This window comes from Diabrotica virgifera, chromosome 8 (genome assembly GCF_917563875.1).
Source record: "Diabrotica virgifera virgifera chromosome 8, PGI_DIABVI_V3a".
Lineage (NCBI taxonomy): Eukaryota > Metazoa > Arthropoda > Insecta > Coleoptera > Chrysomelidae > Diabrotica > Diabrotica virgifera.
Genome location: NC_065450.1, coordinates 5,673,037 through 5,817,215, shown reverse-complemented (window position 1 = coordinate 5,817,215; position 144,179 = coordinate 5,673,037). Strand labels below are relative to the sequence as shown.

Here is a 144,179-nt window from a genome sequence, read left to right as displayed (position 1 = left end):
ATTTGTGTTTTCTGTTTATCGTGCAAGTGCAGTCGTGCATTAATGAAGTTCCTAGTTCCTATAATAAAGTATATATTATAATGAAGTTATAGTAAAGAGAAATAAAAGAGGTCTTTTGTGTAATGTTTTTAAATATAAGTTTAGTATTATAAGGAACTATTTCCTATAAAGGCTTTTTGCAATGTATTCACAAAATTATGGATACTAGATTGCTTTCTGAAAAGTGCCCTACAAATGTCCATAAGACGTACATTGAATGTACATAAGGTGTACACTGAAAGCTCCAATACAACGTACAATGTACGTTTGTAGCGGACGTTCTATGGACGTCCAATTTTGTGAACTCTGGACATTCGTTGGACGTCCATCGGATGTCCATTGTACCTTAGCGGGACGTCCATTGGACGTTCCAATGTACACAGATGTACGTCCATTGGATGTCCATAAAACGTACTTGTGCGATCTGGGTTATCGTTCCGATAAAAAATTCAAAAGGGAACTTAACAAAGTTAATATACAAGACTTTTTATAAAGATTTGTCTTTATATTATTTAAAACGTTCATGGATTATATTCGTTTGTATGTTATTTCCTTCGGTGTAAATAAAATTTGTGTTTATCCTATTTTAACGAATCAAGTGTGTGATGTAACAGAATAGATATAAGCTTTGAAGGGATAGTTTACTTAGTTATGGAAGTTTTATGAAGCTAGGCTAGCTGGATATTTAAGAGACTTTATCAGTAGGGCTCAGGGGAGGATTAGGCCAATTTGCATGCCCTAATAAGACGGTACCTAATGAAGTAGTTGAATGTTAACGAAAATAAATTAATGTAAGAAGTAATGAAAAGAAAGAGAACTACTGACCGAGAAGATATTACGGAGAACGGTTGAGGGCGCCAGGGAAGGATTTAATGAATGCTTCGCCGAGTGACTTATACTGCTGCCTGCACTTAATTATTACTATTATATTACTATTACTTTTATATAGATATTAGAAATTATAGGAAATAAAACATATATTTATGTACAACCAACAATTTTAATGAAAAATACCTATAAACCCTATATACAATTTTATACACTAGCTAAATACCGGACGTACTAGGCTAGTACGCTCCTGTCGATGACGCAGGTTTTACAATATGAAAAAAAATATGTAATGAATTTATTATATCAGACAATTAATTGATCTAAAGATGTATGTACAACTTATTATTAATGAGGAATACAATATTGGCTGACAATCTAACATCTGATCGGAAGTAACAAACCTGACAATACCTGACCAATGAAATAAATATTATTAAATAGGTTATAAACCGAGATACTGTGCACAGGACCTTCCCAGATAGTTTATAATCCCCAGACTATTTTAAATAAATTATATAACGGTGAAATATAAAATGTGTTGAAAAATTATTGAATATTATATGTTAATTATGTTTAATGAAAAATGAAGGTATATTATTATTAGAATTATTTAAAAGTTATTGATACAAAAATAAGCAAAGGTGAAAAATATTATTAAACAAACTGACATGTAAATTTAATTATAAAAACCTGTCGCTTCTACAAAGTGACGATGGTTTCTTCTCCAAACTCCTTCAAGGGTGATGATTGGAGGCCCACGCAAGATGTCTTCCGGTGTTCCCCAACCTTAGGAGGGTGGCAGACTTGTCACCGACTAGGAGGTACCTCTCAGTACCGGCAAATCAACTAATATTCCAGAAAACAAAAAAAAAACCATTCCATAAATACCAAAATTTCCATAATTCCCCAAACTTATTATTTTTATTCCATAACCAACAACTGAATCAGATTTTTTTTTACTTAATCTTCTTCCTCCTTCAGCGACTAAAAGAAAACAAAAATCCTTCAGTCCTAGTACTTCTTTTGAGTAACTTGAAACAGGGCATGTAGGAAGGTAAAAACTTATAAAAAGTTTGAAGAAAAAACTTTAAACAAAAAGTTGAATTACTGAGGTATCTATGCGAAGTGTCATTGACCTTGATTTTTGAGGCATGTGAAGAAATATTTTTGAACAACTAATAATAGGGATAAAGATTACTTGTTGCAAAATATGATTGTAAAATATGGATGTTACAATAAGGATTTCTTTACAGACGTAGATACTAAAAGAAAGGAAAATGTCATTAATTCAGAAATTATTTTGAACTAGAAATATAATTTTTAAAGAATTTTTCTCAGTAGGGGACATAAATTTGATATTAATATGGACTATTAAAGACCTAATGGTTATAGAATAACAATTTTATTGATATGAGTATGATATTGAAAGGGAGAAAAGGTCATTTTTTCCTCGACAAGAAAAAAATGGCTTACCCACTGTCCAGAATATTCCAATATGGAAACTAAAATGTCACTTTCATCACCAATTCCAACATAAACCAAAAACTTTCTTCCAACTTAAATTCTTGAATCTCCAACTCAATAATAATTTCAGAAATAAAACAAAATGGTTTCGGACAATGATCGCTGGAGGGTAACGTCATGAGCCGATGATGGTAGAAGCTTAAGTGCCTGTGCCTATCAATCGTTCTGCTGTCTCCTGGCCCATCACGCAGGCGGAAACGGTCATTGACACATGAACCAACCGATAAAATTCGAATTCACCAAACATACTACCAACAAATCCTTATAATTGTCCCAAATTTAGGTAACCTTTCCTGCGACTGAACGTATACCTGGTTGCATACTATTAAGGAATAAATATTTTCGTAACGATGTTACTCATCGTTACATTCCCCCATTACTTGGAAAAAAATTGATCTTATGAACAATTTTTTTCCATATATACTTATAAATACTCAATACAAGTATCCCTAGAGAAAAATCACACGCTGTGGGATCCAACACAGGCGTGAATAAACCAAATATCTAAAATATACTACGAACCTAAGAATACTACATTACTCTAAAATAACCTATATTAGCGACACAGAACTCGTAGGACAAGTACTCGGTGACATACATCATCAATACCAAATTGTGTTTAAGTTGATTTAGTAGATTTCAATAAAACCCCAAATTATAGTCAACAAGAACACACATAACAACCATATTCATAAATGCAAAACTAAACATAACCTATACAACGACTAACTTATGCACACTTACATCTGACTCGATCGATTATACCTAACCGCAAATTATGAGTCATGTAAATGGGGTTGTCTTAATGACCAATATATCACATATGGTACCAACATACATACTTAAGGTTTATTATAACCCTTTGCTAAATTCTATAATTCAGATAAACTCTAATCAAAAAAAAAATGTCGAATGGGACGAATAGTACAAAATTGTTCTATCGATGGACAACAGATTTAAATAGAATATATCCAAAGTGAACAATCAGTAGATCTCGTAGCCGATTCTCGATAAGCCAAAACATAGACCACAGTATAAACTAAACTAAATATAAGAGTTATTGACAAGAAAAGAAATTATTGTAGCAAGCCTTTTATCCTAAATTGATCCGACAGTGGACAACAGATTTATATTGAAGCATATCCAAGGTGGAACAACCAGGCAGATTTAATTGAGCAATGCTACAACTTAGCACTAAGGGCCGGTTGTTCGGACGCTAATCAACAATGATCACTATCAAATATTTAATTACTGTCACAACTGTCAATGTCAACTTTGGTTGGGTTGCTGAAAACATAATTGATTATAATTATGAGATTAGTTAATCAATTAACATAACAATTATTAACATAATTGATTAAATGTAAAGGCCGAAAAAGTTTTGTACACACTTATGACAACAGGTGAACAGGGAAAAGTGTACTTTTTAAGTGTGTAAAACAAATAATTCCTAGCTGAGCGCTTTCGGCTTATAAAGCCATCTTCGGAGCTATGCTACAATAGAAAGGACTCTAATGAATAATTGATCCTAGAATTCAAAAGTTTAACTTACGTCAAAAGCCCACATAACAATGATGTTCGCATCATGTTCTAAGCATATCCTACCAACATTCGTCGAAGTATATCCTTTTTAGTATATGCGTAGTACAAGCATAGCATGTACCATAAAAAACATTCTAAATTTCATGTTCTTTGCATGTGCCTCAAAGAATATTCTTGCACCGAATATACTGAGCACATTCGGGTACGTAGTATCTCGGAATGTTCGTAAAAGTTTATTCTTAGAATATACATTAATCGAATATTCTTAGTATATGCGTAAGTATATGCAAAAGTATATACTTAACACATACCTACTTGTATATACTTTTAAAATATCTAAAAAATAATATACTGTATGTACGTAAGTACGTACCTATAGGAAGAAGAATAATGTGAGCCTATAGATTATCAACTTCGTGTTAAGAATAATTAATAAAATTTATGTACTTTAGTAGGTACTACTGAACTATCTAATTCATTTTTTTAAACCGTTTTAATTGTATGGTAAAAAGTTTAAAACTTAATTCTATTGTGAAGAAAAATGAGAAATTCTCGTTTCGTTTTCAGTTGAAATGAATATACCATTTTGATTTGAGTTTATACCATAAGTAAAATAATTTTCGGGAATCCGGAAACGGCCATTCATTGTCATTCTGACCCTTGCATTGCATTTTATACCTGCACAAGGGAAGGGGGTAGGTAACAAAAGAGCAAAATATGAAAATAGTTTCCAGTACAGTTATGCATTTATGTCTACGCTGTTAGGTAGAACCAAGTATTTCTAGCTACAAGGACTAAAACATTTTTAAGAACATAAAAAGCAGTTTGAAAATAATAAATTCATATTGGTACTTCAATATTTCCTAAATACCTAGTAAGTAAAAGTATGTATAATGTATATAGATACCTATAAATTTTAGTAATTTACATACATATTATAATATATTTGGCTATTATATAATTATATAAGCAGCATTTTTATTTTGATGTGCACATAATAACTAAATATATTACTTATATTTTATATATAGGCTACTTACCCATATAATATTTATTATAAATAGGTACCTATATAACTAACTAAAGTTTATATATTTTATACTTACTTTTTACGTAATATTGTAGAATGTAATAACTACATTCTCATATGCAATTAGAATATGTAAATATAATATATTAGTAGAACCAAAGAATACCCTGTGGGTGTGTTAGTATTCTTTGGTAGAACCTATAGGATGAGATTGGGTGATGTTGAAAACATACTTCTGAGAAATACAGCACATCCTTGGAATATTCTTCCCATATACTAAAAATATGTGCGATAGTACATTCTAAGTATATACATAGAAGGTATATAGCACTTCCTTGGAATATTCTTCCCATATACTAAAAATATGTGCGATAGTACATTCTAAGTATATAACTAGAAGGTATATAGCACTTCCTTGGAATATTCTTCCCATATACTAAAATATGTGCGATAGTACATTCTAAGTATATAAATAGAAGGTTTATAGCACCTCCTTAGAATCTTCTAAAAAGTATGTTCTTGGTATATACTGAAAAGAAGTGCGGTAGTACATTCTAAGTATATACATAGAACGTTTAAGTACTGTAATGTAGTATATACTCAGTATATGCTCTGCACATTCGCAATGGTAATTACGCATATTCTAAGTATATACTTTTTCTGAAAAGTATGTTCTATTAATCTACTAAGAACATGAAATTGTTATGTGGGAGGTTCAAAATACCACTATGAAGAGAGATGGATCCCATGAACGATATACAAAAAATACTTCTATACTTGTGCAGTTTTTTAATGATGGAAAAAATATAGAAAAAAACCTTGTCTGTCTGTTGAAAAAAGGTGGTCAATTCTTGCTGTTTCTTAGTCGGAAAAGTTGAAAAAACATATATATTACAAGCACAAAGGACTTTCACGAAAAACTACATTACATATTATAACAAAAATTTGTTCATAGTAAGGTCAAGAGACCTTACCATCTGATGTGTGCTGTGTCAGTATGAAGAATGGCCAAATGGCGGCATGTAGTCTGGTGGATTTTTAATGACAGCTGACATAGATAGTGTGTGCTGGTAAAGGTACTTTCACCTTTTCTCATAACCAGTGACAGTTGACATATGACATTTTAGCAATGGAATTGAACAACTTTTCAAAATGGTCTGTAATTACATAAATCTAGTTTTTTAAAAATTATACTTAATGAAATACATATTAATGAAAAAGAAGACTTAAGGTCCAAGATAAATCAGTTGACAAGTTATCATTCTAAAAAACTGAACTCTTTTTTAAAAAATTAATATGGGATGTAAAGAAGCTTGATGGTGAAGTTTTCCATATTATTGAATAAGTCACAAATTTCATTAGGTGCACTATGGCTGTGTCGAAGATGGAAAATAAAATTAATTCAGAATTAATTTTTTGAGAATATGGTTTTTCACAACCCAATCAAAGTTGACATTGTTAAATAATTACTCTAGAATAACGCCCGGTTTCATAATCAACTTAAAGTGAACATTAACTAAAGTTCACTTTAACGTTGACATTTACCCATATGAATTGCATTGACAAGGGTACCAACTTAAAACTTACAAGTCCACTTTAACTGATTATGAAACCGGGCGTTAGACCCGTTTGCCATTATACTAATTTCAGTACTGATTTCAGTACTAAAAATATTGGTTAGTTGCGCGAGTCGATTTAGTATGAAAAAGTCAGTTTGTGCCAAGTTTGTGTTTGCAACTATCCGAATTGTAATCAGCATGTAGGCATGCGCTCTACCTACTAAATTTACATGAGCTTTACTCAAGGTTCATAGATAGGAGCTTTACTAATTGAGATTGCAAGTTGCAAGCCATTAACTTATTAACAATAAAAGATGGGAAGAAGTATTTTTGCAAAACTGGCAAACTTGGCTTTTATTTCTGCTATTAGAGATATATCCACACCTACCCAGGCAACCAAGTGACGTCAACAACGTCGAGGAAACGTCAGTATTTGGTGGAATATATACACGTGGTTGAACATTACGTCATATCGACGTCTTTTGTAGGTGATTTTAAATACGTAAGATTAATGACGTTAAAATACGTTTAAAAGACGTTTTCATTTCAGCCAGCCTAAGTCTGACGTCACGAAATTGGGAGGAGCTTGGAGCTTAAAAGTTACAAAACTAAGGTTATGTTTTATGTTTGTATCGTCGTCGTCGTTGTCGTTTGTTTGTCCTAGTATTTTATCCTATTTTGGATTCATTTGGATTTTGTTGGCCGTTTTGTGTGTATTTTTTAACTTTTGTTTGTCATTTGTAAATTTTATAAATTTACCACAATGCAAAGTGACTATTTAAGGAAATTATTATGGGAAACTCCGCAGATGTTTTAGAAAGGTAGGCGAAACAATTTTTATTTTCTATTAATTTTTCCCTGATATTTATCAATAATGTTGAATTTTTCAAGCATTAACATTTTTTCTTTTATTGTTTTAGATATTCATTGAAGCTGAAAATAATTGGAGATATAGATCCATATACATGCAATTCAGTCATCAGAATTGGATTTTACAGTGCATTTCATCAATTACTGTTATAATGCTATTATAGATAGACTGGTAGAGTCTCACAGTTACTACTTTAAGCAGCAGATGAAAGCATACAAAAGCCTTCAGACACATAAAAGCCTTCACAACTGGATTTGTTTTGAAACATTTGATGTTTTGATGATTTCTATATTATTGTTGGAAAGGTAAGTCTTTATTTTATTTATTCACCATTAATTATATAGTGGCTTTCAAATAAATGGGTTTTAAATATTAGATTTATTTACGTTTATATATCTGTATGAAACCAGACATATTGTCGTCCTAATTTGTAAACTGTGTAACTCCATATTTCTCTGAAACTGAGTTATTACTGCCATTTATTTGAAAAAATCCCTACTCGTTTAAAAAAAGATGCACATGCATATTTTTACCAGAAGAGTAAATAGTGACATCTTCATATACACTGATCTCCCTTGCAGCAAATTTAGTACGAAAAATATGTAACTCCCCAGTTTGTCATACCACACGATTGACCTCACTGTTTAGAAAGTGATATTTTCAAGAAAGAGTTGGTGGTAAATAATATTAATACACTCATTAAACAATATAGGTACAAATGTTAGTACCTATCTATAAAATATTCCATTTTAGCATTCTATCTTTTAAAATGGGATATACGTAGTATTCGCATTAGTAATATTTAGAGAAATAATTTTTTGTGCCTCTGTAAAATTTGGATAAATGGAGTTACACAGTTTACAGATTAGGTCGACGACATGTAATTGCTATGATAGAAAAGAGAATAATAAACAGTCATGATTGTTTGTTCTAAAATTATATTATATGAATGTCTGATTTTAAAATATTCTCAATCATTGTAAAGAACGCAAATACTCTAATGAAAATAAATTTTTGTAGTTGAAGCATTCCCACAAAGATAAAATATTTTTTTTAGGTGAAGAATTCCCAAAAAGCTAATGCTAAACCACTAGATGCTTGGGTGATAGCCAGTTTCAATGGCATAGCAAATGCACATTGTATGTGTATTGCCGGTAATAGTGAAGTTTGCAGCCATATTGCAGCAATCTTATTTGCAGCTGAGTATGCCCACAGCAAGACAGAAGAAGAAGAACCCAGTGCATGTACAGATATTACAGCTATGTATATTCTCTGGTGAAAAACTAATGAGTTTTCAAGCTGTTCGGTCAGAGTGCTTGTTGCGCTCTCTAAACGAACTGAAATATAAGACGGCTTTGGCTTCATGTTGCAGCGATATGAAAATGGTTAGTCATTTTTAATTATAATGTACTTCTTCATCATGAGTATTTATGTATAGGGCTTTTCATTCACAGTCATTTGTTTCGAGCTTCTGTCATGTGTCACATAATATTAATATATCTATGCCATACGTTATTGGTATACACCAATGATACACACCAAAGTCCACACCATTACAGTCCCTTAATCAAAAAATATATTTTTTAGGTGTCTGGATCTTTTTGTATGCAAAAATTTGTAATAATTATTTGAAATCATTTTGAGGATTATAAGACTATGGAAATATATGTGAGAACACAGACTATTATAGTTTTGTCCTATTTTTTATCATTCAATCGTCTTCTTTAAAATTTATAAATATAAAGCAGATAGTTTTCATTGAAATTCAATATATTGGGTCTTATTTGTATGTATTCATTTTTGACTAAAGGTACGATTCCGATAACGACTGCAGACAGCAACTGCAAACATCAGTTGCAGTTCTCGGCGTTATGGACGTTACTACTTTGCACTATTTATCTGTATGAGACTGATTCCGACATCTGACTGCAACTGCTGTCTGGCAGAACATCAGTTGCTAATAATTATGCAAATTATTAGTGCAAAATAATGACGTCTGTCATGGTGACAACTGTAACTGCCATCTGCAGTCGTTGTCGGAATCGTACCCTAACAACACACAACATTCCAGGAATGTACTACCAAAGTTCTATCAATATTTGAATGTCCTGGACATTTAGGGAACATTCGGTGAACATCTGTTTAAATTATTCCTGGAATGTTACCATAAGACATTCTGTGAACATACTACCAATGTTCCTATATTTTAAGTTGCGAAATAATACATACGTGTAAGAGATACAACATTACTTATAACATACCAGACAAACTAAGTGACATTTTAGGCCTACAGTGCAATAATATGTCAAATTTAAAGAGTTTCCCAAGATTATAAACATACAAATGTAATAAAAATTATTGTTCGCGAATATTCAATTTGGAATGCGATTTTGTTAATAAAAAAAATACTTATAACTTATGCAAAACCCAAGAGAGGCATTTATATTTATTTCTTTTGCGTTCATTTTCAAATTCGCCGTGCATATATTTTTGTGCATGGCGCTTGAGAGGGCATCACGTGACTAAAAACGACCAACCAACGACCTCGCTTCGGCCATCTTGGCATCTTCATCTTGGCGACCTTGCCTTGCCGTGGATTGTTTTTAGTTGTTTGTATTATTTGTGCTTTTTAAGAATATTTTTTTAATTCGGATACTTTTATAATAGCTTTAATAGTATTATTAACATAGTGCATAAAATGGTGTCCTGTTTTTAACGCAGTTGGAGTAGCAGAAACAAATGTAGATAAAAAAATCTGCAGGAATAACGTTTCAATTATGACAGAAGCTCAAAACAAATGACTGTGAATGAAAAGCCCTATTAAAAGGTTAGTATGCAAATATGTAAACGAAAGCATGCCCTGTATTTCAGAAAATAAATTAATACTATTAATACCCTAATAATACTATTCATAAAAAATCTTTTAAGTAACGTAGATATAACAAAGTGAATAAAAGGCATAAATCAGAAGAATTATTATTTTATTTTATAAGTTAATAATTGGTCATATCCATTTATTATTTTAATAATAATTGTGAATAAGCCACAAACTTCGCTTATTCCTAACTAAAATAGTAAATAGAGATAGGTAATAACAAAAGGATTTGTAAAACTAAAATAATTCTTTTTGCGTTTTTGCTAGTGTATGCGTTTATAAATAGGATGGTAGACCACACACTATAATATGCAGTACCAACTAATGAATACACAGAATATTATAGTCGATTTGCTAAACTCAGTCTCAGTACTAATTACTGTAATTTTGGCAAAATTGGCCAAAAACAAAAAAAATTACCTACTAAAATCACTAGCCAGTTGTGTCTGAGTTTGGGGAACCGACTATACTAATAAACAATTTCTAAGCTGTTTTATAATAATTTTGTGAGTTCATTAATCATATTTTTTATTTAAAACTAAAATTTGTTAATAATGCTTAGTAATGCATATATTTTGTATTTTTAGCTTTCCAGAAGATCCTGCGAAGAAGACATGAAGTATAGATCAGATTTGTTAATAGAGGAGTATGTTCAAAACACTTTTTAGAAAAAGATATTGACAGAACTTCACTTTCATCTGTTCGTTTGAGAGACTGTTCTGTTCCAATAGCTTATGTCACACAGGTATATGCATAACCTAATTAATAATACAGTCCGTACAATATAGATACTGTTGTAATTCATTATCTACATCGGAGATCTAAGTTGACATTGTTGCCCAACTACAAAAAATTTTTGAATTCATTTTAAGTCAAATATATCACATAATTATTGCGAAGTAGATTATACAACAAAACAGATTAATATTCAATGTAAATAAATAAAACCATCAGAAATCGAAAACAAGAATTAAGGTATAATCTTATGTTACAGTTATTAAGGTACCAAGGGTATTATAGGGATATACGTTGACCGAAAGCGTTATTATTATAATACCTGTGGTGCCTTCAACGTTTAATGCCCGACTAAATTATGCTTTATATGCGAAAAATTTGAATGAATTTTGAATTGATTAGTTTTTAAATAAGTACATTTACCAGTAACAGTAGTAACGTAATTGTGGTAACCATAGTTTTACTTAGGTTGATATTTGTCAACTTGACAGTATCTAAGTCGTTATTTAAATTTAATGCCCAAGGGCGTTATATCGTACTTAACATACTTCGAAATGTCATTATTTGTCAAATAATGTACCAGTAGGACATTAAAGTAAATAATAAAAACAATAAATATAATGAATACTAAATACTTATTTGTTTGTGAAAAATCTATTTCTTTGTGGCTTTTTTGTAATTAATTATTCTAATGGGGAAATAAGCCACAATTTACTTGAAAAAATAATTTTATTAAGGTTTCTACTTCCACATCGGATGTCGTCAAAATACAAAATGTTCATTATTATTATTTTATTTATTAAATATTATTTATTTAAATATTATTTAATATTTATTTTTTTATTATTATTATTTATGCATATTATTACCTGTAAATAATATTTCTTCTGATTGTTAATTGTAAAGGATAGAAAAATTACCTTTTATTTTATTTTCTTTTAGAATCAGCTGAGAGAAGTGGTCTACAAAAAACCAGAAAGGAAACGGAATATGTGGCTACGAAAAGCAAAAGAAAGGTTTACAAAGCAAATGTGACACATTTTTTTATAATATTTAGGAATGTCAGCAAATTACATTAAAAAATGTATGTAAAGATTTTTTGCAATAAAAATGTTTATATTTATCAAGGATGTATTATTTGGTATGGCCATATATCGTCAGTGATGTGACAGTACCTCCTATCTGTTTTTTTCAAGAGATTTGTAAGATAGACTAAAAACTTGTTTCGGCCACCTCCTGTTTTCATATATTTTTTGACTTGTTTTGCAGTAAATTCAACTATCTATTTACTACAAAAAAAGTCAGAATACGTACGAAACCAGAAAGTGACCTTAAAAAATGTTTTTCGTCTCCTGCAAACCTCATGAAAAAACATATAGGAGGTATTGTCACATTACTGACGATATATTTCAGTGAATGTCTAAAAAATATACTGTGAATATTCAAAGAACGTTCGTAGACATTCATGGAATGTTCTAACAAGACATTCAGTCTAAAAATATACTGTGAATGTCCAAAGAACATTCATGGAATGTTCCAACAAGACATTCAGTCTAAAAAATAGACTGTGAATGTCCAAAGAACATTCGTAGAAATTCATGGAATGTTCCAACAGAACATTCTAAGAATATTTAAAATGCTGACACAGCACTTTCCTGGTACTTTCCAGGGACATTCGTGTGCATTTGGGGACATTCCAGGAATGTTTTCAATGTCCTGTGTGTACATTCTAGGAACATTCATGGAATGTTTTGTGTTATTAGGGTACCTTTAAAGTGTGTGGTATAATTATAATAATTATATATATTATATAACTTCAATGGTTTAAACTTAAGTTTGTTATTACATTGTGACTTAAATGTTTAATTTGTTAATAAATGATTTATTAGTTTATATGTTGTTTCACTTTTGACACAGTAAATACTTATAATATAAAAAGTGAAAATTCTATGTATGTTATATATGTTGCATTGAAGATATTGTAATTCTATGCATTTTAACAAGCCTTCCATTTGGTTTTACTTAAATGGAAAAATTGCAATACTAACAATGCCCATACGAATAATTGAATGGGCCTGCCGAATAACGTTGTAAACGCCACATGGTTTGTTTTTGAGAAGTCAAAGAAAAAGTTTTAATATTGTGATGATGGTGAGTTTATACATTTTAAGGGTAGTAATACAGTTTTTAAATACAAAATACAAACTGTATTACTTTACACCTTTAAAATGTATAAACTCACCATTATCACAATATAAAACTTTTTCTTTGACTTCTCAAAAACAAACCATGTGGTGGACCCATTCAATTATTGTGTATTTCTAAAACCATAAAATGAAAATTAAATCTAAAAAACGACGCAAAATCGACGTAAAATCTACGTTTTTTATATCACGTATTTAAAACGTGATAAAAATGACGCGACTTATGGTGGGACATATTCACGTGATCTTCGACGTCGAAAAAACGTGATAAACTGACGTCGTTTGGTGATAATTATGACGTTTTTTCAACGTTTTATAAACGTTATTTGGTTGCCTGGGTAGTTTGGCTAATTCTGCCTTTATTTCTTCCAAAACTTTAATTCGTGCGTTCCTATTCTATAGAGAGGGTGCTTTGGCACATACAAACATTGATCATTGATTCGATTTGTAAAACTCTATTAATGTTTCAATCTGCCTTTTTCTCCACATGTTGAAAGTTGAAATCACTATTATTATGTACCTATAAAAAAACAAAAGTACCTAATATGCAATACAACCTCACTTTTTAATATTGTGTCAATTTCAGTACAAGAAATTAGAACATGTTTTAATTTTTAGTACTAAATCGGCGCGCGCATCTAATTTGTAGATACAATATTTTTAGTACTAATTTCAGTACTAAATTTAGCATAGTGGCAAGCGGACCTAACGAACAAACCTGTCTTGGTTCCGTTTGGTGCTCTATGATTGGCAGCACTGCTTATGTTATGTCAACTGTCAACGGTTTTTGTAAGAATGAAAAATGTCAATTCATTATTTTCCTCTTCGATGTAGAATTATGTAATCACGTTTATTGAGTTGTTAGTTGTTTAAATACAAATACATAAAATATCAACACATTCTTTAATTCTACATTTCATCTACATAACAATGGTTATGGGCCCAGCTGAACAAAGAATGTGTTGAGAAGGAAGAGGTGAAAACGTGAAAAGAAAGGCTAGTAAAGGCACGTGTTTGTAAAAGCAAGCAAAAGTTTAAATAATGGAGAAGTCAACTGAAAACAAATATGGCATAATACCTTTTAATGGAAACAGTTTCGATAACTGGAAGTTTAGGTTGTTCTCAGTTCTAAAGGCCCTTGAATGTAGTGAAGCTTTGAAGCCGGTACCCGTGATTGATAGAGGGGAGGAATGGCATAAAAGGAACAATAAGGCTTGTATGGTAATCATCCAAAGTATTGCTGACTCACATTTGGAATATATAAAAGAAGTGGAAGTAGCTCATGACATGATACAAAAACTGGAAAGAATATTTGATAAGAAAGGTACGTGTTCCAAGTTTTATTTGTTAAAAGAACTAACAACCTTAAACTACAATAATGACATGGATATTCATGACCATTTCGCAAAATGTGATCGACTATTTAGAGAACTAAAAAATCTAGGTAGTAGTTTTGATGAATCTGACATGTCTTGATGTCTATTAAGCCAGATCATCCATTTCATAAGTCCATATTTGGAATAGTTTCATATTTTTTTGCTAATTTTTTGCTAATTTATTACCACAAAAACAAATTTTTTGCTCCACCCCTAACCGAGAAACAATGGTTGATGTAGCTTAATATTATGTCACATCATCGATAGCCATATCTCGCGAACCTAAAGAGCTAGAAAATCGTACGACGCGGCATATTTTTTTGCTAATTTATTGCTGTCGATCTGCATATGCAACATACCCCAAAACCACCCCTGCCTCCCTTACAGCTAAACAACACCCCCAAAAAACAACGGAAAATCTTGAAAAATGATTTTTGTGATATAGTTGACGGTTGATATTTAATTGCTAATTTTTTGCTGTCATTAGCCGTAAAAAACAAATTTTTTGCTCCACCCCTAACCGAGAAACAATGGTTGATGTAGCTTAATATTATGTCACATCATCGATAGCCATATCTCGCGAACCTAAAGAGCTAGAAAATCGTACGACGCGGCATATTTTTTTGCTAATTTATTGCTGTCGATCTGCATATGCAACATACCCCAAAACCACCCCTGCTTCCCTTACAGCTAAACAACACCCCCAAAAAACAACGAAAAATCTTGAAAAATGATTTTTGTGATATAGTTGACGGTTGATATTTAATTGCTAATTTTTTGCTGTCATTAGCCGTAAAAAACAAATTTTTTGCTCCACCCCTAACCGAGAAACAATGGTTGATGTAGCTTAATATTATGTCACATCATCGATAGCCATATCTCGCGAACCTAAAGAGCTAGAAAATCGTACGACGCGGCATATTTTTTTGCTAATTTATTGCTGTCGATCTGCATATGCAACATACCCCAAAACCACCCCTGCTTCCCTTACAGCTAAACAAAACCCCCAAAAAACAACGAAAAATCTTGAAAAATGATTCTTGTGATATAGTTGACGGTTGATATTTAATTGCTAATTTTTTGCTGTCATTAGCCGTAAAAAACAAATTTTTTGCTCCACCCCTAACCGAGAAACAATGGTTGATGTAGCTTAATATTATGTCACATCATCGATAGCCATATCTCGCGAACCTAAAGAGCTAGAAAATCGTACGACGCGGCATATTTTTTTGCTAATTTATTGCTGTCGATCTGCATATGCAACATACCCCAAAACCACCCCTGCTTCCCTTACAGCTAAACAACACCCCCCAAAAAACAACGAAAAATCTTGAAAAATGATTTTTGTGATATAGTTGACGGTTGATATTTAATTGCTAATTTTTTGCTGTCCTTAGCCGTAAAAAACAAATTTTTTGCTCCACCCCTAACCGAGAAACAATGGTTGATGTAGCTTAATATTATGTCACATCATCGATAGCCATATCTCGCGAACCTAAAGAGCTAGAAAATCGTACGACGCGGCATATTTTTTTGCTAATTTATTGCTGTCGATCTGCATATGCAACATACCCCAAAACCACCCCTGCTTCCCTTACAGCTAAACAACACCCCCAAAAAACAACGAAAAATCTTGAAAAATGATTTTTGTGATATAGTTGACGGTTGATATTTAATTGCTAATTTTTTGCTGTCATTAGCCGTAAAAAACAAATTTTTTGTTCCACCCCTAATCGAGAAACAATGGTTGATGTAGCTTAATATTATGTCACATCGTCGATAGCCATATCTCGCGAACCTAAAGAGCTAGAAAATCGTACGACGCGGCATATTTTTTTGCTAATTTATTGCTGTCGATCTGCATATGCAACATACCCCAAAACCACCCCTGCTTCCCTTACAGCTAAACAACACCCCCAAAAAACAACGAAAAATCTTGAAAAATGATTTTTGTGATATAGTTGACGGTTGATATTTAATTGCTAATTTTTTGCTGTCATTAGCCGTAAAAAACAAATTTTTTGCTCCACCCCTAACCGAGAAACAATGGTTGATGTAGCTTAATATTATGTCACATCATCGATAGCCATATCTCGCGAACCTAAAGAGCTAGAAAATCGTACGACGCGGCATATTTTTTTGCTAATTTATTGCTGTCGATCTGCATATGCAACATACCCCAAAACCACCCCTGCTTCCCTTACAGCTAAACAACACCCCCAAAAAACAACGAAAAATCTTGAAAAATGATTTTTGTGATATAGTTGACGGTTGATATTTAATTGCTAATTTTTTGCTTTCATTAGCCGTAAAAAACAAATTTTTTGCTCCACCCCTAACCGAGAAACAATGGTTGATGTAGCTTAATATTATGTCACATCATCGATAGCCATATCTCGCGAACCTAAAGAGCTAGAAAATTGTACGACGCGGCATATTTTTTTGCTAATTTATTGCTGTCGATCTGCATATGCAACATACCCCAAAACCACCCCTGCTTCCCTTACATCTAAACAACACCCCCAAAAAACAACGGAAAATCTTGAAAAATGATTTTTGTGATATAGTTGACGGTTGATATTTAATTGCTAATTTTTTGCTGTCATTAGCCGCAAAAAACAAATTTTTTGCTCCACCCCTAACCGAGAAACAATGGTTGATGTAGCTTAATATTATGTCACATCATCGATAGCCATATCTCGCGAACCTAAAGAGCTAGAAAATCGTACGACGCGGCATACTTTTTTGCTAATTTATTGCTGTCGATCTGCATATGCAACATACCCCAAAACCACCCCTGCTTCCCTTACAGCTAAACAACACCCCCAAAAAACAACGAAAAATCTTGAAAAATGATTTTTGTGATATAGTTGACGGTTGATATTTAATTGCTAATTTTTTGCTGTCATTAGCCGTAAAAAACAAATTTTTTGTTCCACCCCTAATCGAGAAACAATGGTTGATGTAGCTTAATATTATGTCACATCGTCGATAGCCATATCTCGCGAACCTAAAGAGCTAGAAAATCGTACGACGCGGCATATTTTTTTGCTAATTTATTGCTGTCGATCTGCATATGCAACATACCCCAAAACCACCCCTGCTTCCCTTACAGCTAAACAACACCCCCAAAAAACAACGAAAAATCTTGAAAAATGATTTTTGTGATATAGTTGACGGTTGATATTTAATTGCTAATTTTTTGCTGTCATTAGCCGTAAAAAACAAATTTTTTGCTCCACCCCTAACCGAGAAACAATGGTTGATGTAGCTTAATATTATGTCACATCATCGATAGCCATATCTCGCGAACCTAAAGAGCTAGAAAATCGTACGACGCGGCATATTTTTTTGCTAATTTATTGCTGTCGATCTGCATATGCAACATACCCCAAAACCACCCCTGCTTCCCTTACAGCTAAACAACACCCCCAAAAAACAACGAAAAATCTTGAAAAATGATTTTTGTGATATAGTTGACGGTTGATATTTAATTGCTAATTTTTTGCTGTCATTAGCCGTAAAAAACAAATTTTTTGCTCCACCCCTAACCGAGAAACAATGGTTGATGTAGCTTAATATTATGTCACATCATCGATAGCCATATCTCGCGAACCTAAAGAGCTAGAAAATTGTACGACGCGGCATATTTTTTTGCTAATTTATTGCTGTCGATCTGCATATGCAACATACCCCAAAACCACCCCTGCTTCCCTTACATCTAAACAACACCCCCAAAAAACAACGGAAAATCTTGAAAAATGATTTTTGTGATATAGTTGACGGTTGATATTTAATTGCTAATTTTTTGCTGTCATTAGCCGCAAAAAACAAATTTTTTGCTCCACCCCTAACCGAGAAACAATGGTTGATGTAGCTTAATATTATGTCACATCATCGATAGCCATATCTCGCGAACCTAAAGAGCTAGAAAATCGTACGACGCGGCATACTTTTTTGCTAATTTATTGCTGTCGATCTGCATATGCAACATACCCCAAAACCACACCTGCTTCCCTTACAGCTAAACAAAACCCCCAAAAAACAACGAAAAATCTTGAAAAATGATACTTGTGATATAGTTGACGGTTGATATTTAATTGCTAATTTTTTGCTGTCATTAGCCGTAAAAAACAAATTTTTTGCTCCACCCCTAACCGAGAAACAATGGTTGATGTAGCTTAATATTATGTCACATCATCGATAGCCATATCTCGCGAACCTAAAGAGCTAGAAGATCGTACGACGCGGCATATTTTTTTGCTAATTTATTGCTGTCGATCTGCATATGCAACATACCCCAAAACCACCCCTGCTTCCCTTACAGCTAAACAACACCCCCAAAAAACAACGAAAATCTTGAAAAATGATTTTTGTGATATAGTTGACGGTTGATATTTAATTGCTAATTTTTTGCTGTCATTAGCCGTAAAAAACAAATTTTTTGCTCCACCCCTAACCGAGAAACAATGGTTGATGTAGCTTAATATTATGTCACATCATCGATAGCCATATCTCGCGAACCTAAAGAGCTAGAAAATCGTACGACGCGGCATATTTTTTTTGCTAATTTATTGCTGTCGATCTGCATATGCAACATACCCCAAAACCACCCCTGCTTCCCTTATAGCTAAACAACACCCCCAAAAAACAACGAAAAATCTTGAAAAATGATTTTTGTGATATAGTTGACGGTTGATATTTAATTGCTAATTTTTTGCTGTCATTAGCCGTAAAAAACAAATTTTTTGCTCCACCCCTAACCGAGAAACAATGGTTGATGTAGCTTAATATTATGTCACATCATCGATAGCCATATCTCGCGAACCTAAAGAGCTAGAAAATCGTACGACGCGGCATATTTTTTTGCTAATTTATTGCTGTCGATCTGCATATGCAACATACCCCAAAACCACCCCTGCTTCCCTTACAGCTAAACAACACCCCCAAAAAACAACGAAAAATCCTAAAAAATGATTAGCTCAGATAAATTTATTCAGTTGACTCAGCTAAATCTCATTTAGCTGTCTCAACTAAATCCGACTTAGCTAAAAACCACCACTTTTTTTTCAGTACGTATTTCAACATCCGACAATAGCTTCAGGTTCATAAATTTATCAACATACTGATATGATAAATTTATTATTTCACCATTCAATATGATGAACGTAAATTATAATTTCAAAATAAGTGATATGAAATCAAATAATAATTTCAAGTTTTAATATTCTATTACTCGTATATATTCATTTGTATATTTTATAATTTCTTAAGAGAGTACACTGAAAATGTTTTTCTGCTCTTCCACCTCAATTTTTACAGTTGCATAGATTATTCTGTTATAACAATAAGTTGAAATAATGTTTAAAAAATGTAGATATATATATAATAAAAAATGAATGCTTAATATAAGTCAACTGAAGTTGGATATAACACCTGAATAGAGAATAGTTATATGCATTCAATTTGATTTATTATTACAATATCGTTTATCTCCAGCAGCCAAATGAATTTATTAAAATGCTGTTGGGCTGTATTATCTAAACAAGAGTGAGCTTCCATAGCACAACAAATTGGGGGTTTACCAAATTTTAGTTTTCTTTGTTAAATGACATTTTGAGTGTACATTAGTATGACCGAGTATATAAATAGTCATAAATAAGAATTAAAAAAAAACTAATACTTCATCGATTTATAAGATTAAGTCCACAGCCGCATTTTGATCCAAGAAAAACGAAGTTTACAGAAACGAAAAATGCAAACGATTTAAGACAGCAAAAATTTAGGATTTTTAATTATTTATTAAAAGTGCTCTTCAGATGTAAGGGTAGCAGGGGACGTTTTGGGGTATGTTGCCTATGCAGATCGACAGCAATAAATTCGCATAACGATATGCAGCGTCGTACAATTTTCTAGCTCTTTTGGTTCGTAAGATATGGCTATCGATGATGTGACATAATATTAAGCTACATCAACCATTGTTTCTCGGTTAGGGGTGGAGCAAAAAATTTGTTTTTTACGGCTAATGACAGCAAAAAATTAGCAATTAAATATCAACCGTCAACTATATCACAAGAATCATTTTTCAAGATTTTTCGTTGTTTTTTGGGGGTTTTGTTTAGCTGTAAGGGAAGCAGGGGTGGTTTTGGGGTATGTTGCATATGCAGATCGACAGCAATAAATTAGCAAAAAAATATGCCGCGTCGTACGATTTTCTAGCTCTTTAGGTTCGCGAGATATGGCTATCGATGATGTGACATAATATTAAGCTACATCAACCATTGTTTCTCGGTTAGGGGTGGAGCAAAAAATTTGTTTTTTACGGCTAATGACAGCAAAAAATTAGCAATTAAATATCAACCGTCAACTATATCACAAAAATCATTTTTCAAGATTTTCCGTTGTTTTTTGGGGGTGTTGTTTAGCTGTAAGGGAAGCAGGGGTGGTTTTGGGGTATGTTGCATATGCAGATCGACAGCAATAAATTAGCAAAAAAATATGCCGCGTCGTACGATTTTCTAGCTCTTTAGGTTCGCGAGATATGGCTATCGATGATGTGACATAATATTAAGTTACATCAACCATTGTTTCTCGGTTAGGGGTGGAGCAAAAAATTTGTTTTTTACGGCTAATGACAGCAAAAAATTAGCAATTAAATATCAACCGTCAACTATATCACAAAAATCATTTTTCAAGATTTTTCGTTGTTTTTTGGGGGTGTTGTTTAGCTGTAAGGGAAGCAGGGGTGGTTTTGGGGTATGTTGCATATGCAGATCGACAGCAATAAATTAGCAAAAAAATATGCCGCGTCGTACGATTTTCTAGCTCTTTAGGTTCGCGAGATATGGCTATCGATGATGTGACATAATATTAAGCTACATCAACCATTGTTTCTCGGTTAGGGGTGGAGCAAAAAATTTGTTTTTTACGGCTAATGACAGCAAAAAATTAGCAATTAAATATCAACCGTCAACTATATCACAAAAATCATTTTTCAAGATTTTCCGTTGTTTTTTGGGGGTGTTGGTTAGCTGTAAGGGAAGCAGGGGTGGTTTTGGGGTATGTTGCATATGCAGATCGACAGCAATAAATTAGCAAAAAAATATGCCGCGTCGTACGATTTTCTAGCTCTTTAGGTTCGCGAGATATGGCTATCGATGATGCGACATAATATTAAGCTACATCAACCATTGTTTCTCGGTTAGGGGTGGAGCAAAAAATTTGTTTTTGTGGTAATAAATTAGCAAAAAATTAGCAAAAAAATATGAAACTATTCCAAATATGGACTTATGAAATGGATGATCTGGCTTAATAGACATCATGTCTTGTTTCTTGCTATTGTCAATGCCACAAGAATTTGAAAATATAGTAACAGCGATAAGAACTTTATCAGAAGACGCTTTAAAAATAGAATTTGTGAAAAGTAGGTTGTTAGAGTTTCATTCCAATAAAAATTCAAGAAACGCAAAAGTTTTGCCTTCATCTTTTAGTGCAACAGAAAAGCAAGTAAAATGTTTTAAGTGTGGAATAATTGGGCACGTTAAGAGCGTATGTGGCATTAAATGTTTCACTTGTGGTAAGATGGGACACAGAGCGAGTCAATGTTTCGTCAAAAAGAAGAATGTGAGTGATAAACAAAAAAATGGAAACAGGGCAAATTATGCTATGAATGAATGTAACAGAGAAGAGGATAATGCTGTTGCTTTCTGTGCAACATCTGAAAGTGTAGAGGGTTTAAGTGAGTGGTATGCAGATTCGGGGGCTACACACCATTATATAAACAATGAAGAGGTGCTTATCAGCAAGAAAAGATTTGCAGAGAGAAGAGAAATACAACTGGCAGAAAAAGGAAAAAGTATGGAGGCAACATGTATAGGTGATTTACAGGTGATAAGTGTGGTGCAAAATAAAAATGTAAAAATTACTTTGAAAGATGTGTTTTGTGTGCCAAAACTAAGAGCAAATTTGTTGTCTATACCTACCATTGAAAAGGCAGGATTTGAAGTTGTATGTAATGATGGTAAGATCTTTATTAAAAAGGATAATACTGTTTTTGTAGAAGGTAAACGTCTTAATAACTTATACAAAATTATATTTAAAATCAATGTTGAATCTGCAAATTTAGCCTTAAATATAGATATTTGGCATAAACGGTATGGTCATTTGAATTATGGTTCTATTTCAAAAATTAAAAATTTAAATATAGTTAACGGTTTAGAGTTTACCAAATCAAAGGTTGATAAAATTTGTGATGTTTGTGTACAATCGAAACAAAAATGTTTTCCATATAATTCAAAAACATCTAGAAGTGCTAGAGTTCTTGAATTAGTTCATACGGATGTATGCGGCCCGATTGCACCGACATCACGTAATGGTTATAAGTATTTTATAACGTTTGTTGATGATTTTTTTAGGTTTGTCATGGTATATACTGTAAAAGGTAAGGACGAAGTTTACAATTGTTTTAAAGATTATACAGCAAAAGTGACATCATTATTTTGCAATAAACCTATTTCAAAGTTAAAATGTGACAATGGAGGTGAGTATTGTTCTAATGCAATTTTAAAGTTTTGCTCAGAAAAGGGAATTCAAATATCATACACTCCACCCTACACTCCTCAAATGAATGGAGTTGCAGAACGTATGAATCAAACATTAATGGATAGAGCAAGATGTATGATAAAAGAGGCAGGAATAAACAAATGTTTTTGGGAAGATGCAGTTCTCATGGCAGCATATATAAACAACAGAACCCAATCTTGCTCAATACAGGATGAAAGTCCTTTTGAATTATGGCTTGGTAGAAAGCCAAATGTCTCTAATATGCGAATTTTTGGTTGCATAGCATATGCCAGAATACCAGATGCTTTGAGGAAGAAACTTGACGATAAAGGAGTAATGTGCAGACTTATTGGTTATACTGAGAATGGTTACAAGTTATGGCAAGAAGAAGAAAACAAGTTAATTCACAGTAGAAATGTAGTATTCGATGAAAATAATTTTATGAATAAAAAAGAAGAAGATATGAGAAGAAACAGAGAAAAAGAAGATGAAGAAAATTATGATATACAAGAAAATAAAGACGACGAAAGAGAAATACGAAATGATATTAGAGATGAAGAAAGGAAGTCTGATAGTGAAGTAGACAAAGACGAAGATAATAAAAAGGATAATGAAGGATTGTCTTCTGGAAGTACGCAAAATGGCAGGCCACAAAGAGTAAGAAAATTACCTGGAAAATATGACATTTATGAATTAGATGCAGCAAAGTGTGATGAAGAATTAGATATAAGCTGTTTGGCACTACTTAGTGAACTAACAAATGCACCGAAGTCCTACTCAGAAGCAAAAGAGAGTTCAGAATGGAGTTCATGGCAACAGGCAATTGATGATGAGTTGGATGCACTGCAACATAATAATACTTGGGAATTAGTTGAGAAGAAATATAATCAAAAGGTAATTAGTAATAGGTGGGTTTTTCGATTAAAGGAAAATTGTGTTGGTCTGCCTATGTATAAAGCCCGATTAGTTGCACGGGGCTTTGAACAAATTGATTTTAATGATTTTTCACAAATACATGCTCCTGTAGCAAAGTTATCTACATTAAGAATAATATTGTCTATCTGTAATCATTACAATTTACTATTGTTACAATTAGATGTGAAAAATTCTTTCCTGAATAGTTCTCTAAAAGAAAAAACCTTTATGAAAATACCTGAAGGTCTTAAAGTTTCAAATAAGGATCAAAATAAAGTGTGATTATTGAATAGGGCAATCTATGGTCTCAAGCAATCCCCAAAAGCATGGAACGAAAAATTTAATGAATTCATGCTAATGTTAAATTTTAAACGTTCAAAAACAGACTACTGTCTGTATAGTTTTATTAATAAAGATATAATGTGTTATTTACTTCTTTATGTAGATGATATTTTGGTGGCTTGTAATAATAATATATTTTTGAATCATTTGAAAACAAAATTGTGTGAATCTTTTAAAATGAACAAAATAAGCAATCAATTTAACTTTTTGGGAATAAGAATTAACAGGGATTTTGGGAATAGGATCATAACTCTTGACCAAATACCTGCAATTGAAAATCTTGTTAAGCGATATAATGTCGAAGATAGTAAAAGGTTTAAAACACCAATTGAAAAGAATTTGAACCTAGTGAAAAATTCTGATTGTAATCTTAATACTAATTTACCATACAAAGAACTGTTAGGTAGTCTCATGTACATTATGATGGGTACTAGACCTGATATTTGTTTCAGCATTAGTTATTTTGGGAGATTTCAAGATAGTGCCACTAATGAACATTTTAAACATTTATTAAGAGTACTGAAATATTTTAAATCTAGTATTAATTTTAAGTTGTATTTTTATCATTTAGAAGATATTTCTAGTTTTGAGTTAGTTGGTTACACTGATGTGATTGGGCTAATGACATAACTGATAGAAAATCCATTAGTGGATATTGTTTTAAACTTTTTAATAATCTAGTTTCATGGTCTTCTAAAAAACAAAGTTTGGTAACTCTATCGAGTACAGAATCGGAGTTTATAGCAGTCTGTGCAGCATCATGTGAATTACTTTATATAAAAAACATACTTTTAGATTTGGAAATTAAATTTTCATTACCAATCACAATATTTGAAGATAATCAAAGTACTATCAAATTACTACAAAACTTTGAAAATAATAAAAGGTGTAAACACATTGAGGTGAAATTACATTTTGTTTTGGATCTGATAGCACAGGGTATTATGAAGGTTGAATATATTTGTTGTAATGAGCAACTTGGAGATGTATTTACAAAGTCTCTGTGCTATGAGAAATTTAATTATTTCGTAAATAAGTTAGGCATAAGGGTTTAATTTTTAGTTTTGTATATTGACAGGTTTGAGGGAGGGTGTTAAATAATTACTCTAGAATAACGAACAAACCTGTCTTGGTTCCGTTTGGTGCTCTATGATTGGCAGCACTGCTTATGTTATGTCAATTGTCAACGGTTTTTGTAAGAATGAAAAATGTCAATTCATTATTTTCCTCTTCGATGTAGAATTATGTAATCACGTTTATTGAGTTGTTAGTTGTTTAAATACAAATACATAAAATATCAACACATTCTTTTATTCTACATTTCATCTACATAACAGACATTGACAGTTGTGATAGTAATTAAATATTTGATAATGATTATTTTTGATTAGCGTTCGAACAACCGGCCCTTAATGTACTAATAATAATTATACATTGGGTACCATGAACCTCACTCAACTGATCATCAGATTTGCATCAGATGCACTGAAAAGTCTACCCAAAGGTACCTAATGGCAGCTATGTACGCATTTGATCCCGCTTAGCGGCGCTAGTGTAGTTGGAGGTCAACGTTTTGACAATTCGTGAAGTTTGTATATGGTGTTTTTGATTACGATTTAACAAATAATAAATTATGGCCGAACAATATGGATCTTGGGCTGTTGGTGCGTTGAAAAACCAATTGAGGAGAAGGAATACGAGAGTTACTGGAAAAAAGGAAGTCCTTATCGAATGATAAACTATATTAATCATCGTCTCAATGTTCGATTTCTATAGCTCAGAGGGTATTTATTTGGTACTGACTCACGAGTCTAGTGTGTATATGATATCTGCCTTACTTTTTTATCAATTTAAAATTCCCAAATAAGTGCGCTCAGCATTAATTTTTGTGTCTATCTCATTTAAAAATGTGATATTTTCAAAATATGGCCAAAATATGACAGTTGCGCATTTGGGTACAGTTGGTTTAAGCATGGGTTGAGCGCAGTTGATTCTGCAATGTTGCCTTATTTAAAAAAAATTATAATTCCTTATAGAAATATAGAATGTGTTAATTTAATTAAGTATAATTATTTGGGTGTTGGTCAGGATATGTTTTAGTCACTAAAAATATTGAGAACTTGAGAATTATTTTAAATTATTATTTCATATTTTTCTAGGTATATGTATTATAATTTCAAATATAATTTTTTTTATATTGTCACTTCATAAAAAGCGATTTTAGATGTGGCAACAGTGTGATGTGAATGTATATAAAATTGCATATTTTAATCCATGCGTTTATAATAAATTTTGATCTGAATTGTACAGTGAAGTATTCTATTTTTACAGTCGAATCTAGGAGCAATACGTAATCTGTTTCAACAAATTTTTTATTGCAGATACGTGCATTTATTTTCAGCACATATTTATCGCGTCTTATTGCTACAATCCACTTTTTCTCATCAGAATATCTTTGGGAAACCTGTGTCCTGATGTTCTTGATGAGCACAAATGCACAGCACAACATTGAGGGATTTTATGCTCTAAGTTTAATTCACACAGCGAAACAAATATGCAATATTTACTTAGAAATAGATTGATTTAAAGTGTTGACGTAAGTTGAGGTGACCTCCAACTACACGAGCTCCACCTACGTTGAGCTTTTCAGATTAGCTGTCATTGAATAGTTGACATAACAGAAGTTAACTCATTCTGGGATTCTCTAACTATAGCTATAGCTACAACAGATTTATGAGAATAGTCAGGAAAAGCTAACCAATATTTCGGAATGATCTCTCATGAAATAAATCAAGAAGTCACATATTAATCTCTTATAAATAAATCCAAGGAAATACTAGAGAAAAGGTAAATCAATTTCTAAAGAAACTGCAGATTATGAGAATGTTCCCTAGTTACTCACAGAGAACAGGATATTGATCCTGACTCAAGTTACATGCAAACAAAAAAAAATGAGTTCCTCGGAAAGATGATGCTCAAACACAATAATCCCTTGGTGCATACAAAAGCTGTATTTCCATAGGACTGATATTCAAGAAGTTACCATTATTATCAGAACAACAAAATAGTAAAGCGAAAGAATAATAAGTATACAATAAACAGACAAGTTTAAACCTAGGTCTCTTCAGAATGATCATAAACTGAAAATTGAATAAGAATGCCTCGTGCATGATTAAAATGATGATTAAACATTATATCCTAAAGATTCAGCATCTGAACTAATTAAGGTATGGCTTAGAGCTAGGCAACTGTGAGCAATGAAATCTGCTTCCTATCAGGTGCACAGTCGATAAGCAACAAGTCTCGAACCCACGTATTTGCATAGCCAAGCTAGCAAACCATTTTCCTAATAAATATTCCATACTATAAATAACGAAATGGTTTCATAGTCTTTATCATAAATTTTATCTCAATTAACTTAATTGCATATTTGACCAATGGGGTATGACTTTGAACTGCGCAATGTTGTGGTCTCAGGTCCCTGCAGCTACGGTCTTGGTGGTGTTGGTTGTTGCAATCAGGTTGAGATGGTCTTGGTCTCGTTCTTGGCATTAAAGTGACATCACAATGTTTTTCAAAGTACTTGCTAGACTAAATTGCTTAAAAAAAATCTCACACTTGTAATGTTTTTCTCCGTGTACACTGTGCACTCTTAAATGTACTTTCAAATCACCTGCAGTACCAAACTGTTTTAAACAAATTTCACACTTGTGAGGTTTCTCTCCATTGTGAACTGTCATGTGAGAAGTTAATTGAACTTTTTGAGCAAATCAATCAAAACAAATCTCAAACTGATAAGGTTTTTCCGCAGTGTGATACGGCTTTTACCTGGAGTACCAAATTGCTTAAAACAAATCTCACAAATTTTAAGTGTTTTCCTCAGTGTGCACTCTCAAATGTTTTTTCAAATTACATGCTATACTAAATTGCTTAAAACAAATCTTACACTTGTAAGGTTTTTCTCCAGTGTGCACTCTCAAATGTGTTTTTAAATTACCTGGAGTATCAAATTGCTTAAAACAAATCTCACACTTGTAAGGTTTTTCCCCAGTATGCACTCTCAAATGTTTTGTCAAATCACTTGCAGTACGAAACTGTTTTAAACAAGTTTCACACTTGTAAGGTTTTTCCCCAGTGTGCACTCTCAAATGTATTTTCAAATGATCTGCTAGACTAAACTGCTTAAAACAAATCTCACACTTGTAAGGTTTTTCCCCAGTGTGCCCTCTCAAATGTTTTTTCAAAGTATCTGCTTGACTAAATTGCTTAAAACAAATATCACACTTGTAAGGTTTTTCCCCAGTGTGCAGTCTCAAATGTTTTTTCAAATCACCTGCTACACTAAATTGCTTAAAACAAATCTCACACTTGTAAGGTTTTTCCCCAGTGTGCACTCTCAAATGTATTTTCAAATCACTTCTTGTAGTAAATTGTTTCAAACAAATTTCACACTTGTGAGGTTTTTCCCCAGTGTGCACTCTCAAATGTACTTTCAAATGACCTGTTTCACTAAATTGCTTACAACAAATCTCACACTTGTAAGGTTTTTCCCCAGTGTGCACTCTCAAATGTTTTTTCAAAGTACCTGCTTGACTAAATTGCTTAAAACAAATATCACACTTGTAAGCTTTTTCCCCAGTGTGCAGTCTCAAATGTTTTTTCAAATGACCTGCTTCACTAAATTGCTTAAAACAAATCTCACACTTGTAAGGTTTTTCCCCAGTGTGCACTCTCAAATGTTTTTTCAAAGTACCTGCTTCACTAAATTGCTTAAAACAAATCTCACACTTGTAAGGTTTTTCCCCAGTATGCACTCTCAAATGTCTTGTCAAATCATTTGCAGTACGAAACTGTTTTAAACAAGTTTCACACTTGTAAGGTTTTTCCCCAGTGTGCACTCTCAAATGTATTTTCAAATGATCTGCTAGACTAAACTGCTTAAAACAAATCTCACACTTGTAAGGTTTTTCCCCAGTGTGCCCTCTCAAATGTTTTTTCAAAGTATCTGCTTGACTAAATTGCTTAAAACAAATATCACACTTGTAAGGTTTTTCCCCAGTGTGCAGTCTAAAATGTTTTTTCAAATCACCTGCTACACTAAATTGCTTAAAACAAATCTCACACTTGTAAGGTTTTTCCCCAGTGTGCACTCTCAAATGTATTTTCAAATCACTTCTTGTAGTAAATTGTTTCAAACAAATTTCACACTTGTGAGGTTTTTCCCCAGTGTGCACTCTCAAATGTACTTTCAAATGACCTGTTTCACTAAATTGCTTACAACAAATCTCACACTTGTAAGGTTTTTCCCCAGTGTGCACTCTCAAATGTTTTTTCAAAGTACCTGCTTGACTAAATTGCTTAAAACAAATATCACACTTGTAAGGTTTTTCCCCAGTGTGCAGTCTCAAATGTTTTTTCAAATAACCTGCTACACTAAATTGCTTAAAACAAATCTCACACTTGTAAGGTTTTTCCCCAGTGTGCACTCTCAAATGTATTTTCAAATCACTTCTTGTAGTAAATTGTTTCAAACAAATTTCACACTTGTGAGGTTTTTCCCCAGTGTGCACTCTCAAATGTACTTTCAAATGACCTGTTTCACTAAATTGCTTACAACAAATCTCACACTTGTAAGGTTTTTCCCCAGTGTGCACTCTCAAATGTTTTTTCAAAGTACCTGCTTGACTAAATTGCTTAAAACAAATATCACACTTGTAAGCTTTTTCCCCAGTGTGCAGTCTCAAATGTTTTTTCAAATGACCTGCTTCACTAAATTGCTTAAAACAAATCTCACACTTGTAAGGTTTTTCCCCAATGTGCACTCTCAAATGTTTTTTCAAAGTACCTGCTTCACTAAATTGCTTAAAACAAATCTCACACTTGTAAGATTTTTCATCAGTGTGCGCTCTCAAATGTCTTGTCAAATCACTTGCAGTGTTACACTGTTTTAAACAAATTTCATATTTATAAGGTCTCTTTCCAGTCACAACTTCCATATTTTTATTTAATGTTTTTTCTTCAGTGTATAGACTCATATCATTTCCTTCGTAAGATGAATATTCAATTGGTTTCTCCATAATTTCCATTTTTGTTTCATTTGGGAGATAACCTAAAATATAAACCAACTATAATGTAACCATTTGATTAAAACGGTAAATGAATACAATAATCAAATTAATATGTTCGTTACCAAGGAGGTACTCAACAGGGATCTCGTGAAATGGGCAGGGCTTGTACTGCGCAGACAGAGAAAACCTTCGGACAGAAAAGGATGAAATATACCGGAATATTAGCGCTTTGTTCGTAGCGCAATGTTGTCAATATGTGAATGACCACAGTAATATTGAGTATTGTTAGTATATCTAAAAAAATGAGTTTCAAATAATTGACATTCTGCATGACGTGTAGATCCATAATCAGGTAAAGTTTTTAAAACAATGTTTAGAATAAAAGGAAAACAAAAATAATGATTTGTTTAAAATATAATATTTATTAAGGCACTTTTATTTAAAAAGTGCCTGCATTTTTACTATAATTTTAATAGTTTAAATTCTTTTTAATATAACAGTATATTAAAAAGAACAGTATATAAAAATATAATAGTTTAATACCGGGTGTCCACTTATATTTTCCCCCATTTTAACTTCCTATAACTTCTAAACATCTCGAGATAGAAATATGCGGTTTTCGCTGAAATGTTTTATTTTAGTAAAAGTTTTCTCTGAATGTAGTATTTAGTTTTTTATATCGCTTTCAATTACGAAAAAAAATGGCGGATTTTTGAAAAAACTTTGTTGACTTTTTTTTAATGGAACACCCAGTATATTTTGTTGTAAATTGAAAGAACGGTTCACCTATCCAGCGATATAAAGTTTTTTAAAATCGGTTGTCAAATGACTGAGTAATTAATTTTTAAAATGAGAGGTGCAACGTGGATATCACATAACTAAATAACAACTAACGCTCGGTTTCATAATCAGTTAATGTGGACTTTAAATTTTAAGTTGGTACCTTTATCAATGCAATTCATATGGGTAAATGTCAACGTTAAAGTGAACTTTAGTTAATGTTCACTTTAAGTTGATTATGAAACCGGGCGTAAGCAAATTGATTTTGTTATGTGATTTCCACATTGCACCTCTCATTTTAAAAATTAATTAATTGCTCAGTCATTTGATCATCGATTTTAAAAAACTTTATATCGCTGGATAGATAAATGACCGTTCTTTCAATTTACAAAAAATATACTGGGTGTTTCAATAAAAAAGTCAACGTTTTTTTTGAAAATTCCGCCATTATTTATTTAAAAGCGATATAAAAAATTCAATACATTCAAACAAAACTTTTACTAAAATAAAACATTTCAGCGAAAACCGCATGTTTCTATCTTGAGTCGTTTAGAAGTTATAGGCAGTTAAAATGGGGGAAAATATTAGTGGACACCCGGTGTAACAATCTAACAGTAACAAATCCGCCAAAATTATTTTCTTTAATTTAAAAAGTACGTATAACATTATCTATTGTAAAATACATTGGCGGTCAAAAAATTTAGGTCACTAGATGAATTATACACGTTTGATGCCTCGAATTTCCTAAACCTGTTGTCCGATTTGAGTGATTTTTTTAGTATCTTATAGCTTTATTATTTAAGAATCTCAATCTATTAATATTGTTGCTGGACAAGTAAATGTCATTTTATACCGGGTGTAACAATAATATTGTGTTTTTTCCTTAAAGTTCGGAACACTCTGTGGAATATTATAGCATAGATAAAATATTGAAACTAAAACTCAATTGTAGCCTTAGCCTTTCTTAACATTTTCTTTTTTGATTCATTTGCTTACGATAGATAATAAAAAGTTAGGTACTTTAACAACTAGCCACGTTCTTCATCAATACAGGGTGTTTCTAAATAAGTGCGACAAACTTTAAGGGATGATTCTGCATGAAAAAATAATGACCATTTGCTTTATAAACATATGTCCACAAATGCTTCATTTCCGAGATACGGGATGTTGAATTTTTTCTTACAAACTGACGGTTTATTTGTTGCTCTAAAACCGGTTGAGATATTTTTTTTTATTACATATTTTAATTTATAATCTGCTTCATCGAAGCTATAAGCAAATAGTTTGAATGTTAAATACATGAGGGAGAAGCTGCCCTGTGGCAACCCTCCTATTATAATTTTTACATTTGATCACAATATGTATATTTAATTTATTAAATCTGTTGGCCATAGTTTCTTCAGTCGTCTTGCGAATTCGGGAGGAGTGTTCAGCAGTCTTGCTTCATCATTTGGATGACTTCTCAGCCCATCAAGGTAGCTCTTTGTGATCCTTGGAATTTCTTCCTCTACCAAGGGTGTAGCTGAGTCCTCGTGTAGGGTTTTATTGCTTACATACCAGGGTGTGTTGAATATCATCCTCAATATTTTTGATTGGACTCTTTGTATTATCTTGATATTTGATGGCTTTGAGCAACCCCAGAGTTGAACACCATAAGTCCAAATTGGTTTTATCATAGTTTTATACAGGAGCAGTTTATTTTCAATATTGAGTTTTGATATTCGACCAATAAGCCAGCTCATTTGTCGTATTTTGATGTTGATCTGGGTTTTCTTGGCTTGAATGTGCGGCTTCCATGTTAATCTTTTGTCAAGGGTTAGTCCCAAATATTTGACTTGTGTGCTGACTGGTAACTGTGTATCATTTAGTGTTATTGTTGGACATACATCCCTTCGGTTTGTAAATGTAACTTGGGTTGACTTCGTTTCATTTACTTTTCCCTTCCATTTGTTGAGCCATGTTCCCAATTGGTCAAGGTGGTTTTGCAGTTGCGCAGACGCGATAATAGGGTCCTCATTGACAGCGACTATGGTGGTGTCATCAGCAAATGTTGAGATTTGGGTTGTTTCAGTGGTTGGGATATCTGCGGTAAATAATAGGTAAAGGAGAGGGCCCAGGACACTACCCTGTGGTACGCCTGATTTAATGGGAAAATATGTGGAAGTTGCTGTGTTATATTTTACTTGGAAGTAACGATCTTCAATGTAGGATTTCATGATTAGGTAGTAGGGGGTTGGAAGAATACATTTGAGTTTGTATAAAAGTCCAGTATGCCATACTCTATCAAATGCCTTTTCTACATCTAAGAATGCCGCTGTGCAATATTTTTTTTCCTCAATAGCAGTAAGGATTTTTGTTATAATTCTATGAGTCTGTTGTGTTGTGGAGTGTCTCTAAAACCAAACTGGTGTGTGGGTATTTCTACATCTAGGTTAATGTCATTCTTTAGTCTACCAAGTAGTAGTCTTTCGAAGATCTTAGACATTGTCGACAACAAGCTGATTGGTCGATATGATGATGTTTTATTTGGAGGTTTACCCGGTTTGTGAATCATTATTATTTGCGTAAATTTCCATGTGATTGGGAAATATGTCAGTCTGAGCGCACTATTGTATATTGTAGTTAGCATGACCAATGCTCTTCTCGGAAGATGTTTCAGTATTAATCCTGTTATTAGGTCAAATCCAGGTGCTTTGTGGTTATTGCATTTTTCTATTTCTAGTTTAACTTCTGATGGATTGAATGTGTTATTGGGAGCGTCATAGGGCAAGCACTATCTAGGAAGTCTCTTATTAAGTTTCCATTATCATTATTCTCTACTTGGTGTTCTTTAAAAATATCAGCTAAGTATTCTGCAAATGCTGAAGCTTTTTCCTGGTCTGATCTTCCCCAAGTACCATCATCTTTCTTAATTGGCGAGTTGTGTTCTGTAGGTCTCTTTAAGTGTTGTTGCCTTCCATATTGAGTGATCTTCTTTAGACAAGGTACTAATGTAGTGTTCAAATGTGGCATTGCGTGCTTCATTTAGCGCTGTTTTTAATTGTCTGGTTAGTCGATTATATTCGCGTTTGTCATTCATGTTGCGGCTTCCTTGCCATCTACCTCTTGCTCTTCGTTTTTCGACTATTAGTTGTCTAATATAATTCGAAGTGGTATTTTTGTTTTCTTGCTTTGGAGTTGATGGTGTAGCTCGATATGCAGCTTGCTGAATTTGACAGGTGAAGTGGTTTATAGCCTTATCTATGTCATCTTTTTCTTTGAGTCTGATTCCAAGATTTATATTCGTGTCAAGCTGGTACTTGAATTCCCACCAATTAGTTTTAGGGGAAGTCAACTTAGGTATTTCAGGTCGTTTGCTTATGTGGGTGCTGATTGTTGCTATGATTGGTGTGTGGTCAGACGATAGATCCCAATTTGCTTCTATGTTTGTGTAGTTTGCTGCAATTCCTTTTAGGATGAAGAAGTCGAGTAGATCTGGTAGTCTATTTGTATCGGACGGCCAGTACGTTGGTTGTCCCGTCGATAAGTAGGTGCAGTTTGTGTTGTTGATAGCATCTAGTAGGCTTCTGCCTTTTGGTGTAATGAGTCGTGAACCCCAATTCGTATGCTTAGCATTCCAATCACCTCCAACAATAAATTTGTTACCTAGCTTGTTGAATAGTTCTTCGTATTCTTCAGTTGTGATTCTATGTCTAGGAGGGCTATATATTGCAGCAATTTCGAAGTTCCAAGGCCTGGCATTTATATTAAGTATTGTTGCTTGTAGCTTATCTGTTTTATGTTCCGGCATTTGATGATGTTGTATATTGTTCCTTATAATTATTGCAGATCCTCCATGGGCTGTTCCATCTGGGTGACTAGTATGGTAGACTGAGTATTGAGGTATTTTAATTACGCTTCTTTCTGTGAAATGCGTTTCGGATACAAAGAGGATGTCTATTTTGCTGTCCTCTAGGAATTGGATTATAGAATAGAATAGAATAGAATAGAAATATGCTTTATTGTCATAAAAAATTGTACAATTTTATCGACAAAGCTTATAAAAAGTCAAGAAAACAAAACAATAACGATCCAATTTACTGAAATTACATAAATCGTCAATATATTTACAATAATAACAATAATAATGCATAGTCTACCTAGTAATTAATAAGTTTAAAAGTTAAGCTGCTGCATATGACACCCAAATATAGACAAAAAAAAAATGATAATAAAAATACTACTTGTGCAAAGTAGTAGGTACTGTAATTTCTTAGTTATTGATTAAGAAAATCTTCTACTGAATAATATGGTCTTTCAGATAGGTAGGCTTGTGTCAGTTTACGGAATTTGGGGAGAGATGCTGCAGATTTAAGTTGTAGAGGAAGATGGTTGTAAAGTTTTTTGCGGAATATAATATAGATTTCTTTACTAACTCAGAGGACGGGGTCGGCATATAGACGTCAAACGTAGAATTTCTCGTGAAGTAGTCATGATTAGGTCTTGGTGGAAAGACATGTAGATGTTTACGAATTAAGCAAACAGTTTCTAAAATATACAAAGATGGAAGGGTTAAAATTCTGTGATCTTTGAAGTAATTTCTGCAATGTGTTGTTCTTCTGAGGCCAAACAGATATCTAATTGCTCTTTTTTGTAATTTGAAAATAACATCGAATTGGGCAGCTGTACCAGAACCCCAAAAAGGAAGACCATAACGAAGATGTGACTCGAACAAAGAAAAATATGTTATTTTGGAAGATGCTAAATTGAGTTCATTCGAAACAGATCTTATAGCATAGCAAGCTGAGGATAGTTTCTTCCTTAACAAATCGATATGGTGGGATCATTTAAGGTTGCTGTCTAAAAAAAATACCAAGAAATTTCACAGAATTAACGGTACTGATCTGGCTGTTATTAAGAGGTAAGGGTTGAAGGACTCCTAAGACAATGCTACTGTTTTATCTACGTTAAACGAGAGTAAATTAGAGTCAGACCAGGTTTTTATTGTAAGTAGATCAGAAGTTATAGTAGCATGAAGAGTTGCAATATTTGAGTTGCTCCAAGTGATACTGGTATCATCAGCAAAAAGAAAGACTTTTCCATCGATTTTTAAACTAGTGATGTCATTAATAAAGATAAGGAAAAGTAGAGGACCCAATACTGAACCTTGAGGTACCCCACATACAATGTTTTTGAGACCAGAGTCTGTATCATTTGCTCTAACCAGTTGTTTCCTATCATACAAGTAAGATTGGAACCAATCTAAAGAAATACCTCGAATTCCGTAGAAATTTAGTTTTCTTATCAAAATGTTGTGATTTACACAATCAAAAGCTTTGGCGTAGTCACAAAAAACGGTGGCAGTGTGAAGATTATTGTTCAGTGCTTGATAAACCTCATGTAGTACAGAAAAGATGGCATCAGTGGTGCATTTATTATTTAAAAAGCCGAACTGATTTTGTGATAAAATGTTGTTTTCAACTAGAAAGGACATAAGTCGGGCTTTTATGAGTCTCTCAATAATTTTGGAGAGTACCGGTAGTAGTGCAATAGGTCTATAATTGCAGGTATTAGATATTTCACCACCCTTATGAAGAGGAATAATGATGGCTGTCTTCAGGCACTCTGGAAATTTACCTTTCTCAAAGGAATCATTAATTAGTGAGATGAGGACTTCTAACACATTTTCTGGGAGATTAGATAAAAATTTTTATCGATAGACCATCAGTACTACAGGAGGATTTGCTTTTGATACTATTGATTGTTTGGATCAGTTCAGATTTATCGACTGGTTTTATAAAGAATGAATTCGAGACCTTTCTTGAATTAGGGAGATAAGCAATGGAATCACATTAACAAAGTATTCATTTAGATTTTCAGGGTCTGGAAGGGAAATTGTTTTAGCAGTGTGGGTTTTATTTCGAAGATCGTTTATTATGGACCAAGTTTCTTTTGCAACACTTTTTGAGCTTCCCAAACGGTTATGGTAGTAGTCTTTTTTAGCTGATTTTATAAGTTTAAGATAGGTTGCCCTGTACTTGGTGATATATTCAGTGATAGAGACGTTGGTAGTAAATTTCCTGATATAGAGAAGAGAACGCATATTCTTGGAAGATATTCGGATACCTTTAGTAGTCCAGGGTTTGCGATGTTTTGGCTTAATTGCAATTAAAGGAAATGCTTTATTGAAGATACAGACAAGCTTATCCAAAAAAGCACTGAAATTATTATCCACGTCCATAGCAGGAAAGCGCCACTGAGAGGTTAAGCATAAATTTTGGAAATTACGAAAGTTCCGGGTGGAAAAAATCCTACCTAAACGTCGGGTTTTCGAGAAGGGTTTGCTCAAGATATTAAACTTCGTATAAACTGCTTCATGATCAGATAGTCCAGCATTAATAATTGTAGAGTGGACATCAAGGGGTGAAAAATCTGAGACAGTATAATCAATTATGGTAGATGAAGTTTTTGTAATCCTTGTAGGAGAATCAACGTGCATTGTTAGACCATACGATTCAAATATGTTGACCAAGGATATTTGTGTAGCACTAGCAGCAGCATAATCAATGTTAAAGTCCCCGCATAAAATTTTTCTACTTTTATGGGGCAGGTCATCTAACAAATTTAGCAGGTTCTGAAAAAATAGTTCCACGGAAGAGTTAGGTGATCTATAAATGCAAATAATATAAAGATTAAGATTCTTATTGTAAATTAACGAAAACTCAAAGAAGGCTTCACTTAGCAGAAAGTCATATTTTGTTACCGAAGAAAAATCATTGCTTGTAGATAGAATTAGGGTGCCTCCGTAAGCTGAGCTTGGACGATCATACCTAGCAATTGTGGTGTATTTTTCTACAAAAAAAGGCTCGTTGACTTCAAGCCAGTGCTCTGTAACCGCAACTACCGGGGGAAATCCTAATTCCTCTAGGAACAAAAATAATTCATCAGTTTTGTATCTTATAGAACGAATATTAATCAGAACCATGCTAAAGTTGTTATCACTAAAACAATTTGAGGATTCTAGTCCCTCAGAACACGTCGTGATGTTTAAAAATTTCGTTTTGGAGAGGCAGCGGAATAGTAATTTCGGTGACATTCCCTTGATTTTTGCAGGTGTATAATTCTTTCAGAAGTGAGAAAGGATCTGTAAGCATCAAGATCAGCTTCCACCTCATCTGGACCAATCCCATAGGCATTGTTAAATTCCAGCAGAATTCGTCGTAGATCTTCAGTCTTAGTGGAAGTCCCTCGGAAGCCAAAAAGAGTTTAACGCTTGTATTGGTAAATCCATCGTAAAACACTGAAGCTGGTTGGTCGTGTAGATAAGCAAGATGAAGTTTAATGGCTTTTAAGATATCCGGTTCCCTTAATCTGGCTAGAAGATATCGACTATTCGAGTTATTGGTTAATCTAACTCTTGGTGGGGTCAAAGGATCCAGATTTATCGAAGGTTCTAAAGTATCCTTCTTAATGAAATTTACAGGCGAATGGAACGGATTCTTAGATTTACAAACTTCAATGGCCTGCTTGTATGTACGTATGTTTGTATTTTCTACTTCATCTTTGTTCTTGCGATAATTGGTAATTGGATTTTCCAAGGTGACAGGACTTCTGAGATTCTTCGGATTCTTATGTGACTCAGATGAAAGCGTTGGTTCAGAATTGGAAGATTCTATAGACCATTTGATGTTAACACCAGGTGGCCAAATTTCCTTATTAAATAATAGGCTAATAGCTGTTCTAGATTTTATACCTATTTTGAACGAAGAGCCAGTTGTTGTGTCGGCATCTTTAAGGAGTGCGTAACATCTAATATATTCCTTAATGCCTAGCCTCTCTTTGATATAGTGAACAACTTGTATGGGGGTGTACGTTGGGGTCAAGTTACTAATAACTACAAAGTGACATTTATCTTCTGTAATTTTTGGCTTTTGCTCTGGACTTGGTTCGAGATGTCGGGGCTCTTTAGTTTGGGTACTTGCGGTGGCATAAGATGTATTTTTCTTCAATATCTCTTTTTTAGTTGGTATATTAGATAGATTTTTTGTAAGACTGCTCATTTGATTTGAAATTTCACCGATATTTGAAGAGAGCCTTTCTAATCCCAACTTAATCTCAGTTGAATTTGTGTCTTGGATTTCAACCTTGATAGTCTCATCTGAAGAAGAGCCGAAAAAAACTGACGATATATTAAAAATGTCGTGTTCCATCTGCCTTACAGATTTTAAAACCTTTTCAGGATTCAGCAGGTTGTTTAGTTTGTGGATCTCGTCAATTTTTTTCGTAAGATAGTCCAGTTTGCCGTCTTTTTTAGTTAATAGGTCATAAGTCTCGATGAAAACAGGCAAATTGTCATTTAGTTTTTTAGTAACTTGAATTAAGGCCTCAAAGTTCTCTAAAGGTATTTGATTTTTTGATAAATTTGTAATTTTGTCATTTAAATAATTTAAACTTGGAGAGTCACATACGGTACAAAAGAATCTAAGATGAGAAGACTTTTGGTCCAATAGGGCTTTAGTGATGGTCTTGTTTAATTTTGTACATTTCATACAGAAGTTTCTTTGGCAACCTCCATTACATCTTAACTGGTTGTATTTATCAGAGTCAGAATATTGTGTAAGACAATGTTCACAAGTATACGTCATTTTCAAGGTTAGATGTGCAAAAATTAACTAGGTCGATGTGATGATGGTAATAAAAATTTAAACACTTACAGCTAGTATTCACAACACATAAATCAAAACAAATAACAAAACTTGTAAACACAAGAAAACAAATCAAAACATACATCCGTATACTTCCACTGCTGGAAAACGAATGAATGGATTACTTCTGCTTTATTGTTTGCTAAACCATTTGCGTTCCACTAGGCTATTCGAACAGATCTAATGAATTTTATTAATTAATGTTGTCAGCGTGGTAAGGATCATGCTGTTTTGATTCATTAGTTGGGTGAACATTGCTTTAAATTCTTGATTTCCTGCTCTTACTGCTTGGGCATATGATTGGATTCCATTCTGTTGTTGGTACTGTGATTGTTGACTCTGATACTGTGAAGTTGGTGCTGGGTTAACATTTTGATGTGGGTTCTGATTATGGGTTGTCTGATTTCCGCGTTGTCTATTATTTCTTACATTTTGCAAGTCCTTGTAAATTACGCAGCCTTTATAGTTTGCAGTGTGTTCTCCGTTACACAGGGCATATTTTGCTGGTGTATTTCTGGGTTTTGTACATTCTGGCGTTGGATGACTTCCTCCACATTTCACGCATGCGTAAGGTCTAGTACAATACGCTTTTGTGTGTCCATAACGTTGACAGCGCTGACACTGTGTTATATTTTTCTTTCTGTGAGGAGGTTCAAAGCTGACTTTCATATTGCCGATAGAATCCAGTGTATAAATGTGTTTGTTGTTTTCTTTCGGTTCTAGGTCCACATAGAACATTGACAGTGGTGATTTATTGACTCTGTGTAAGACGTTAATGATATTACGGACAGTATGCCCTGATTTAGCTAGTTCACTTTTTATTTCTTCAACTGGCATCGAGTGGTGTAAATTTCTTATAACTACCCTATAAGCTCTATCTTGTTTTGCTTGGTATGTGTGGTGAACTATTTTGCTGCTATTTAAATGCTGTATAAGTTTTCTGTATGACTCAATAGTTTTTGTGTTTATTTTTATTGTGTCATTTGGGAGAGCTTTCGACTGGTAGTCTTCTGCTTTAATGACTGTCGATAGGTTTTCAGTCATCTTTTTGATATCATTTACCCCATAGATAAATATAGGTGGAGGTTTAGGTGTTACTGGTGTGTTATTATTATCAGTTAGGTTTTCTAATGGTTCAAATCTGTTGTTTGTACTCACTTGCATTGTTGTTATGTTATCATCTTTGGGGTTTGCTTTTCTTTTTTTTGTAATTTTTTTGACTGTTGGCCAATCATGGACATTTTCTATGGTTTCGTCGTCTTCGTCGCTTGAGTTTTCCATGACAACTTCCTCTCCACTGAGGATGTATTGGGAAGCATTTGATGTATTCGGTTGATCCATTGGAGGTACAGGGAGGTTTTGGTTATATTGGTGATTATTGTTTGGGAATGGAGTAGGCGGGATATATTGGTTTGTTGTCTGTTGGCTGCTCGGGAATTCATAAAATGGGGGCGATATTACTGGAGATTGTTGAGGCTGTGTATATATTTGGGGCACATTATACAATCCCCCATTTGACACTTGATTTTGGTGGTACATTTCCTTAATATAGTACGCCACTGAGTTCAAAATTAATCACATAAATAGTCATTTAGAATTAATCACTCAAATCGTTTTTTACTTTTTATTTCACTAATTACTATAAATAAACTAGTCCCGGCCGATAGCCGAGACCGGCACAAAAACTTGGAACTTGGATCTCGAGAGCGATGTGGTACGTCTTTACTGCTGGGAATCCAAATACACACTTCGGTTGAGATATGCAACTGAAATTTGGTAGGTTTTAAAAGGTAGTTATTGAGAATTTTTTGACATACAATTAAAATTTTTATATTCAACATTGGCGTGCATACGGGATATATCTAAAATATTTATACCCGTATGCACGCCAATGGTGAATATAAAATTCTTATTTGTATGCCAAAAATGCGCAATAACTACCTCTTAAAACCTACCAAAAACGAAGCATTTGTGGACATATCTTTATAAAGCAAACAGTCATTATTTTTTCATGCAGAATTACCCCATAAAGTCTGTCGCACTTATTTAGAAACACCCTGTATTAATGCAGAACATGGCTAGTTGTTAAAGTACCTAACTTTTTTATTATCCAACATATGCAAATAAATCAAAAAAGAAAATGTTAAGAAAGTCTAAGGCTAGAAGTGAGTTTTAATTTCACTATTTTATTTATGCTATAATATTCCACAGCCGAGTGTTCCGAACTTTAAGGAAAAAACACAGTATGATTGTTACACCCGGTATAAAATGACATTTACTTGTCTAGCAACAATATTAATAGATTGAGATTCTTAAATAATAAAGCTATAAGATACTAAAAAATCACTCAAATCGGACAACAGGTTTAGGAAATTCGAGGCATCAAACGTGTATAATTCATCTAGTGTCCTAATAATTTTTTGCCCGCCAGTGTATTACTGAAAATTCTGAAATAATAATAGCATTCATGAGTAGTAGACATTTATTAAATAAATGGGGTTTAAATAAATCAGATTTTTTACCCGCGAGGGTTAGAAATCCTCGGTATCTGATTCTTCTCTTCATCATCAGAAAAATCCCATTCCGAATCTGTACCTTTTAAAGTGATGACAAGTTTTTCCATATTATTTTCTGTTGTTGCTTGTTGAACCAAAAATCCTTGCTGGCATTTTTTGCATAGTTGCATCGGCCTTGCCACTCAATTGGATTAAGATCTGGGAAATATGGAGGTCATCTTAAAATTTTAAGACGTATCGTGTGATAGTCGCCTATTTGAGTACTAGATTTGAAAATTAAGGTTATTTTGCATATTGTCTGTGTTGAGTGAATGTATGTTTCATTCTTATACACTATAGGGCGATCTTCTTCTTGGTATTTATTATCAGCACTTAAGTAGTGTATACGAAGCTTCTGGATGTCATATCTTTTCATTAGAAGTCTTCGATTTGTTATTTTCCAACGGAAACCAGTGTCCCTTATAATTAATCTTCTAAAATTTCTTAAAAACTACCTTGACCGCCTCCAGCATCTCTGAATTTAGACAGAATATTTTTTAGCTAAGGTACTTCTGCATTGCTCGTGTGCAAATATGAATAATAAGCCTCTTTGTCAATGTCTTCAAAAGTTTGCTTCTTTTTTCTGTTATATGTTTTCTTGGAGAGGAAAACGAGGAGCATTGTCCTGCAATTACATATATTCTATTAGTGGCAGCATAAAGCAGTTGCTATGGATACCAAATAAAATATGGTATACGTATTTGTTTACTACTGCTTTCTAGAAGACAACTTGTTCAATTTTAGTTTGTTCAACCGAGACTCTATAAATTATTGTACTTTCGGAAACACCTGTCGCTGCTACCTCACGCGATTTTATGCTATGATGAGGTATTGTAACACCTTCTTCAGCTTCCTTTTTCATGAAGCTAACACATTAGCAATTATTTCTCGACTTTGACTATTAATAGGTTGTCCGGATATTTGATCTTAAGCTATAAAATAATAACAGAATACACAAATACAAAACGTAGAATGACAACAATAAAAAAAATCAAATTTAAATACCGCGAGTAGGAAACAATGCAACACTGTAAAAATTCCGAGCTGATCATTCTTTAACATCTACTCACGAATGGCTTTGCTCAACACCCACTTTCAAATTTGTTTCGGCGCAGTGACAACTTTATTTCACGAGATATATGTTCGCCTGTACTTAAGTTTCGTTCTTATAGACCCTAGGGGAGAGTGGGGCACATTCGGCCTGGGAGCACATTCAGTCACTGCAAATAATTTAAGTAAGCAGAATTTTTCTCTAGAAATGTGCAACAATCCATCTTCACTTTAGTTGTTGGTATTTCTGCAATAAACAGCGTCCAAATATTTGTTTTGTTTTAAGTGTGTTTTTTCAAGCTAAAGATATGTTTTTAAACAAATATATTTTATGTAATTTAGAGTTTCTGTTGCTGCCCACATATTTTTGTAAAAATTTGCTCACATTAAATTGAAAATCGCTAAGCTTTGTTTTTAAACCAAGAGGAGTAAACTAAAAAGACAGATTCACACCCAAGAAAGTCACTAGAAATATCACAAATACATCTTCTTTTGGGTTGATTATATCGGCCTATGACGGTAATCCATAAATATTATATTATACTAATACGCCACTAAAGAGTTTTAAAAACAACTGTTTTTTATATAAAAACAGACTAAAAATCTAACAATTAAAGGAATAACGCAGAAAATAATTTAATAATAAAATAATTTAATTAACCTATGAAATGCCAATAGTGTCAAAATTTTTTAAAGGTCATTAGTGTCAAAATTTGATAACAGTGGAGTAAACTTGCCTGAGGTTGGACCAATTACAAACAAGCTTTACGGCGCGGGAAATTTGAATTACTCCTCTTGGTTTAAGAACAGACCAGAAGGTCACAATAAATTTTTCATGCTTGCAAAGTCAGACGGGGTACTTTCGACCGGCCTAATGGGGTACATTCTGCAGTGGCCGATTGTGTCCCACACTAATTTAGTAGTAGTGATTGTTTTGATACTTTTTTGTATTGCAGTTGGTAAGAAATCACCAAAATAAAACAGATCGAGCAAATCTAAGTGAGTAGCATATAAAAGATGCTCTACAAAATGTCTTTTCAAGAAATGTGTCCCAAAGAGGGGCAGCCAGAACGTTTAATTTAAAAAGACAAACTTACATTAAGAACATATAAGTAATGCTTAGAATTTGCAATGAGATCTGGAATACCGGAAAGTGGCCAAATGACTGTAATTATCGTACAGTAGCGTTGATATCTCACGCGAGCAAAGTACTTCTAACAATAATCAACGAAAGATTAAAATCCATTCTCTTACCGCAAATTCCACAAGAACAATGCGGATTCGTCCCAGGTAGGGGAACAAGAAAACACATTCTTAATATTCGTCAAATTATCGAAAAATCTCGAGAGTTTAACATAGAAACATATTTGTGCTTTGTTGACTACTCCAAGGCCTTCGATAACGTAAAATGGGATAAAATGTGGCATATACTTAAAGAAATGGGTATACCAGAACATCTAATCTATCTATTACAAGCACTTTATGTAAATAACACCGCTAATGTAAGAGTTAATAATGTATTTTCGAAAAACTTCAAATTAAAATCTGGAGTGCGGCAGGGATGTATAATATCCCCCATTATATTCAATATATATAGTGAACACATTATGCGTGAAGTTTTTGAGGAATGGCAAGGTGGAGCAACGATAGGAGGAAGAAAAATAAAAAACCTGTGTTATGCTGATGACACTGTTATATTGGCGTCTTCACCAGAAGAACTGGAAGAAATTATGAATAGGCTAGGAACGGTGAGTACAGAATATGGTTGAAAATAAATATACAGAAAACCAAAGTAATGATCATCGATAGAATCCGAAACAACCAACCGGAGATAAGAGACTTGGCAGGTTACAAAGTGGTCAGACAATTTAATTACTTAGGCTCCGTTATTACTAACAGTGGAGGATGCGAAGACGAGACCTGTAGGCGCATCATAATGGCCAGATCGGCAACAGCCAAACTCACAAAAATATGGAAGAATACTGACATTACAAAAAACACAAAATTACGCCTTGTTCGAGCGTTAATATTTCCTATCGCCACCTACACTTCAGAGACTTGGACCGTCAAAAAAGCAGATGCAAAATGTATAATGGCATTTGAAATGTGGGTCTACCGGAGAATGTTGCGCATACCATGGACCGCACATCGCACAAATAATTCAATATTAGCCGAACTTAACATAAAAACTAGACTCAGCACAACTATCAACCAAAATATACTGAGATATTTTGGACATATAACTAGAAGAAGGGAAGGCATGGAACGAATGATAGTTGAAGGCAACGTAGAGGGCAGAAGATCCAGAGAAAGATCTCCATTACGATGGTCGGACCAAATAAGGGACATGACTGGTTACTCATTCTCCGAAGCAAAACAACACGCACAGGAGAGAGAGGATTGGATTGAAATAGTCAAACGACTTACATGACGCCACTACATCCTTACGAAGGATAACAGATAGAGGAGGATATTAAGAACAATGACGGCTGAAGAGTTTTTACAAAAGTGTGACGATGATGGATACGAGAGCGAAAATGCAAGAGTAGGTAAGTTGATTGTTTTTGTTTTAAATATTTTTTTGATATACTTTTGTAATAATTATAATAAAATAAATAAATAAATAAACACATCCTTACATACATACATACATACAGTGCGGTGGAATAACTGTTGCCCCCCACTGTTAACTTGCTTATTTTAAGAATATAAGCAAAACGCTCAGACAGGTCGATTTTTAAACTAACCATAGTATATTATCGCATCAACGTTTCGAACTTTACGCAATCCCTCTTCAGGTGACAGCCATAACTTTGATTTTTTAAATGGTAAAGTACATCATGTGACACCCCATTTAACAGCTTTTGAAATACTGATTTCAAAAATGTATAATACTTTAATCCTTTTTGAAATCGTAGGCGCAAAATTTCGGTCGAACACTTTCTAAACGCATTTATTTTTTTAGAATTCTGAGAAAACTAATGAGTATTTTTGAAAAATTTAAACGCAGAATGAAAGATTGATTATTACCGAGGGCTGATAGTCCCTTAGAATAAATAAAAAGTTTCTTTTGAATGATATATTTGAAATTAAAAATCACACTAAATTTTCTCTTTTTTCTCCACTGTGACTTATTAAAATAAACATTATAGGAGTTCTCAGGGACTCTGAACTATCGAGAATACTGTAATATTTCATACTGCGTTTAAATTTTTCAAAAATACTTTTCAGGTTTCGAAAAAAAAAATGATTGCATTTAGAAAGAATTCGACCGAAATTTTGCACCTATGCTCTCAAACAGGATTAAAGTATTATACATTTTTGAAATCAGTATTTTAAGAGCTTTGAAATGAGGTGTCACATGATGTACTTTCCCATTTAAAAAAATCAAAGTTATGGCTGTCACCTGAAGAGGGATCGCGTAAAGTTTGAAACATTGATGCTATAATATACTATGGTTAGTTTAAAAATCGACCTGTCCGAGCGTTTTGCTCATATTCTTAAAATAAGCAAGTTAAAAGGGGGGGCAACACTTATTCCACCGCACTGTATAAACATAGATGAATGAATACTCTATGTTTCTAAAAGGCAGAAAGAGATTGGCTACTTGGCTTTATGAAAAGGCACTCTATGAAAAGAGGTCTCGGATTTAATAAAACAAGAATGGAGGAATTTTTCCAAAATTGCAAGATAGTGTTACAAAAACATAATTTTAGCACTGATCAACTTTGAGGAGTAGGAGGGTGCAGTACAACCGGTTCACAACAGAGGGCTTCCAGGAAAAAAAACTGATCAACTTTAACTTGGACGAAACAGGTGTAACAACAGTCCTACCCCCTCCCAAAATTGTAGCACCAAAGGATAAGAAGCAAATAATTCTAGTATCGTCAGCCAAAAGAGGTGAACTTGCAACAGTTGTAGGAGTTATAAGCGTTGTAGGAAACGCATTACCACCGATTTACATATTTTCCAGAGAAAGAAATACGAAGACTATTTATGTGAGGCACCGAAGTGTAGCATTTGGGAATAAGTCTGGGTGGATGACTAAAGACCATTTTATTAAAACTCTGAGGCACGTTGTCAAATACACAAAATGTGATAAGGAAAACAAAATATTATTGCTGCTGGACAACCATGAGTCGCACACCAGCCTAGACACAATACTTCATGGGTGAGATAATGGAATAGTAATGCTTTCGTTTCCTCCACATACTTCCCATAAACTCCAACCACTTGATGTGGGAGTTTATGGTCCTTTTAGTAAATGCTCCATTGCCTAAATAGTCCAAGTAATGAAGCTTAAAATAGGACAAAACCTCGCAATTTTTACAGAAAGGATCGAAATGCTTGATAATTTGAGAATAAATAATGGTTAGTCCAAGGATCAATATCTATATGATGCCGAAAGGCGCTTTTACCATGGGGGTGGTTGCCACCCCATCTCGGGGGTGGAAATTTTTATTATATTTTGACCACAAAAGTTGGTAAAAACATTCATCCTAAGCAAAAAACGTTCTATACATTTTTTTTTTGTAAAATTAATAGTTTTCGATTTACTCGCTATTGAAAGTGTTGGTTTTATATCGGAAAAACCAATGTTTTTAATAAGCTTTCTGCTAATAACTCCAAAAGTTTTCGTTTTATCAAAACAACTTTATCCAACAAAAATGTACCTTTTGAAAAAATAAACAAAACTGTTTTTTTTTAAATTTTCTTTAGGGCCAACAGTTATCGAGATATGCTTTATTATATGTTAGCTCTCCTTTGTCAAATGCTAAATATTGTAGTTTCAAAGTCAAAAGACGGGAAAACTATGCATTTTTCAAGGATAACTTGTTGAAACTAATTTATAGTTAATTATTAAATTATATAGTTATAATTATAGTTATAATTAATAAAGTATTTTCATCTATACCTAATTTTAAAGTATTATAATTTAAAATATCTATCTTCAGAAATAAAAAAAGTATCTAGCTTAAAAATTAAGTGACTTATAATGAAAAGAATGTCAGTCCCTATTTTTTTTCAGCGAAAAAGTGATCGGAAGCAACCTCCTTATCACCACCCTAATTAAAATTAATCATTGACCTTATTTGGTCTTCTTTATTTATGTATTATTAATCGGATCTAGAAGTTTGACTGGTTTAGAATTAATAGTTTTTTAAAAAATGGAGTTAAAAGCGAATAAATTTTTGTAGTTTGGAAAAAATGGCGTTTTCTTCAGAATAGAAAGATTAGCATCAGAGATACGAAAAATGTTTCAATATGAAATTGTAGCTTATTTAATTCCCAAGAACCTGGTTTGCAAAAATTTTTTCTACAGTAAAAATTGAGTGAACTATTTACAATTAAAACTTGTAATAACATGCAAAAACCACCTTTACCAACCCTTTCAAGACCACCTCTTTTTGCGACTGAGCATTTTAAAAAGATTGAATATTAATAGATCTTGTAAAAACCTACAAAATTATTTTTTACCAAACTTTCTAGGATAAAAATTAAAAAAGTTAGTTAAAAAATCTTTTTATTTTTTAAAAAATAAGGAGAAATCCAATTGGAAGCATAATAATGTAAGTTGGCAGTGTTTTTAGTCATTGGCCTTATCATTCTTCTTTATTTATGTATTAGAAATAGATCCTAAAAGTTTGATTGGCTTAGAATGATTAGTTTTTAAAAATCTAGAGCTAAAAGCGAATAAGGAATTATTGAAGTTTGGTAAAAAATGCCATTTTCTTCAAAACAGGGTTGTTTCGTTTTAAACATTTTGTTTTAAACAACTGCTTTAAACATGTTTTAAACATTTCCTTATATTTAAAACAGTTTTTGTTTAAAACACTTAAATTAAACAAGCGTTTTCTTTATTAAAATAATAAATAAATATGAAAAAAATTCTCAAATACATTATACAAACTTTTTAACAAACATATTATTTATTAACTAATAAATGGAATGTAACAAAAATTGGAAAACTTAAAACATTTTGCGTACAAGAGTTAATAAATTTCTCAAAACTATTCCAGTCTCATAGTAATCTTGTAATCTAAAATTATCGATCTGATATCTGATCAGTCACGTCATCACTGATGCAATTAAGCTCTTTAAAAATTGAAACCAACTTAGCAGCTTTGACATTGCTTAGCCGATTACATAGTTTGGAATGGTAAAGAGTATGTTGAGAAGAAGAGTCTTTCCTATGTTGGCTGACGATGCATTAGCTCTGTGGAGCTGTTAAGCAAATTCCAATCCTGTAGTATTTATATTTTTCATAGAACGCCACCATGTCTATAGTATTACATAAATGTTTAGGAAACATAATATGGTTTAATTTAAAGGGTACACACTTTGCCTGGTAATTAATAATAATTGGTAATGCTTCTGGATGATAATTTATTGTCTGATAATTTCTGTTTCTTTATTGAAATGGTCAAAGCCATTTCCATACACTCCTTGAAGCTCCTTCGTATCACGTACAAAAATTCGCTGTTTGCATGTTTCAAAAAAACACTAAACACCACAAAATAAGTTACAGTAGTTATTATTGCAATAGTCAACTTGCAATACGAATTTATAAATAGTAAATAGTCTGGGTTCCCCCAGGCAATAGCTCCTAATTGCAATTGGGTTTCTTATCTATTATGTTACAGAAAAGTTAAAATCAAAGTTATTAATATTATGTTTAGAAAATATGATTTAAACAATGATTTATTTGTTTAAAACATAAAATTTAAAATAAAAAACGCATGTTTAAAACAAAAAAAATGTTTAAAATAAAAAAACATGTGTTTTAAACATGTTTTTTATTTGTTTAAAACGTAAAAGTAAAAAACAAAATAAAACAAGTTTAGAACAAGAAAAAAACGTTAAAAAAACATGTGTTTTGTATAAAATTAAAAAACATGTTTTTTTGCAACCCTGCTTCAAAATAGAAAGATTAGCATCAGAGATACAAAAAAATTAAGTATGAAATTGTAGGTTATTTAATTCCCAAGAACTTGGTGTGAAAAAATTTTTTCTACGGCAAAAATTGAGTGAATCATAAATGAGTATTATCGAAAAACATTGATTTTTTCGATATAAAAATAACATTTTTGATAGCGAATAAATCGAAAACTATTAATTTTATCAAAAAAATGTATAGAATATTTTTTGCTTAGAATGAATGTTTTTATCAACTTTTGCGGTCAAAATATAATAAAAAATTTCCATCATAAAAAATTTTCGGAATCATAGATTTTGATCCTTGGACTATCCACTACTTATTCTCAAATTTTCAAGGAAATCGATCCATTCTGTAAAAATTGCGAGGTGAAAAGCTTTGGTTCCTGGACTATAAATAAGTGGATGATAAATAATCCGGGGAAAACTGTAGCTGTTAAAAATATCCCAAAAATTACAAAACAATTATTTTTAGAGGTATTTTCCCTTAGAAATATTACAAGCTCCTTTGAAAACCAGGAATATGGCCCCTTAATTTACAAGCATTTAGTGACGCAGATTTTGAGGCCACTAAGGTCTATAAGAATGAATCAAGATGTGAAAATATCTCAGATCAAGATGCAGACTTTGAAATAAATAATCAGCCATCTACTTCAAAACGTGTCAGTGCAGTCCTTGATGACTCTGCAAAATAATAATGAAAAGTGGGGGATCGACAGCGACAAAACAGTTCCGAGCAAAATTCTAAGTACTCAATATGTAAGACCTTTCCCAATAGTTAAAAAACGTCAAGATAAAAAAAGAAAAATTAATGATGAAAAGAAAAATTAATTATGACCGATCATATTGACTGTAAGTACGCCAATGGTGAATATTAAATTCTTAATTTTGTGTCAAAAAATCCGCAATAACTATCTCTTAAAACCTAACAAATTTCATTTTCATATCTCAACTGGTTTTAAAGCAATAAATAAATCGTCAGTTTGTAAGAAAAAATTCAACATCCCGTATCTCAGAAACGAAACATTTGTGGACATACGTTTATAAAGCCAACTGTCATTATTTTTTCATGCAGAATTACCCCTTAAAGTTTGTCGCATTAATTTAGAAACACTGTGTATTGATGAAGAACATGTCTAGTTGTTAAAGTACATAACTATTTTATTATCGCAACATGAACGAATGAATAAAAAAACACAATGTTAAGAAAACCTGAGACTCAGGGGCGTCATTTGGGCGTCCAGGGGGGCATTTGCCCCCCTTGGCCCTGAAAATGACTGAAATTTACAAAAAATACATCAATATTCATCATAACATCATATATAATGTATTGTATATATAGTGCTTGCCCCCCCCCCAACAAAATTTCAAATGACGCTCCGGTTTTCTCAGTGAGACTATAGTTGGGTTTTAATTTCAGTATTTTATAAATGCTACAATATTCCACAGGGTGATGTGAACTTTGAGAAAAAAACACAGTTTGATTGGTACACCTGGTATATGATGAAGATTTACCTGTTTAGCAACAATATTATTACAGTGGTATTGTTAAATAATCGGGCTATAACATGCTCAAAAAAATCACTTAAAACAGCCAACAGATTTAGAAAATATGAGACATCAAAAACGACCAAATTTTTAAGTGGGCCGATTTCTATGCACGTAAGTTTAGTATGTTCTACACTACATTGTCCATTTTGCTCACTTGCATCGTTCATGTTTGTGTTTTTTGAAGCTTTTTTTTGTAATAAGGAAAAAAGCAATACATTGTAAATAATACAACCAAAAACTAATTCAACCACTTGGAGAGAACGAATATAAACTACAGAGCAACTGGTTTGATCTCAGAGTACAAAATTTTACTGATACAACCAATACTTCACCCATTTCCAACGGGTTAACCCCTATATTTTGGTGGCTCAAGGGGAAATGGATTTTAAAATTAAATATACATACCTTTATAAATGATTTTAATTAAGTATTTTTTTAAAGCCTTTTTAAAAATAAAATATATACCTAGTGATATACAATAAAACCTCCGTTAACCGAAACCTTTTAACCGAAACATCATTTAACCAAAATGGCTGACAGTTTCAATAACTTCATCAATAAAAAGTAAATTTAAAGAAAGCAATAAAATTAAGGAAAATGCACATGTTTAGAATCTTCTATTTTCTGTTGTATTTTCCTTTGACAATGGTGCTTTGCAGCTATATCTCTCCAACAATACTATGTATGTAAGTTAATACAAGAACAATACAAAAAACCGAAAAATTATTGTTATCCGAAACCGTCTCCCCCCCCCCCCCCCATTTATTTCGGTTAATGGAGGTTTTACTGTAATATTATATACTACTATACCGAGCAGAACCTTAGAAAGGGCCAAGAAAATGTATCGGACAGATGCAGGTGTTCATAAATAAATGCCTAAGGAAAATTCTTAACATTTACTGGCCAAACCGCATATCAAACCAAGAGGTATGGAAAAGAACCAGGAATCTATATCTAATGTAAAAGGAAATGGAGTTGGATGGGGCACACACTAAGGAGGCCTGACACAGATATAGTGAGGCAAGCCTTAGAATACACACCACATGTAAAGAGAAGACCAAGTAAACCTACAGAAACGTGGAAAAAACGTGTCAAGAAAGAAATTAATGCTATTGGGAAAACCTAGGCAGAAACAAAGATCAGTGCAAAGGATAGGACCCACATCACTGAATAGGACAGAATGGAGGCAGACAGTTGACGCTCAAAGCTCTGCATGGAGTGAAGAGGAATAAGTAAGTATAAGATATAATATTGTTTTAGAAGCTTGTTTTTGTATTTTATACCTGAAATAGTGAACTCGATTGTCTGTTAATGCCTTCCTCAACACATTCAAATCAACAAGAAACCCTCTATCATTGTGAAAGTTATTCCTATTTACACTACTTCTACTAGGAAATATTTTGTTACTAACCTTTTTCAGTTTCTTGGTTTTCTTCAAATGAATTTCCATGTTGTTTTATATCAGTATTTATGTGCCACTTCTTCAAGTCTAAGGAATCATATCTGTCCAGAGTCACTTCTCTATTGGACTGCTCTTGAATTTCACATTTAAAGCCATTCAAAAGATAATTATCCAAGTCATTATTATACTCTATTTCTACTTTAAAGGTTTCCTCGCTAATTTCTTGTTTTACTTCCATTTTATTACACTTGTTTTGATTTATATGTACATATTCCAATTCCAAATTACAATAGTAATTTTACATCCAAGTAAGTGTATTCTGTCTAAATCAGGTCTAAACCACAGTATAGGAGGAATTCCTCCTATACTGTGTCTAAACTAAATCACAGCTACAGCACACTAGCACACCCCAAGAACGGGCCTTAATCAAATTTTATATTGTATAAAATATTTATACAATTTATACCTTTATTTGCAATTATTGGAGTTTCTTGAACCTCTACACTCTACTCCTAGGCCACAGTATATAGGTTTATACAACAATTTATACAACAATTCGTATGAGCAAAAAAACTGTGCCTAGGCTATGAGCCCTAACGGCCTATCCTATCGTGGCCTATCGCTATATGATCGCTATGTCGCTATCGCTATGGGAGAGATTAAATAGGTACGGATAAATATTACAACCCATTCCGCTGTGTTGCCAAATTTTTAATCAGTATAGAAACGCGGCAGATTTAAAAACATGTCAAAATTATTGTTTTAAGGTCGGGTCTTTTCACCTCTGTTTATTTTTATAATTTCAGCTTTAGCTTTAACCTAAACCTAACCTAACATAATTAGATTCAAAGATGATTTTATCGTTTTTATTTCCATTTTGGAAGAAGGAAATGTAAGTAAATCAAAGAATTACAACTTAAAAGAATAAGTATACAAAGTCATAAGGTTTAGAAATACATTTCCATATTTTAATCAGACAACGATATTGTTTTAGAAAGAAAACATTGATTATGCTGAAAAATTTACTGGAGAACTTGAACAAGAGGTAAATCCATTTTAAGTTAGTGGAAAACTGTTGATTTGTATGTAAAATAGAAGACAAAGACAAGTTTAAATAAAGACAAGCTAGCTAATGAAACAGATGCAGTGGTAATTATGTTTACATAATAATTATAGGTTTGTTCTAGCAAACAGTCAAACTAGTCAGAAACCGTCAGCAAACAGTTGGTCAGTGAGAAAACATAATACAGTCACCAGTGCTAACCCCTCTACTCGCTCTGGTCCACTATTCCCTGATGGTTTCAAACCGTTTGAAACTGATGCTAGAACAAACCTAATATGTACATATTATATGATTATTAATATTAACTGTTCAATGATGTAAAAATTTGTTAATGTGGGGAAAACTTTTATTTAAATTCAATACTATATTTCTGTAGTGGTATGGCAAAACTTGATGTTATGTCTGATTTTAGCCAGAATGAGATTATTTGTTTGATATGCTATTTAGTAACATTTCTTCAAGTTGGTAGAGTTTGGTATGTGTATGATGAAGGTAAAACCCCCTTTGTCCCACATATCTTTTGTGTAAAAGATATGCCCCCTTTTAACTTACAGTAGAACCCCGATTATCCGGTTGCAGATTATCTGTGCTATGATTTTCTATTACATACTCAAGTTGCATTTTTGAGGTTTTATCAAAATGGCGTCATTGTAAATCACTTGACGGAAACTCTATATGACGAAAGAGAGAGTCATAATGAAAGATTTATTTTTTTCTGTTATCTTTTATGGTAGGTACATATGTATGTGTATATGTACATATGTATTATACATAAGAAATACATGTTCGGATTATCCCTGCTTTTCAATACACCTTCGGTCCCGAGGAGGACGGATAATCGGGGTTCTACTGCATTAGGTAGTGCAGAACTTGATATATTACTTGATTTCTTATGTTGATTACTTTTCGTTTTTGAGTTGGCAAAACATGATTCAAACTTTCCAAATTCTCTCCTGAAAAATTAGGCTCGATGGACATATCAATCATTGTCAAAACTCTCCATATTTATAATCCATCCAACTGGTATATTGAATAGTAAACTAGGGCTAAAAACCAACTATGTATATCAAAACACAATATTTTTAAAGATTAAATAATTTACATGGTAAATTGAAGAACCCCAATAACAGGAATAAAACCTAATTTTAATATTTGGATGCCTGAGAAGTCAAATGGTGTAAGTCGCATTCTCCCTAAAAATGACTTATGGGATATAACACTGATTATTATATATAGAAATATTATTATTTCTTTGTTTGTATTTATGAATATGTTACCCATGTTATGATAAATAAAGACAGTTTACAGTCGGAAAAATTAAAGAATACCCATGAACGATCACATCAATCACATATTATTCAGATTACTAATAATCTATCTCTCTCGTTTGTTATTTATGGAAAAAAAAAACAGCAAATACAAAATATGTGATTGACTGATTGATGTGATTGTTCATGGGTATTCTTTAATTTTTCCGGCTGTATTTGTTTTTAATAACTAGGTACTTATATTTCTGCAACTATTGTCAGAAACATATTAGTATCTCATTTTAAGCACTTATTGACTTACACCGATTGGCTTCTGAGGCATTGATTTGTTAATAGATACCTTTCACTTTTCTAAATAAAAAAATTAATTACAGATATGACAAACATCTAGCTAGAAGATGGAATCCTGCCCTCTTAAAAGAAAAAAAGCTAGTTCCAGAAGTAAGCTACCAATAATAAACTAGACAACTCTAATACTCAACATAGCTCAATTGCTTCAAATAGAGAAAGAGGAGGAAAGGGTACAACACAAGCGTGTCAGAGAAAATGAAAGGGCAGAAGAGAGACACAAAATTCATTGATTTTTTAAATTTAAAAATTAAATTATACAAAGGACAATTAAATAAAAAATTAAAAAATGATACATGTATATTAATGATCCTTCTATTTCCCCATAAAGCTTGTTACTGACCAGGAGGTATACTATAATAGATATATATTATATCTCATATCGCTCACTTTAGTAATGAGTGAGCCTGCATAAACGGAACCAGAATATACATTATAGTTCCGTGTATGCAGCCTCACATATTACTATAGTGAGTGATATGAGATATATTATAGTATAGCTCTCAGTGCATGACAAGCTTAACACAAAAAAATTTATAAGGTTATCAAACATCTTAACTTCAGTAAATTCAATCATTTAGCTTATTCCTGGTATATACTTAGCAAAAAATAATTTTTGAATTAAATTAATTGACGCAAAAAGAAGAATGTGAATGTATGTAATTTATTTAAGCCAAAATACATTGTACGGCTGTCAGTAAATAGAAAAAAATGTTTATTTCACAAATAAACATTTCTTTTCGCTTAAATTAAATCACAAACAGCCTCCCACATACCTCTTGGAGTAAATAGAAAAAAATGTTTATTTCACAAATAAACATTTTTTTTCGCTTAAATTAAATCACAAACAGCCTCCCACATACCTCTTGGCAGTTTGAACATTAATATTTAAGCGAAAAGCAATGTTTATTTGCCAAATAAACATTTTTTTCTATTGTCTGACGGCGATAGAATGTATTTTGAGTTAAATAAATTGCATACATTCTTCTTTTTTCGTCAATTAATTTAATTCAAAAATTATTATTTTGGCCACCCTGTATAAATAATATTTATGTTTATATTACTGTATAGCGAATTGAACACCCTTTCAAATGAGGTGCCACACGACCCCTATTCCCATTTAAAAAAATCATCAATTACGTCACCACGCTCAGATGAATGACGTCACTAGTATGAAATGTATGGAAAAAAATTGTAATTTGAAAATAAAAATCGACCCATTTCGGGATTTTTCTCTAAAGTCGTCCATTTTAGAGAAAATGAATTTATTCCATAATTTAGATCCTCTCTATATGTACCTCTATTTTTTATGTAATTAATTATCGATGTATAAAAAATACATTTGATTCACTTTTAGGAAGAAGCTATTAAAAAAGGCAAGTGTTAGGATGTAGTAATTCAATGGATTATTCAATAAATATGGACATTATAGACAAAATATTGAATAATTTTTAGAACGTGTAATGACATGTTTTTAAATCTGCCGCGTTTAGGATTCCGATCCTGATTAAAAATTTGGCAACATCGCGGAATGGGTTGTAAGATCTATCCCTACCTAGTGTCCAGCAAACGACGGCACTGTTGCCAGATTTACCTTTTTCCTTTTAGCGGGAATTTTAAAATTAGTCTAATGCCACTTTGATTTTAAAAGAGAGTTCTGTATTCTTAAATTTTAATATAACCTTACTTTTACAAGTAATTAGGATTATTTTATTTACATGTAAATATTGAAACAAGTATTGTACTGTGTCATAATTTAAAACTCATGTTGCAGTGTTTTGAAAAAAAATGAAGCTCAAAAGAAATATACTTATACAGTACAAATTATTTTTTAATGGGAATGGAAATTTACGATTTCAAAGGTGAAAATGTGTTGGGATAGTATAGATGGACACTTTTTTATTTTAGTATTAAGTGGTTACATAATTATTCAGAATATTAATAAAATTACTAGTAATTTGAATTAGTTTTAATATGTATTATGATAGTATTAATTCTCATCATGTATCTGGCTAAATAGCTAAGCGCTAAAGCCGCAAAATAAAAAAAATTGAAAAAAACATTCTTAGTGGCCTAGCACCTTTACTTTGCCTGGGGGCGAGGCGAGTTAATAAATTCTATTTTCTTATTGCAATCATTTTGTGACGGCTTAAGAAGTTACATAAATGATGTCTTTAGGCTGTGAAATTTTAACCCTAGAAAGACATCTTTATGACTTGTATTTACATGATATAGGGCTTTTCACTCAGTCATTTGTTTCGAGCTTCTGTCATGTGTTGTCTAATATTAATATATCTATGTCATATGTTATTGATACAATGATACAAACCAAAGACGTATGATGTAGATATATTAATATTATGTGACACTTGACTGGAGCTCGAAACAAATGACAATCGATGAAAAGCCCTATTCAATAGGGCATTTCATTCAGTCATTTGTTTCGAGCTTCTGTCATGTGTCACATAATATTAATATATCTACGTCGTACGTTATTGGTATATGCCAATGATACAAACCAAAGACGTATGACGTAGATACATTAATATTATGTGACTCATGACAGAAGCTCTAAACAAATGACAATCGATGAAAAGCCCTATTGGCGTCTGCATATCAGGATCCGGTAATACTATATTATTTATCTATGATCAGGATATTGCTAGGTGTACACAAGTAAACAACACTTTTTTGATTAAAAGGTTTATTTCATTAAATCAAAACTTACATGGATACAATTTAAATAAGATATTTTTTCCATTGAAGGCAATATAATATAAGATATATATTTTAGTATAACTCTCCTACATTAACAAGCTTTAACACATTCAGTGGCCATGACGTATGGGTAGCATCACGAAGGTTTTACGGAAGGTACTGACCACACATAAGTTATGTGAGTAGTACTGTGTAACTAAATAAATGATTTAAGTATGTGGTACCAGCCAAGTGGAGCTTGTTCGAGATGGGCACCAAACATGTTAATCTGGTCATGCACAGAGACTTATACTATAATATTTTATATCTCATATTGCTCACTATTGTAATGAGTGAGCCTGCATACACGAACTATAATATATTATTATGGTTCTGTGTATGCAGGCTCACTCATTACTACTGTAGTGAACAATATGAGATGTAATATTATGAGATATACCTATTATATATTATGGTATAGCTCTCCATGAGTGCCAAGTTTTAAACTTAACTGATAACAACTAATGGATACCCTTTTATCCAAAATTTTATGAAAATTTTGAATGGTCATATTGGTATTAATTCCACAACCCCTTCCTATAACAATAGGCCCATTGTTGGATGTTATTGCAGTAGTTCTACTGGAAATACTTACTAAAATTGTATGTATCTGCATCACTTAGAAGTCTACCCAAAAAGAATAGAATAGAATAGAATACTTTATTGGTATAGCTTTACAGCTGCCATCATAAAGATGGATATACACGTCAGATATACAACACAATATAGTCACAGACACATAATCAAATACCTATACATACACTTAAATTTTAGATTTAACATAATGTACATTGATAAATATGAAAATTATTAATATTAGACAGAACTCATAACAGCAATCTAGTTGCTAAGTATTCTTCTACACTGTAGAATGCATGTTTACATAGTATACTTTTCACAACTCTTTTGAATTTCACCGGATGCAAAGATCTAACTTCATTTGGAAGATGATTATATAGCCTGACCCCCACATAATCTGTGGACTTCTCAAATTTGGATAGTTTGTGACCAACAGTAACAAACTGATTGGCATTCCTAGTTGAGTATGCATGTAAATCAGAATTTCTCTTGAATGAATGTAAATTATGCTTAATATACAATATGGATTTCAAGATATATATGGAAGGCAACGGTAAGATATTGTTATTAATGAAAACTTGCTTACAAGTATGCCCAAAAGGAATATTGAAGATAAGTCTAATAATTCTCTTCTGTTTAATAAACACTGTGTCTGATTTTGTGGAATTACCCCATAACGTAACATTATAAGTAAGGTGACAATAAACCAAAGAATAATATACATTAATGAGAGTCTTAATACTGAGTGTTCTCTTCAACTGTACTAAAGCATAGAATGAACAATTTAGTTTCTTATTAACATATTCAACGTGAACATCCCAACTCATAAACTGGTCCAAGAATACACCTAAAAATTTTATGTTTGGAATATTTACAATTTCAGGAATAGACACAACTGGCATATTTCGTTTGCATCTAAAATGTATATACGATGTTTTATCAATATTCAGTTGTAGCAAGTTTTGTGTACACCATGTTTGGAATAATCTGATAACCCTTGACACTCTATTTTGAAGCTCTACGTATGTATGTGCTGATACAATCACAGATGAGTCATCTGCGTACATTACAATGTGGTCATGAGTAATATGATCGGGTAGGTCATTGACAAAAATAAGAAATAGCAGTGGTCCCAACACAGATCCCTGCGGCACTCCTACATCTACACTGAAGATGTCTGACCTTTCCTTGTTTAATTCAACATAGAATTTCCTCTCCAGAAGATATGAGTTCAATAAATTTAACATGTTACCTCTTATTCCGTGGACATACAATTTGTTAAGGACAAATTCAAATTTAAGACTGTCGAATGCTCTGGAAAGATCAAAGAAGATACCCACTACAAGAAGACCATCATCAAGATGCCTATAGACAGATTCCATAAATACTTCAGTAGCCCCCTCTGTTGATCTTCCGGATCGAAAGCCATGCTGTTCTGAACACAGTGCATTATTTTTGTCCAAAAACTGTATGATCCTAGTGTAGTAAGCTCGTTCAAAAATTTTTGAAATTACATTTAACAAAGAAATAGGTCTATAATTATCAATACAAGTGTGATCGGATTTTTTATATACTGGAACAATTTTACTTAATTTTAGGTTTTCAGGAAATTCACCTGTGTTGTATACTAGGTTAATTAAATATGCCAGCGGTTCTGATATAACATCCTTGATGTGTTTGATCATTCTTGTGTTTAATTCATCATTTCCAAAAGAATGTTTATTTTTAAGACCACAAATAATATCAAGAACTTCATCAGATGTTACTGGAAAATAAACAAAACTGTCTATAGTCCACCTATGTGATAAAGTACAGTTTTGAGGGTTATTGTCAAGCCTATTTTTTAGTGCATTATTTTTGTCATTGAAATGGCATGCAAAATATTGAGCTAAATTTTTATCATCTGATATTAGTTTGTCTTCAATTTTGAGTTTAATTTTATTAGTACTTTGCTTTCTCCCTATAGTTTTATTTACTATACTCCACATAGTTTTTTGTTTATTATTACTACTTATAATTTGAAGATAATTGAATTCCCTTTTCTTTTCAGCAATAAGATTATTGTATTCCTTCTTGGTAGCTTTATACTCATTCCAGATGTTACTATTATTAGAGTTTTTAGCTTCATTAAATAGGTTTTTTAATTGTTTACTCCTAGCATATATGTCATGATCAACCCAACCTTTACTTTTATGCACGTCCTTACCTATTTTACTTTTAAGGGGACAGTTTGAAGTAATAGCAAAGTTTAAAGTATCCATAAATTCGATAAAAGCGTTATTAATATTACTTTCATTGTATACCTCGTAAAAACCAATCCTCATCAAGTCTTGTTTTAGGATGTCTAAATTATTATCATTTAAACACCTAAAACACTGCTGTTTTATATTAGATTCCATCCTATCCTGATTACGACTTACAACAATGTCAAAAATAATGGCAAGATGGTCACCCATATTGGGTTGATTGACTTGACAAGTATGATTCATAGTGATATTATTAGTAGCAATGTAGTCAATTTTTGTTTTAGTTACTTTATTGTTATTCATGAAAATACGTGTTGGTATATTTGGGATATTAAGAGACAAACCAAACGATTGAAAAAGATCATCTAATCGAAGTTTTTTCATTGCTCTGAATTAAGTAGTTGATATTAAAGTCTCCACAGAGATAAATTTTATCAACACGGTTGTGAAAATGACCTAAAATATTAAAACAATTATTTATAAAAGAATCTAGATTGCTGTTAGGCGTTCTGTACACATTAATGACTAGAAATTTACAGTTACTGATTAAAATAGTCACAGCACAACATTCAAAGCTTTCTTCCTCAGAGAATTTACGGCAATCAACGACTGAGACTGCATACTTGTCTGTCCCAGATTTAGATAAAATAAGAGTTCCACCATGTATTTTATTTTTTCTAGTAAAATGGGTTACCAAAGTGTACCCTGGGATATAAATAAGATTAATATTATCCTCATTACACCAGTGCTCCTGAATACATAGAATGTCAGGTTTTTCAGCATTAGAAAAAAGCTCAAGATTTAAAAGTTTGTTTGTTAAACATTGTACATTAACCGAGATTAACTTCAATTTAAAGTCATTTACTATACGTGAAATAGTTGTATTGCTTGAGGACCCACCTAATGCGACAGCGTCCTCCTCATCTTGAAAAACGAGACTAATGCTCCACTGGGCCAGATTTCTCGCTTCCATGCATTCTTAATTAAGTCTCGTCTAATGGTCACTTTCATGGATGCATATATGTCAGGTTTTTTGGACTGATGGATTTCGCATTTTACGCCATCTAAATGATTTTCCAGGAACTTTTCTAATTGCTCCGGTTTTGTGTCGGGCTTTAGGCGAGTCACATGTAGGTTGATCATTTGTGGAACAGCCTCAATGTTGCAAGGTGACTCGGTACTTCCAACTAAGAACTTCCTCTTTTTTCTATGAGCTACCTGTGTCCACGCACCGTTGCTTGAAGACTCTGAAAGAACCGGAGCATTATTTTCAGTGTTCAACAGATTATGTAAAACAGTTTGAGTTTTGGCTTCTTGCATTGCGGCACTCATTTGTCTTGATGTAATGTATTTTTTTTCATTTGGCACTTCATTTCCAAAGTTTGTCGATGTTGAGGATCGCGCTAGCGTTCCGTCTGCAGGAATTTTAGTCACTACTAATTCAGTTTGTTTACTATTAGTAAGGTCATTAACATTTTGTAGTTGTTTATCATCTTTACCAGGGGAAGTCCAGTTTTTTCTTTTGTCAACGTTAATTACCTTGAATTCAGGTTCTTTAGTTTTTTGTTTTACTTTTTCTTCAAGGAGCTCGTTAGTTCTTTTTAACAATTGATTATTATCAAATAAAATTTTATATTTTTCCTCTTTTTCACTTAAAATTGTTTTTAGAAAATCAATTTCCAACTGTAGGATATGTGCATTTACCTCTTGAGTATGACTTACTGAGTTTCCTTTGGGATTTTCAGATTGTTCACATGTCTCACATACAATTCTAGTATCACATAACTTTATACATTTCTGCTTTTTTCTTGATGAACAAGATAAATGAAAAATACTTCCACATTTTATGCACACTATAACGTTAGTAGTTTTCTGGCAACATTTGAATGCTTTTTCCTTAAAATTCTCATCATTTACAGAGAGGAGTAATTTCACGTGCGCATCGTTCGGCGCCATCTTGGATGCTATGCATCTTGAAAGCTATTAATACTCTCTAAACCATCATTAATACATCTTGTATACATAATAGGATTTTTTTCAGAATCAGATATTTTATTAAGATTTACTTACCATGCCCTATTTATGTGCCAGGCACTTAACAGTCTATTAGGAGCAATACCCATTACATTTGACGAGGCATTGTAAAAGGTGTCGCTTATGCCTGATATGAAAACATTTGACTATACATATAATACCAACACAGACATGTATTTAAAAAAATTGGTAAATTAAAGTAGGTATCTTTTCTATTTGAAAATAAGAAAGCAGTACAAAATCCATTCCCAAATTCATCTTTTACTAATACTGTCATAAGTTCAAAGTCATAGGAATTGAGCCCATGAGTTCCATCGATTGCGATAAAGGATTTACCAAACTTTTGGCACAGTATTAAGGAACATAAGACAAAAATCATAAATGTTAAATTCATAATGAATATCCATTAGTATGCCCTGTTGTTTGTAAAATAATATTGGACATGAGTCTGTAAGCATTCAACCCAAAAATAAACACTGGTTGCATCATCATTGTACATATACCCATCTTTCAAATCAATGCCATAAGAGAGTTTAATGTTTGTGATATATTTTCTTGTAAGTAAATCAATTCTTTTTAATTCGCCTCCTATGCTATTATGCTATCCTGTACAGTCTGAAGTTTACTAAAAAAGTAAAATATAGGTATAGGATAATCAAACACACTAGTTTGAAATTGTAAACTCTAGTAAATATTCATGAGTAATATTTAAAAAGTGGTTTAGTGGTAACATTCTTATTTTAAATTATATTGTGTATATCGATGGCGGAAAGGCAGGACCTAATAATATAGTCTGTTCGCTAAACTCAGACGCAACTTTCTAGATATTTTAATCGGTAATTTTGCCAATTGTAGTAAGATTGCCAAAAAATAATTACTAAATAGTTAATAATCACCAAATAGTTAGTAATTTTGCAAAGTTCTGCAAAATTGGCAAAAAACAAAAGAATTATCGACTAAAATATCTAGCCAGTTGGGTCTGAGTTTAGCGAACCGACTATAACTGAAAAATTTGTATAAAATGGGTTACTTCGGTTTTCGCTTTAGAATAAGTGTATCAGCACCTATTAAACAGCTTTTAGAGCTGGGAAAGCCTTTTGGAAGCCTTCCGGAAACTTTCCCAGCTGTAATCGCTGTTTAATAGCTGCCGATACACTTATTCTAAAGTGAAAAGTGAAGTAACTCATGTTATAACATTTTTTCAGTTACGAAGTGCTGCCTTTCCGCCGTCGATATGCAAATATTTTACTTACATTTTTGAAGAAAGTCTCAAAATAAACTTTGAAGAGATATTTATCTGATTTTGGTATTTATGTAAGTGCTCTATATCATCCTCATGCCCATAAAATAGTTTCAATATTTTTAGATACTATTATTCGACTAGTACACCAAATAAACATTTTGCAGGATCCTTGGGATTTTAAAGCTCTTTCTCTATCTTGTTTTGTAAAATAATTTTTTGAGGATCACATACATATACATTTATAATAGGATGTTTCATGTTCTTGTACTCTTGTTTCTCTTCCTGTGCCATCCATACAGTGCAAATCTAAAAAAACAACATAACAGGTGATTACATGGGCAGTTATACTACTTACAGCTTACTTTGTATCTAATCTATTATCTAGTATTACTCTATTAGTATCTACCTACATAAAACTTTTGAAATCTAAATTTTGGATATCAACATCAAGCTTAATACTTAAAAAATAAATAATAATGTGGAAGTTACACGTATGTACCTACCTAAAAGTTTTTGAATTGCAATTTTATCAACTGGAAAAGACTGCAACATAATGAGTTTGAAATTATGACACAGCCACAATATTTATTGTTTCAATTTACATGTAAATAAAATAATAATAATAATCCTAATCACTTGTAAAAGTAAGGTTAAGATTTTTGACTTGAGAAAACAGAACTGTCAAATTTAAAACCAAACTCTTATAAAATTTTAAAATTCCCGCTAAAAGGAATCTGGCAACATTGCCGTCGTTTGCTGGACATTTAATCTCTCCCCTATCGCTATCGCGTTCTGGCGCGCAGTCTCTTCCTTCTCGTTCGATTTGAATCCAATGAATAGGGCTTTTCATTCACAGTCATTTGTTTCGAGCTTCTGTCATGTGTCACGTAATATTAATATATCTACGTCATACGTTATTTACTTAACAAGCCATGAAGTTGAAATTTGGCAACATCTAATGGTAGACCGATTAATTCTGACAGTTCTCATTTGTTTTTAAATAATTTTCACTATATTTACAGAGAAACTGAAATATTTTACAATATTTCGTGCTCCAAATTATAAAGAACATTAAAAGGTATGTTATTAAGATGATTTTGGTTCAATATAATATATTTTTATATAAACTTGCGTGCATGTAGAAATCCGTCCACTTAAAAATTTTGTCATTTTTAATGTTATATTTCCTAAACCTGTTGGCAGATTTAAGTGATTTTTTTAATATGTTATAGCCTAATTCTTTTACAATACCGCTGTAATAATATTGTTGCTAACTAGTTAAATTTTTATGGTGTACCAGGCATTTATAAAATACTGAAATTAAAACCCAACTATAGACTCCGGTTTTCTTAACATTCTGTTTTTTTGATTAATTCGCTAATGTTTAACAACTAGATTTGTTCTTTATCAATTCAGGGTGTTTCTAAATAAGTGAGACAAACTTTAAGTGGAAAGGTACAAAATGCAAAATTTTGACGCCTGTATTTTAAATGTAATCATTTTTTTCGAATCCTGAGAAAACTAATAAGTATTTTTGAAAAATTTAAACGCAGAATGAAAGATTACTTTATTATCGAGGGCCAAAAGTCTCTTAGAATGAATAAATAGTTTTTTTAATGACATATTTGAAACTAAAAATCACACTAAATTTTCTTAGTTTTTCACCCCTGTAACTTATTAAAATAAACATAGCAGTTTTCAAGAGGTTTGTTCCAACATGAACTTTTGGACGGTCCAGAGACCGTCACGAAACTACTTGTACCGTTTGTTGTGCGCATGTTCGTAATTGTATCGTCCAGTTATCGTCCCATGACGGTAGAGGTTTGTTCCAACATGAACTTTTGGACGGCCCAAAAACCGTCACGAAACTGCTTGTACCGTTTGTTGTGCGCATGTTCGTAATTGTATCGCCCAGTTATCGTCCCATGACGGTAATAATATATTTGTCATTTTTGTTGGTGACAGTTTGTGTGCTTTTAGTCGATCAAAGGCTCAAAAAATTTAAAGAATTAAATCCTAGTGCTCAAGTCAGTCCAACCAGCACATTATGCATTTGCCCGATTACTGAAATGATCATCACGAAACCGTCACCGAAAGATCACAATTCTTGTTGGAACAGTGGGAAGGACGATCCGATGACGATCATATTTTTGTTGGAACGGATTTTCTTTACTGCGCAGGATCGTTACCGTTTCCTGACGGTTCTCGGTCGTGTTGGAACAAACCTCATATATTTGTCATTTTTATTGGTGACAGCTTGTGTGCTTTTAGTCGATCAAAGGCTCAAAAACTTTAAAGAATTAAGTCCTAGTGCGCAAGTCAGTCCAACCAGCACATTATGCATTTGCCCGATTACTGAAATGATCATCACGAAACCGTCACCGAAAGATCACAATTCTTGTTGGAACAGTGGGAAGGACGATCCGATGACGATCATATTTTTGTTGGAACGGATTTTGTTTACTGCGCAGGAGCATTACCGTTTCGTGACGGTTCTCGGTCGTGTTGGAACCTTTCGGCCCTCGGTTCTAACGTAATATTTCATTCTGCGTTTAAATTTTTGAAAAATACTTATTAGTTTTCTTAGGATTCGAAAAAAATGAATCCCATTTATATTCTTGTTATTGGTTTTTTTTGTATAATAAACGTTACTTACAAGGAATTACTTTTAATATTATTTTGTACAAACTTCTAGTTAATAATATTTTCTTGTTTGACTCAAAAAATACTATAATTTTTACCAGAATTTGTACTTTAAAATCGTAGTTTCGAAAGCGGTAGTCCGAAAGTCAGACTACCGACGTCATCAATTGCGACGTTGCCTTTTTCTCTTCATGGCTTGTAAAGTAAAGGTGGCAATGACTATTTCCATGATGTGTCCGCGTTACGCTTTTTTGGTGAGTATGCCGAGTCTACGCTTAATATGTCAATGCTCTGGCGACCCGAGAATCAAGTGAAAGAAGAAGAACAAGGCCAAAATTAGGCATTCCAAATCACGTGATATAATATGGCTGCTGGATGGCGAAACTGTCATCCATAGGCGTATCGAATGTTTAAACCACTTCATATTTAATTTGCTATCACAATTTCACAAATTTCGCTACACAATTAACAAAAAAACAAAACCAAACAGGATATTCTTTACAAATTTGTCAATATTCAATGTAAACATTACATACGCCATGACCACCCCCCTTAACTGTGTCTATGGCCATGTCAGTTTAGCCATCCACCGACCACCACTGACAGTTCATTGGAATCCCTAATTGTAAGTAAGGTTAACTCTTGAAATTTGTTTAGATCAGTGATGTGGGAGGGTTTAGATTTTGTTAATAAGCAACGATAAGACGATTTTGTTCTTTGGATATAAACATTAAACTGCAATTGGTACATAAAATCAAATTTAACAACAAATATGGAAACAAAACAAGAACCTAGTGAGGAAATTTGTAAAATAGAACCAGATAATGAAGCGTTTGATGGTCCTTTGGATGCATTTAAAATTGAAATTAAAGAAGAACCTAAGACAGAAAGTGTATACAATGAATTTGATTATTTAGACTTAAATGAATTCCCTGTTAAAGCTGAAGTAGAACAAGATGAATATAAATTCACACCATTTGAAGAAGAGCAAAAACCAAATGAAGCAAGTAAGTAATTAAACTGATTAATACATCCTTGCCTTAGTACTATAACTATAACTTTATAACTCCAAAATTGGTGTTTTGAGATAACTAGTTCACAGGGTATATTTTATGTGGTTAGGTATTAGGATGTGGTCTCCAAACCAAACGGGTTAGGTATTTATTTATGTTTAATGAAAGTTGATAAAACTCAAATGCCCCCAACATTCAGCGCTAAAGCTTGACAAGATAAGTTATCAAATTATTGTTTATTCAAAATAATAACTAGCTAACTCTAGTCATTGATTAATAAGTACATAGATACCTCACCTTTAGGTAAAACCGAATTCAGTGTTAAACTCCGCCCACTTACACCTCTTTGCCCCTCAAGTCTAAGTACTAACTGGCTGGACGGTGGCGACATTTATTGAAATTTTTGCCAAGATTGAAAAATAAATTTGAGTCGCTTGGCTGGCGTAATAGACAACATATAAGGGTAGTATTCAGCATTTTAACAAATAATTTTAACGCGATTGTAATCTCTATTTTGGAATTCCGATTTTACTTCAGATAAAACGCTAAAAATTGATTAATAAAAATAGTGAAGAGGTTTCTTAAAAATTATTTAATTATTAATACACTACAAAAAAACAACAAAATAGAAAATACATAATAAAATTAGCAGTGATAATTCACATGTAAATTATTTTTTGCAATTTGTAAAAGAATGATATTTTCAGAACTTATGTGAAATAAACTATTTGAAGTTGATATACAGAATTTCTTTCCAGATCTTACCCATTCACCCCAGGTAAAATATTGCAAAACCTCTGAATTTTAAAGAATCCATTAGATTGGCATGAAATTTGGTATACATATATCATGATAAAATGACAGGGAATTTCCAACATATAAATAGTTGAGGGCCATCTGCCTAGGAACAATAGGTAAAAGCTGATAAACGGACAGGATTAGAAAGTTTAAAACATCACTAATTAGATCATATTTCAAAACAAAGTAAATAAGTATATTTGAATGTTAATTCTTTTCAAACTAAGATAGTAAAATTAAAGTTTTAGGAAAAAAAGATATTTATTATTTCTTGTTCTCAAGAAGTACTTTCATTATTGACAATATCGAAACATTTTATTATTAAAACTCGAGAACAATTAAAAACCACGTTCATGTTTATATGAAAGTACTTTAAAAATGAAGGTATATTACTCTTGAGAAGAATTAATATTTTTTAACAAACTTGGTATACGACTCATAATATTTGACATCTGATTCTTTCATTTTGAGTTTTAGGACGTGCAAGTTTTTATCAATAATACATTTTTCCCTAAACTGAATAAAAACGTTTCCATATGATTCCAAGGTTTTAAGACATACTGACATTGTTTTCCTGATATTATAAAATACTTGTTAATATCTACTGTATAGATAAACTAAAGCTAATAGTGTAGTTTAACATTCAGTTGAGTCCACGATTATTTACCCGTGCGTCATTAATACCTGACGAGATAAAACACATACTTTTGATCTAGCATCATTCTCTTCCACGCATGAAACTAAAGACAAACCAGCAACCACCTGTTATTAAGTAAAAACACATGTTTTTTTATGAACGCACTAGACTAACTCTATTGTGCACAATAGAGAAAAAATTTCTAGAGGATTTTGGTTCAGAAAAGATGTTAAAAGATATGACACATTACATTATTTTTGAAGTTCCTCCCACAAACATAAAACTGACAAAATGGTCCACTGAAAGCCGTGTAGACAGTGAATATTATTTCTCTCTTTTTGATTTTCAAAAACTTTAATTTTTTTAAAATATTCTAAACTTGCTTTTAAGTTTTCAGTTGACTTGCTTAAAGTTGACATTGGCTTTCTGTTTGGATTACTATCACTACAATATTTGCTGTTAAGACCATCAAAAATATTATTTATAATTTTCAAAAATTCGGCAGTAAGAGAAGCCGTTTTGGTGTGTAACTGCCTTACAGATATTGCTGTTGATATTGCTGAGGCAATTGAGTTGGAAAAAATTTGTGCTGCTAATTTTACACGCATTTTTTGAAAATTATTAGGGTTTATATGAACGCTTGTCATTTTCACCATGCATTGTGCTCTCACACTGGTTCTATCGATGTTGTATGTGTATTCAATATCTTGCCACGATATTTGTTTAGAATCGGCAAAAAACGTCAACTTTTTGTTAAGAAAATTATTTCTTAGACTTTTTAATAAGTGGGGTGTATCGAACACAGTGAAAATCCTCTGATTTCCTATTTCTATTTCAGGCTGATCCTTACATGCGCCTAACAGCTTAAATAAAGCTCTATTATTAGATGCTTGATCACACAACACTTTTGGTATATACCCAATATTTTGTAATTTTGAAACAACTTCAACTACAATGTTTTTTAAGTTGTCGCTATGTATTGGACCACCTGTAGCAAGCCGCGTAGCCTTATGTAGCAAGCTGCGCATCATGAAAACCAGACCTGTGTTGGCAAGTTTGTTTGTTCTGTTCTTCCTAAAGCACCTAAATCTTGAAACCCTTCTGTAATGTCATCTAATTTATTGTACTCCAATTGTTTTTTCAAAGAAATTTCATCAAACATTAACACACAAATTTTTTCCCACTCATCCATTGTCTCTACTTTTTTCTTCAACTTGTCAATTAAGGAAATGTTTAAACCAGTTCTTAATTTTATGACACGCAACCAAGTTTGAATTGTTTTTAGTGAAGGTAAGATTAAGTTAAGAGATCTAATTACAAATTTTTAACAACTAGGAGACTTATAATAAATGGCCAGAGCTAAATCCTTTTCATTGTGACTCCATTGTGAACGAGTTTTGTGTGAAAACTGCATATTAACAAAAGTGTGCACGTATATGCTTTTATTTTCTAACAGTACCTCTATCATGAATTTGGTTGCCGATTTTCTGTTTTTTGTTGTTCTTCTACAACGCTGACTGTTCTTCTGACGGCACTTCTTCTTTAAAGCATTTACTTGATACTCCAATTTTTTTACCTTCTCCGTCAATTCAGTTTCAAGTTTTGTGGGCAAATTAATATCAAAACTGGAAATATCACTGAGACTACTACTTGATCTCTTAGGCGATGGAGTTGACCTAACCATACAATCGCCACTTGTAGATTTTTTACGTTTCGTACCGCAATAAACGTATGTCGAGCATAATACTGGTGGGGTATCACCTAAAATAGGTAATGATTGAAATGTATGTGTAATAATTTTAATTAAAGCAAAACAAGCATCTTCGTTATTTCTGGAGTGATACTAACAACGCATTCATATTTAAAAAAAATCTCTTTTGATTTAATTGTATAAAAAATATATAAATCACTCAATATCAACTGATTTTATATAAAATATATTTTAATAGCGCATTAGGCAAACATAAAAATATTTCCAAAGTTGAGTACTCACCTAAATCAGTTGCTAACTGTGCAAATTTTAGAGGAACAGCATTTTTCCTTAATAACTTTGTTTGGCCACTTTGGTAAATATGTACCACTGCATAATGATGCTGGCAAATTACCCCCTGTTTCAGGTCACTGATATCCATCAATATAATATCAATATTTCCGCAGTTTTTTTGCCAAATTTTTGTGCGCTCTACTAGTCCGTTCTTTAACGTTAAAATATTACAAAACCTCTAAATTTTAAAGAACCGCTTGGATTGACATGAAATTTGGCATACACATAGCTAACAAGTCAAAGAAAAAAAGTGATATTGTGCCGATATGTGCTTTTGCCCTGGGGGTGGTTTTCACCCCCTCTTATGGGTGAAAAAATATTCGTCCAAAGAAAGTCAGGAAATGGATAAACTGGCTAATTTTAAGTAACTTTTGTTCTATAGAGTTTTTTCACTAAGTCAATACTTTTCGAGTTATTTGGCAGTGACTATGTTCATTTTTTCAACAAAATAATCGCACGCTTTTAGACGGTTTTTCGCAAATAACTCAAATAGTAAGTATTTTGTCGAAAAAACATTCTTAGCAAAAATATAGCCTGTAAAAATTTTTAAAAAAATGGTGTATATATCACGTCTCTACACCTAGTAGAAGCAGAGTTATAGCTAATGAAATTTTTTTTTTTTTATTGACATCCCAATTTATTACAATCTGCCGTTTTTTACAAAGTAATAAGCATTAAATAATATTTATGTCGGCTAAACTATTGACATGTGGCGAACATACCCATTAATATGCCGCTCTTAATGTTAGTCTACTAAACTATTATTGGTTCTGGGAAAACATAAATAAGTACTACACTTTTTTTTAGCTCACACTAAATCACTGGTCACTTTACGTTTTAACCTGCGCACTGCACACATCTGCATCAAGTTCCTTGCTAGGTGGTTTGGGTGTTCCCGCAATCGGTCCTTGTATTTTTTTATTCGATATGTAATTTCTTCCTTTACATAAGTTACCTCTGCATCTCGATGTACGGCGTTGTTGGTGATGTACCAAGGTATATTTAAAATCATCCTTAGTATTTTGGATTGGAACCTTTGTATTATTTTAATATTAGAATTTGCGGCTGTTCCCCACAGTTCTACCCCATAGGTCCAAATTGGCTTCAACACCGCTTTGTATAGGAGTAATTTATTTTGTGTTGATAACTGGGATTGTTTTCCTATTAGCCAGTATATGTCTCTCACTTTATGGCCCAATTGTTTTCGTTTGGAAAATATGTGTTTTTTCCAGGTCAGTTTTCTATCCAGGTGAATCCCAAGGTACTTTACATCGTCTTTCTGTGGTATTTGTTTGCGGTTAATACATACAGGTGGACAGGTTCCTCTACGGGTTGTAAATGTTACATGTATTGACTTTTGCTCATTTGGTTTAATTCTCCATTTTTGTAACCATTTTTCGACTTCAGTTATGTTATTTTGTAATAGTTCTTATGCGATGTTTGGATTCTTGTTGGAGCATAAGATCGCAGTATCATCTGCAAATGTAGCTGTTGTTGTGGCAGGTGATGTTGGAAGGTCGGCAGTATAGAGTAGGTACAGGACAGGACCCAGAACACTTCCCTGGGGGACACCCGCTGTTATGGGTTGAAGTTCTGATATTTCATTGTCGTATTTGACTCTAAAGCGTCTATTTGTAAGGTATGACTTTAGTAGTGTGTAATAATTTAGAGGCAAACAACTCCTCAGCTTATAGAGCAACCCCTGGTGCCATACCTTGTCAAACGCTTGTCCTATGTCTATGAATAGGGCGGAGCAATATCTGGATGCTTCGAGGTCTTTATGGATTCTGTTTACTAGTCGATGTACTTGTTGAATGGTAGAATGTTTCTGCCTGAATCCAAATTGGTGAGTTGGAATTATTCCCTCGTCTTCTAGGAGAGGTGTTAGTCTTGTTAATAAAAGTTTTTCGAACACTTTGGATAGCACGGGTAGTAGACTGATGGGCCGGTATGATTCTACCCTTTCAGGTGGTTTGCCTCGTTTTAAAATGGGTGTTATTTCGGCAACTTTCCATTGTGGCGGGAAATAGCTGATTTTCATGATTGAATTGAATAATTGTGTTAAATATGTATATCCTATTTCCGGCAGTTCTTGTAATATTTGTCCTGTGATTAGGTCGTACCCTGGAGCTTTTTTAGGGTTGGTATTGAATCTTATTGTGGCCTTTATTTCACTTTTTTTGAATCTTTTTTCTGGTAATTCTAGCTGGTATGATTCTTCAAGTGCTTGGTTTATTGTTTCCTCTTGGTTGGGGTCAGTTGTTTCATTGGGAATGAACACAGTTCTTAGGTGGTTTGCAAATGTCTCTGCTTTTTCCTTTGGTGTTTTTAACCATCCGCCCTGCTCTTTTTTTAATGGTGGTATATTGTATTGGGGTCTTTTTAATTTTCTAGTAGCCTTCCATAGGGAGTAGTTTGTTTGTTCAGTTGTATCTAGTTGTTTTATGTGTTCACTGAATTGAAGATTCTTTTCTGTTGCTATCATTTCTTTTAGCTCCTTAACAGCATTGTTCAACTGCGTTTTTGTTTGTGGCGCTCTAGTTGCTTGCCACTGTTTTCTGAGTTTTCTTTTCTGGGCTATTTTCTCTCTTATTGATAATGAAGTGTATTCATTCTTCATTTCATTGTTGCTGGGTGTTATTGAGTCCCGGGCAGCTTGTTGTATAACTAAATTTAGGTGTTCTACTGCATATTCGATCTCCTCATTGGTCTTTAGAGAAATATTTAGTTGAAGTCGCTCCTCGACCAGTTGTTTAAAGATGTTCCAGTTTGTTTTTCGATTATGCAATACACATGGTTTTTCCCTGTGGAGAATTTTTTTATTTAGTGTTATAACAACTGGCGAATGATCGGAAGAAAGTTCATAACATGACTCCGCATGCATATAGTTCCTGTTAATTTGTTTAGTTATGCTGAAGTCCAGAAGATCGGGTGTTTTATTTAAGTCGGTTGGCCAGTACGTTGGTTCTCGTGTTGTTACTACTTCTAGATTATCGTTGTTTATTGCTTTGTATAGCTCTCTTCCTCGGGTCGTATCTAGTCTAGAACCCCAACTCTGATGCTTGGCATTATAGTCACCGCCACAAATAAATCGGTTGCCTAGTTCGTCGAAGAACACTTTAAAGTCTTCTTTTGTTATTTTGTGCTTTGGAGGGCAATAAACCGCAGAGAAAGTAATGGGGCCTGTCCAGTCTTCTACAACTATGTTTGTGGCTTGTATGTATTCTTTTGCAAGACAAGTTGCGAGGTGATGTTTGATTGTGTTTTTAATAATGATTGCCGTGCCACCGTGGCCGGTTCCATCAGGATGCATGGTATGGTGAACTGTATAATATGGAAAAATAGGCTAATGAAAAATAGGTTCATATTCGTCAAATTCCAAATGGAATATTTTAACGTGAAATAACCAAAAATGAAGCATATTTCGGGGAAAACTCATTACAACTTATTTAAAGTGTTTAAAAATCTTCATTTTTGCTTTATAAAAAAAAATTCTAGGATCAAAATTAAACAAGTTACGCTCAAAATAAAGTTAGTCCCTTTTGGTTTTGGTAAAAAAATCGAGAAAATCACCCCCTAATTAGCATCTTAAATAAACTTAATCGTTACGACTTCACAAGTTTCTTGACCTGTGTATATATTGTTTATATGATCTGTAAGTTTCATCGGTTCAAAGTCCTTATTATTGAAAGGGCTGTAGTTAAAAGGGGTTGAACGAGTCACTGATCACGAATGTATGAAAATTTAGAAACACCAAATCTTAATCAATTTTTGTCTAACAGTAAAACAAAAAAATACATGATATTCAGAAAAGCAAATCTGACTATTTTTGTTTTTCGAGATTTTTGGTATCTCTAACAATTTTTAAGTTATTTTGAAAAAAAGCATATTTTTCAAAATTTAAATTTTTAAAAATTTTACTTTACAGATCATATAAACACAACATAAGTAAAATAATTTTTGGAGCGGTGACGATTAATTTCATTTAAGTTGCTAATTAGGGGGTGGTCTTCCCGATTTTTTTTTGCAAAAACACAAGGGACCAACTTTATTTTGAGCGTAACTTGCTGAAATTTAATGTTAGAAACTTTTTGTAAAAACAAAAATAAAGCTTTTTTTAAACACTTTAAAAAAGTTATAATGGGGTTTCCCCAAAAAGTGCTTAATTTTTTGGATATTTCTCGTCGAAATATTCTATTTGAAATTTGGTGAATATGAATCTATTTGTCATTGGCTATAACTCTAGTTCTACGAGATCCAGAGACCTAACGCGTACAACATTTTTTTTTACTTTTTTATGTGCTATATTTTTGCTAAGAACGTTTTTTTCGACAAAATACTTATAGGTCTGGATCCCGCGTATGAAAAAAAAGTTGATTAATAGCAAGCTGAAAATTTGTTAATAGCTTAAGGGTGTCTAGTCGGACAAACTTTGATATATGGGAACACTGGAACAGGGGCAGTTTTAATTGTGGAACAGCTTAAAAATTTGGAACGGTCAGACCACGAAAACGGCACATTTATTTTGTCCGACGGAACAGACTTAAACTCTCCGAACAGAGATTAAACTCTCATGCAAAAATCAGACTGCTATTTATCACCTGTCATAATTCTCTAATAGAACTAATAGAATACTAAAGCTCTATAGGACAAAAGTTACTTAAAATTAGTCAGTTTACCCATTTCCGGACTTATTTTGGACATATATCCTTTCACCCAAAAGAGGGGGTGAAAGTCACCCCCAGAGAAAAAGCACACATCGGCACAATATGACTTTTTCTCTTTGACATGTAAGCTATACGTATGCCAAATTTCATGTCAATCCAAGCGGTTCTTTAAAATTTAGACCAAAAACCGTGAAAGAATGGACTATACGTCTTTCAGGGGAAATTTAAAGAAAGATTTATTATTATTTGTTCCATCGTTTCTTTCAAAACATCCCGCGTAAACACACTTATGCGTTACAGAGGCCATTTTATCTAAAATGTGAGTCCTTTTTTTTAATTTTGCTATAACTTTTCACAACACTTGTCACAGATAATACACCTATAGGGTAAGTTCGGCCCTGACACTACTCCTACCTCCTCGCAAGTCAGAGAGGGAATGAAAAATCTCGATACGGTTTTCGAGTAGCGCCATCTAGTTGTTGATACGTCTTTCGGTTACCAAGAGGTGAGCTATCTAGAGGAATATTTATAATCAATGCTCTAGTTATCTAGTTGTAGCACATACTGTTCTGAAACCATTGAGCCTACCACGTAATTGCTACCTGTGGATTCGGTTCATATTAATGCAAAAATTCGAGAATTGTTTGCAGACCTGGCAACGTCAAAGAGGTTGTCGTTAAACAAACTAAACACAAATTAATACATTGCCTTTAGGCAATGTATTAATGGGTTATTAAAAACAATGTGGTTATGTAAACGTTGTGATGAAGAAGAGCACACAGGGAAATACTACTGAGAAGGACAGAAGATGTAAACACATTAAAAAATAACTGATCCTCTTTCAGTTGAAGCAGCGAAGTCGCACATTGAAAGTTTTCCTGCAGTGCCCTCTCATTATTGTGGATCAACTTCTAAACTCCAGTACCTCGACTCATCGTTATTTTTTTTATTTAATTTGATGGCTTGGGTAAAAAAAAACAATGAGTCGATGTACTGGCATTTAGAACTCACTGTTAAACATAACTGTTATTTACAAACTGTATAGTGACAAGTGCGATGGTAGTGTGACCAACTCCAATTCAGTCGAATGCGGAACAAGGCTGAAAAAAATACCTGAAATCTGGGATTTTTCAATGAAAATCGGGCCATTTTTTTTAGAAGACGATAATTAAAATACAGAAATGAAAAAAGTCCACCGTCCACCGATATAAAATGCATGCATTTTGGGATGTGGTATTAGAATTAAACTCTAGAAATTGTCGACTTTTTTTCGTCCCACCAATTCAATTTGATGTGAATTAGAAGAATAACGTATTCAAAATTTCAAAATATAGAATTTTACCAAAACGTTGAAAATTCAGATGGCCCGCAAGCCTTGTCCGGGACACCGGGACACGACTTCGTAATTCGGACCATGTCCCGGATTTTTCGGGCTAGTTGGTCACACTAGCGATGAGAAATCAGCATCTAAAGTTCCATTAAACATGGAAAGAAAAATTTTTAGCAAAAATTATAATTATGGATTTAACCATCCCAAAAGGGATCATTGCGGTGTTTGCATCCACTATCTGAATGCACTTGCCAGCGAAAAAAGGAGTTAACAAACAATAATAGTTAACCCCCATAATAATCCATGGTAGAGGGCTAATTTTCACCAAAGTAATGCTTAAAATATTACTCTTGTTAAAAAGTTCACTTAGATGCAACTTGGCACGACATCTGACATTTCCAAATGTTAACCTTATGGTAGTGCTAAAAGTTGATAATTTTACTTTTTTATGCTTTTTTTCCATATTGGAAAACAAATTTGCATTGTATTTCTAAACAAATCCCAGAAACCTGTGAAGCTATCTATAAAGTACTACAACAATTTATTCAGGTATGTGTTATTTATTATAGAACATTTTTTTCTATACAGAACAGTTTTTTATTTTCTTTTAAAATAATGAAATATAAGACAGCGAGAGACGGTTTCCCAATAGGCAGCCTATCAGTTCTAAGACCACGAAAACGATGGAACGACAACTTATTAGAGGCACATTGAAAAAACAGACAGTCATGTCTATACAAAAAGAAGAAGAAGAATAATTTATGAAAATTTTGATAATAAATAAAAAAATGGTATCAATAATCCATTGCTTTTGTGCTAATTTTTCTTCATACAATGAGTTAACAATTTTCATATAAAATTGGTTATAACTTTGTAAAATACCATGTATAACATAACAATCTTTTATACATTTGTAATGGCTAAGTTAAGATGATTTTGAATATAAAATAAAATATAGGGTGTTCCAATAAAAAAAAATAAGTTTGGTCTGCCACTATGTTATCGAACACTCTCTGTAACATTCCAATTAATTTTATAAATGTGAGAATCTCAAAGTTGGCTACAATTTTTGTTATTAACTTTTATTGCTATCTATTACTATAACGGATCTACGTAGCTTTACCCCACTAATCAATCACCCTGTACATTTAATTGGATATGTAAATAAATTCTAATTCGGTAAGATTCTCCTAAATTGATGCAACCCAACTCCAATGATAAATCGCTGTACCGATTAGACACGACGATAAATTAAAACAACTTGATCCTTGTGATAAGTTGATGCAATCAGTTACTAACTTCAACCCAACTCCAACTTTGATAAGTCATGCGATACACCGTTTACACACAATGATAAGTTGCAACAACTCGATTGATATTGATAAGTTGTTTGATTTATCGCTGTGTTTAAACGCCGCTTTAGGCGATGAAATCGTCAAAGTCCTTTCCTCGCTCCGATTCCACTGTCAACAATACAGACCACGGATAATCCAACAGTGCAGAAATCTACCAACGTAGATGGAAATACAGATGAAGCAGACTTAGTTCGTATTACTAAAGCCAGAGATCGCGACAACAGCCGCTACGTGAATGACAACACGGTAGGAACAAGTCTGCAACCCAACACCCATGTATCTCTGGGAATAGCCACGGAAATCATGCGGGTAGAAGAAGAAGTAGTGACAGAAACATAACCAAAATCAAAAATATGAATGGAATAAGGTGCTATCCAAGAAAAAAAAGCATCCTTCACGTAAGGATACTAGGCCCGCTCCTAAACTGGGCAGAAGTAATGACTGCACTCTAAAAGCCGCAATTTCATGTCCATTGGAGTGGATATTTATATCCGGTCTCGATCCAAAGACTGAAGCCAAGGATGTCAGGGAGTATTTAGAACAATTAAAAATTACCAATGGAATTCAATGTTATAAACTACGAACCAAAAAAGACAACCACTGTAGTTCTTTTAAGGTGGGCGTCCCTTCAAATCACAAAGTCACCTTCATGGATGATGAACTTTGGCCAAATGGTGCTCTAATAAACCATTTTATAAACCTGCAGCGCCCCCACTCTACCAAAATAGCTTTGAATGGGGTTTATGGAGACTCACCATTGGAAAGTGTAAGTCCTGCGCAAGACAAAAATAATATAAATTATAATAAGACATTTTATTCAAAATTTAGTTTTAAGGTTTTATTTATTAATGTTTTGTCCATAAAAAATAAGATTAATGAGCTGGAGGCTTTCATGACTGGGAGAGAACCGGATGCACTCTGTCTGGCTGAACACTGGCTATCAGATCTGGAATACAGGTCCTTAAGAGTCTCCAATTTTCTGCCAGCTTCAGCCTTCTGCCGAACAAACTGTAAGGGAGGCGGAGCAGCCATTTTAATAAATAAAAACATTCTCTTTAAAGAGTGGCATAATGTAAAAGATCTGTCCATACAGGGACAGATTGAATTATGTTGTGCATATATTGAAAAATATAAGTTATATTTATTGACTGTTTATAGGCCTCCGTCAGGCTCTTTTAACGTTTTTATTGAAGTACTGGAGGGAGCTTTACAATCACTTAACCCTACTAAGAAAATCTTGATTCTTGGGGATTTTAATATTCATTTTAATACAGATTCTCCTCACTGTACAGAATTATGTAACCTAATGCATAGTTTCGGTTTTCATCAAAATAATTTCGAAGCCACCAGACAGAAAAACTGTCTCGATAATGTTTTTTCCAATTTGGATCCACAGGACCTTCAGCTACAAGTTGTTGATCCTGGTATATGTGACCATAGAGGTATATACCTGGAACTCACCTTAATGGGAGGAGAACAATTTTCTGATCCTCAAAAAGTGTTTTTTAGACCCATCACTGAGAGAGGAAGATACTTGTTCTTCTCTATGATAGAGGACATTTCATGGGACTTTATTAATGACACTAATATGAATGCGAATAATAAGTTTTCCTATTTTGTTCACATCATTTCCAATGCATTCTTGACCTGTTTCCCGGAAAAGTCTTACTCTAAAAGAAAGGGTCAGGCGGGTGTGGTGAGTTGGTTTAATGATAGCTTGAGAACAATGCGTAATAATATTCAATTTTTTATAGAACTTAATAAACAGCTTGATGCACCAAATTACCTACAGGAATACATAAAAAATATTAAAAATGAATATAGGACAGCAATAAAAGCAGCAAAGAAAGCTACCAATGACTCTAATTTCAAACTCTCATAACCCGATTAAAACAATGTGGAATATCATTAATGAGTATAGAGGCATCACAAAAACTGAAACTAATTCTAATATAACACCTGATCAATTTAATCATAATTTTCTAAACATTGCCTCCGAGCTGCATAGCCATACTCCTGCACCCCACAATGACCCACTCAACTATGCACCACCTTATGCTGAACAGATGTTTGAATTCCAACCAGTCTCTTTTAATGAGGTAAGAGATATTGTGAACTCTCTCTGTGAAAAATAAAAAATCTAATAATATGTCCTCTGACCAAGCTCATAAACTTATGTATAGCTGAGGGGGTTTTTTCTGAAGTTTTAAAAACTGCGGTGGTCATTCCGGTTTTTAAAAAGGGAGAGACAGATCAAATGTCTAATTACAGACCTATCTCTCTGTTACCTATATTCTCGAAGATATTTGAAAAATGTCTTGCTGGAAAAATAGCAAGTTTCTTTGAGTCTAACGGGCTCTTCGTTGAATCTCAATTTGGCTTCAGAAAGGGTTTGAAGACTGTTCAGGGTATTTTGAATCTTGTAACATACATCCAAGATGCTTTTGAACAAGGTAACTATGTGTCTTCCAACTTTTGCGACCTAAGTAAAGCCTTCGATTGTGTGTCCCACGAAATTCTTACTGCTAAATTGAGTAAATATAACTCTCAATCTCCAGTATATCATTGATAAAAAATTATTTGACGGACCGCTGCCAGAGGGTGAGATTTGCAGGTGTTGAATCGGAGAGAGGATGCTTGCGCATAGGAGTTCCTCAGGGCTCTGTGTTGGGTCCCTTATTATTCTTGATATACATCAATGATTTACCACTTTCATGCCAAACTGCGCATTTCACTCTCTTTGCAGATGACACAACAATCTCATCCTGCAGTAAGGATTTGGTAACAGCAGTGGGGAGTTCGTGGGGTTCAGTGTCGGAGGCAGAACAATGGTTCCATTCTAATAGGCTGTTTCTCAATACAACCAAAACACAGTCCTTACTTTTTTCAACTAGAAATATTCCTGATGAACTGGACAATGCATCCTGTGCTAAATTTCTTGGTGTTCTGCTGGACCCTGGTCTGATATGGGATGCTCATACCACCTCTTTAGTGGCAAAGCTATCATCAAATACATTTTTGCTTCGTGGACTTTCATCCTGTGTTTCCGCTTCCATACTAAAGCAGGCATATTTTTCTTTGTGTCACTCACATATCTCCTATGCTATTCTCGCATGGGGCCATAGTGCAGGAGCGAAGGATGTATTCAGACTGCAGAGAAGGGCCATTCGCACTGTCGCAGGCTTGCCATATAGAGCCGATTGCAGACAAGTTTTTATAGATTGGAAAATATTAACATTACCTTGCCAGTATATATATGATAATCTTATATATGTAAAATGCAATATGCATAAATTCCAGACTCATGAACAGATTCATAATATTAACACACGCTTTAGAGGGAACCTTGCCCCAAAGTTTCGTAGGCTGGAGAGGTGCAGAGATGGCCCATCATGTCTGGCTATACATTTCTTTAATAAATTACCCCTAATAATTCGAGAACTGCCCTTAGATACATACAAAATAAAAATCAAAGAACTTCTTTTGGTGGGTGCTTACTATTCTCAGGAGGAATATCTCGGGGCTACCCTGTTGTGATAGTCCTACAGCTCTCTTACATGTTCTGTGTGCTCGTGTGTTTTTATGCTAATATTCTAACTTTGTGTTAAGTATTTAGACTAGGTGATAAAATTTTATAGATTTTACTTATTAAGTGTTAGCTTGCCAATGTATTTCAATGATGCATTTTAACAGACTTTGACTTATGTAAATACTTTGTATATTGACATCAATAAACTGAATTGAATTGAGTTGAATTGAACTATAAGAGTTATTTGTCGACCAAGTAAGCGGTATGCACAGCGCAACATAAGAGAGACGAGATTGTTTAATGGGGGCTCTGTGATGCTTTGGGGTGGAATTTCCCTGAAAGTAATACGGATTTGGTGTCTAAGTGGAGGCTCTTTAAATAACGAGAGGTACTTTACACATATTCTTTTTGTTTGAACACTCTTTTCCTTTCGCACTATATATAGGAAATAATTTCATCTTACGGTATGATAAGGCATGATGTTCCTCATGTATCGCAGTCGTCAGTTAAAACACATATTAAAGAGTAAAGCCGTCTACTTAGTTTCTTTGCTACTAAAGATATCAGAGAAATTAAAAAGGTAAAAGGTTCACAAAATATGAGATTACAACATAGTATCGATCATGGACATATAAATAAAGACGTATCTTAATTTATTTGTCCATGGTTTCGATGCATAACCACCTTTTTACCTTTTCCTCCCTACAGGGTGTCTCAAACTTTTATTTCGGTTAAAACACATGTTAAACTATAAACCCGTCTATTTTCTTTGTTTTTATAGATATCAGGGAGATTCAAAAAACAAAATGTTTACAAAACAAGACTAAAGTACGATTCCGATATGTACTCATTATTATACCTCGTCCTCCCTACAGGATGTTTCAAACATAACATAAGAAAAACATCTCTTTTCCTCCACCCGGTATAAGTACAAAAAAAGTTTCGAGTAAATCTTTGCACAACTGTGTAAATACTAAAGAAATATCTAGTAAAAAAAATTAGCGGAATCCGTTAATCCGTTCACGAAAGAATTAACTATGAAAATAAGCATACATTTTCTATATCTCTAACTTATGCCTCGCAGTATATTTGAAAAATAATGCATTTAAATTTAGTACTAGCTTGTTAAGGGGGAGAAAGGTACTTTGAAATTTTTTTAAATTTTCGTTGATGAAAAGTACGTTATGAAAATACGTAACTTTAAAAACCCTCTGAAAATTTCAGATTGATTGATTGAAAATTACAGAAAATACGGCATAATAATAATATCCTTTGCGCCAGCGTGCTTGAGCGTAGTGAGAAACGTCTTCCCGTTCTCTTTTGTAAATTACTCCATGATTCACAAACATATTCCGCTGTGTATCACTTTACGATTTTACAGACAAAAAAGAGATTGAAAATAAAGTTATTAAAACTTTAAAGTTGTTATTCCGAAAACTGCTTTTTTAAAAGGCAGTGGACATTGTAAGAAAACTACTTGACCGATTTACCTAAAATTTTGCATAGACATTTCTTATTTTTTCATATTTTTTGTTTAATGCTTATTTTTTGTTTAACAATATTAAATATGTTGATTTTTACCCTTTTTTACGAAAAATGTTGTTATTTTGAATTCTGAGTGATACCAAATCTCAAAAATGGTTAGAACTAAAAAACTCGACAGCGTTAGTTCAAGAAACTCATAAGCTAATAAAATGTTTTTGAATTTTTTGTTTCACATGTTCCAACGACGAGTTCTGACACCCCCGCAAAATCTATTTATTTGAGGTGTCCGTAAAAATTTGTTACTGTTGGCTTATTTTTCAATACTTTGAATTGGAATTTTTTTTTAATATTCTTTGAATTATACTGAATATGACTATTTAATTTAACAATAAATTAATTCTACCAGTTTAAAAAAAATCACAAATTGTGCTTAAAATGTTGATTTCAAACCAAACATTCTGAATTTAATGGCGGTCCGCTATTTGGTGACCCCTGTATTAGACTATCAATAACCTCGCTAGCAGTCGTAATACATTTGTCCTCCTTGCTGTAGCTAGACTGCATAAAATTAGAAATCAGAATAGAAACTGTATCTTTCTTTTTAACACCTCTTCCGTAAGATGCTGGAGACAAACAATTTTTTTGTAGTAAACGGGCCACCATTTTTTAGAGTTTTTCTTTTCATTCATTCCGTATACGGAAATTTTTTTGTGCTTGAACTGACAATCAACGAAACATAATCCTTTACTAGAAAAAGCCGGCCATTTTTATTAAGTTTTTTTCTTCACCATAGCAAAACCTCTGTTACATGACATGTAGGAATGTTATGGGGAAATACTGGTTCACACTTTAAAATCGTCTGAGCTCTGTTAGGGCTAAGCATATTCTAGCTGAGCGTTCCAGCCCTCTGGATTACGGAATTGTATGAACTATTTTAGAGCAGCGTGATCTGTTCGAAAAACGAACTTTCTGCCATACAAGTAGTTTTTCTCTGGTTTCGACACGACTTTGCTGAAATAAGCGATGACTTTTTCCTGTCCATCCTGGATTTGCGAGAGAACAGCTTCTATGGCACTATTGCTACCATGGGTATCCAAAACAAATTTTCCTGCCTGTCCCGGGTAGCTTAATATCGGTGTACTGATCAGAGCCATTTGTAGTTGTTCGAAAGCTTTTTGGCACTCTTCACTCCATGTAGGTATATTCTTTGCCCTCCTTCGTCAACTTTGTTAGGGGCTTGGAGATATTGGTAAATCCTTTGACAAATCGTCGGTAATATGTACATAGGACAAGGAAACTTCTACTTTCACGTTTATCTTTTGGTACTGGCAAATCGTTAATTGCTTCAATCTCTTCAGGATCAGCTGTTACACCATTACTCGATACAATATGTCCCAAGTACTTAACTTCTCGTCGAAACATGTGACATTTCTTCGGACTTAACTTTAAGTTCGCTGCCCTCAATCGTTGAAAGACTTCTGTTAGATTATTGGCATGTTCATCAAAGGACCTTCCAAACACAGTTACATCATACAAGTAAACTAGACATGTTTTTCATGTTACACCTCTTAAAACTGACTCGGTTAATCTTTCAAATGTGGCAGGAGCATTACATAAACCAAAAGGCATAGCCGTAAACTGCCAAAGCCCCGATCCTATCGAAAATGCGGTTTTCTCTCGATCAGCTGGTTCCGTGTCTACTTGCCAATATCCACTTTTTAAATCGAGTGAGGAGATCCAACGAGAACCGGAGAGAGTATCCAATGTATCATCTATTCTGGGCAAAGGATAACTATATTTTTTTGTTACAGCATTGAGCTAGCGGTAGTCAATACAAAAACGCGTTGAACCATCTTTCTTCTTTACCAGAACTACTGGTGATGTCCATGGGCTGCTTGATGGTTCAATTACCCCTTGTTTGTCCATATCCTTGATAACCTCTTCGGCCTCATCTTTTTTCGAAAATGGAAGTCGTCTAGGCCGTTGTCTGATTGGCTGGTCTCCGGTCTTTATTTTATGCATTATGCTTGTTTTGCCTTACCCTTCTTATCAATAGCAAAAAAAATCTTGACATTCTATCAGCATAGACCTCACTTTGTCCGTTCGTTCATGCTCAAGATCTTGGCATCTTTCAATGACTGTCTCAACAAGCTCCTTAGGATACTTCGACTTCGATGATTTCTCATTGGTATTCATAGAGCAAATTGAAGCCACGGGAACACACTGTCCGATCAAAGTTCTTCTATTTAACTTGATAGCAGTTTCCATTAAATTCATAACTCTTACCGGGGCATCTCGAACTCTCAATAAAGCTTTTGGCATTAGGAACTCGACATTGTCCACATCTTCGACCATCCTCAAACTTCCCTCTCGGCAGTGTCCATCAAGCATGGTCATCAGAATTTTCTCACTATTACCGGGTATGGTTACGTCGCATGTAGTTAGTTAGCGGATGACATGTTCTTTGTCGTCGTGAAAGGCCAACTCTTCACCATTGATCCTGAGAACTCCATTTTGAACATCCAATATTGCCCCAACTTTTCTTAGTATGTCGATCCTCAATATGAACTCGTCGGAGATCTCGGTAATTAGTACTTGGTGTTTAACTGTGGTCTGGCCAATGGATACTGACATATTAGCTACGCCATATGTATTAACTAGCTCACCAGTCGATGTTCTAAGCCTTACTGTTGCACGTGAAAATTTAAGATGGCCTTGTACTATTTCCTGACGTGCGATAGTTCTTGTTGCACCCGTATCCACAAAAAACGATCTACATCTATTATTGATACGACCTTCGATGTATAAGTTGTAAATTCCACCGGAGGATCTAAGGTTGACAGTTACTGTGGAGGCTCTAGTTCTCGAGGTCGGCAGTTGCCCCTTGGTGTCGACCCGCTCTAGTTGTCCGACTGTTGTACGATCTTCTTACAATTACGACGAATATGGCCTCCTACGTGAATTTGAACGATACTGTCAAAATACGTTCCGTATTAAAATATAAAAATTTAGTGTAACAAAGTGAAAAATAAACTAATACAAACAAACTATAGTGAATTTAGACAGACGACAGTGCTCCCGATAAAAATAGTTCGTCAAAATTCAGCAGAAACTAGTGAGTAAGCATTGCAAAAAGCATAATAACCTCTCAAACAATTAATAAACAACAGACAAAAACATTCCGATAAGAGGTGAAGTTCCGTCGAAAATAAAAGCGACGTTGCCGGCTATTGAAAAATTTCTGCAATAAAGCCGAAACATTAATACGAAAATCTATATCTGAGTAAAACTTTAAAGTGCTGAGAAGGGTTGACGCTCCGCCAAGTCGATTGGGCTGACCCCCTTACCGCGGTACAATGGAGCAGATATTAGAAAAATTAGAGAGAATGGACGAAAGAAATGTAAGAATCGAAAGCAAAATAGATAAAATGCAAGTAGACCTGGATAAATTAAATAAAGAAAACGAGCAGTTGAAAGCAGATAACTAAGCAATGAGAACTAAAATCACGGAACAAGAAGTTAGAATCGAATTACTGGAAAGACAAGCCAGAAGAAAAAACATAATAATACAGGGGGTCGAAGAAAACCAAACAGAAAGCGAACAAGAGATGATAAATAAGATAAAGGGGATAATGAAAAAAATCGACGTACAACCAAACCTAGATGAAGAACTGGTAGAGATGAGAAGAATAGGTAGACAAGGTGATCCCCAAAATGTACCCAGACCCATCTTATTAGAAATGAAAAAGGAATCTACGAGAATGGAAATTCTGAAGGCTGCTAAAAACCTAAGAGGAACTAAAATATATATCAATGAGGACTTCCCGAAAAAAATACTACAAGAAAGGAAGCATCTTCTCCAGCACATGAAAATGGTACGCCAGGAAGGACACACAGCCGCACTAAAATACAACAAATTATGGATAAATGGTGAACTGTTCTCACTGGAGCAACTAGAAGGCATGGATGTAAATTACTGGAGGAAACCTGAAGAGAAGAAGAGTAACGCTAGGACAATAAACGACAGATCCCCCCTATCTGATGATATAGATCCACGCGGAAAATTGATAAAAATGACGTCAAAAAACTAACAAAACATATAACAAAAGACGGCGACAGTATAACGGAGTTGGCAATGAATACGGACATGAAAATATTTTGTAAGAAAAGACGCAAAAACAAAACAAAAACAAATAAAATAAAAGACAAAAACAGGAAAATAAGAATAGGAACGTGGAACATTAAAACACTTCTAAGACCAGGCAAAATGGAAGAGTTGGCAAAAGAAATGACAAAATACAGGATGGAAATACTAGCGCTACAAGAAATAAGGTGGGCAGGAGAAGGGATGATCAATAGAAGAAACCACACAATGTACTACGCAGGAGAAAGCAAACAGGGTCGCAATGGAACCGCCTTTCTAGTTAGTAATAGCGTAAGAGACAAGATTATTAACTTTAAAGCGGTTGATGGAAGAATATCATATATAAGAATGAAAAATAAACAAGCAAATTTAACATTTGTTAATATATATGCACCTACAGAGAATGCTCCCGAAGAAGAAAAGAATGAATTCTATGAGAAACTTGAAGAATTGTACGAAGAAATACCAAAGAACGACATACTAATCCTATTAGGAGACTTTAACGCAAAGATAGGGAAAGAAGACACGAACAGAGAAATCGCAGGAAAAGAAACGATCCATCAAAATACGAACAACAATGGCAGGAGAATATGTAATCTAGCAGCAGCAACCAATACTTTTATTATTAGCACCCAATTCAAGCACAAAAAAGAGCACAAAGTAACGTGGCTAATACCTGGAACGACAGACGGAAACCAAATAGACCACATCCTAATTTCAAAAAAATGGAGAACAATTGTACAGAATGTGAGGTCCTACAGGGGAGCCAATGCTGATTCGGATCACATTTTGGTGATAGGCGACATGAAATTGAAGATACTTAAAGACAAAAACGACAGAAAGAAAAGAAAGAGGTGGAATAGGTCAAAACTAAACACAGATAATGCAAACAGAAAATTCTGCACTAAGTTGGAAGAAAAACTACTAGTCCTAAAACCATCGGACATAGATGAAACATGGGAAGACATAAAAGATAGTATTTTAACAGCAGCAGAGGAGACGATAGGACTAATGAACGACAATAAAAGAAAAGATTGGTACGATGAAGAATGCGAGCAAGCTAGTAAAGGCAAGGACCAAGCAAGACACAGGTGGTTGGCCACAGGGAAACAAGAAGATCTCCTACACTATAAAGAGAAAAAGAAAGAGTCAGACAAATGTTGCAGAACTAAAAAGAAGAAATGGATTGAAGACTTACTGCTGGAACTCGAAGCTAATAGTAACGATAATGCAAGACTATATAAACACATAAAAGCACAGAATAAGAAGAAGATTCCGGCAAATATTGGAAAAAAGGAATGGGAAACACACTATAGAGAATTGTTCAAAAAGAAAGGCGATGCTGAAAATGCAGAAAATGAAGAACAAACAGTAAATAGGAATGAAGAACAATCAGTGCCTCCCTCATACAACGAAGCATTGGCGACCATAAACAGATTAAAGACAAAGAAAGCAGCAGGACCAGACGACATTATAAATGAGTTCTTCAAGAAAGGGGGAGAGGAACTAGCCCACAGAATCCACAAGCTGATAGAACGAATATGGGAAGAAGAACGCATGCCGAACGACTGGAATTGCGGTCTGATAACACCAATCCCTAAAAAAGGTGACAAGACGAAATGCACTAACTACAGGGGAATCACGCTATTAAATACAATGTAGGTACAAAATATTAACTAATTTGATCAGACAAAGAATAGAAAAAGAAACGAGAACAAAAATAGGTGAATACCAACATGGATTCAGAGAAGGTAAGTCAACAATAGATGCAATACACTTCTCTTCTTCTTAAGGTGCCGAGACCGCTTGTCGATCGTTGGCTCTCATGTTGTGCAGCATATTAACAATCATTGTCTTATTTACAGCCGCACGAAATAGTTCAGTGCTAGTTTTCCCAAACCATTGGCGTAGGTTTTTAAGCCAAGAAGTTGTACGGCGGCCCACACTTCTTTTTCCCATTATTTTACCTTGCATGACAAGGTGAAGTATGTCATATTTTTCTGGGTGACGCATTATATGACCAAAGTATTCCAATTTGCGCCTTTTAACCGTGTTCACTACTTCGCAACTTTTATTCAAACGTTGCAAAACCCTTTCGTTTGTGACTCTTTCTACCCAACTGATCTTCAGAATACGGCGGTAGACCCACATTTCAAATGCTTCTAGGTTTTTTAAAAGCGATTCTGTCAGTGTCCATGCTTCAACCCCGTAAAGTAGTACTGGGAATATATAACATCGGACCATTCTTATGCGAAGTTCCAAATTTAGATCATGACTGCACAGGATTTTCTTAAATTTCATAAAACTTGTTCTTGCTTTGGCAATTCTACTTTTTATTTCTGTACTAGGGTTCCAGCTTTCATTAATATGAGTACCCAGATATACAAGATTACTTACTCGTTCAATTGAGTCATTACCGATTGTTACGTTATAGTTATTATTATTTACGGCTGCCTGTTTACTAATAACCATAAACTTTGTTTTTCTTGCGTTGAGTTTGAGTCCATATATCGCGCAGAATGCCACCATTCGATTCAATAACGCTTGAAGATGTTCAATTGATCCAGTCAGCAACAAGGTGTCATCTGCGTATCTGATATTGTTCATAAGCATACCATTAATGAGTATTCCCTCTTTTGCGTTTTCCAAGACTTCATTTAAGATTGTTTCAGCGTAAAGATTAAACAACATTGGTGACAATATACAGCCTTGTCGAACTCCGCGCTTGATTTTTACTTCTTCAGAGCACTGATTCGCAACCCTAATACATGCAGCCTGGCCCCAATACAAATTTGCGATTATTCTAATGTCCCTACCGTCCAGACCGGTAGTTTTGAGAATATGTAGCATTTTTTCATGGCGAACTTTATCAAAGGCCTTTTCAAAATCAATCGCGCACATGAAAACGTCATGATTTACATCTCTGCATCTCTGAATTAAAACTTGGGTTGCGAATAGTGCATCACGCGTTCCAAGGCCACAGCGAAAACCGAATTGAGTACTTGAGATTCTTTCCTCAATTTTTCTATATGTTCTTTGACGAATGATTCTAAGAAACGTTTTCAATACATGACTCATTAGGCTGATGGTGCGATAGTCGCTGCATTTTGTGGCTCTGTGTTTTTTTGGTAGTACAACAAATGAGGATTTAAGCCAATCTTTAGGAATTTTTCCGCTTTCGTAGATTAAGTTGAACAATTTCGTAAGTATCTTAATGCCCTCGACACCTAAAAGCTTTAGTGTTTCTACGTAAATCCCATCTGGTCCGATCGCCTTCCCGTTTTTTGCGTTCTTTATAGCGTATTGCACTTCTTCCTTAGATATTGGAGGACCGCTTATGTCATTTAGCGTTTCTAGTTCGCTTCTTTCATCATCGAATAATTCCTTTATATATTCTGTCCATCGTATTAGTTGACCTTCGATATCGATTATAATTTTTCCGTTTTTATCTTCGATTAGTGGAGGATTACATTTTTTATTCAGTCCTGCAACTTCTTTCAGTTTTTTGTGCATATTGAATGCGTCATAGATACGCTCGTAGTTCTCAATTTCTTTACATTGTTGTTTATGCCACTCTGATTTAGCTGATCTTATTTTTCTTCGAATCATACTGTTTAGCTTTTTGTATTCTGTCAGATTAGCATTCTTATATTTTCTTCTTGCATCCATTAAATTCAATATCTCTTCTGTCATCCACTGTTGCTTATTCCTACGCTGATTTTCCATTAGATGGTCTTCTTGGACTTTTTCCAATGTTTCTTTGCATGACTCCCATAATTGTTCTTCTGAATTTTTATTTCCCAATTTCTGAAACTGATCTTCTAATTTATCGGTTACTATTTCTTTCACTTCCGCATTTGAAAGTTTATCTTTGCTGATCCTAGGAGATATTTTGGGTTTTTTAATCTTTTTAAATTTAAGTAATACTTTAGCTGCTAGTAAGTTGTGGTTGGAGGGTACATCCGCTCCTGGATATGTTTTGGAGGACAAGATAGCATTTCTATATCTTTTTGATATACAGATATAATCAATTTGATTTCTTACTATTCTTCCGTAAGTGTCCATAGGAGATTTCCAGGTGTAAAGTCGTCGCTTAGGCAAGTCAAAAAAAGTGTTGGAAATTACTAATTGTTTTTCTACACAAAATCTAATCATTCTATCTCCACGGTCGTTTCTCGTTCCTAAACCAAACTTGCCAACGACATCTTCTTCACTACCTCTTCCAACCTTGGCATTGAAATCCCCCAATACAATGTTTATATCTTGGCTTCCTGTGAGTGATAATAAATAGTCTAGATCTGAATAAAAGCTTTCGACAACTTCATCGTCATATTGTTGTGTAGGTGCATATACCTGAATGATGTTTAAGTCTGTACGATTTGTTTTTATTTGTAACATTATTAACCTATCTGAGTATAGCACGATATTTTTTACTGATTTTGCGACATTTTGTTCTAAAATAAATGCCACACCATTTCTATGTTGCAATACACATTGTAACGCAAATCGTCGAAAAAAGTTACGAGCATGGAATAGATCTACATATACTGTTTATTGACTACAAGCAAATGTTTGACAGTGTAATAAGGGAGGAGCTAATTAATGATCTGAAGCAACTAGGCATTCAAGAAAAATTAGTAAGTCTCACGAAAATGACGATGAAGGAATCCAAAGCACGAATCTTAACAAGGGAAGGCCCGTCAGATGAAGTACAAATGGAGGTAGGTGTCAGACAGGGAGACTCCCTATCAACAACATTATTTAACATTGCCATAGAGGGTGCAGTAAGAGCAGCCAAAATTAGGGGAACAATTATCGAATCTTCAGCCCAACTGATAGCGTATGCAGACGATATTGCACTGGTTACTAGAGATTTAAAAACCATGCAGAATATAATATTAATACTAGATAAAGAAGCAAAGAAGAGAGGGCTAGTAATAAAACAAAGCAAAACGAAATACCTCAAGTGCTCAAGAGAGAATACGAACATCGAGAAAGAAATTAAGCTTGGAGCATATACATTTGAAAGGGTACACCGTTTCAAATATCTGGGAGTGATGGTGAATGGCAGAAATGATAGAACGGATGAAATAAATGAACGCATCCTACTGGGTAATAAAACCTATTGGAACTACCAAAAATTCTTGAAAAAAAAACACATTAGTAAGACAACCAAATTAAAAATTTACAAGACTGCAATCAGGCCAGTGATCACCTATGGTGCAGAGACGATGTGCCTAACACAAAAAGATGAAATGAGATTAGAAATCTTAGAGAGAAAGATAATTCGACGAATAATGGGACCGGTGAGGATAAGTGTAGGCGAATTTAGAAGATTAACAAATGAAGAAATTAAAGAAGTCATCCAGGGTGAAGACATAATCAAGTTCGTGAAGGCGCAGAGGCTCAGGTGGCTGGGACACACAGAAAGAGCTAACCCAGACTCTACGCTAAAGCGAGTAACTGGCTGGAGACCAACAACAGGGAGACCAAAGGGAAGACCCAAAACAAGATGGAGAGATCAAGTCTTAGGAGACATAAAGAAGCTGAGAATCTACAATTGGAAGGAGCGTTGTAAGGACCGGAAAGAATGGAGAAAAGTTGTAGACAAAGCCAAGTCACAGACGCTGCTATAATAATAAAAGACAACAGCGGACTGATTCTCCGCAACAAATGAATCAGAGAGCCCAAAAGGGCGGCAAACACTCCGCCAGGAGTGAATAAGCCATGATGATGATGATGGCCTCCTACGTCGCCGCAATTCCAATACCTAGGCTCGCGTCTCTTTGGCGTCTCGTTACGAACTACTCTCCGTATCATTTCCTCCAGAGGTTCATCGTTGTGTTCGTCACTTTCTTCAATGGTTCTTACTCTATGGCTTCGTGAAGTTTGACTAGTCGTTTCGTGTTCCAATGCAATAGCAAGTGCTTCGTCTAAAACTTTCGGTCTTGCTAGTCGTAAAGCTTTCTTTAGTTCACTCTCTTTCAACCCATTGACGAAGGTTCTACCGCAATTTCTTCTAAAACGCTGTCTAGCACCTCCGTATAGGTCAACCGCACCACACGAGCCACATCTGCTTCAAATTCTTGCAGATTCTCACTTGCTCGTTGACTTCTACTTCGCAGTTATGCTTTGTATACTTGTTGTAGATGGGCATATCCATAGCGTTTTTCTAGACGAGTGAACAAGGTCTGATAACATTTTTTTTACCCTTAGGAATTGACTTTAATATATCTGCAGCATCACCTCGTAAAGCAGCAGTCAAGGAAACAGCCTTTTCTTGTTTGGCTGCAATAGCTTCAAATTTAAGCATCAAATTTGGCTACGGCTCCACGGGCGACAAATATACGCTAGAAGTAGCAGTAAAATGAAGAGTGATAAATGAAACCAACAGCGATAATACTTGGCGGCTCCACGATGCTGTAAACTGTCGCTCAAGATCGGTAAAAGACGCGTCGTCAAGGTCATGTCGCAGATGGATAGGTCCTGATCTATTTTTACAGTAATTTACAGGGGCGTAGGTAAATTAAGTCCCATATATCTAAATTAAGAAGGGTCAAAATATTTAGATGGTCGAATTGAATCCCGGGCATCGTAACCCTTCTAATTACCTTTTAATAGCTTTTAATTTGTAAGTATTTTATTGGTTATGCATTTATGGTAATCAAATATAAAATGTAATTCATACAGTGCGCTGGAATAAGTGTTACCCCCTTATTAACTTATTTATTTTTAGCACATAAGCAAAACGCTGGGACAGGTCGATTTTTAAAATAATCATAGTATATTATAGCATCAATGTTTCGAACTTTACGCGATCCCTCTTCAGGTGACAGGCATAACTTTGATTTTTTGAAATAGGAAAGTACATCATGTGACACCTCATTTAAAAGCTTTTGAAATACTGATTACAAAAATGGATAATACTTTAATCCTATCTTTAATCCTATTTGAGACCGTAGGCGCAAAATTTCGAACGAAGTCTTTTTAAACGCATTCATTGTTTTCAAATCCTGAGAACACCAATAGGTATTTTTGAAAAATTTAAAAGCAGAATGAAAGATTACATTAATACGGAGGGCTGAAAGTCCTTAGAATAAACAAGAAGTTTCATTTGAATGATATATTTGAAATTAAAAATCAGAGTAAATTTTCTCTTTTTTTCACCCCTGTGATTTATTAAAATAAACATTATAGAAGTTCTCAGGGGCTTTTGACCCTCGATAATACTGTAATATTTAATTCTGCGTTTAAATTTTTCAAAAATACTTATTATTCTTCTCAGGATTCGAAAAAAAAATGAATGCATTTAAAAATAATTCGATCGAAATTTTGCACCTATGCTTTCAAAAAGGATTAAAGTATTATACATTTTCGTAATCAGTCTTTCAAAAGCTTTTAAATGAGGTGTCACATGATGTACTTTCCCATTTAAAAAATTAAATGTATGCCTGTCACCTGAAGAGGGATCGCGTAAAGTTCGAAACATTGATGCTATAATATACTATGATTATTTTGAAAATCGACCTGTCCGAGCGTTTTGCCTATATGCTAAAAATAAATAAATTAATAAGGAAGGGTAACACTATAGAGCGCGATCTATCTGTATACGATACGGTTTGAGTTGATTGCCAAAATGAATTCTATGATCGCCTATCGAAAGGGGAGAAACCACGTCATCCCTGGCTCAACATGTCGCAAATACAGGACACACAATAAACCTGAACCAAACAACGATGTTAGCTAACATCGAAATAAAAAGAAAACGGGAAATCAGAGAATCGATAGAAATTGAAAGAAATCCCAACGGCTTAAACCAAAGAGATGATGCGCAACGGCTTCCTACAACTTGGAAAACGGTATTGAAGAAAAAGACCAAAATAAATCAGGCCGCAACATCCACGCGTAACATCCCGCCGACGACTGCAACCTACACCGGACCAATAACAAGAACCAGAGTTCGCGCAGGGCAAGCAGCATCAGGATCAACTACATAAGCGACGGTATCGTGAGTAAAAAATTCAGTTTACTTCAAGCAGCAGCGAGAAGCGGAACTACCTGACTTGACAATGGCAAGTGAGATCTTGCCGAAACGTCGTCAAAATAATGGTTTTTATCAAAACCAAAATTATTCAACGCGGAGTCAAACCCGGAAAACAACAGAAAGCACATATAGCTCCCGCGGAAACTTCAAGTGTAACATATATATATATATATATATATATATATATATATATATATATATATATATATATATATACATCCTACTATCAATTTGGCATCGATACATTATGCATTTACCATCGATTTGGCATCGTCTTGCAAAGTGGCATCTGTATATCGATGCCACTTTACACTACCTTAATAACTTTATTCCTGTACTTGCTACCAGAAGTCTAATCAGCTCGGTAGTTAGAGATTTGATTCCTTGATGTTACTTTAATATATCAGCTTTCCTTGTTTACCTCTTACTAAGTTATATAAGTTTATTCCATAAAATGTTTGAGTCCAAAATGATCGTACAGTGAAAATATTATATACATTTAGTTCAGTGTTTTACCGTTTTGTCGCTGCCGTTATATACATGAAAACGTATATCCCACTTTCATTATCAATCATTTTGGCATCAGAAATTTGGCATCACTGTTGAATACAATATTATTCACAACGAAAAATAGACAATTTGAGAATGTATATATTATTTTCATAAAGAAATCAGTCTGGCATCATGTTTTATTGTTTTCACCCAATTTTGAAAAAATGTGAAAACTTTGTATTATCCACGTCCGTCTGTCCGTCTGTCTGTAACCACAACTCCTCCGTCAATATACCAGCTAGAATGACAAATGAGGTATCAAATGAAAGCTGATAATCCAAGGATGGTACTAAAGGTGAGATATTTGACCTTGGCGGTCTGTCCGTCGGTCTTTACGACCGCGAATATAACTCCTCCATCATTATACCAGGTAGAATGACAAATGAGGTGTCAAATGAAAGCATATAATCCAAGGATGGTACTAACGGTGAGATATTTGACCTAGGCTGTCTTTCCGTCGGTCCCTCCGACCGCAAATATAACTCCTCCGTCATTATACCAGGTAGAATGACAAATGAGGTGTCAAAAGAAAGCTTATAATACAAGGATGGTACTAAAGGTGAGATATTTGACTTAGGCGGTCTGTGACTCGGTCCCTCCGACCGCGAATATAACTTATCCGTCATTATACCAGGTAGAATGACAAATGAGGTGTCAAATGAAAGCTGATAATCCTAGGATGGTACTAAAGGTGAGATATTTGACCTAGGCTGTCTTTCCGTCGGTCCCTCCGACCGCGAATATAACTCCTCCGTCATTATACCAGGTAGAATGACAAATGAGGTGTCAAAAGAAAGCTTATAATACAAGGATGGTACTAAAGGTGAGATATTTAACTTAGGCGATCTGTGCGTCGGTCCCTCCGACCGCCAATATAACTCCTTCATCATTATACCAGGTAGAATGACAAATGAGGTGTCAAATGAAAGCTTATATTCCAAGGATGGTAATAAAGGTGAGATATTTGACCTAGGCTGTCTTTCCGACGGTCCGTACGACCGGGAATATAACTCCTCCGTCATTATACCATGTAGAATGAGAAATGAGGTGTCAAATGAAGGCTGATATTCCAAGGATGGTACTAAAGGTGAGATATTTGACCTACATGGTCTGTCCGTCGGTCCGTCCGACCGCGAGTATAACTCCTCAATCATTATACCAGGTAGAATGATAAATGAGGTGTCAAATGAAAGCTTATAATCCAAGGATGGTACTAAAGGTGAGATATTTGGCCTAGGCAATCTTTCTGTCGGTCCGTACGACCGCGAATATAACTTCTCCGTCATTATACCAGGTAGAATGACAAATGAGGTGTCAAATGAAAGCTTATATTCCAAGGATGGTAATAAAGGTGAGATATTTGACCTAGGCGGTCTTTCCGACGGTCCGTACGACCGGGAATATAACTCCTCCGTCATTATACCATGTAGAATGAGAAATGAGGTGTCAAATGAAGGCTGATATTCCAAGGATGGTACTAAAGGTGAGATATTTGACCTACATGGTCTGTCCGTCGGTCCGTCCGACCGCGAGTATAACTCCTCAATCATTATACCAGGTAGAATGATAAATGAGGTGTCAAATGAAAGCTTATAATCCAAGGATGGTACTAAAGGTGAGATATTTGGCCTAGGCAATCTTTCTGTCGGTCCGTACGACCGCGAATATAACTTCTCCGTCATTATACCAGGTAGAATGACAAATGAGGTGTCAAATGAAAGCTGATAATCCAATGATAGTACTACAGGTGAGCGATTTGACCTAGGCTGTCTTTCCGCCGGTCCGTACGACCGCGACTATAACTTCTGCGTCTTTATACCAAGTAGAATGACAAATGAGGTGTCAAATGAAAGCTGATAATCCAATGGTGGTACTACAGGTGAGCGATTTGACCTAAGCTGTCTTTCCGCCGGTCCGTACGACCGCGACTATAACTTCTGCGTCTTTATACCAAGTAGAATGATAAATAAGGTGTCAAATGAAAGCTTATAATCCAAGGATGGTACTAAAAGTGAGATATTTGGCCTAGACAATCTTTCTGTCGGTCCGTACGACCGCGAATATAACTTCTCCGTCATTATACCAGGTAGAATGACAAATAAGGTGTCAAATGTAAGCTGGTAATACAAGGATGGTACTAAAGGTGAGATATTTGACCTAGGCGGTCTATCGGTGGGTCCGTCCGACCGCGAATGTAACTCCTCTATCATTATACCAGCTATAATAATAAATGAGGTGTCAAATGAAAGCTTATAATCCAAGGATGGTACTAAAGGTGAGATATTTGAGCTGGGTACTCTTTCTGTCGGTCCGTACGACCGCCAATATAACTCCTCCGCCATTATACCGGGTAGAATGACAAATGAGGTGTCAAATAAAAGCTTGTGGGTGAAAACCTAGGACTTACGAAGTCCAATTTAAAAATAGGGCGTATCAGAGATATGCCTTAGACATCATAGAAGACAATGACACAGAAAAATCAAACAAGCAATATGTCAAAAGGGCCTTAGTTATGTATCTTCGGTCCTGTTGGTCCAATCGTGATGTATAGCACCTCAAATGATAGGATTTGACAAACAGAATACAATGAGAGAAAAATCAAATACAACCTCATGTCAAAAGGGCCTTAGTCGCGTATCTTCGGTCCTATAAGACCAATCGTGACGTACGGCATCTCAAATAATAGGACTTGACAAATAAAATACAATGACACAGAAAAATCAAATACAGCAACAAGTCAAAAGGGCCCTAGTTATGTATATCTAGTCCTATTGGTCCAATTGTGACGTACAGCAGCTCAAATGGTAGGGTTTAATGAACAGAATACAATGACACAGAAAAATCAAATACAGCAATATGTCAAAAGGGCCTTATTTACGTATCTTCGCTCCTATTGGTCCAATCGTGGCGTAAAGCACCTAAAATAACTGGATTTGACTAATATAATACAATGACGTATGAAAATCAATTACAGCATCATGTCAAAAGGGCCTTAGTCTTGTATCTACGGTTCTATTGGTTCAATCGTGACGTACAGCATCTGAAATGATGGGATTTAACTGGCAGAATAAGATGGTGTAGACAAATGAAAATGACGGCATGTAATAACACTTTAAAATTGTAGAAATAAAATGGATTAACACACATGGTATGACATATTAGGTGAGAGTATTTAACAAATAGAATACGATTACATACGTCCAGTTTTTGACAAGCGACTTCTCTACATATGATAAACGCGAAAGGGCCCCAACGTTCACTGCTCGACTTAGGCCTCCCGTTCACTGCATATACCCACTGCTTTCTGACGCTGTGACTTGAGAGGATAGGATTTAACGAATAGAACGACAAAGAAGACTAAACAAGGCAGCTCACGGGAAAAACACAACTGTCCGTTTTATACTCTACAGGGAAGCATCAAATATTCAACGTAAGAATATATTAGAGTATAACGGTATGATAAATCGTTTTCTTCTTTTTTTCATTTAGTGCATTCCGTACGTTTTTTAAACATAATCAGGAGAAGTTGTTGAATTTCTGAAGTCTATAAAAGAATTTCTTAACAAACCTTTTTTTAATTGTGTTATGGATTATTTTTAAGAATGTGTTTAAAAGGCAGTTCGCAGGCTTATTGTTCAATGGTCTTATCACTTTCAAGCGCCTGTCTTTTTTGTAGGACTATTAATTGTTACTTGTGATTTCAACCATTCTAGCGGGGCAATGCCTTTTCTATAACTGAAATGAATATTGTTATCCATTTAATTTTTTTCCTCAATTAATTGAATGCCTCCTACTGGTGTTTGGTCTAAGCTTACCGCTTTTCCCCATTTAAGCTAAACTGCTCGTCAAAAGTTAGGGATATAGAAAATTATGCTCATTTTCATAGCTAATTTTTTCGAGAACAGATTAACGGATTCCACTATTTTTTTTTAATATTTTAGATTTTTCTTTAGTATTTACACAGTTGTGCAAAGGTTTACACAAACTTCTTTTTTGTACTTATACCGAGTGGTAGGTATAAATACAGAAAAGAAGTTTGAGTAAACCTCTTGATAGGTATTAGTTACGTATCTTCACTCCCATTGGTCCCAACGTGTCGTACGGCGGCTCAAATCATTGGAATCAGCCAACAGAATACAATGACTAGGGAGCGGATTTATATGCGATCAATTTTGATGAAATATTCGCATATATATGCGGTAAAAAATTACGAAATATGCGCAAGATATGCACAAAAATTCAAAAAATGCGCATTTCGGGAAACCACAAATTGTCTGTCTTATTTAGTAATCTTATTTATTATTTTTCAAATAAAATCATTTTTTATATATGCAATTTATTCACAGTTTTTACAAAAACTGCTACCAATAGTTACCTATTTAAAATAAAACAACAATATCACTATAAATATATCTTCGATTATAATTCACTACAATGTGTTTTTCCAAATTCTTTACGAGGAAACATATTCTTTGATCAGACAAAATATTTTTATAACTTGAAAAACTCCTTTCAACATCGATAATTGGTGCGTATTTAAAATAACTTGTTAATTTCCGTTAGAAAATCGTAAAACTTTGGCTAAAGGTGTAAATTCTCTTAACAATAGAGGATTTAAAAAATCACCAGAATTATAGGTAGGTACCTACCCTAATAGCACAAGGACGTCCAATGGACGTCCTTCACGGACTTTAGGGACGTCCATTGGACGTCCGTTTTCGTCCGAGGAACGTCCTTTATACGTCCTATTTTGGTCCAAATGTCGCGCTACCGAACGTCCATTGGACGTCCATCTAATGTCCGAGGGGACATATATTGGATCTTAATCGGACGTAAATTGGACCTTAATCGGACGTCCTAGGGGACGTAAATTGGACCCTAATCGGACGTAAATTGGACCTTAATCGGACGTAAATTGAACCTTAATCGGACGTAAATTGGACCTTAATCGGACGTAAATTGAACCTTAATCGGACGTAAATTGGACTTTAATCGGACGTAAATTGGACCTTAATCGGACGTAAATGGGACCTTAATTGGACGTAAATTGGACCTTAATCGGAGTAAATTGGATCTTAATCGGACGTCTTAGGGGACGTGAATTGGACCTTAACAGGACGTCCAATTTTGGTCCAAATTCCACGTTGCCAAACGCCCAATGGAGGTCCACCTAACGTCCGAAGGGACGTTCGGTGGACGTCAATTGGGCCTTCATAGGACGTCCCAGTTTGGTCCAATGTATTGCTGCCGATCATCCATCTAACGTCCTGGGAGGACGTTCGGTGGACGTCTAGAGACGATATTTATACCTGTGGAGAATGTATTGTGGGAAATAAAAAATATATTTTTTAAGGAACTTATATTACATCTTATATTAATTTACAATTATTGGATATTAGATTATTTACATTAAATTATAATTACATTTCTCCAAGAAATTAACGCACCACCTTAAAAATGGGCCATTTTTGATGTCTCGAATTTCCTAAAGCCATTGTCCCATCTAAGTGATTTTTTTAATAATATTATAGCCTAGGCTATATGGGCTACCTCCATAAGCTTGTCATGCACGGGGAGCTATACTGTAATAATATTATATCACATCGCTGAGGGAACTCTACATTACATATACTTTTCGAATCAAAACTTTTATTCTCTTAATATTATTACTTAAAAAATATATACTACATTCGTCTCGCTAAACTCGAAAAATAACTTATAAACCATAAAAATCTCCAAAAATATAAATGACATAAATGAGAATTGGCACAATTATTATTATGGTTTTAAGTTGATTTTTCGGATTTAACTACAATATTATGCAAAAAATTATGTTATATCGCAGATTTAAAATGGGTTTATCTCGAAAACAGTTATATTAAGTTTAGCGAGATGATTGTAGTACACTTTTTTTAAGTAAAAATATTAAGAGAATAAAAGTAGACTGGTACGCAGTCTGATTTTTGCATAAGAGTTTAATGAAATGGTAGCAAATCAATTGGAAGTTCTGTCCGACAAAATACATGGAACGTTTTCGGTAGTCTGATGTTCCAAGTTTTTAACCTGTTCCACAATTAAAACTTCCCCGGTTCCAGTATTCCCGTACATCAAAGTTTGTCCGACTAGACACCGTGAAGCTATTAACAAATTTTCAGCTTGCTGTTAATCAACTTTTTTTATTACGCGGGATCCAGGTCTATAAATGAATACAATAAATAAGTAGGTAGGTACATATTATACACTTATTTATACGAGTACAATTAATAGTAGAGCTGGTTTTTGGGATGTTACAAGCAGCATTTGCATTTCCACAGAGATACTTATGACAGAAATAATAAAATACCGAGACGGACTATTATTATAATAATTTACAATAGGACCCGACGGCCGACGCTATAGGGACAGGTAAAATTTATGACTGAACAATGCACCGAGCATCGATACAAGCAATATGTACCGGTCGAAGGTTATTTTTTATTGTGCCAAATGGACGTATATAGTACCTACCTTTAAAAATCGAATACACAAATTAAAAGATATTTAACAACCATAAAGATTTGTCAAACTCTATCACCGACTTCATGAAAACAAGTATTACTACATTCTTTGATGGTTTTTGCTGTAAATTTTAAAGGATTGACATGAAATTTGGCATACGCATAGCTAACATGCCAAAGAAAAAAAGTGATATTGTGCCAATGTGTGCTATTGCCCTGGGGTGAGTTTCACTCTTTCTCTGGGGTGAAAAACGTTCAAAATAAGTCCGGACTTCGATAAACTGATTAATATTAAGCAACCTTTATTCCATACTTACAAAGTATGTGTACTTACAAATTAGTATGTGAATTTGGGGGGTGAGTTTCACCCCGAGGAGGGGTGATATACAAAATATAGATAGATACACAAAAGATATACAAAAATGTTTCAAAACATCGAAAAAATGTGGTAAAATGCAAATATACATATCATATTATGATAAAATTGCGATTTTGGCGATTTGCCTTTTTGGATAGAATGATGATGATGTTGATTAGGATAAAACTGCGAAGAATTTTTTTATCGAAATATAGTAAAAAATATGAAAAATATACCAAAAAGCTTGAAAAAATATGTAAGTATGTAAGGAAAAACATAAATAATTAAATAAACTTTTGACAACACAACACAAAAGTTTGAAACACTCACTATTTGGATTGGTTGTCCTGGCTTGTGATTTTCTTCTTTGCAGATGACGCTCACGGATCGATGTCAATGTCCAACGGACGTCCGAGCACGGACGTCCAATGGACGTCCAAAGGACGTTCATATTTATTCAACACGTAAGTACGTGCAACGTCGGACGTCCGAAGGACGTTCATTTATAGTCCATCCGCATTAGGACTAAAACTGGACCTATTTTGGGCACACGTACGCTCAACTTCAAAAAGATGCTCTCAATATTCATCTGTAGTAAGGATACATTGATAAAAATTATATTTTTGCTTATTAGAATTAACCACCAAACTTCTATCATCTTGGTAACGGGAATAATAAAACATTATAAAGTCCACTTTACATCAACAATAATTGAACAAGAAATTGACGACAAGTTATTCAAGGTCAAATTTGGCTTATACAAAACACAATTCTACTTCCAATTTTGCCGTGAATAAACAGAAAATAAAGAAATTTGACAAAATAAAACATATCCAATTGTTCTATTTCATCAAATTCCTTCATTTTCTTTTACAAATCATACATTTTGTACTCGTCAAATTTGGCCTTGAATAACTTAGTCAATTTCTTGTTCAATTTATTGTTGATGTAGAGTGGACATAACGAATAATTTACCGATCAGATTTTCACACTTTACATAAAAACAAAAACATGTATTAGATATTAAACTACATATACAGTTTTGAATTAAATATGATTTATAATCTTTTCCATTTAAATTATTTTATTAACATAATTAAGTTAATATTTTATTAAATAATTTTGCTGTTTAATCCCCTTATTGGTAGAATATGTCCAATATGGACGATTGGAAAAGGTCCGTATTTCGTCCGAGTACGGACGTCCAAAGGACGTTCATATTTATTCCACCCGAAGGACGTCCAACACCGGACGTCCGAAGGACGTACATATTTAGTCCACCCGAAGGACGTCCAACGCCGGACGTCCAAAGGACGTACATATTTAGTCCACCTGAAGGACGTCCAACGCCGGACGTCCAACGCCGGACGTCCAAAGGACGTACATATTTAGTACACCCGAAGTACGTCCAGCGTCGGACGTCCAAAGGACGTCCGTTTATGGTCCATGGACGTTAGGACCAAAAATTGACCTTATTTGGACGTCCAAAGGACGTCGTGTGCTATTAGGGTATTAAATATAACAAAAGTATATAAAATTCGGATTTCCGGGTAAAACATCCTTCGTCATTTTAACATCCTACAATCATTTCATAACGGCGGCGTATTATCCTATAAGTACTTTGTGTAGAGATCGTTTATTTTCTAAGAAAAAATGAAAGGCGGTTAATGAGCTGTCTCTCTTGGTTCTCGAATTAATACAGACCACAGCCTGTGCGTGGAAATATTTTGTCGAATTAAAAAATTTAAATTTTGTTTTGGACTAATGAAATAAAACATTTTAGTAGTTCCAAAATGACACAAAATCTAGGCATCGGATAAAAAAGTTTATTTGAAGAAAGTGTATTTTTTTGTTCTTCTTAATGGCGGTACAGGCTCGTTTTTTTAATATTGTATTTAATTACAGAATAATTTTCAAATATTACCTAATATATTTTTCAAATTGGGCTCTGTACCGCCATTCTTTATTATATTACGGATACGTGTGCCAAATATCTTGAAAAAATATTCAAAATTACAGCCGCAATCTTGTAACGCGTTTTGGCTACCTGTTGATCGCTACTGTATCACCTTAAACAATTTTTTAAACAAATTCACAAAAATAATTTTTTCATTACGAACGATTTTTTAGATAAGTTGGGTTATTCTGAGCAAAAAAGGTATCTTGAGATTTTTCTCTAAAATTGATTTTTGTCGAGTTATATGGCCATTTTCGCATTTTTCAGGTTTTAAATCGCGTATAACTCGACAACAATCAATTTTAGAGAAAATTGACAAGAGACCTTTTTTGTTCAGAATGTCCAAAATTATCTAAAAAAAAATTGTTCAAAGTGAAAAAATTATTTTTGTGGATTTGTTTAAAAAATTGTTTAAACAATTTTTCGACCACGGCACCTTGTGAATATGTTATAAGGACCTCTTTTTGAGTAAGTTTGTGCAAAAAAATCGAATCGGAATAATTTCACTAACAGGGGCGACGATAAATCCGGGACTATAGCGCTAATTATTAATAATTAAAAATAACAGCTTTGTAATAAAATAATGACAAAAATCTCTTAAGGACCTTGAAGCAAGGGTTTGAAACTTGATCTGCTCACTTTTTAATTTCATAATAATAACTTTTAATCGAGTTATTAAGACTTAAAAATGGCCATTTTCGCATTTTTCAAATTTTTAATCGCATATAACTCGACAACAATCAATTTTAAACAAAAATGGCAAGACACCTTTTTTGCCCAGAATGACACAAGTTATCTAAAAAAAATTGTTCGAAATGAAAAAATTGTTTTTGTGAATTTGTTTCAAAAAAATTTTTTAAACAATTTTTCGACCAATGCACCGCCCGGCACCCTTTGGATATGTTATAAGGACCTCTTTTTGAGTAAGTTTGTGCAAAAAAATCGAATCGGAATAATTTCGCTAGCGGGGGCGACGATACTGCCCGGTCTACTTTTGATGCTGATGGTGATAGAATAGATACTTTTTATATAACAAAAATAACACTTTTTTTAAACTCTTTAAAAAATTTGTGGCGGGTTTTCCCCGAAAAGTGCGTTATTTTTTGGACATTTTACGTTGAACTAGTCGATTTGGAATTTGACGAATAAGAACCAACTTTTGATTAGCTCCAACTCTGTTTTTATTGTGTGTCCAGACTTCATACATACATCATTTTTTTTACTGTTTTATAAGTAGAGACTGGAAAATATGCACTAAAAAATGTCTAAAATATGCATGCAATATGCATTTTAAAACAAGCTGAATATGCACAATTAACATGCAAATATGCATTTATATATGCACTTATTTTTATATGAATAATTTTATGGTTTACGTTAAATACATAAATAAATAAAAAATAATAAAAATAAATAAATAGGTTTGAATTTAAACCAAATTGTATTATTATTTCTTAATATATTTTTTTAACTTCAGGTTTTGTGACAAATAAAACGGCAAAATATTTTATTTTGACCACAAGATAAATAAGAGTACAATAAAATAAATGTACATATTTTTATTGTTACAATATTGATTCATATTTTCTAAACTAATATTATAAAAAGAGTACAATAAAACAAATTTACATATTTTTATTGTTACAATAAATAATCATATATTGATTCATATTTTCTAAACTAATATTATGTCTTCTATCTGTTAATATTTGTTTATAGGCAGAAAAAGATCTCTCAACGTCACAAGATGTAATTGGGGCATATTTAAACTTTGCTATTAGAGACGGATCCATATTAATATTTTCATCGAAGTTTCCAAAATTGATTATATTATTTATTGAACGCAATAAAGTGAAACCCTCATTTTTGTTTAAAACGTCATCAAGTTTATCTTTAATTTTTACTCCAATTTCCCCATTCAGATTTGTTATTTTCTGTTTAACCGAATCAACAATAGACATACTATTGTGAAGACATAAATTTTGAGCCTCTAATTTTGTAATTGAACTTTCAATGATATCGAAATTCGATTTTATATACAACAATTGATTTTTAATAGACTTTTCTTTAAAAATATTTTGACAGTTATCAATAGCGGTACAAGTCGGATCAAAACTTGAAATAACGCTTTTGATGTCGTCGTAGTGTTCAGATAAAAATATAGCACTTTTAAGCCAAGTTCCCCATCTGGTTAATACTGGTTCTGGTGGTAAAGGAATATCGGGAAGCATCTCCCTATATACCTGTACACGTAGTGGTGCTTTCAGAAATACTTTTTTTACATTATTTATTAAGGTGTTTACATTGGGAAATTCAATTCTAACTTTCTCTGCAACTCTGTTTAGGCCGTGCGCCAAACATGTACAGTGAATTAAATTAGGGAAAAAGATTTTAAGATTGGATGCAGCTTTCATCATATATGAGGCGGCATCACTAAGCATTAATAATATTTTTTCAAATGGTACTTGATCAGGTAAAAAAAAATTTGTTAGGGATTCGTTAACAAATCTAGCTATTGTAGCATAGTTTGTTTTTTCCAAACATTTTACACTAATTAAGTATGAGTTTTTAAAATCGCCAGAGTCGTTAAGAACTCCAACAATTAGATTCGCAATTTGTCGACCCTTTGTATCCGTTGTTTCGTCGACGGAAATCCAAAGATAATCGGCTTTTAACTGATTTTTAATACTCGTCATCACATCTTTGTAACATGCACTGACATATTTTTTCCGAAGAGTTGAAGAACTTGGTATTTGAGCTGGTTTATCTTTAATCTTGCAATAAGTTTTTAAAAAGTTTTGACACGATTTATGTTCTAACTTGTGCAGAGGGATATTGCAGTTCAAAAAAAAATGGCATAAATCCTTTGCAAAGGTTTCTTGCCCAACTGACGTATTCTGAATCTGCAAACTGTTCTGTAGAATCTGCTGGCGAGGTTTATTATCATTTTTTGATAGCTTAGTTTGGTGAAGTGAAGTTTTTATGTGTTGAACTACTTGGAATTTCTTTTGACATGGAATCTGGAATATAATGATAATGATGTTTTAGATGTTTTCGTAAATAGATACCTACATTAAAATGATCAAACTTTTTAAACCTCCCCCAATTTTTTTTTATTTCTCAAAGTGAAATTGAAATCGTCAAACAATAAAGTACAGTCAGTGTACCGTAGTATACAGGGTGGGCCACTCTCAACACCTCGCTCTGTATAAGCCAAACCGTTGCGAACTTTAAAAAACAGTTTTTGAAGAAATGGGACGGTTTGTCATTTTAGAATAGACAGACACATAGATGTGCAAAGAAGTTTGATAAGTTTAAAAATCTATTGAAGTGGAGAACTTACCTTTTTATCACAAATGGTGCAAAACATACTTTCACTGTCGATAACTTTTAGATGATTGTTACTTCCAATTAGTGTTGCCCAAAATCGGTCTTGGTCTTGCAGTCTTGGTCTTGTTCTTGCGTTTTAGCAAGACCAAGACCAAGACCAAGACCGCCTTATTTTAGCAAGACCAAGACCAAGACTGACCGTGCAAGACTTGAGCAAGAACAAGACCAAGCCTGCGAGACTCTTGCGTCTTGCAGTTTGAGTGTCGTTTTACGGAATAATACAGGGTGTAACAAAAATACAGGTCATAAATTTAATCACATATTTTGGGATCAAAAATAGTTCGATTGAAACTAACTTACCTTAGTACAACTGTGCACATAAAAAAAGTTACAGCCCTTTGAAGTTACAAAATGAAAATCGATTTTTTCCAATATATCGAAAACTATTGGAGATTTTTTATTGAAAATGAACATGTGGCATTCTTAAAGCAGTAGTATCTTAAGAAAAAATTATAGTGAAATTTAGACACCCGATAAAAATTTTATGGGGGTTTGGTTCCTTTAAACCCTTCCCAAACTTTTGTGTACGTTTCAATTTGATTATATTATTGTAGTACCATTAGTTAAACACAATGCTTTAAAAACTTCTTTGCCTCTTGGTACTTTTTCGAAAAGTCAGTATTTGTCGAAATATTTTGCATATTACTTGTCAAATCCACCACACATTTGTATATGGCCACATATATGTTATGTTCATCTGTGATATGGTTAAGTGCGATTATGGAGACTTAATAATAATAGGAAAATTTATTTACGATTTACATATTTAGGTATATTTTAAACCATATTAAAAAAGAAGTCACATCTCGATACAATGTGCCTTATCGAAAAAATACACAGAAGCAAAAACGTTTTAAAAACACTGTGTTTAACTAATGGTATCGCAGTAATAGTTTAATTGGAACGTACACAACCATTTGGGAGGTTTAAAGGAACAAAACCCCCATAAAATCTGTACGTAAACATATTAGAAAAGAAGCCGCAACTCGATAAAAACTGCCTTGTCGAAAAAATACTAAGAACCAAAAAAGTTTTAAAAATATTGAATTTAACTAATAGTATCACAATAATAATTTAATTGGAACGTACACAAAAGTTTGGGTGGGTTTAAGGGAATAAAACCCCCATAACATTTTTATGGGGTGCACAAATTTCACTATAATTTTTCTTTAAGATATTCCTGCCATAAAAATGCCACATGTCCATTTTCAATAAAAAATCTCTAATAGTTTTCGATATATTGGAAAAAATCGATTTTCATTTTGTAACTTCAAAGGGCTGTAAATTTTTTATATGCATATTTGTACTAAGGTAAGTTAGGTTCATTAGAACTATTTTTGGTCCTAGAATAGGTGATTTAATTTATGACCTGTATTTTTGTTACACTCTGTATATTAGTTCGGGTATATGCTTAGAGACTATGAGATACAAAAAAATATGTAACAAAAATTTGGAAAAATGGATTTATCCGCATTATGAACAATACGATGAACATACATACCGAATTAAAAATATGAACACTTATTTATTGGATACGTACTCAGAAGTCATAATAAATTATTATACAATGTAAAAATAAAATATTTCATTCTTTTCTAATATCAGAGGACGCCTTCGCTCCGAAATTAATTACAATTGAGCAATTGTCTAGATTTTGAGAATAGCAACCTTTCATAAAATAATCTTCTTGTGTTGTGTGTATAACAATATCGCATTGAAACTTTTAAAGAAGTATGTCGCCTATAAGGTGATAAAAATATAATACGAATACCATATTCACTGTTACGGACTCAATTGTTTTTCCTTATCCATATCGTAAAGACTAAACATCCTACTTTGTGCAGGGTGTGCAATTAGATATTAGATCAATCGGCCCAACAAAATTTTTTGCTGAAAAAGCACTAGATAAGATAATGCCTGGCTACCATGTATAGTCCATTGGCGCACGGTAAAATGATAAAAAACCTTAAAATTTCAAAAAAAGAGATATTTATTTTTATATAAAAAGAGATATTGGCCGATGTGTGATTTTGCCATTGTTTTTTTTTATTGTTAATGAAGAACTTATGAGAGGATGGGTGATCGGGCTGCATTATGGTTACTTCGATTTAATGGACTGTAGTAATCGTTAAAATAATACTTTATTAAATCAAATTTACTTGAATACATAAAATCAAACATTTAGTTTTTACAATGCACATGACTTCATTTTTCTTTTGTGAAGGTTAAATCAGAGAGTGAATAGTGAATCTTCTTTTTTCTTGTACTGCACGTCGCACGTCAATTCGCGAGAGACAGAGTTGCCACCCCGCACTGGCGCTGTCAATAATATGGAACGCATTGTTGCCACGTTTAACACCTAAGTTAAATTCTAAATTGTACAAAAATATAAACATAATTGTTCACATTAAAAACTAAAAAACAATGTTTTTTAAAATGAAATAAACAAATTACTTATCGACAACTGATAAATAAAGTTTAAACTTCAGTTTAGGCACTTCGAGATTTCGAAAATAATATTTTTTTTCACCTACCTCTACCGAAAGTATACTTTTCCGGACCTGATTGTAGGGAGCAAAGTTGTACTTTTCCTCCCTAGGGAGGAAAAGTAAAAGTAACGTCATATGTCATTCCTGAAATATAACTTATTGACGCCCTGTTTAATATCTATTTTCTATTACGTAAGTATCTATACATTTTAACATTAATATATAAAACACTCTGTATTTTGCAGAATGGTAAAAAACAGTAAATTGTTATTTTGATTTAACAATGTTTACATTAATAATTTGACTTATATTTGACAGTTGAGAGTTATATTGTATCTACTTGTTCGATTTAGTTCTAATAAATTTTGTTGGTTAGTTACATAAAATAAATTAAGTAAAAATGAAAAAATGACTTGTTATTTGAGGAAGGTGGGAAAACCATATGTATAACATGGGAGTAAAGTACCTTTTCCACCCTTGAATGATTACTGCCCTCCGCTACGCGTCGGGCAGTAAACTTCATTCTCGGGAGCAAAAGTAGCACTTTCCTCCCTTGTTATACAAATAGCTATTACTTGTGATTTTGAGCCTTGAACATCGTCATTTTTCGATTTTTTTCAGTTTTAAATTGTTTATAACTCGGAAACGAATAACTTTAGACAAAAACTACAAAAGACCTTTTTTTGTTCCATATAATTCAAAGAACCTAAAATAAGTCTGCCAGGGCTGAAACAATTGATTTTTATAATTTGTTTAATTTTTTTTTAAATAAATATAGAAATAACTAATATATAAATTACGGCATTTCGGTATATAGGAAATATTACATGAAAATTAATTAGTAGTTATTATGGTTCAAAATGCAAAAATATACAGGGTGTTCTATTCGAAATACTAAAGTTCATTATATTTTCAAAAAAACGCTAGATCTGGTAACAATCTGTAATTACCACTATAATATCGGCCGCATTAGAAGACCTTTATTCACCAAATTCTATAAAAATCATTCAAGTCGTTTCCGAGATATTTGAGGGGTTCCATACATAAATCTCACTCTGTATAAATGTTATATAATTAAACTGCGTGTATTACTTTGTATTAATTCTTGTTAAAAAAAAGTCAATCTTAAAATTTTCAACTAATAGCAAACAAAAATTTTCAACTAATAATAGTGTCAAAGCTATTGCGTACTGTGCTGTAATTTAATTTGTATTTTATTTTTATTTTTTATTTGAATAAATGGCAAATTGTAGAACTCTTTTATTCCATTTCATTTCATATACCTAATGTGAGAGTCCATCAATCCCTTTCTAGACAGATAATGTTCTTTAAAATACAGTCTAGATAAGTTTATGTCATTTGTTTGATTTTTTGTGTTTTCATCATGTTTTAGCACATGTCAGGTTATTAAATGCAAACGTTTATTAAGAAAGAGACTGACTCCCGTGGGACACGGTAGATAGCCCAGTTAGTTAGAGTATAGGCAAGGATAGTTTAGATAGTGGGTTCAAACCCACCTAATGTGAGTTGTTTATTAATAAATAGCAATATGCTAGTGGGTAACTGCGAGAATTGCAAGACTCTTGCTGCAAGACCAAGACCAAGACCAAGACTGGGAGTGCAATACCAAGACCAAGACCAAGACCAGGTGTACTGGTGCAAGACCAAGACCAAGACTGTCCAAGTCTCGTCTTGGTCTTGCATTTGGGCAACACTACTTCCAATCCAACTTCTGAGAAGACTTGATTTTTCCCTTGCTACTTTAGGCATTTTCACAATAATAATAAAATGATTTTTTTACACAGTATAGTCAATAACTTGCAATCACAAAAGTTGAATAATCGGCGATTGATTTAAGACTAACCATTCATAAAATAAAATAATCTATCCTACCCTTAAAACAGTGTTGCCAACTCGACCAATATAGTATTTGCCAAACCTCACAAGAATGATGGAATGATCAGTTCAACAGTAGGTATTCCATTATCAACTAATAAAAAATCCCTATAGCAAGCATAACCCAGTACAGATAAATTATTTGTTTTAAAAAATGCTGAAACATGATCCTGTAGTTAATAGTAATCTCATGGTCCACAGACATAAGTACTAATATAAACATTATTGAAGGCGAAGGGATTTGCTGATGTAGGTGTGTATGTGTGAATGGTTAAACATTTTTTGTTAGGAATCAGATTTGACTCACTGATATCAGTTTCAAGTTCCTGTGAGAGAGTTCCTAAGTTGTTTTAGTAATTGTAAGGCCAACATAAAAATTTGTTCTGAATTAGAAGATTTTCGATTTTTACTAAATAATTTTTATATTATTTAATATGCTAGAAAATATGCTATATGCTAAACAAGAAATAAATAAGCTAAACAACACAAAAATATGCCAAATCTAGCATAAAATAAGCTAAATTGGCAACGCTGCCTTAAAATTTCGTTTTGGTTGGTTTTCCCAGAATAATTCATAGTTGGCCGACACCAGCAGAAAGTACAGGTAATATTTGTAATGTTATTCAAAATATAATCGGTATTTACTTAGGTAATTTGTAAATTCTGAGAAGTCTATAAATCTTAAATATCCGGATAATGATACCTGCAGCTATAAATAACGCCCATTATGTTTATGGGTACAACAACAAAGGAGCTTAACAGCAAAATATTTACTTTCACATTTTATTTTAATGGATGTTGATGTTACTAATATATACCTTATTTTTAAATGGGGTAGAGTAAATTCCCATCAAAATATGCATTTATATGCTCTTAAATCTCCAAATATGCAAGGCATATGCATTTATGAAAAACATGAGAAATATGCAGCATATATATGCATATGCATTTTGCATATAATCCAGTCTTTATTTATAAGCTTTATATTTGCTAGGAATAGTTTTTCCATCAAATACTTACTTTTTGATTTATTTGCGAAAAACCATCTAAAAACAAAAGTTACAAGGAATTTAATTAGTTTATCCACTTACGGACTTATTTGGACCTATATTTTTTCACACTCGAGAAGGGGGTGGTACTCATCCCCAGAAAAAAAGCACACACTGGCACTCTGATGTTCATTTCGCGAAATATCGCAGGGTTCGTATTTAAAATTTTTAATTTACTCCTCACCCCTTTCCGTGGGGGTTCGTTTTTGGTATCATTCGATAGACTTTTGAAAAATATTGAACACGCATTTTTTAGTTTTTCGATCTGACGTTCATTTCGCGAAATATTCGCTTTTTTGTGAAACTTTGTGACTCGCCCATCATTTCTTCAGATTTGGGAACACTTAATAATCGGAGGGGGCCAAGTCAGGAGAGTAAGCCGCATGAGAAAGTAATTAGAACCCCAACTCGAATTTTTGCTGTCACAACGCTCTTGTGAGTCGATGTATTGACTTAGGTCTTGAGAACACTTTTTTCTTCTGCTTATGGAGTCGTTTTTCATTCATCACATACCGGAACTCACCACATAAATTTTGAAGACCCTGACATCAAAACTGTATTAAATTATATGTGATCTAAGTAAGTTAATGAAAAGTCAGAATAGATAGAGTAGAACACTTATAAAAAAAATTGTAACAAGCAATTGGACATCGTAAGTTCTAATTTTTCACAAAAAGTGACCGGAAGTTGAACCGGCAGTCGATATTTGAACCCTTCGTGTAACTTTTTGTCAGCTGATATGACGGATGAATTTTGTTCACCTACAGATATGGACGAACAGACAGGCATGAAACCGGAAGTATGTATTTGTTCTGGCCTTTCTTAGTCGTGTTGACCAATAGTTTGTACTATTTCGACGAATTTAAAACAGTACTTTCGGTTGCAACTCTGGAACAGGCAGTCCGAGGTCAAACTTCTCACATGTAATATCATATTTTGGTTATAGGCTTTCATTTGACACCTTATTTGTCATTCTTTCTGTCCTACTAATAGACGAGTTGTGTTTATTGACGGACAGACATGGATAATTCTAGGTTTTCACATTTAATGATAAAAACAATAATTATACAATTCAGTTAACCTGACTATATCATTGTGATAATGACTTCTTATCTAAAAGTGACAACGGCAATAATTGCCGTTGTAATAATTATTATTCCATTCACTCACGATAAAATATCGCAAAACCTCCAGATTTTAAAGAACCGCTTGGATTGACATAAAATTTGGCACACACGTAGCTAAAATGCCAAAGAAAAAAGTGAGATTATGCCGATATGTTCTCTTGTCCTGGATGTGACTTTCACCCCTTCTTGGAGGTGAAAAAACATACGTGCAAAATAAGTCCGGAAGTGGATAAACTGACTAATTCTAATTCTAAGCAAATTTTGTTCTATAAAAGTTTTAGGTCAATACTTTTCGAGGTATGTGCGAGTGAATATGTTTATTTTTCATAGAAAAACACGTTTTGGACGGATTTTCGCAAATAACTCAAAAAGTAAGAATGTACATATTTTATCGAAGAAAATATTCCTAGCAATAATATACCTTATGAAAAAGAGGTGTCAGTATAAGGTCTGTAGACCCAGTAGAAGCAGGGTTGCAGCTAATGAAAAATAGGTTCTTATTCGTCAAATACCAAATCGAATATTTCAACGTAAAATAACCAAAAAAATAAAGCACTTTTCGGGAAACACTCATCATAACTCTTTTAAAGTGTTTAAAAAAAAAATTTTTTGGTGTTTTTAAAACAGTTTCTAGCGTGAAAAGTAAGCAAGTTACGCTGAAAATAAAATCGTTCCCTTTTTTTTGGCAAAAGAAAGTCATGAAAATTAATTGTTACCGCTTCACACGTTACTTTAGATAAATGTATTGTTTATACAGGGTGTCTCCGAAAATAGTGCGTTCCTTTAAGGTGTGGATATATAATACACAATTTAGAACAAAATGGTGTTGTAACATTTTTTCCTAAAGTTAACCGTTTCAACAAAAATTACGTTGTTCTCCATAAGAGTAAATTTTTATTTTCATAAATTTATATGACCTGGCAACATGGCGTAGAAGAACCTGTGACTGAAATTTAATCTAATGGGACCCCTTGTTTATTTACTAATTGAGTATCAATTTGCATATCAAAATGTATTTTCGTTTTTTGGTCAAACGGCTGAATTTAGAATAAAATGTTATAAGACTTTTTTGCTCTACATTGTGCTTTCTATCTATACCTTTAAGGAACGCACTATTTTCGGGGAAACCCTGTATATGATCTGTAAGTTGCATTGGTTCAAAATGCTTATTTTTGAAAGGGGTTTTGTTGAAAGGCCTCGAACGAATCACTAGTCACGAGTATGTATATGCAAATTTTGAACAGCCATATCTTAACCAATTTTTGTGTTCCAGAAAATCAAAAAATTCCAAATATTTAAAAAAGCAACACCTACATTTTTTACTCTTTAAGATATTTGGTATCACTAATAATTTTTAAGTTATTTTGACAAAAGTCTTTTTTTCAAAATTAAAGATTTAAAAAAATTTACTTTAAAACCAAATTTTTCCACAAATAAGCACTTTGAACTGATGAAACTTACAAACACAAACAATACATAAAGTTACTTGTGAAGTGGTAACGATTAATTCCATTTGGGCTGTTAATTAGAGGGAGTTTTTAGAATATTTTTAACCAAAAAAAAAGGAACAACTGTATTTTGAGCGTAACCTGCTTACTCTTGCTGCTGGAAACTTAAAAAAAAAATAAAAATAAACGTTTTCTTAAACACTTTAAGAAAGTTGTAATAAGTTTTCCCAGAAAAGTGTTTCATTTTTTTTTATTTCACGTTAAAATATTCGATTTGGAATTTGAGATATAAGAGCTTATTTTTCACTATAGTCTGTTTTTAAACAAGAGGAGTCATTCAAATTTCCCGCGCCGTACACCTTGTTTGTAATTGGTACAACCTCAGGCAATTTTACTCATATAAAATTTTGACACTATTGGCATTTCATAGGTTAGTTTATTTATTTTATCAGCAATTTTTGTATTTTCTGCGTTCTTCCTTTTATTTTTAGATTTTTAGTCAAGATTACCGTCAAAGGCCGATATGATCAACCAAAAAAGAAGATTTATCTGATGATATTTCTAGTGACTTTCTTGGGTGTGAATCTGCCATTTAGTTTACCTACTCCTCTTGGTTTTAAAACAAAGCTTAGCAATAACTCTGCTTCTACTGGGTCTACAGACCTGACACATATACCATTTTTTCACTTTTTTATAAGCTATATTTACTATTTGCTAATTTTTTTTCAATAAAGTACCTACTTTTTGAGTTATTTGCGAAAAACCGTATAAAAACGTTTTTTTTTTTTTGTTGAAAAATGAACATATTCACTCGCAAATATCTCTAAAAGTATTGACTTAGTGAAAAACGCTATAAAATAGAAGTTGCTTAGAATTAGTCAGTTTATCCAATTCCGGACTTATTTGAACGTATTTGTTTTCATACCCTATAACCGACGAAACTCACCTCCAGATCAAAAGCACATATCGGCACAATATCACTTTTTTTCTTTAACATATTAGCTATAGGTACGTGTCCCAAATTTTATGTCAAACCAAGCGTTTCTTCAAAATTCTGACCAAAAACCCTAAGTAAATTAAACGAAAATATAAAATGAATTTTTCAAACAAATATTTTAAGTCGGTATGAGAAATTTTAATTTAACAGATGAAATCAAATAAACACAATTCAACTCGTAAAATATTTAGACCCTTGCTTGGTAATCCAGCTGAACAGGTAAAGAACCTACCTTTTATGTAGTTTATAATCTGAGAGGATGGAATATTTTATCAAAATATTCCATCCTCTAAGTTTACAATAGACCTTTTCTACCTGTCCTCAAAAGATCGGTATTTTTAACTCGTGGCAACGTCGAAAAGCGGCAAAATGATGGGAAATACACATTTTTATGTGGTGGAAGTCAAAATGGTTATGAAGTGTAAAAATGTTTGTATATAATTTAAATTTTTAAAATTAAAATTTTAGAAAACTGAGAACGATACAGGGCGTTAAAAAATGCGCTCAACAAACATACACGAATTAAAATTCGAAAATGATAGTATTTCTTGGTGATGCCGAATGACTTCAACATGAAAAGATGACATAATGATAGCGGGATGTATATATATATATATATATATATATATATATATATATATATATATATATATATATATATATATATATATATATATAAAGAAAAAAGAAGTACTTTGTTGACTTGTTTATAAAAAACACTTTTGAGTTTCGGTGGGTTGGAGTCAATAAAAAGGGGCTGTTAGAATACTATTTTTTATTACTCGAGCTTTCGAATGTGTTTATATTCATTTTCAAGAGCTAAAAAGTAACTGATAAAGTGGAAACAAAGATCATGTAAAAATATAACTCACCAGATAAATCTAGATTGGTTATTAAAACTTGCTAACATTAATACATATAAATAAGAGGAAAACTATTCATATCCATAAAATGAATTCTTCCCAGACTGCATAATATAAACTAATGGCCAAAAGATTTAAATTTTTGAAATGAATTTTGAATTTGAACGATCGGTAAATTGGAAAAAAAATTTAATACAAAAAGTCAATGTCAGTGAAAAAATCAGCCTACATCGACAAGTAGCTAAAAGTAATTTATTTAAATATATTATAACGTGATGATTTGTTAAAAAAAAAAGAAAGAAGAAATAAATACGTAGAGAAAAAAATAATTTAAGAAGTTTACAGAATTACAAATGAAATGTAATAAGGATGTGAAAAAAGTGAAATATTTATGGTGCTCTGAATATTATTTAAAATTATAAGGAAATGATGTAATTATAAATTTTGCTTAAATTTTGAATTTCTGATCTTTTATTTAAACTATAATCACTTCTACTAATAGATACCATTTCCAAAAAAGTCCTTTTGAATTTATTACCTTCATTGCACAAAATTTTTATGTTGTCAAAATCCATGATATGATCTTTGTCAATCACATGCTCTGCCAAAGCACAAGACGGTTTTTTGATTCGGCAATCACTTTTGTGGGAAATTACGCGACTAGATAAATTCCTGCCAGTCTCACCAATATATACAGCCTCACACTGAGTGCAACTAATGCCGTATACTACATTAGTTTTCTCTAATTTTTCTATAGGATACTTTGTCTTAGAATACAGAGATGTAATGGTTTTGATGTTTTTTGTTGTTATTTTTATATTGTCAATAACCTTTAAAATTTTAAAGTTTAAATTAAATTTTAAAACCTAAGTTAATAAAAATTTTAAAAGTTATTGAAAATATAAAAATAACAACAAAAAACATCAAAACCATTACATCTCTGTATTCTAAGACAAAGTATCCTATAGAAAAATTAGAGAAAACTAATGTAGTATACGGCATTAGTTGCACTCAGTGTGAGGCTGTATATATTGGTGAGACTGGCAGGAATTTATCTAGTCGCGTAATTTCCCACAAAAGTGATTGCCGAATCAAAAAACCGTCTTGTGCTTTGGCAGAGCATGTGATTGACAAAGATCATATCATGGATTTTGACAACATAAAAATTTTGTGCAATGAAGGTAATAAATTCAAAAGGACTTTTTTGGAAATGGTATCTATTAGTAGAAGTGATTATAGTTTAAATAAAAGATCAGAAATTCAAAATTTAAGCAAAATTTATAATTACATCATTTCCTTATAATTTTAAATAATATTCAGAGCACCATAAATATTTCACTTTTTTCACATCCTTATTACATTTCTTTTGTACTTCTGTAAACTACTAAAATATTTTTTTCTCTACGTATTTATTTCTTCTTTCTTTTTTTTTAACAAATCATCACGTTATAATATATTTAAATAAATTACTTTTAGCTACTTGTCGATGTAGGCTGATTTTTTCACTGACATTGACTTTTTGTATTAAAATTTTTTTCCAATTTACCGATCGTTCAAATTCAAAATTCATTTCAAAAATTTAAATCTTTTGGCCATTAATTTATATTATGCAGTCTGGGAAGAATTCATTTTATGGATATGAATAGTTTTCCTCTTATTTATATGTATTAATGTTAGCAAGTTTTAATAACCAATCTAGATTTATCTGGTGAGTTATATTTTTACATGATCTTTGTTTCCACTTTATCAGTTACTTTTTAGCTCTTGAAAATGAATATAAACACATTCGAAAGCTCGAGTAATAAAAAATAGTATTCTAACAGCCCCTTTTTATTGACTCCAACCCACCGAAACTCAAAAGTGTTTTTTATATATATATATATATATATATATATATATATATATAGTTTGAATATGATTCTTGAACCTTAATATATTTTTTAATTTGGGTTTCTTGGGCTTAGGTTCACAAAGAAAAAGAGATGGCTATGATGTTATGTCATATCATTTAATCGACGTTTCGACAGGAATATCCTTGCCTTTTTCAAGATCATTACGTGACTAAAAAACATTTCGTCAAAGATACAATACCAAAATTTAAGAAAACATTTTGACTTACCCTGCATGTAAAGTTGGCAGTGATTATTGTTATTGTTCACTGCCAACTTTACATGCAGGGTAAGTCAAAATGTTTTCTTAAATTTTGGTATTGTATCTTTGACGAAATGTTTTTTAGTCACGTAATGATCTTGAAAAAGGCAAGGATATTCCTGTCGAAACGTCGATTAAATGATATGACATAACATCATAGCCATCTCTTTTTCTTTGTGAACCTAAGCCCAAGAAACCCAAATTAAAAAAAAAATATATATATATATATATATATATAATACGAGTCAACGTGTTCAATTAGTTGGTTTTTTATTTTCAATAAAACAAGCGGTTTGTATTTATATACGGCTTTATTTATACAACTGTACAGACGGAATTTATCTTATAGACTCCCTAGTGCTAAAAATTAGCGTCCTTATATATTAAATACAAAAATAGCAGACACGTTCTTGAACGTTCCAGAAAAACGGAACCGCCTTCCCTAGTAATCCGTAACCTTGACCGCCGAACATTCTCGAGAAAACCTTTCCTCGCTTGTTCGCTGCGTCATTCTTCCCGATGTTTCCGTGCTTGTCTGGCTGTCGAGAGGGAACCTGTTACTTGCGGTCAGTAATTTGTCACAATATAATACATGTCATATTTTAAACTAGCGCTGAATCTGTTATACGGGTCGGACATATGTGATTTCTCTTTAAACTATGTATCTATATGAGGATATATTGTTAAGCTAAAAAAGTCGAAATGTCATATTTATGGATACGTGGGCTTTCTCAAATAAGCGATTCAGTTAATAAAAACAGCAGATACGTGACATACGGTCTAGTAAAATAAAATTACACTACATGTAAATCAAAATGTAAATTCGTACAGGTTGAAACAAATTTTATATCAAAGTTTAGGTGGGTACAGAAGATATTTTCAAGAAAGTATCCAAATCATACAAGAGGATCATTGTTTAAATAATTAAAAAGGGGTAATTTTTGCAAAAAAAATATTTTTTTAACTGCTGAGGCCATTCAATTATTAATGAAGGTCTATAGGACTGTTTTGTGCAAAGTTGAAGGGTAAATCTTTCACATAAGACTTACCAAATTAAATTTGACCCCCTATTTATTTAAATAATTATACATAAAACTTTAAAAACAAATTTGCAAAAAATTATTTTTAGCGTTTTAAATAAGCACTATAAAATATTTTATTTTACAGGAGAAGTTGCGCTATATTATCAGTATTAATCAAAAAAAAATTGTCCAAAAATATTTAATATTTTTTGAGATATTGAATTTGTTTATTAAATGTTACTCTCTTTTTAATTGCAAAAACGCAGTTGTTTTCAAAGAAATATTCACCTGTATTAAATTTTATTATTTTTATTTTTATGTATATTTTCGATAAATGTATTGATAAATTGAAATTTCAATTAAACTTCCCCCTAAAATGGCATTTGAAAATTATTCAAATTTGTTTATAATTTGTTTTTTTTTAATAATAACGTCGCGGGGATTAAATATTTTGAAATGCCGTTTCCATAATTGGGTTCCTGGGAATCTTTCACTAATTAACAATTTTTTGTCTTTTTTTCCTCTTCTTTTTTTTCTTGGAGTTATATTACTACGGGCCCTTTCAGGGTTTAAGTTTCATTAAGAATGTCGAATCTCTAAGTTGTAGATTCTAGACCTAAAAATATTAAGATTGGTCTAAATTAACTTAAATAAAATGTGGCTACTTACTGAGTCACAGGGTGTTTTAATTAAAAATTTAAAAATTATTTTTACCAAGTACTTTTAAACTATTTGACGTATCCTTATCATACTTGGCAGAAAGTGTGGGTACTGTACAGTCTACTGAACTGTGATAAACAAAAGTTTCTAGCTACTACCAGAGGCGTACGACAGGGGATAGTTAATGGTTGACAATTCTCAAATTCTACGCCACTGAGGGAATTACTATTTTAGCGAAATTTTTGGATTCTCCAATACTTTATATGTAAATAATATACTCTTTACTGGTAACGATTAAGTCATTAGTTTTCGAGATATTGGACGTTAAAAATGAAACGGCGTAGTTATTTTGATTCATTCATTCATTCATTTTAAACTTCCAATATATCTCAAACTGATGACTTTATGGATACCAATAAAGTTATTTACATACAAAGTATTGGAGAATCAAAAAATTTCTCTAAAATAGTAATTCACTCAGTGGCGTAGAATTTGAGAAGGGTTAATCATTCATCATTCACTATTCCCTGTCGTACGCCTCTGGTAGTAGCTAGAAACGTTTATTAATCACAATTTAGTAGGGTGTATAATAGCCACACTTTCAGCCAAGTATGATAAGGATACGTCAAATAATTTTAAAATACTTGGTAACAATAATTTTTAAATTTTTAGATAAAACACCCTGTAACTCAGTAAGTAGCCACATTTTATTTAAGAGATTTTAGTTAAATCTTAATATTTTTAGGTCTAGAATCTACAACTCAGAGATTCGACATTCTTAATCAAATTTAACCCTAAAAGGGCTCGTAGTAATATAACTCCAAGAAAAAAAGAAGAAGAAAAAACGACAAAAAAATTTTGTTAATTAGTAAAAAATTCCCATGAACCCAATTATCGAAACGGCATTTCAAAATACTTAATCCCCGCGACGTTATTAAAAAAACAAATTATAAACAAATTTGAATAATTTTCAAATGCCATTTTAGGGCGGAGTTTAATGAAAATTTGAATTTATCAATACATTTATCGAAAATATACATAAAAATAATGAGATCTTAATCAGGTGCATATTTCTTTGGCAACAACCGCGTTTTACAATTGAAAATATAGTAACATTTACTAAACAAATTCAATATCTCAAAAAATATGCTTCAACAAATTTTTTTTGCTTAATACTGGTAACATAGCGCAACTTAGTCTGTAAAATAAGATATTTTATAGTGCTTATTTAAAACGCTAAAAATAATTTTTTGCAAATTTGTTTTTAAAGTTTTATATACATACAATTATTTAAATAAATAGGGGGTCAAATTTAATTTAGTTAGTCTTATGTGAAAGATTTACCCTTCAACTTTGCAGAAAAAATTCCATAGACCTTCATTAATAAGTGAATTACCTCAGCAGTTAAAAAGGTATTTTTTTGCAAAAATGACACCTTTTTAATTATTTAAACAATGATCCCCTTGTATGATTTGGATACTTTCTTGAAAATATCTTTTGTACCCACCTAAACTTTGATATAAAATTTGTTTTAACCTGTACGAATTTACATTTTGACTTTTTTTATTTTATTAGGCTAATAACAAATAATTAATTAAATTATTGAAGCAAATTTGTTGAAAATATAAGTTTAAACAAACATGAACTTTTAAAAATTTTAGGTTGTCCCAAGGAGGAGAGCAAACTGGAAACTATGGAAAATTTGCCTGCATATTCATCTCAGAAAGAAAATTATACAGATCAATACGCTGAAGGAGAAATATTAAACAAAACTGTGGAAGTTGTGACTGGACAAAGACCTTATAAGTGTGGAATTTGTTTTAAGCCGTATTCTAACGCTGGTCATTTGAAAAGACATTTGAAAATACACACTGGAGAAAAACTTCACAAGTGTGAAATTTGTTTCAATCGGTTTAGAACAGCTGATTATTTAAAAAAACATTTAAGAATACACGGTGGAGAAAAAATGAAGTGTAAAATTTGTTTCAAGCAGTTTTCTATAGTAGGTAGTTTGGCACGACACATGAGAAGGCATACTGGGGAAAAACCTTACAAGTGTGAAACTTGTTTTAAGGAATTTACTGAATCAGGAAGTTTGAAAAAGCATTTGACAGTGCACACTGGAGAAAAGTGCTGCGAGTGTGAAATATGTTTTAAGCAATTTACTACAATAAGTTCCTTAAAAAGACATTTGAGATTGCATGCTGGGGAAAAACCTCATAAGTGTGAAATTTGTTCTAAGCAGTTTTCTACTATAACTTCCTTGAGATTGCATACTGGAGAAACGCCTTATAAGTGTGAAATTTGTTTTAAAACATTTACTGAATTAAGAAGTTTGAAAAAGCATTTGAGAGTGCACACTGGAGAAACGCCTCACAAGTGTGGAATTTGCTTTAAGGCATTTACTGAATCATGGAGTTTAAAAGTACATTTGAGAAGGCACACTGGGGAGAAACCTCACAAGTGTGAAATTTGTTTGAAGCAGTTTAGTACAATAACTTCTTTAAAAAGACATTCGAGAGTGCACACTGGAGAAAAACCTCACAAGTGTGACATTTGTTTGAAGCAGTTTAGTGAAGCAAGTAAATTGAAAAAACATTTGAGAGTGCACACGAGAAAAACCTCACTAGTGTGATATTTGTTTTAAGCAATTTATTCAAACAATTCATTTAAAATCACATTTGAGCACGCATGCTTGAGAAAAACACATGTGACATTTGTTTTAATTTTTTAATGCAGTTTTCCTGGGCCCATCCGATCCACAAGATCTCCGTTATCACTGAAGCTAAAGCTTACAACCTGAAGTTGTTATTTTATTGTTATTTCCTAAAACCAGTTGAGAGTTTGTGACGATAATATAATTTTATCGTATAGAGTACGCCAATGAATTAAATAAAACACGTTTTTGTACTGTTTCGAACGATATAAAAATCGGACCGAAAAGCCTAGTTGATTATTATTCTTGGAGCGTTGATCGAAGAATAATAGACAACAGCGAGGTACAAGAGGTGAGTTTATGTAGGTAGTATTTCCCGATTATTTTCCGCTGTCGTTTTGGCGAGCTGAGCGAATCCGACAGTTTTCTTCTTACCTATCCTTTTACCTATCCTTGTATGAGCGGTGATCATATATCCTTATATGTCTTTCCAATCCGGCTAGGTGAGCGGATCTCCTTTCTCCCCTTTGCTTATACATTCATGTCGTATTAATAAAAGCAATTTCTATTTCGCGCGATCGTCAGAATTATTCATTCATGTACAAAAATATCGTCACATCGGCCCGAACAATAAGCTCAATGCGTAGAAATTATAAATATATTTTATTAACGAACTTAATGAGTAATTAAGGCTAATTATCGTATCTTCTGTTTATTTTGATTCCGAATAAAAATGTTTTAAAAAAGTGAACTCTTTTCTTCGACTGATAGTTACCTGGAGCAACGAAACGCAACGACCCTCGTTACAGTAATTTGAATTTTGCTTCGTTTATCATAAATATACCAGGGTCTTGACAGATATACCATAAACAAAGCTTGTTTAAATAATTATACAGCTTTCAAACGAGACTACACTCTGGACCCAAATTAACCGCCCACCTTAAAAATGGTTCATTTTTGATGTCTCGAACTTCCTAAACCCGCGTTGTCCGATTTAAGTGATTTTTACAACATGTTATAGCTAGTCCAGAGAAATATGATTTTTCTCGTGACACATCCCCTTCGAGGCCGAAACCAAATTTTTTGAGCAGTATGGACATCTATAATAATAACCTATATGTTTCCTGCAGCCAATTTTGATGATATATAGTTATAAACAAATAAAGATCAAAAAACGGTAAATTTTCCCTTTTTTCGCCTATTACTAAAAAGTGAAGCATTCTAAACAAATTTGAGAATAGAAACTCATAAATCATATAAAAAACCTCAATATGGCGTTCGCTGAATATGTCTATCCTTATTTGTTGCTTAGAAAATTGCAAAATAAGTCATAAATTTTGAGATTTTATAAATGTTCATAACTTATGTAAAAATTAAGTTGGAACCTTCTAATTACACGGAATGCTGAGACTTCTTGTGCTTAAATTATATTTTAAATTTCAAAACAATTGGTCAAATAGTATAAAATTTATTTAATTTGTTTATCTCAAATTTTTTTTTTTTGCAAACACTATAAGTCAGAAAATTATGAGGTTACAGTAATACTTCGGACAGTTTGTGAAAGATGAACATTTATACTATTAACTTAATTAAAAAAAATGACAAAAAGTAATTTTAAACAGTGTAAAATTATTTTGCAAAAACATGTCGATTTTTTGCTTACTTATAAACAATTAGAATAACCGTTACCCGTAGAAAAATGATTTTTTCATATTTAGAAAGACTGAATTTTTATATACATTTAGAAAGAAAATAATTGTCCTAGGACAATTAGGGACGAAGTTAGCCCCCCCCCCTTTTAATTCACATGTTCTTGCAAAATAATTTTGCAATATTTAAAATTATTTTTTGTCATTTTTTTTTAATTAAATTAATCGTGTAAATCTTCTTCTTTCGTAAACTATCCAAAGTATTACTGTAACTTCATCATTTTCTGACTTATAGTGTTGCAAAAAAAGTTAGTTTGGGATAAACAAATTAAATAACTTTTAAACTATTTGACTAATTGTTTTGAAATTTAGGGTATGATTTAAGCACCAGAAGTCTCAGCATTCCGTGTAATAAGACGGTTTAAGTTAATTTTTACATAAGTTATGAATATTTATAAAAACTCAAAATTTATGATTTATCATGCAATTTTCTAAGCAACAAATAAGGATAGACATATTCAGCGAACACCATATCGAAGTTTTTTATGCGATTTATGAGTTTCTTACTCTCAAATTTGTTTAAAACGCTTAACTTTTTGGTAATAGACCAAAAAAGCGAAATTTTACCGTTTTTTGATCTTCATTTGTTTATAACTCATCAAAATCGTCTGATCATCAAAATCGGCTGCAGGCTGCAGGAGACATATAGGTTATTATTATAGATGTACATACTACTCAAAAAATTTGGTTTCGGCCTGGAGGGGGTTGTGTTACCAACAGGATATTTTTTTCCTTATTTCTCTGAACTAAGCCAATATTTTTGCTAATCAGGTAAATTCTCATTGTATACCGGGTGTACGAATCAAACTGTGTTTTTTTCTCAAAGTTCGCATCACCCTGTGGAATATTCTAGCGTTTGTAAAATACTGAAATTAAATCCCAACTATAGCCTCATGTTTTCTCAACATTCTGTTTTCTTATTCATTCGCTTATATTGGACCGTAAAAAAGTAAGATGCTTTAACAACTAGCCATGTTTTTATCAATACAGAGTATTTTTAAATAAGTATGGAAAACTTTAAGGGGTAATCCTGCATGAAAAAATAATGACAGTTTGCTTTATAAACCTATGTCCCCAAATGCTTCGTTTCCAAGATAGGGGGTGTTAAAATTTTTCTTACAAACTGATGATTATTTATTGCTTTAAAACCTGTTCAGATATGCAAATGAAATTTGGTGGCTTTTAAGACGTAGTTAATGCAAATTGTTTGACATACAATTAAGATTTTAATATTCACCATTGGCGCGCATACGGGTAATATGACTTACGTCTTCAAGGGTTTGTTTTAAGCAATTTATTCAAGCAAGTCATTTAAAATCACATTTAAGCACGCACGCTCAATACACATGTGACGTCATTTGTTTTAATTTATTTTTATGCACAAAAGTTGTTTCCATTATTAACCCTTCGAATTATTCCTGAACAGTCTATTTATTCCAAACTTTTCTAGAAAACTGTAAATATAATATTAAGGTGATACAGTAGCGATCAACAGGTATCAAAAACGCGTTCCAAGATTGCGGCTGTAATTTTGAATATTTTTTCGAGATATTTGGCACACGTATTCGTAATATAATAAAGATTGGCGGTACAGAGCCCAATTTGAAAAATATATTAATATGTGGAAATTACTCTAGAATTAAATACAATATTAAAAAAACGAGCCACCGCCATTAAGAAGAACAAAAAAATACACTTTCTTCAAATAAATTTTTTTATCCGATGCCTAGATTTTGTGTCATTTTGGAACTACTAAATTTTTTTATTTCATTAGTATTTAATTACAGAGTAATTTCCACATATTAATATATTTTTCAAATTGGGCTCTGTACCGCCATTCTTTATTATATTACGAATACGTGTGCCAAATATCTCGAAAAAATATTCAAAATTACAGCCGCAATCTTGGAACGCGTTTTCGCTACCTGTTGATCGCTACTGTTTCCTCTTAAGGAGACGATTTGGAATGTTTTAATAAAGCCGAGATGGTGTTAAATTACTATACGTCGCGTGGTTCTCTGTAACGCAGTCGGGTTTAAAATGTAGTTTGTAATAATTAACTATTTTTAATGGGAAATAAGCCACAATTTTACTAAAAAAATGATTTTATTAACGTTTCGACGTCCAAATCGGATGCTGTTGTCAAAATACAAAAAATGTTAATGAATTAAACAAAAATGTTGTTACTTAGTAAAAAATTCTTCTAATAATTTATTTAATCTGACTCATTTCTATCGGCAATTCAGAAATATATTATACAATTTAAAGTAGAAGACTTTAAAATGATATTGCCAATATTTATGAGTTGCGTTCCTGGGACGACTTTACTGAAAGATAGTTCATTCGATTACATGAAATCAACCCCAACTCAAGAATATCCGTCACAAAAAATCATAGCATGTACAACAAATGTCACAAAATAATTTCAAAGTTTGTGGACATATTACCTTTATCCACATAGTTCAAAATAATTTTAAAAATGTTAGGGTTAAGTGGATAAAAGAGATAAGTTCAAAAACTAGTTTCAAAAAAAATTAGAATACAAAAAATGTAAAATTGATAAAAACATATTTTTTAGTAGGTTCTTCTTTTCTTTTTGGGATTTGCTTTATTTTCTTCTATCGCGTTTTCATAAAACCATCTATACTTTTCGGGAACAAATTTTATTCGGTCTCTTAAATTTCCCAGTTTTTTCAAACTCAAACCACCAGTTTTATTTTCCAGTCTTCTTGGTCTATATTCAGTTCTGGTCAGATGTGCTGTCCTTTTTTTTCTTAAATTTACTTGCTGAAATGGCATGTAGTCATTAATGTATGTTATAGAGATAAAAGCCAAATTCGTTCCCTCTGATCCATTTTACTTTAATACCTACGAAAATTAACCTTTTCATTTAGGCCCGGTCTTTTCACCTCCGAATAACTATTTATTGGGAAGTTTATCCGGCAGATTAAATGTAAATCTGTCAAATAAACCTCCGAATAACTTTTATTCGGAGGTGAAAATACCGGGCCTTTAACTGTTTGCTTGCTTTTTACATAAATAGAGGTTAGTAAATATACTATGAGTGTCAAACCAATTTAGGTCTTTTTCCCATGTAAATTCACATAAGAAAATCTAAGGCCCATTCTGGTCATTTTCCGACCTCGGGGCGGCTCCCTGTGGTACACCTCAGACCCTCAAGGCCGACACTCATCTTTGATGTATTATTTTTTAAAAGACTAAGTTTTCAATCTAATAGCACACAAAATAATACCAAAAATATCACTCTGCATCTCACCAGATTGAAAACAATGGGAACCTTCTCTGGGTACACCTCCAAGTCTTCTACAATTTGCAAGCCATAACGGATAAAGCCATAAACTACAGGTGCATTATATCCTAGTCCACTCAGAGAGTACAGCAAGCACCCCTACCAGTTTCGAAACTTATTAGTCTCTTATCAGGAGGCACATATGCTGCTCTCTCTCTGACCCAACCAGGTCAAAATCCGGCGTGCAGTTACGGATTGCAACGAACGAAATGGCAGGGATGCCCTAGCGGCAACTGCTAGCAAAAGACTAAGTTTTCAATCTAACAGCACACAAAATAATACCAAAAATATTACTCTGCATCCCACCAGATTGAAAACAAAGGGAACCTTCTCTGGTTACACCTCCGAGGCTTCTACAATTTGCAAGCCATAACGGATGCTGAGACTAAAGAAGATGAGGGAATTTTAAAATTTATAATTCACGTCCCATCTGCTCAGCGCGGTAAAGTTCCAACGATAATGGTTCCATTCGTACTCCAATCAGAGTAAACATGTGAATCAAAAATGAATAACCATTTTTAATAAATAACTCATCTTCTTTAGTTTCAGCATCCGTTATGGCTTGCAAATTATAGAAGCCTCCGAGGTGTAACCAGAGAAGGTTCCCATTGTTTTCAATCTGGTGTGATGCAGAGTAATATTTTTGGTAATATTTTGTGTGCTATTAGATTGAAAACTTAGTCTTTTGCTAGCAGTTGCCGCTAGGGCATCCCTGCCATTTCGTTCGTTACATTCCGTAACTGCACGTAGGAGTTTGTCCTGGTTGGGTTAGAGAGAGCAGCATATGTGACTCCTAATGAGAGACTAATAAGTTTCGAAACCGGTAGGGGTGTTGGCTGCACTCTCTGATTGGACTAGGATATAATGCGGCTGTAGTTTCGTGTTGCAACGAAATTGAAAATGGTTATTCATTTTATTATTTTTTATTTGATTCCATCCTGTTTGCTGTAAGATCAAATATCATGAGAAAAACGTCAAGGGTCGTACTCCTTCCAGCTAACTTGTCCTCAGTTTCTAGCCTTCCACCTTCTTCGATTCCAGCAACCCTTCTAACTCTAATAGGCGAGCGGCAGCAACCTCAAAATTACGTTATACTGACCACTAAAATCAACTTTAAGGTGAATGACCAATTTTGGTGGTTCTTTATGTTTTCGAGGTCGCCGAATCTGAATTTGAAGTTTATTTTTATCTAGAATTGGTGGAACTTGTTCAAAAATCTAAATTTATGCAAAAATGCGAAAAATCAATTTCGATTATTTCTCAACTTTACCTCGCTGTATTTTTGGTCGCTGTAAATATTTTCTTTTGACAATTGTACTGTATCATCTTTCTAGTATTTAGATGACAACGAGATTTGTACAAAATTTTTAAACATATTAAAAGAGGGGATGTTAATTTTTAAACATTTTGTCGTCAGATTTCGTTAGTTTCATGTGTACTTAAAAAAGTTAAGTAACAAAATTTTTAGTTTAGTTAGGATATTAACCAACACAGTAATAAAATATAATTTATCAGGAAGTTTTCTGGAAAATTTCAAGTCAAAATAGACAAATTGATTTTATAATAGGGTACAAAGAATAAAAAAATTTTATAGAAAAAAAATAATGCAACTTTTAATTTAAAAAAAAAACGTGATTTCATTTTTTTTTTATTTTTAGGGTAAAATTGCAATTTTTACAGTGGTCTTTTATCTAAAATTCAAAATAAACCTTATTTTCGTTTTCAGCACCATCAAAAACATAAAATAAGACAAAAATTAGCCATTCACTACACCGTGGTCAGTATCTCAAGAAATATGCGTTTCATGGAAGACTGCCACTCGTCTATAAAATCACAGAACAGTAAAATCTCGATCGAACGGACCTCTATTTAACGAACTTCGGATATAACGGACAAAAAATCCTATCAAATGTAAAAAAAATTGAAAACCTAATTCTGGAAGAAAAATCAGCAAGGACAGGTTCTCGGCACTGCTTTGTGCTGAGCACTGATTTACTGCTACTTATAATTGTTGGCAAATCTCGTAAACCTAGTCTGTCAAAGATATATTGCATTATCTGCCTGTTTCATATTATAGCTCTAATAAGGCATGGTTCATCACAGATATTTGTACCTGCATGTGCAGTGAGAAAATTTCAAGAGAAGAAACGGGAAATACTGCTGAAAGAGGTGAAATTTTGATTGATTTTAGACAGCGCTCCTGCTTACCCGATTGAAAATATTCGACATTTAGGCAACTTCTATGTTTTTGCCAAAAAATACATCGTTTGTTCAACCCAGGGATCAGTGAATAATTTTGGCAACCAAGCGAGTATATTGCAGAAAGTTTATAGATGAAGTAGAAAAGTAAAAAAGTAGCAAAAAAGCTTGATTCCTTGTTCAATTACAGATTTGTACACTATATAAATACAGCAGACGATATTTTCCAAAAAAAATTTGATTGATTTTAAACCTATTTTTATGTAACGGACTTTCGGCTTTAACGGACATTCCGTCCCACCAATTAGTCCGTTGTATCGAGGTTTTACTGAACTTTTTTCCTATCGTATATTTTGACTTGTAATTTTCCAGAAAACTTCCTCATAAATTCTATTTTATTGCTGTGTTGGTTAAAATTATAAACTAAACATTTTGTCACTCAACTTTTTAAGTACACCTGAAACTAACGAAATCTGACGACAAAATGTTTAAAAATTAACAACCCCTCTTATAATATGTTTAAACATTTTATACAAATCTCGTTGTCATCTAAATACTAGAAAGATGATACAGTAAAATTGTCAAAAGAAAATATTTACAGCGACCAAAAATACAGCGAGGTAAAGTTGAGAAATAATCGAAATTGATTTTTCGCATTTTTGCATAAAATTTGAAAACATAAAGAACCACCAAAATTGGTCATTCACCTTAAAGTTGATTTTCGTGGTCGGTATAACGTAATTTTAGGGGTTGCTGCAGCTCGCCTATTAGAGTTAGAAGGGTTGTTGGAATCGAAGAAGGTGGAAGGCTAGAAACTGAGGACTAGTTAGCTGGATGGAGTACGACCCTTGGCGTTTTTCTCATGATATTTGATCTTAGGTATAGCAAACTGGTTGGAATCAAATAAAAAATAATAAATCAAAGATGGGTGTCGGCCTTGAGGGTATGAGGTGTTCCACAGGGAGCCGCCCCGAGGTCGGAAAATGACCAGAATGGACCTTAGATTCTCTTATGGGAATTTAATGAGAAAAAGGCCTAAATTGGTCTGACACTGTCATAGTATATTTACTGAGGTTCGTCAGCAGATCTTCAAAGTCGTACAAAAAATTCTCCATATTTACACATTTCACATGGATAAAAGTATTATGTCCAAACTCAGTGGCGTAACAAACTCCGTCGCGCCCCCCCCCCCCGTTCGCAGAATTGGAACTGGGCCCCCATTAAAAAATGACTAAATGCGACTTGTGTAACAAAAACTTATATGTGTTATAGGCCAGTAAATGAACATGACATACGGCGATACCTACCGTGTAATTTTTAGTGTCACCACCAAAGTGGTGAAGTCAATACTTTTCGAGTTATTTGCGAGTCAAAATGTTTATTGATCGACAAAAAAAAGCATGTTTTCAGGCGGTTTCTCGCAAATAACCCAAAAAGTAATTATTTGATCAAAAAAATATTCTTAGCAAAAATGTAGCTTACAAAAAAAATTAAGTTTATCAACCCAGTAAAAGCAAAGTTCTAGCTCATGAAAAATAATTTTTCTTATTCGTCAAATTCCAAATCGAATATTTCAACGTGAAATTACCAAAAAATTAAGCACTTTTCGGAGAAAACTCATTAAAACTTTTTTTAAAGTGTTTAAAAAAATCTTAATTTTTATAAAAGTTTGTAGCAATAGCATCAAAACTAAGGGAGTTACGCTCAAAATAAAGTTAACCCGTTTTTTGGTAAAAAAAAATCGTGAAGATCTCCCCTTATTTAGCACCCCAAATGAAACTAATCATTATTGCTTTACAAATTATTTAACTTTTTTTATATGACCTGTAAATTTCACCGGTTTAAAGTGTTTATTTTTGAAAGGGTTCTAGTTGAAAGGGCTTGAACGAGTCACTAATCACGAGTGAATGCAAATTTTGAACAGCCATCTTAACCAATTTTTGTCTCAGAGAAAAACAAAATAAAACCAAATATTTATAAAAGCAAAACCTACATTTCTTTACTATTTGAGATATTTCGTATTATTAATACTTTTATAAAAGTTATTTTGAATAAAGTTATTTTGAAAAAGGGCGTTTTTCCAAAATAAAATTTGTTCTAATATTAAACCAAATTTTCAAAAATAAGAACTCTGAACCGATCAGACTTACAGATCATAATATAAACATATATATATATATATATATATATATATATATATATATATATATATATATATATATATATATATATTATAAAGTAAATGGTAACGCGCTAACGATTAATTTTATTTGAGTTGCTAAATAGGAGAAGATTTTTTTACCAGAAAAAGGGGCCAACTTTATTTTGAGCGTAACTCGCTTAGTTTTGATGTTAGAAACTTTTATCAAAAATAAAAATAAAGCTTTTTTTTAAACATTATATTTTAAAAAAATTTAATGAGTTTTTCCCTAAAAGTGTTTGTTATTTCAAGTTGAATATTCGATTTCGAATTGGACGAATAAGTAAGAACAATTTGTCATGAACTACAACTCTGTTTTTACTGTATCGATAGACTTGATGAACACACTATTATTTTTTGTTATTTTACAAGCTGTATATTTAATTCGATAAAATACTTATTTTTTGAGCTATTTGCAAAAAACCGCCTGAAAACGTGTTTTCTTTTTTGTTGAAAACTAAACAATTTCACTCGCAAATAACTCGAAAGTATTGACTTTTAGATAAAGAGATATAATAAAGAAACTCTATAGAACAAAAGTTGCTTATAATTAGTCAATTTACCCATTTCCGGACTTATTTTAAACGTATGTTTTTATTCACCCCGAGAAGGTGCTTTTCGCATCCCAAGTAAAAGCAACCAACGGCACAAGTCCAATTTTAAAGTGGAGGGTAAGTAGTACCTACCTAAATCCAAAATGTCGTGACAAATTCGTCGTGACGCTGATAATTACACTGCAAAATTGTCATTTACTTCCTTTACTGGGGAATTAGTGTAATCATGCACTGTTTATGACAACTTCTTCTTCTTCTTCTTCTTCTACGGCACTACAGCCCAAATTGAGCCTTGGCCTCCTTTATTTTTTGCCTCCACCCTTGCCTGTCTGTGGCTGCTCTTCTCCATACACGGACTCCTAAAAGGGCTTGTGCGTCGCTGTTTACTGTGTCTTCCCAGCGCTTTCGTGGCTTCCCAACCGGTCTCTTTCCTTGCATTCTAGCATTCAGTGCTCGTTTTGGTAGCCTATCCTCTCCCATTCTTATCACATGTCCGGCCCATTGCAATCTTTGTAATCTAATGAAGTCTGACAGGGGCGTTTCCTTATAAAGTTGATAAAGCTCGTTGTTGTATCGACTTCTGAAGATTCCGTTTTCCCTCACAGGTCCTAGTATTCTCCTAAGTACTTTCCTTTCGAATGTGTCGAGTTTGTTTTTGGATGTTTCTTTCAGCACCCAGACTTCACTGCCATAGCATGTTATTGGTCGAATTAAGGTTTTATAGATTCTCATCTTTGTATTTCGGTGGACACTTTTTGACCGAAATATATGGGAGAGGGCAAAATAAGCTCTGTTTGCCTGCGTTATTCTCTTCCTTATTTCTCCATCTTCTGATCCGTCGGCATATATTTCTACTCCCAGGTATGTAAACTTTTCAACCGTTTCAATGTCATCTTCATGTATAATGTTTTCTGGGACTATATTTCTTCTCGTCTGAGTCATTATTTTTGTTTTTTCTGTGTTAATTTCCAGACCTAGCATTTTTGTTTGTGTTTTTAACTCTGCATATGTTTCCTGTGCTCCTGTTGATGTTCTACTCATAATATTAATATCATCAGCATAAGCGGCCAGTTGAACCGTTCGGTTGATCAGTAGATTTCCTCGTCCAGTTTGCATTTGCCTAACCGCATACTCCAGTGCCAGGTTAAACAATGTTGGGGCCAGCCCATCTCCCTGTTTTAGTCCCTGCGAAATGTTAAAAAAGTCTGTCCGGTGGTTTTGTATTCGTACACATGCCTGAGTTTCATCCATTGTGGCTTTAATGAGTCTTATTAACTTGTGTGGTATTGCCAATTCAGCCAATATATAGTATAGTTTGTTCCTTTTGACTGAGTCGTATGCCTGTTTGAAGTCTACAAACACGTTGTGAACATCAATATCGTGTTCCCATGCTTTGCTCAAGATCTGTTTTACTGTGAATATTTGATCCAGTGTCGATCTTCCCCGTCGGAAGCCCGTCTGATACTCTCCAATAATATTTTCTGCTAGTGGTTGGAGCCGCTGGTTTATAATATACGTGAGGACTTTATATGCTGTACATAGTAGAGAGATTCCACGGTAGTTTTTGCACTGGAGTTTGTCTCCTTTTTTATAGATCGGGCATACTATACTTTTCTTCCAGTCGTCGGGTATTTTCTCTTCTTGCCATACGTCTCTGATGAGCGCGTGGATGTGACTTGCTAGGTGGTCGCCACCTACCTTATATAGTTCTGCTGGTATTTCATCAACTCCCGGAGCTTTATTGTTTTTCTGGGCCTTAATGGCTTCGAAAACTTCCTCTATGGTTGGAGCTTCTACTCCATTCTCTTCTACGTAGATCATACCCATTTCATCTTCCATGTCTACTTGAGTTCCAAGTAGTGTCTGAAAATAATGCTTCCAGGTTTCTGTGACTTTCTGTTGGTCACTGATTATTTGCCCACTTTCATCTTTACATAGACTTGTTTGAGGTTTATACCCACTTTTTATCTTTTTTAGGTATTCGTAAGCCCCTCTAATTTCGTTATTTTTGAAATGTTCTTCCATTTTTTCTATTTGTCCATTTTCATAGGCTCTCTTTTTATTTCTACATGTCTTGTCTGCTTTCCGTCTTGCGACTTCAAATAATGTTCGTCTTTCCCGTGTTCTTCTTGTTATGTACATTTTGTGTGCTTCATTTCTTTCCTCGATTGCTTGTCTGCACTCGTCATCAAACCATGCTGCTCTTCTCTCCTTTTTCTTGTTTCCCAGGGTGGACGCTGCTGCTGTCAGTACTGCTGTTTTGATATTAGTCCATTTGCCCTCTATGGAGTGCAGTTCTAGCGTCCTTAACTCATTTGCGACTTCTTGTTCGAACTTCTCTTTACATTCCTGAATCTTCAGTTTTTCCAGGTCCAGTTTGTTTGTTCTTTGTTGTCTTTCGTTTCTTTTGCTGTTAACTCTGCATCTAAATTTGGTTTGTACTAAAAGATGGTCTGATCCACAGCATGCTCCTCGTCGTGTTCTCACATCGGAGATACTACTGGCTGCCCTTTTGTCTATCAGCACATGGTCAATTTGATTGGTTGTGGTTCCATCTGGTGAAATCCATGTCATTTTGTGTATGCCTTTATGTTTATGACAACTTACAACTCATAAATATTGGCAATATCATTTTAAAGTCTTCTACTTTAAAATGTATAATATATGTCTGAATTGCCAATATAAATGAGTTAGATTAAAGAAATTATTAGAAGAATATTTTACTTAGCAACAACATTTTTGTTTATTTTAGTGGTATTTTGTATTTTGACAACGACACCCGATTTGGGCGTCGAAACGTTAATAAAATTATTTTTTAAATTTAATTGTGGCTTATTTTCCATAAAAATAGTTAATGACAACTTACATTTTTCATCTTTATTGGTATATAATAAAATAGAACAAAAATTATTACATTATTACAGAGTGTTATTCTATTAGATGAACAACTTCGTGCATTACTATCAGCGAATATATCCACAATTTTATTAATATATAATATCTATCTGATGGGCAACTTCATTTTCAATACTACATAGACTGCTTAAAAACGTTGCGTATGTATGCGTAAAATAATATAACAGTAACACATTTTTACATATTTTAGACGACAAGATGGGGCCCTTACATACTGGGGCGCCCCTGCAATCTTCATGCTGCGGGAGCCTCTGCTACGCCTCTGTCCAAACTCGATTTTGGACATAATCCATAGGTATATCCACTAGAATTTGATAAACAAGTGGGACATATTGCTTTAATACCTTCCTGTTCTTTTTATTTAGCTAAAAATAGGTTAATTGAAAAGGTTGAACAGCATATTAGAAGAACAAAAACCTAATAAAACAATTTTCTCAAAAATGTGACATATGACCTTTATCCACTTGTGTGAAATTTGTTTTAAGAGGATCGGTACGTATTTTCGGCTGCGATGCTATTCAAATGGGGATTCATTTTTTTCGAATCCTGAGAAAACTAATAAGTATTTTTGAAAAATTTAAACGCAGAATGAAAGATTACGTTATTAGCGAGGGCCGAAAGTCCATGAGAACTTCTATAATGTTTATTTTAATAAGTTACAGGGGTGAAAAAACTAAGAGAAAATTTAGTGTGATTTTTAATTTCAAATATCTCATTCAAAATAAACTTTTTATTTATTCTAAGGGACTTTCGGCCCTCGGTAATAATCTAGTCTTTCATTCTGCGTTAAGATTTTTCAAAAATATTTATTGGTTTTTTCAGGATTCGAAAAAAATGAACACAATGTCCGTGGTAATATTATCCAAATCTATCTTTGTCATACAACGCACTTAATCGAATAGAATATTGTCAGTCAGACACTGACAATCAGTGACAATTTTAAATAATTATTTGACATGAATCGGGAATATTTTTAGTTGTTGATCAAATAATATTGAATTATAGTGTATTTGATAAATAATTGATTTAAGAGGTGAACTTTATAAAAAGTTATTTATTGTGTATTATTTGCCTATAATGCCTTCCGGAAATTTTCCCAGCTTTAACCGCTGCTTACTAGGTACCGCTACTTATTCTAAAGCGAAAACCGAAATAACTAATTTTATGCAAATTTGTTAGTTACCGGGTACTGTTTGACGTGTTAGTCAGTCGTGTATCAGTGTTCTATTGTTGGAATAAACTTTGAAATGTCAAGTTGGCCTATAGTTTTACTTTATTTATTAAGTATATCACTTTTTTGCAGCAATATTTTTTCTGTTCCAGTAAAATGTTTATTGTTGGTTTATATTTTAGGTTGTTCCCAGGAGGTGAATAAAATGAAAATCTGGGAAACGTTACATTCATCTCATAATGGAAAACATACAGATCAACACGCAGAAGAAAAAATATTAAATAAAAATGTGATAGTTGCGACTGGACAAAGACATTACAACTGTGAAATTTGTTTAAAACAGTTTAGCAAAAAGAATAATTTGGAAATACATTTGAGAATACACACTGGGGAAAAACCGCACACGTGTGAAATTTGTTTTAAGAAATTTTCTCAAGAAGGTAATTTGAATACACATTTGAGATTGCACACTGGGGAAAAACCGCACACGTGTAAAATTTGTTTTAAGCAATTTTCTCAAGAAGGTAATTTGAATACACATTTGAGATTGCACACTGGGGGAAAACCTCACAACTGTGAAATTTGTTTACATCAGTTTACTACAATAACTTCTTTAAAAATACATTTGAGACTGCACACTGGGGAAAAGCCTTATCAGTGTGAAATTTGCGTAAAACAATTCACTACTAAAGGTCATTTGAAAATCCACTTAAGAACGCACACTGGAGAAAAACGTCACAAGTGTGAGATTTGTTTTAAACAATTTATTCAAGCAACTCATTTAAAATCACATTTGAGAACGCACACTGGAGAAAAACCTCACACGTGTGAGATTTGTTTTAAGGAATTTATTGAATCAGGAAATTTGAGACGACATTTGAATGTGCACATTGGGGAAAAACCTCACAAGTGTGAAATTTGTTTACATCAGTTTACTACAATATCTTCTTTAAAAAGACATTCGAAAATGCACACTGGAGAAAAACCTCACAAGTGAAGACATAAGTGGATAAAGGTCATATGTCACATAATAATGTTTCTGAGTAATGAGCATTTTAGTATCGTTTGTTCCAAGTTAATTATTTATTTTATAAATTTGCATTTCTACACTTTTTTAAACAGTTATCTGAAGTTACTTTTTTACACTTTAAATTCAATTTAAAAAAAGTTACCTTAAGCCAAATATTTCAAAGTTTGTGGACATATTACCTTTATGAACATAGTTAAAATAATTTAATCAATGTTGGGATTAAGTGGATAAAAGAGATAAGTATCAAAAATGAGCACTTATTTAAAAAAAAATACGATACAAAATGTAAAATTGATAAAAACATATTTTTTAGTAGGTTCTTCTTTTCTTTTTGGAATTTTCTTTATTTTCCTCTATCGCGTTTTCATAAAACCATCTATACTTTTCGGGAACAAATTTTATTCCTTCTCTATAATTTCCCAGTTTTTCCAAATACAAACCACCAGTTTTATTTTCCAGTCTTCTTTGTCTATATTCAGTTCTGGTCAGATGTGCTGTCCTTTTTTTTATTAAATCTACTTGCTGAAATGGCATGTAGTCATTAAGGTATGTTACAGAGATAAAAGCCAAATTCGTTCACTCTTATCCATTTTACATTGACACGAAAATTAACCTTTTCATTTGAACTGTTTGTTTGCTTTTTACCTAAATTGCGGTTCGTCAGCAGATCTTCAAAGTCGTAGAAAAAATTCTTCATATTTACACATTTCACATGGATAAAAGTGTTATGTCCAAACCCATTTTGGACATAATACCTTTATCCACTAGAATTTGATAATATAGTGGAACATATTGCTTTAATATCTTCCTGTTATTTTTATTTAGCCAAAAATAGGTTATTTTAAAAGTAGCGGGTTTTGCAGAACCCTCAACACGCAGAGGAGTTGCAGAGCAAATAGAGAAAATTAAACAGATTGCGGACGAGTGGCATGCCCTATACAAAGCTCGAACACCACGAAAGCGACTAAAATCCAGGAAAAGCTTCCTTGGAACAGTGCAGGATGAACCGCCTGAGTATTTTCCTCTTCCACAGGTTCAATGCACCGGCCAGTCTCTAGACTTTAAAACTTGGAAAACTATGAATAGGATAAGAACGAGGGTCGCTCCAGTGAAATCAAACATGGTAAAATGGGGAAAAATAGACCAAGATGATGTAAACTGTGACTGTGGAGATACGCAGAATATGGAACATCTTTTTTACATGCAGCAACTGTTATTATAGGTGTACCCTCGAAAATTCGTGGCTCGCCAACGAACATGGAACCGACGTAGCCCGATACTGGGCCGAAATTTTATGAATGACATGTCCGGATACGATAAAGGAAAATAAGTATTTTAAAAGGCTAAATAGCATATTAGAAGAACAAACACCTAATAAAACATTTTTCTCAAAAAATGTGACATATCACCTTAATACACTTACGTCTTCTATCACACTTAGTCTTCTATTTCAATTATTTAAAATCACATTTGAGCACACATGCTTGAGAAGAACACATGTGACATTTGTTTTAATTTATTTTTATGCAGTTTTTGCCTAGGCCCGTCTGATTCACAAGATCTCCGTTATCACTGAAGCTGAAGCTTACAACCTGAAGTTGTTCTTTTATTGTTATTTCCTAGAACCAGTTGAGAGTTTGAATTTTGCCTGTCCGAAGTCACCCGGCCCCCTTTTGAATGGTTTTGTCGCGACATACCTTTTATAAATATTTATTATCATTTATTATTATATATGTATTAAAATTATGTAAACATTTTTTTAATTTTAGAAAAAGAATGTGTGTGTACTTTGTACGCACGTAAGAAAATATTCTTCTATTATATAGGTAATTGAAACGAAGTAAATGTACTTAACAGGTTATTTGTATTTTATTTAAAAATTAAACTAACTTTCTTATCTACCACTTTCAAAAAATTTTTGTTAAAACAACCAAAAATAAAAAAAATATATGAATCGCCCAGGATTCCAACCCGCGTCCTTCCAATCTCGGAGCTAACGCCCTACCAACTACTTCAGCGAGGTCCTTGTAATTGGCATGTAAGTTTCGGATATAATTACACAATACGGCGACAAATAGTGTAAAAATGTTATGCCTACATAATATTTTATTATTTTACTACAGAGAAACACAAATCCAAAAACACAAGCATTGTAATAAATAATACATTTACTAAAAACACTAATATATTCTTTTAATGACTTATTTGCACGGTTACAGATACATACATACCTATCTTGAAAGATTAGCAACGAACTACGACATACTGTCTGTGTGCGCAGGCGCGCAGATTGATGTACAATTTTATCCTAAATCGAATCGCACCTAAAGAAGAATAACAGGTAAAAGGGGGAGAAGTGTACTTTTGAAGTGTGTAAAATAAATAATTCTTAGCTGAGCGCTTTCGGCTTATAAAGCCATCTTCGAAGCTATGCTACAATAAAAGATCTCTAATAAATAATTGATCTTAGAATTCAAAGTTTAACTTACGTCAAAAAGGTCAAAATACCACTATGAAGAGAGATGGGTTCCATGTATGATATGAAATACTTCTGTTTCTTATGTAGTTTTTTATTTGTTGGAAAAAACCTTGTCTGTCTGTTTAAAAAATTGTTCAATTTGCTGTTGGTTATTTTTGTATCCAGAAAAGTTAAACATCAAGAACGAGCACAAAGGACTTTCACACGAAAATTACATTACATATAAAACGAATATTTGATCATGGTAAGGTCAAAAAAACCTTACCATTTGAATACTGCGGTGTCAGATAGCAGAATGGATGATTTTTAATGACAGCTGATGTAGACAGGGTGTGCTCGTTAAGGTGTCTTCACATTGTCTCATATCAAGTGACAGTTGACATATGACATTTTTAGCAATCGGATTGAACAACTTTTCAACAGTCTGTAGTTACATAAATCTGGTTTTTTAAAAAATAATGAAATACATATTGAAAAGAGATTTAAGGTCTAGGATAAACCAATTGACAAGTTATCCTCCACAAACCAAACTTGAATCGTTTTTGAAAATTAATACATGATGTAAAGAAACTTGATGGTGAAGTTTTTTGGGAAGATGGGAAATAAATTAACAATGAATTTTGTGAAATGTGATTTTTAAAGAATAAGCTGTCAAATGATGAAAAAATGTAAAAAATTTAAAAATTATTTTTGATTGCATGAGGTCAAACTTCTTCCTCCAGAGTCTCCCACAAGAGTCTGAACAAAGGTTTATAGTTGTAATTAAGATTGATTTGTATATTCAAGCAAAAATCAGGATTAAGTTTCATTTCTTTAGTTATCTCTAGATCTTCTAAAAGGT

General features: G+C 33.1%; 2 protein-coding genes and 2 long non-coding RNA genes across 10 annotated transcripts; 2 read left to right on the top strand and 2 right to left on the bottom strand.

Annotated features, from left to right (window-relative positions):
- Positions 1–6,921: 6,921 nt before the first annotated feature.
- On the top strand, positions 6,922–12,129 carry LOC126889648 (uncharacterized). Of its 2 annotated transcripts, XR_007700116.1 has the most exons (6): positions 6,922–7,346; positions 7,446–7,701; positions 8,454–8,781; positions 8,984–10,223; positions 10,859–11,016; positions 11,949–12,129. It is a non-coding gene; the product is annotated as an uncharacterized LOC126889648 (long non-coding RNA). The 2 variants fall into 2 exon arrangements; XR_007700117.1 differs by lacking the exon at positions 8,984–10,223.
- On the bottom strand, positions 9,208–19,982 carry LOC126889649 (uncharacterized). Of its 2 annotated transcripts, XR_007700119.1 has the most exons (4): positions 19,415–19,982; positions 17,597–18,202; positions 12,775–16,990; positions 9,208–9,445 (listed from the first exon to the last, which is right to left on the bottom strand). It is a non-coding gene; the product is annotated as an uncharacterized LOC126889649 (long non-coding RNA). The 2 variants fall into 2 exon arrangements; XR_007700118.1 differs by lacking the exon at positions 19,415–19,982 and having other exon boundaries at positions 17,597–18,521.
- A 5,718-nt stretch (positions 19,983–25,700) lies between these two features.
- Positions 25,701–54,053, bottom strand: LOC126889647 (zinc finger protein 271-like). Of its 5 annotated transcripts, none has more exons than XM_050658154.1 (3): positions 53,441–54,053; positions 30,167–30,514; positions 25,701–29,746 (listed from the first exon to the last, which is right to left on the bottom strand). In XM_050658154.1, exons 1-3 carry the CDS (start codon positions 53,667–53,669, stop codon positions 28,272–28,274), a joined length of 2,052 nt encoding a protein of 683 aa, XP_050514111.1. In that variant the 5' UTR covers positions 53,670–54,053; the 3' UTR covers positions 25,701–28,271. The 5 variants fall into 5 exon arrangements, with proteins under 5 accessions (XP_050514111.1, XP_050514110.1, XP_050514108.1 ...); XM_050658153.1 differs by having other exon boundaries at positions 25,701–29,830; positions 30,251–30,514; XM_050658151.1 differs by having other exon boundaries at positions 25,701–28,990; positions 29,075–30,514; positions 53,441–54,052.
- A 13,899-nt stretch (positions 54,054–67,952) lies between these two features.
- On the top strand, positions 67,953–126,508 carry LOC126889646 (zinc finger protein 664-like). Its single transcript, XM_050658149.1, has 2 exons — positions 67,953–68,619; positions 124,776–126,508. Exons 1-2 carry the CDS (start codon positions 68,385–68,387, stop codon positions 125,747–125,749), a joined length of 1,209 nt encoding a protein of 402 aa, XP_050514106.1. The 5' UTR covers positions 67,953–68,384; the 3' UTR covers positions 125,750–126,508.
- The last annotated feature ends 17,671 nt before the right edge of the window (positions 126,509–144,179 follow it).

Bases quoted from the DNA above. Each gene is read 5' to 3' on its own strand.
- LOC126889647 (XM_050658150.1), bottom strand. From the start codon at position 53,669: ATGGAAGTAAAACAAGAAATTAGCGAGGAAACCTTTAAAGTAGAAATA. The intron at 30,515-53,440 runs GTTAGTAACAAA...TTTATATTTTAG, and splicing joins AAACCAAGAAACTGAAAAAG to GTTATCTCCCAAATGAAACA.
- LOC126889646 (XM_050658149.1), top strand. From the start codon at position 68,385: ATGGAAACAAAACAAGAACCTAGTGAGGAAATTTGTAAAATAGAACCA. The intron at 68,620-124,775 runs GTAAGTAATTAA...TAAAAATTTTAG, and splicing joins GCAAAAACCAAATGAAGCAA to GTTGTCCCAAGGAGGAGAGC.